This window comes from Cornus florida, unplaced genomic scaffold (assembly GCF_030987335.1).
Source record: "Cornus florida cultivar Cherokee Brave unplaced genomic scaffold, ASM3098733v1 CherokeeBrave_3.0.0_Hap2_Chr08, whole genome shotgun sequence".
NCBI lineage: Eukaryota > Viridiplantae > Streptophyta > Magnoliopsida > Cornales > Cornaceae > Cornus > Cornus florida.
Window position 1 is genome coordinate 35,998,995 of NW_026775578.1, and position 144,179 is coordinate 36,143,173.

Below are 144,179 nucleotides of genomic sequence, written 5' to 3' on the forward strand. Positions count from 1 at the left end.
ATGCCACACCCTGGAGCGCCCCTCGTCCGGACACCACTTCCGGTGTCCGGACGCCATCACCTGCTTCATCTCGCGTCCGGAAGCCACTTTCGATGTCCGGACACCATTATACATATGTCAATCCTGAGCCTAATTGTTGCTAGAATCACGCCCCACTACAGTTCACTCCGAATGCCATTCCTCGCGACCGGACGCGAAAGCCCATTTGGAGGAACCCGACCCCAACCTTGTGTTTATAAATTGCTACCCTCTTTTGTAAGATATTTTCATTCTGGGGTAGTTTCGCAGTTTTCACTTTTTGGAGGGACCATGGTGCAATTAATGAAAGTTATTGCTCAATGCCTTGTTTTGAGCCTGGATCCTCGTACAGGACTTATTTTCACATTTCATCGAGTCATGGACTCTTAGAATTTCCTTCTGGACGATGTTTTCCAGTTTCAGGGTTTCTGGCCACGGTTTGCGCCAAACTTGTTTTGGGCATAACTCTCTGCTCGAGACTCAGTTTTCGACGCCGTTTCTTCCGTTGTTCATATTATCTCATTTTGAATCTTTTTCATTCATAGAGTTTTGCCATTTGAGTGCGTCTGCATAATTTCCACTTTTCCAGACCCGGCGGAGCCCGTTCGGGGCACTTTTGAGTTTTTCTATAAATAGGAGGTCTTAGAAAGAAAAATTAGATTTTTCTCTCTCTCTCTCCTCTCTCATGGCCGGTCCAAGCTCCATCCATGGCTGCCATCTTCTCTCTCCTCTTTTGGACTTCTTCCCTTCATTAAAAAGTGGTGATGCCTTTGTGTTTATTGTTCCCCTCGGCGAGGCCTTTGATTCCAACCGATTGGAATCTCGTTTTAGCCATTTCTTGAGTTCGGGTTTGAAGTCAAGTTGTGTTTTTGATGGGGCTTCCTTGAGATTCATGTTCGTGGTGTTGTCCCCGACAAAACCTAGGAGTTTCGTCGGATTCGGAGCCGATTTATTTTGGTGGGGATTTGAGATTTCATCTCAAATGGAGGTAGGGAATGTTTTAGGATTTTATATGTGTTGTATTGTGTGTTTTCCATGTTTATACAACCTATATGCATGCCTTGTATCAAATCTAGGAAATTTGAAATATTTAATTCTTTGTATAAGATTTAATTTTCATGATGATGAGAAACTTGGTTTTGAATTGTGGCATGGTAGAAACTCTTATTTTAATATGTTGGTTAACATATATTAAATTGGAATTAATTAAATAAGAATTGCTCTTTTTAATTAATATTTATCTATTACGAAAGATTTAAGTTCATGGCCATACCTTGCATGGAATTGAGTTGTATTATGCTTCTAAATTAAGTTTTGGCATGTGTGTTAACATACTTTAATTTGAGAGCGTTTGGTTGAGTTTGGAAATCTAGAGACTTTAATTAAGGGTATTAATTAAAATCTATTTTGGTGGTTTCATGGGCCTACTTAAGCTTGTGTGTGAATATATGTAATGATCATGATATGTCTATTAATATATATTAAATTGGGGCCAATTGGAAATGATTTGAAATCTAGAGAGTTTAATTATTTTGATGTAATTAAATTATATCTTGTGTATCCATGGATCTAATCATGTTTTGGAAGTTGTTTCTATTTTAAGAACATGGAATTAGACTTGTGATGTATTCACTAGATTGTGTTATATGCATTGAAGAGCATTGTTGTTAAATTTATATTTATGAGAGTATGTTTCTATATGAATATATTGTTGGCTTGTAATTTCGTAGCATTATGGATATGAAATGCTTATTATGCACAATTGAGAGTTATATTGGTAACTTGTTACTATGTAGTAGTAATGTGTATAAGTTGTTAACTTATTTATTTTGGAGTTGCTTGGGACATTGTTAAACTGTGATGGCTAGGGTTTGGCTCTAGTACGGGGACAAGAGTCCTCTAAGTCAAAAGTTCGCGCGTTGGGTAGGCTCTCCAAATTAGCCCTATAAAGTTCGCGCGTTGGGTAGGCTGCCTGGGGGTTAGTAGCTCCAAATTTGCCTTGTCTCGGCGGAAATCCGAGCTGTGATGTCCAAGTCTCCCACTTTTTGTTTTCGCATTCAATTCCAAGTTGACAATCATGTTTACCTTGTTAACTTGTGGTTTTGGCTATTGGCGATTTTGATGTTGTTAAGTACATCCATACTAAATTGCTATATTTAGTTGATTTCACACTTTTAGATTTCTAGTTGATAACTTAGAGAATCTATGTCTTGATGTGTGGTATTAGATATTCTAATTATACTAAATTGTTATATTTAGTTGATGTTGCATTTTAGACTTCAAGTTGATAACCTTGAGAATCTATATGTTATTGTTTGTGTAAGCATGCTCCTATGTTGTTGCTTTGTGTAAGCATGAACCTATGTTGCTAAAATTGCATGAGTGAGGTGATTGATGCTAGAAATGATCTTAGAGAGCTAGGATGCTCCTTGAGTCTCACATTTGACATAGATGTTAGGTGGAATGAACCACAATGATTAAATTATGCAAACTTGTAAAACATAGGTCGATGCATGCTTATTTCCTATGAGTAGCTTTATGTTACTCACCCCTATGATACTGGGGCATATTTCAGGTACAAAAAATCAAGTTGAGGTCTTCATTATGCTTGGATGGTTTGTGGACTTGGAGACTTCCATTTTTTGTGAAGGTTGGCTTGGAATGCCAATTATAGTCTTATATGTCAACATGTGTACATTTGATTCCATATATGTAATTTGTACATGAGTATACTCTTTACGATGTATTTGATATGTATGAGATGAGGCCGGAGGCCAATGACATGTAAATTGTATCCTATATAAATTTTGACTTCATGGAATATTATGAAAGTATTGTAAAATATTGAGTTTTTGCTTCACCATGTTTGCATTGGGTGTGGGAATTCCATTTTGATTCTTCCATTAGCATTCATTCACCATGTATGAAGTGTGGCCAAAGGCTAAACGGCATTTTGAAACCATCTCATGATTTTAAATTCCAAGTTTTCGTTTCAAACTTCGTTTTTGGCATTTTGGCCGTTGGGGGGTCATATTTTGTATCGGCCATATTTTTGGGCCATGGACCATTGTAGCATGTCTTACTAGATAAGTTACGTTTGCGTGCATGGTCGTTTTCGGGCAAGGATTCTTCTTTGGTGAAATGAGCCTTCTACGGACTCATTTTTTTACTTTTGTTGCTTATTCTGACCTAAGGGTATTTTGGGAATTTTCTTTGGGAAATAAATTTCATTATTCACATGGTTGATTAGAAAATATGATTTTAGGGAGGGTTTCTTTTTTGTGTTTTCCCGGAAAATGCCATCTTGGCATCGGAAATCGCATCCGAAGTTCAGCTCTCAGTTTTTTAATTTAGCAGCTTTTTGGACCCTATGGACCAGTTTTCTTGGGAGGGCATTTTGGGCATTTCTCATTGCGTATTTTTCGATTTTCCTAGCAAGCACATAGAAAACTAGATTTTGAGGGGGGTTTCTTCTTTGAGTTTTTCCATAAAATGTCATCTAAGGCCTCAAATTTCCATTTTTTCCGTAAAAACCCCTGCTGCCAGGTTTTTGGGTCGCACCCTTACTGCCCCTTCATATCTAAACGGTTACGAGGGGTTTCGTAACCGGTTAGATGAGTGTGGGCAGCATTTTTTTCACTGTTTTTGGCTTCCTAACCGGTTAGGAAGGTCTCCTAACCGGTTAGATGTTCTTGAGTTGGCACTTTTTGACCTTTTTGCCCCTTCTTCTTCCGTTAGCCATATCTTCTTCATCCGGACTCTGAATCAAGTGATTCTTGAGTCTAAATTCATTAATTTTTTATTGTCTTTCCAATGGTGTGCTTGGTTGTACCCACTTTTAAGCTCAAAATGATGATTTTACCCCTAGGTTCAATCTTGTTCGTGTTTGAAACGTTGCTTCCCCATTTGATTCCTTTGGGTTCCGTGACCTCGTTGAGGGTCACAATGGTGTCTTGGAGTCATTTTCTATCTCTAGAGACCGTTATTTATCTTTTGCTTCCGCATTTCAGATCCGTTATCGGGTCATCTTTCGGTTCATCACTGACGCACCGGGTTGAAAAACTTGGGCCGTCACAAGTGGTATCAGAGCTCCTAGGTTCGAAAACCTTTGGACGATGGGTTTTGGGTGCATATCATGCTTTTGTCATGCTCTATCTGTTTATATGCTTTATGATAACATGTTTTGGTTGATAACATGTTTATGTGTTTACATGCTACATGTTGTATGCCGTCTGTTTAACATTGTTTTATTCTAATGTAAAGAGCATGACATGTGATGTATGCTAGATTAGAATTGTATATGCATAATTGTGTTGTATACTTGGCATTACACGGGATTGGTCATTGAAGCACGAGTTAAGGTTGATGGTGATTGTAGTCAGAGTCTCGTGGTGATGTAGGTTGTTGTCGACCTAGCATTGGTTTTGAGGTAGGTGGATGGTCACCTTTTGTTTGGGCTCTTGTGAGATAAGTCATTTGGCGTTACCGTAGTGGTGGATTTGTTGGTTTTGGGTCATTATGAGGTTATGGACCTCTTAGGATCCTTGGTTGATCAGGATGATTCCTCTGGGATTGTAATTTTCGTGGGCGGGTACGTTTGTGGGCGGGTGCATAGCACTGTCATGCTACCATACTGGCTAGCTACAAGCGCAGTTCGGGTGGAATCAATGTTGGTTTTATTTTGATAGGCATTGTCCTTTTGATCGATGAGGATGATGGTTGTTTTGGCAATCAGTCGTGGTGATTGATTTAGTTGTTATTGGTATGGCTGTAGTTGCCATTTTCCTTGAGGAGTTCTTGCGCGATGACGCTTTTGGGATCAAGTCGATTGATTGATGTTACGGGTAGTGAGAGCACTGCACTGTTAGTGTCACTTGTTAGAGTCTTACCATTGTGGTAAGGGCTCACGTTTGTTTGAAGACAATTTGTGTCGCATTGGTTTTGGAGACAGTTTATAACTAAGAATTGTCCTTTCCTTTCTTAGGCACTCTAGGACACGATGTCCATAGGGTTCATTGCTGAATCATGTTGTCTTATGCAGTTTCGTTTACTACCATGTTAGTAGTATGATTTATGATATTGTGATGCATGAGTAGGTGGAGGTGTATCCACATTAGTTTTCTTGTTGTGTGGCATTAGCATGCTTTCTTTATATACTTAGAGATGCCATGTTGTTATTGTGCTTTAGTAACATGCTTTTGTGCTTACGTGGAGACGTGTTGCATGTACCTTTGATTTTTATCTACGTGAGTAGATTTTCTTTCTGGTAGTTGCATTCCTTGTGATATGCATGACTTCCAGGTTCGGTTTTCCCATTCGTTTCCCTCGGTCGCACGTAGTGTGTATGCGGGTTTCCACAAGGGTTTTGTGTTGGTTCGTGTTAGGGACTTCACAAGGAGTGAGTCTCTTCTTTCCGTTGTGTTATACACTGTTTTGGGGTTGGTTGGTCCATGAGAATCATCGTTGTTGTCTTGAGTCCTTGGTGAGGATTTGATGTATTTTGGTCGGCTTACTTCCGTGTAGGGGGTGAAGTCTTTGACCTTGTTGTCTTTCGTTTCAGAGATGGAGTCGTGGTGTTGTCCTTTTTAGGACTAGTGGTTCCCTTTCTTTCGTGTCTTCCCTTGGGGAGTTTCTGCCGTGGTTGTTGACGGCTGTGGTGCTCAGAGTAAGTTGATTGGTGTGAGATCATTTTATGGGGACTTGTGTCCATATCATTAAGGATCTATTTGATTATGAGGTGAGCTCGATGCTCTTTTGAGAATGTCTTTTGGAAACTTGTTTCCGTTTTGGAGACCTGGATGTGGTTAACTTTTAGGAAAAGTTTTAGAGGATTGCTGTTGGATATGGCTTGTTGTGGAGTTTCTCATCCTAGTTATGACTAGCCATAGTTTTGAGGAATCGTAGTTCTGATGATTGGTTGTGGATCAAAAATTGAGGAATTTTGATTTAGCTTGGTGTTGCCAAGCATGGTTTTGAGAGATTCATCTTGTGACCTTAGTTGTTGGCATTTTGATGTGTGTACCACTTGGGGGATTTGTATTTTGAGGATTTAGTTATCCATAATAGGGATGTGGATTTGATGTTTGATCATAGTGATTGGTCTTGTAGTTGATCAGTTTCAGGGAAAAATGTAGGACTTTCGATGAAATGTCTTATTGTGAGGTTCGTTTTGATTTCTGTAGGCGTTGATTTGCTTGTCAGGTGGGATTCCTGATTAATGTTGTTAATAGGGGTATTTTGAGACATTGGAGATGTTAGTTTTGCTGTATTGAAGATTTGGGGCCTTAAGCATAGCGGTACCTATAGCATTGTTGTCAGAGTTTTGGGATTAGCTAGAATGGTCCGGCCGGATATCTTTGGACTATATCTCAACTCTCACAAAATGTTGGTCCCCGTAGTGCTTTTGGTAATGATCATTTTTGACATTGATGTCATTTGTATCAAGAGGTTTCTTGGGTAGACCTAGTGGGGGGCAGGTTATGAATTAGTGCCTTATACTGTCATGCTACCGTACAAGGTTGTGTGTTGTGGGCGAGTACTAGTTGCCATCGATGCTACCTTACTGACGAGTAAGTGTGGGCGGGCACTAGGTACTGTCGCTGCTACCACACATTTGAGTACGTCGTGGGCTGGTTTTGGTCACTATTCGTATTGCCATGTTATGTTTGTTCTGTACCCTGATTTGATATGTGGTTATCTTGGAGTTCTTTCGGTGGTTATTTTTGGATCGGTTTGATGGTTCATCAGGAGGAATGCCTTCGGTTGTTGTCTTCCATTCCCTTATCTGACCTTGGGTTCAGTGGGTGAGTTCTGACTTGTCGTGTGGCCATGTGGCCATTTTGCCTTCGAGGGGTTGTCTTGTCATGAGCATGTGGGTGCAAATGACACTGGTTTATGTGTTCCTTTCAGCTTCGAGGTCGCTGGTGTAGCACGTTGTGAGGTATACTCGAAGATGTACTCTGTAGTTATCCTGGTTTCGCTTTCTGTTTCATTGGACAGGATTTCGGGGATGAAATCCCTTTAAGGTGGGAAGGTTGTAATGACCTGGATTTTTCGAATAAATTTTTTCCGTTGTCTTTTCCCTTTTGAGTTTGATTTCTTGTCGATTAGTGTCGTCTCGAGTGCTCTGGAGTGATTTTCGAGACTCTTTTCTGTGGATTGACAACTTCCTTTGAGGACCGAGTCAATTCCGCATTTTTCGTTTTTTGACACTATTCACTTTTTGTCTTTTCCCTATTTTGTCTTTTTTCCTATTTCATCTTTTCCTCGTTTGTCACTCTGTTTACGTAACCACACTTCTTGTGTTCGGAGTTGGTTTCTGACTTTGCGTATCTTCATTCTCAATGATTTTAATGAGATACGTATCTTTACTTTCGTGAGAAAGTACTCTGGTTGCTCCCGGTGCCCGTAGGGACATAAATGCAAAGTTCTTTGGAAACTTTTTCTCTTCTTGGGGTGTTTTTCATAAATATCTTTTGAAGTTATTTTATTTCAGGGGTATCTAAGAAAATATCTTTTGTAAGATATTTTCATTCTGGGGTAGTTTCGCAGTTTTCACTTTTTGGAGGGACCATGGTGCAATTAATGAAAGTTATTGCTCAATGCCTTGTTTTGAGCCTGGATCCTCGTACATGACTCATTTTCACATTTCGTCGAGTCATGGACTCTTAGAATTTCCTTCTGAATGATGTTTTCCAGTTTCAGGGTTTCTGGCCCCGGTTTGTGCCAAACTTGTTTTGGGCATAACTCTCTGCTCGGGACTCAGTTTTCGACGCTGTTTCTTTCGTTGTTCATATTATCTCATTTTGAATCTTTTTCATTCACGGAGTTTTGCCATTTGAGTGTGTCTGCGTAATTTCCACTTTTCCAGACCCGGCGGAGCTTGTTCGGGGCACTTTTTGAGTTTTTCTATAAATAGGAGGTCTTAGAAAGAAAAATCAGATTTTTCTCTCTCTCTCCTCTCTCATGGCCGGTCCAAGCTCCATCCATGGCTGCCATCTTCTCTCTCCTCTTTTGGACTTCTTCCCTTCATTAAAAAGTGGTGATGCCTTTGTGTTTATTGTTCCCCTCGACGAGGCCTTTGATTCCAACCGATTGGAATCTCGTTTTAGCCATTTCTTGAGTTCGGGTTTGAAGTCAAGTTGTGTTTTTGATGGGGCTTCCTTGAGATTCATGTTCGTGGTGTTGTCCCCGACAAAACCTAGGAGTTTCGTCGGATTCGGAGCCGATTTATTTTGGTGGGGATTTGAGATTTCATCTCAAATGGAGGTAGGGAATGTTTTAGGATTTTATATGTGTTGTATTGTGTGTTTTCCATGTTTATACAACCTATATGCATGCCTTGTATCAAATCTAGGAAATTTGAAATATTTAATTCTTTGTATAAGATTTAATTTTCATGATGATGAGAAACTTGGTTTTGAATTGTGGCATGGTAGAAACTCTTGTTTTAATATGTTGGTTAACATATATTAAATTGGAATTAATTAAATAAGAATTGCTCTTTTTAATTAATATTTATCTATTACGAAAGATTTAAGTTCATGGCCATACCTTGCATGGAATTAAGTTGTATTATGCTTCTAAATTAAGTTTTGGCATGTGTGTTAACATACTTTAATTTGAGAGCGTTTGGTTGAGTTTGGAAATCTAGAGACTTTAATTAAGGGTATTAATTAAAATCTATTTTGGTGGTTTCATGGGCCTACTTAAGCTTGTGTGTGAATATATGTAATGACCATGATATGTCTATTAATATATATTAAATTGGGGCAAATTGGAAATGATTTGAAATCTAGAGAGTTTAATTATTTTGATGTAATTAAATTATATCTTTTGTATCCATGGATCTAATCATGTTTTGGAAGTTGTTTCTATTTTAAGAACATGGAATTAGACTTGTGATGTATTCACTAGATTGTGTTATATGCATTGAAGAGCATTGTTGTTAAATTTATATTCATGAGAGTATGTTTCTATATGAATATATTGTTGGCTTGTGATTTCGTAGCATTATGGATATGAAATGCTTATTATGCACAATTGAGAGTTATATTGGTAACTTGTTACTATATAGTAGTAATGTGTATAAGTTGTTAACTTATTTATTTTGGAGTTGCTTGGGACATTGTTAAACTGTGATGGCTAGGGTTTGGCTCTAGTACGGGGACAAGAGTCCTCTAAGTCAAAAGTTCGCGCTTTGGGTAGGCTCTCCAAATTAGCCCTATAAAGTTCGTGCATTCGGTTGGCTGCATGGGGGTTAGTAGCTCCAAATTTGCCTTGTCTCGGCGGAAATCCGAGCTGTGATGTCCAAGTCTCCCACTTTTTGTTTTCACATTCAATTCCAAGTTGACAATCATGTTTACCTTGTTAACTTGTGGTTTTGGCTATTGGCGATTTTGATGTTGTTAAGTACATCCATACTAAATTGCTATATTTAGTTGATTTCACACTTTTAGATTTCTAGTTGATAACTTAGAGAATCTATGTCTTGATGTGTGGTATTAGATATTCTAATTATACTAAATTGTTATATTTAGTTGATGTTGCATTTTAGACTTCAAGTTGATAACCTTGAGAATCTATATGTTGTTGCTTGTGTAAGCATGCTCCTATGTTGTTGCTTTGTGTAAGCATGAACCTATGTTGCTAAAATTGCATGAGTGAGGTGATTGATGCTAGAAATGATCTTAGGTAGCTAGGATGCTCCTTGAGTCTCACCTTTGACATAGACGTTAGGTGGAATGAACCACAATGATTAAATCATGCAAACTTGTAAAATGTAGGTCGATGCATGCTCATTTCCTACGAGTAGCTTTATGTTACTCACCCCTATGATACTGGGGCATATTTCAGGTACAAAAAATCAAGTTGAGGTCTTCATTATGCTTGGATGGTTTGTGGACTTGGAGACTTCCATTTTTGGTGAAGGTTAGCTTGGAATGCCAATTATAGTCTTATATGTCAACATGTGTACATTTGATTCCTTATATGTAATGTGTACATGAGTACACTCTTTACGATGTATTTGACATGTATGAGATGAGGCCGGAGGCCAATGACATGTAAATTGTATCCTATATAAATTTTGACTTCATGGAATATTATGAAAGTATTGTAAAATATTGAGTTTTTGCTTCACAATGTTTGCATTGGGTGTGGGAATTCCATTTTGATTCTTCCATTAGCATTCATTCACCATGTATGAAGTGTGGCCAAGGGCCAAATGGCATTTTGAAACCATCTCATGATTTTAAATTCCAAGTTTTCGTTTCAAACTTCGTTTTTGGCATTTTAGCCGTTGGGGGTCATATTTTGTATCGGCCATATTTTTGGGCCATGGACCATTGTAGCATGTCTTACTAGGTAAGTTACGTTTGCGTGCATGGTCGTTTCCGGGTAAGGATTCTTCTTTGGTGAAATGAGCCTCCTACGGACTCATTTTTTTACTTTTGTTGCATATTCTGACCTAAGGGTATTTTGGAAATTTTCTTTGGGAAATAAATTCCGTTCTTCACATGGTTGATTAGAAAATATGATTTTAGGGGGGGTTTCTTTTTCGTGTTTTCCCAGAAAATGACATCTTGGCATCGGAAATCGCATCCGAAGTTCAGCTCTCAGTTTTTTAATTTAGCAGCTTTTTGGACCCTCTGGACCAGTTTTCTTGGGAGGGCATTTTGGGCATTTCTCATTGCGCATTTTTCGATTTTCCTAGCAAGCACATAGAAAACTAGATTTTGAGGGGGGTTTCTTCTTTGAGTTTTTCCATAAAATGTCATCTAAGGCCTCAAATTTCCATTTTTTCCGGAAAAACCCCTGCTGCCAGATTTTTGGGTCGCACCCTTACTGCCCCTTCATATCTAAACGGTTACGAGGGGTTTCGTAACCGGTTAGATGAGTGTGGGCAGCATTTTTTTCACTGTTTTTGGCTTCCTAACCGGTTAGGAAGGTCTCCTAACCGGTTAGATGTTCTTGAGTTGGCACTTTTTGACCTTTTTGCCCCTTCTTCTTCCGTTAGCCATATCTTCTTCATCCGGACTCCGAATCAAGTGATTCTTGAGTCTAAATTCATTAATTTTTCATTGTCTTTCCAATGGTGGGCTCGGTGGTACCCACTTTTAAGCTAGAAATGACAATTTTGCCCCTAGGTTCAATCTTGTTCATTTTTGAAACGTTGCTTCCCCATTTGATTCATTTGGGTTCTGTGACCTCGTTGAGGGTCACAATGGTGTCTTGGAGTCATTTTGTATCTCTAGAGACCGTTGTTTGTCTTTTGCTCCGCATTTTGGATCCGTTATCGGTTCATCACTGACGCACCTGGTTGAAAAACTTAGGCCGTCACAGGCCATGTTTGGCATAACAATTGTGGGTGCACTTTTTGATGTGCACATATTTTGGTTTTCTTTCCTAGTTTTGAATAAAGCATGACATATTACTTCATATTTATATCTTTATATATGTCTATGCTTTTATACTTGGTATATAGTTTTTGTGAACAGATTATCAGGTCCAAGTTTGGGGGAAGAAATTTCATTTTTTCACTACGACTGGTTGCACTGAAGTTATTATCTCACACTCGGTAGTTTCTCTCCTCTTACACTTCTTTACATGCTTAATTTCTATCCATGTTTTCCTACATTGAGGACAATGCATCATTTAAGTTTGGGGTATTTAGAGTTAGATATTCACAGGCAAATTGCCATTGTTGAATATGGTTGAATTGTTTATTTATAGTTGAATTGGTTTAAAAATAATAATAATAATAATAATAAAATTTTGTATGTTTAGGCAAATGATTTTTGGCGTTGTTGGAACTAAGTTTGGGGGAGGGATTTATGTGATTAATACAGCTTGTATGCTTGTATAAAATATCAATGAATGATTGAAAGTTGCTAGCATGAGTGTTTAAATGAAAAAATGTTCATTGCATGATTTAAATTTTTTATTTTGGAGTCTTTCATCTCTAAGTGACTTCACAATGCACATTAAGCACACCGAAAATTGCATTCCCTTCCTTGTGGTTTTACTTAACTGGCTTCCTGAATTAGTAAGTCGGGTGAATAAAATAATCCTTAGCATTAAAAAAAATAAAAAATAAAAATAAAATAAAACTACATTCTTTCAACATGTCAACTGATTAAAAAGGAATACAATGAAATAATATAAGATGTATGATTAGTTTGAGTTCATAGCCTAGCCATTCTGAGTCATTACGCCCTTAGGAGTGTCTTTGCACTTAACTCCCTTAGACCATTTGGTTTGGGAGTCGTTGGTTCAACGCTTGTTACATGGGGTGCTTAGAGAGCTTAAGGAACTTGGACATTGCACATGGTCATACATTAAAAAAATAAATAAATAAAATAAGACCGACACAAAATGTGTTCAAATAAATGTATGCCTTGGATTATGATTTCAAAAGATAGATTAAGGATGGAAAAATGTTGAATAAGCCATAAAAGGGTTAAAAGTGCATTCTTAAAGAAAATGAAATTTCGATTCACTTCTAAGAATCTTAAGATGAAATTCTATTATAAATGAGATGTTGAAGATCATGTATGTGGACTAGTCTGTTGATGCATGAGGGCTGGGAATTGAATATTGTTTTGAGATGTCAATGTATGCATACTTGGTGTAGTCTTCTTGATAGAGTTTCTCCCCAAAGTCATATGTTTCAATGTACACTAGAATGAGCCTTGTTGTTTAGTGTTTGTGGGTATCATTTCTGGTAAACCCTCACGAGACTTCACTCGTCCTCTAGGGATACCTAGGGGTTTAAAAAGCTTGTTGCATATGCTAAATACAATCGTCACTTCCACGAAAAAGGAGAAGTCTGTGTTTTAATTTTGTTTTGCTAAGGGACTAACAAAATGTAAGTTTGGAGATCTGATAAGCATCAAATATTGCATATTTAAGCGCCCTTAATTGCATTAGTTAAGCCCGTTATTTGATCTGTTTATATAGATTAACTATATTTTTAGGTTTTTGTGTTTTTGCAGGTCTTATTGTTAAAAAGGAATAAGAATAAGGTTTTAAAGGGTTTTGAAGCACAATTCATATCAGGCCTACATTTCAAGTGATCATCAAAGAGAAATGACATGAAGAGGCGATGGATGCAATCGGAGCTAAAGAGAGAATTATGTGTCAAAGTAGCATGTCTGGCGTTCGGACGCAATAACTGGCATCCGGACGCCACCTTCCAGTACCTCGCGTCCGGATGCGCGCTTTGGCTTCCGAACGCCAACATCAGGGCCTCGCGTCCGGATGCAAGTTTTCGCATCTGGACGCAAAACCACGGGCCCCCATTTTATTTAAGCCTGATTTTGTTCTATCTTGAGTGGGGATTCAAATTTTAAACGAGGATTTTGTATTTTGAACTCACGTAAGGATAAAAGGGGGGGAAAGGCTGAAAGAGAAGAGTCTTAGTTTTGGTTTTGAAAAAGATACAGAGAGAGGGAGGCTTTTAGGGTTCTTGGAGGCTAAGCTTGCAACAATGGTGAGAGAGGGGATTCTCTTCTCTTCTTCAATCCTGGAGGTTGCTGCCATATTCATGAGAGGCTAAATCAGGGAGTTGATGCAACTTAGACCAAGTAAATATGTTTTGATTTGTATTTCAATTTGGGGATTCTTATTGTATATATTCAGTTTCATAAATTAGAAGTATTTACATTGACTTGATGTACTTTACATTGAATTGATGTATGTGTTTATCATATGAATATATATTTGTGTGGATTTGTTATCTTGTCTTAGAAATCATATTGATACAAATATTACACTTGATTTCCTATAGTGACAATGGGAAAGAGTTTATGGAACGGTTATATTGGCATGAAATTGAGCATTTATATAGGTTATACCTAAGGAAGATGGACCATGCTACACCCTTAGATTAATGTAGTTAGGTAGATGGTCCATACCAACTGAAGATAATCCATGATATTTAATTGATTTCATATGTTGCAACATACTATTGAAAGACCTTGATAGGCCATGCCTAGGGAAGATAGTTCATACCACAATCTAGTTTAGGTGGATGAACCATACTAACCAAAGATGAGTTATGCTTAGTTCTGAATGTATGATCTTCTTGACGATGTTGTGGTAGTTTTATGTTTCTACACATCATTTTATATATATAATTGTCAATCCCCAAGTTGAGTGCAAGTTTAACATGTTTATGAGGTTAAGGTGAAGTCAATTCCCTAGCCTTCTCTTTATAAGTTTAATCCATTCTATTCACATTATTTACTATTTTATGAAAGTTAAATTCATAGGTTAAGTGACAAAACAATCGATTTATCATCTCTATTATCAAATTGAGGAAGTAGTTTTATAATTTTGTTTGCCATAAACTAGCAATCCTTGTGGTTCGATAACCCCCTACTATAGCATTTATCTGCAATGATGAATGTGTTATTGTTATAAGTGGTATTTTTAAGTGGTACACATTTATGCACATCAATAGCTTTCCTTTGAGGAGAGGGACTAAGGTGACGCTAATGATCATGCCGTGGAACAGGGGCTTCTGATCAGTTACAACTGAGAATATGGCAAGCCGTCTGCTGGGCCTAGAGAGATAGAGTTTGCTAGCTGCTCTGTTGAAGGGTGAAGTGGCTCCTAAGGTTCTACCCACTCTTCAATATCCCTCAAGCTCTTTGGGATTACCTTCCTTGGCTCTTGATGCTCCCTCTTCTATTCCAGCTAGAGTGGAGCTAGTTGATGCCTTTACGCAGAAGTTTAATGCAGAAGGTGGATCTGGAACCATGGAGGAACCTGTAAATGAATAATTTCTATACAAGTTTTTTTTTGTATGGAGGTGCAGGGTATATCCTACCTCCGTTGTAAAAAATTTACTTTTATGTCAATGGAAGCTTTTATCTTTTCTTCACATTTCTCTTAGTTGCTCGTATTTGTTTAAGTCTTTTGTTGCGATCGGCTCTTGGTGTCGTTCAGCTTTATTTGAACTTAACCAAATTTTTTGATGAAATTTGTTGTGACGTTTCGGCTCTTCGGGCTTTCGCCTTTTGTTGCAATTGGCTCTTAAGGCTATTCGGCTTTTTGGGACTTGGTCAAATTTTTTATAAAATTTGGTATGGCGTACGACTCTTCGGGCCTTTGCTTTTTGTTGTGATTGGCTCTTGGGGCCGTTCGGCTTTTTTTGGACTTAACCAAATTTTATCAAAAATTTGGTATGGCGTACGGCTCTTTAGGCCTTTGCCTTTTGTTGCGACCAGCTCTTAGGGCCGTTTGGTTTTTTGTACTTGGCCAAATTTTTTATAAAATTTGGTATAGCGTACGGCTCTTCGAGCCTTTGCCTTTTGTTGCAATCAACTTTTAGGGCCGTTCGGTTTTTTGTACTTGAACAAATTTTTGTTAAAATTTGGTATGGCATACGGTTCTTTGGGCCTTTGCCTTTTGTTGCAATTGGCTCTTGGGGCCGTTCGGCTTTTTGTATTTGGCAAAATTTTTTATAAAATTTGGTATGGCGTACGGCTCTTCGGGCCTTTGCCTTTGATTCAGATCTTTGAACCATTTTTTGCACAGGCCATATTATGGGCTGGGTCGAGGAAAATAGAGGGGTTGTAAGGTGAGTGTCTTGATTGTGAGCCTTTTGATAATGGGCTTTCATTATCAGTGGGTTTCCACAATCAAGGCACCCACCCGCTGACTTATTAGTTGGGAGGTATTATCTTAATAATAAAGAAAGATTTTCCTTTTTGGCCGATGTGGGACATTCGTTTAAAAAAGAAATAACTTTATTATTATATAACCAAAAAGTGGGGGGGAGTGAAGTGGAGACCTCTGATAATCGGGCATTTGATAGTGGGTCTACTATCAATGGTTTCCTATTATCAAGGGGTCCCACTCGCTGACTTGTAAATGAACCATGTATGCTATAAAAACAACATAAAGTTTTATTTTTTAATTAATCTAGGACTCTTTTTTGAAGAAAAGACAAGAAACATCTTTATTTATTTGTCAAATGAAGAAGTACTAGAAAACATTGTACGAATATTCCATTAAAAATACCTTTTCAATTGCATCGCATTTCTTGGTTTGTCTATCATAGTGTCATCTAGGTGTCGAAGTTTGTATGCTCCTTTTTCTATCACATCTGAAACCCGGTACGGACCTTCCCAGTTGGTTTCCGGCTTTCCGACATATTTTTCTAATTTTAGGAGCACTAGGTCCCCTGGGTTGAAGCTTCTATGCTTGACTCTTTTATTGTAGCTGTTAGTCAGCCTCTGTTGATACGCTGTTAGCCGAATGGCCGCTGCCTCTCTTTTCTCCTCCAACAGATCTAGATTGTGCTCTAAAAATTGATTATTTGACTCCTGCCCCCAAGCTAAACTTCGGGTGGTTGGTGCTACCACTTCAACTGGGATTGCAGCTTCAGTTCCATAAGCTATAGAGAAGGGAGTTTCACTTGTGGGGCGTCTTAGAGTGGTTCTGTATGCCCATATGATATTTGGCAATTCATCCAGCCATTCTCATTTCTTATCTTCAAGTTTCTTTTTGATGTAAGCAAAAATTATTCCATTGGTTAAAGTTGTTTGTCCATTGCCTTGAGGATGGTACACGGCTGACATTTTCTGGTTGATCCCATATTTATCGAAGAACCATTGAGTATACTGATTACTCAAGTTCGTACCATTATCCATAATAATTGACCGTAGGATCCCAAACCTACATATTAGGTTGTTCCAGATGAATTTTCTCACCTGAACGTTAGTCACACTTGCATATGTTTCTGTTTCTACCCATTTGGTGAAATAATCAGTTGCTAATAGGACGTACCTCTTTTGTAATGCAGCTGGAAGGAAAGGGCCAACCACATCCATTCTCCATTGAGCGAAGGGCCATGGGCTTCTCATGGTATGCAGCTCTTCTGGGGGTTGATGGATGAGGGGAGCGTACCTTTGACACTTATCCTACCTCCTGGAATATTATTTGGCTTCTCTTTCCATGTAAGGCCAGAAGTAGCCCTGAGTTAAGGCCTTATGGGCTAGTGATCTACCCCTAGAGTGATTTCCATATTCTCCTTCGTGTAGCTATTTCAAGACCTCTATTGACTTTATAGGAGCTAAGCATCTGAGATATGGTCCTGAGAAAGAGCATCTGAAGAGCTGTCCACTTATAACTGAGTATCTTGCAGCTCTCGTTCTTAGCTGCCAGACTGTTTCTTTGGAATTGGGGAGTTCCTCTTTTCCAGATATGCACGAATTGGGTCCATCTAGCTTGGTTACCTCGGTATGACCAACACTGGTAATCCCTTTATGATGCTCGGTGTATTCAGAATGTCAATGGGATGATTTTTATTATTGAGTCATCTGCCGTTAAGGATGCGCAGGCCAGTTGGTCGGCAATTGGGTTTTCTTCCCTCAGAATCTGCCGGAATTCTAATGTATCAAAGCCCTTTGCCAGCTTTTCCACCTCTTCCTTGTATGCATTCATTCTTTCTTCTCTGGGAGTGTATTCACCTATTACTTATCTGGTAATGAGTTATGAATCACCATGAGCTCGAAGGTGTTTCACCTAAAGCTCTTTGGCCAATCTGAGTCGTGCCAGCAGTGCTTCGTATTATGTTTCATTATTTGTGGTTGGGAATTCTAATCGGGTTGCCTGCTGGAGTCTTGTCCCTTCAGGAGTTTTAATTTTCAGTCCTACTCTAGCTCCATTTTGGCTTAAGGAACCATCTGGCCAGTTGGTCGGCAATTGGGTTTTCTTCCCTCAGAATCTGCTGGAATTCTAATGTGTCAAAGCCCTTTGCCAGCTTTTCCACCTCTTCCTTGTATGCATTCATTCTTTTTTCTCTGGGAGTGTATTCACCTATTACTTATCTAGTAATGAGTTATGAATCACCATGAGGTCGAAGGTGTTTCACCTAAAGCTCTTTGGCCAATCTGAGTCATGCCAGCAGTGCTTCGTATTCTGTTTCGTTATTTGTGGTTGGGAATTCTAATCGGGTTGCCTGCTGGAGTCTTGTCCCTTCGGGAGTTTTGATTTCCAGTCCTACTCTAGCTCCATTTTGGCTTAAGGAACCATCTGGGATGGGTTGTTCTTCTCCTGGGTTGGTATCCAATAGGAAATCTATAACCACCTGCCCCTTTTTCCACGGTGCATAGTTCATATTGGATATAGAAGGAGCTTAACTTGATCGCACATTTGGTAATTCTACCTGAAATGTCTAGCTTACTGAGGATTGCTCTAATTGGATGTGTTGTGGGGACTATTATCCGGTGAGCCTCGAAGTAGTACTGGAGCTTCCTTTTTGCCTGGATCAAGGTAAGGATAACTTTTTCAGCCATCGAATACCTGTTTTCTGAGTCTATCGTGGTTTTGCTAGGGTAACAAATAGGGTGTTGCTTTTTGCCCTCCTCTCTTACTAGTGCCGAACTAGTTGTCGATCGAGATACTGCTAAGTAAAGGTACAATGGTTCTTCAGGTCTGGGGGTAGACAGGATTGGTCATATAGTCTTTCAGTTTCATGAGAGCCACTCGCTGGTCTGTTCCCCATATGTCCCCCTTTTTTGCCTTGATGGCATCAAAAAATGGTTTGCACTTATCTGACAGTCTAGATATGAATCGGCTGAAGGCTGCTACTTTTCCAGGAAGGATTTGGACATCTTTCATGGTCTAGGGCTCTTTGTTCTAGAGTAGCTTTGTTAGTTAGGCAGGGGTGGCTTCTATCCCCCTCTTATTCGCTAAATGGCTTAAGAACTGGCCTGAAGATACCCCAAATGAACATTTCGCCGGGTTTAGCCTCATTTTGTTTTTCTTGAGAGAGTCAAACACATCTTGTAGGTGTTGCAAATGATCTTTCTTTTCTTTGCTCTTTATAACCATGTCATCTGTATAGGCTTCGACCGTTCTTCCAATCTGTTTGTCGAACACTTTTTTGATCAGCTGCTGGTAAGTCACTCTTGCGTTCTTCAGTCCGAAAGGCATTACCTTATAGCAGTATGTACCGCGTTCGGTAATGAAAGAAGTCTTTTCTTCATCCGATGGGTCCATTAGGATTTGATTGTAACATGAATAAGCATCAAGGAAAGTTAGCCTCTCATACTCGGTCGTTGCATCCACCATCTTATCGATCTTTGGAAGTGGGAAACTATCTTTTGGGCAAGCTTTATTCAGGTTGGTGAAGTCAATACACACCTTCCACTTACCATTTTTCTTCTGAACAACTACTATGTTCGATAGCCACTGTGGGTATTGCACTTCTCGGATGAATCCTGCTTCCAAGAGTCGATCGACTTCTTCAGCAATGATTTTATTCCTTTCTGGGTGAACCTCCTCTGTTTTTGCTTCATCGGGTGGTAATTTGGGTCAACATTCAGGCTATGACATACTACCGCCGGGTTGATTCCTGGCATATCCCAGTGGTTCCAGGCGAAGATATCAGCATTCTGCTTTAAAGCTTCTGTTAATTCTTCTTTTTCCTCCATTAACTGGAGTGCCCCTATGTAAGTTACTTTTTGCTCTTCCCCTGTGACCAACTATACTGCCACCAGGGGTTCTTCGGTCGGGTGTTCTTCTTTTGGCTCCTCATTCTCCTTGGAAGACGAGGAGCTTGGTAATTGCTATTTTAGCAATTATTTTCCCTTGTCATCTGATCGGATAGTGGTATGATAGCACACATTTGCTGCCACTTGATTACCCCAGATGTCAACAATTTCTCGCCCGTTTGGACCAATGCACCTCATGACTTGGTGCAAGGTCGATGGGACTCCTTCCATTCGGTGGATCCAACCTCAACCCATAAGCAGGTTGTAGGTCAGGTGGATGTCAATAATCACAAAATTCTCTTTCAAAGTTCTTTTGGCCGCAGTGATTGATAATGTGATTATGCCTATTGGATCTACTCTTCACCCATTGAACCCTACCAACGGGTTCCCAGTGGGACGCACCTATTCTGAACTAAGTTTGAGTTGATCGAATGTCCACTTGGTAATAATGTTGGTACTGCTTCTAGGATCGATGAGGACACATTTGACCAAATAGTTTACCGCTAAGAGACTGATTACCAGGGGGTCTTCATATGGGAGTTGTACTTTCTTAAGGTCCCCTTCGTGGAAGGAAATCTGAAACGAACCCAGCCTGCTTTCAACTGCATTAACCTCCCCGGTTGTTCGCAACTTATAAGCTTGCTTGAGTTGAATCATGTAGGAGTTCTCTAATTGTTCATCCTCTTGTGGGTGGCCATGAATCATGTTAATGATGCGAACAAGCTAACTGTCTGCTACAGTCTTACGGGCTGGCTTGGTTCGTTCGAATGGCTTCTGTTGGCCTGGGTCAGCCAAGTATTCGGCCAGTTCATCTTTAGCAATTAAGGCCTCCACCTGTCTCCTTAAATTCCTACAATCATTGGTTAAGTGACCAAAATCACTATGGAATGTACAGTGCTTACTTTGGTCTATTGGCTGTCTAATTGGCGAAGGGATTTAAAAATCTTCCTCCCCTTCGTCTCTTGGTACAACCTTGCCAGTGTGACTTTGAGAGGTATGATTTTTTCTGTTGTCTGAGACCTTTTCTCATGAGTTCTTCCTTCGATGCTCGAGGGTTCCCATTGAGCTCATGAGATGCTCGGTCAACTTTCCACCATAACGAGTGTTGACCTCTGCTATCTCGTCATCTCATTCTCCTCGAGTCTAATGTAATTTTATGCTCTTGCATTTAACTCTGACCTGTCTACTGGAGTTTTCTTTACTAAAGAAGAATGAAAACTTATACCTGGTATCATGGCTATCTTGAATGCCTCTATGGTTGTACCCTAGTTACAGTCTAGAATGCCTGAGGATTCCATATTGAATCGAGTGAGAAATGTCTGAAGGCTTTCTCCTTTCATTTGCCAGATTGTGAAGAGATTGGAGATGGTCTTCTTCTGCTTTTTGTTTTCACAATACTGGGCTAAAAAAGCAATACATAGCGTCTCGAAATTTGAGATTGATTTGTGTGGACGATTCTTAAACCACTCTAGTGCCACTCTTGTTAGGCTGGACGGAATGATCTTGCACATGAATAGATCATTCTGTGCCTCTAGAGTCATCTCCTGAGTGTAATGGTCTAAATACTGGAGAGGATCTCCTGTTCCATTGAATTTAACAAACTTTGGCATCATAAATTTTTTGGGTCTCTCCACCTGTTCTATTTCATCCGTGAAGGGAGTTTTGACTATAGAAGTGGTGAACTCCCTGGCCATGTTCTCAGGTGTTTGGGCCTTCAGCCCTTTGATACATTCGTCCATTTCCCTTCGGAATTTAGCAATGACGTCACTCCCTGGTAGTTGATGATCACCAATCGAGACCCACGTACTTTTTTTCCCTGACTCAGTGTGATCTTCTGAGGTAGGGACTTTGGTGGTTCGTGGCCCTCCTAACGTGGAATCTGCCACAATGCGAGATTGACTTGCTGTCTCTTCACCATCGTTTTAGTCCAAAGTATCATGTTGGACATTGAACTGTTGTCGAGGAGCCCTCGGCTGCGGAGGAGGTTTGTTAAGTCCTAGTGCTGTGGGCGGATCCACTGGCTCGTTCTAGCGCTCTGGGTAAGGAATGATCGGTGGATCGGCTTGTTGAACAGTGGCCCGGAGTCTTCGTTCTCCTGACGCAGAACGTTAATTTGTGCTATGTTAGCTTCGTTGGCTTACTTCAATGCATTGATCTGCTCGGTATTAGCTTTATTAGCTTGTCGAAGGACGTCAAACTGCATTTGAATCTCCTCGCGCATTTTCTGAATGCTTCTTGCTGTTGTACCTGCGCAGCGTATGATCCTGTCACCATTCCGGAGCGATGTCGCATAAAAGATATAGTGAAAAAGGCTTTTCATAAATGATTCCCACAAACGGCGCCAAAATGTAAGTGCAAATTTTTACACCCGAACACTTAAGAAATACACAGAAAATAAGAATTAGAAAAAGAGACTAAATGTAAGCAATTTAGACAACAGAAAAGATGTAGTTGAAATTCGATGGATTTCTCTTATTATTCATGCTTTATTTATATGCCTCTACGGAGCTTTTCATGGAGACGTTACTAGCAGTTTTCAAACGTAGGCATTCATGGTCCCTTATTTCGCGGGATTTCCTTTATGGTGGGCGTTATGGATTGTTTGAATGTGCCAAGTTTGGCCATTCCCTAGTCTACCTCTTGCTGAATGGACTTTCCTCCGTCAAGTGGGCTGACTTGACCTTCTTTTGGTCTTTCTTATTGGGCCTCTGCTTCGTGCTGGGCTTCAAGATTTTTTTGACTAAAGGTGGGTTTCCTTATTCTCATGGATACGTGGTGTATTATGATTGGTGGGGAAATTTCCCTCCGCGCACTTGCTTTACCAACTCTTACTTTCCCTACCACCAGATTATTTCAACATATACTAAACCAGTTTGCCACCAAGGTTGGGATGATAGGAAATAAGAATAATGGCAGAAGAGTGCCTTCGTCTTCAACTAGGATAATTCCAAGTTTCTAAACCTCTTCTTCAATTCTCAACATTGCATATTAAAGTTTTACACCAGAAAGTTAGACCATTTGGTGTCGTTACTATTATTTTCTTTTTCAAGTAGTAAAACAATACTTTAAAAACATTGAATTTAAATTATGGCTGGAAATTTGCAAGAAAGAACACTAATTTTATGATAAAACACATACGAGTTGAGAAATTAGATATAATGAGGTACCTTCAATAGGCACAAAGTCGTACTTTGATTATTAACTTTATCTCTTTTAGTTGCTCCTATCATCCACCGTAAAATCCATATTTTCACTACACTCCTATTGTTGTTTTTTCATTTTGATTTTTTGTTTTCAAAAAGTACAGTGCACGAGACTCTCACGATTGAGAGGTCTAGGGAGGATATACAATTTTATCTTTGTATTCGGAGAGTCTATTTCCTTAATTAAAACTCACGACCTTCCAATACCTTACCGTTACTCTCTAATTAAAAATAAATTAATAAATTAAATAAATAAAAGGAAAATCTTAGCCAAGCACATGAGTGGCCTAGGTATGTCTTGGCCCAACAACTATTAGGAGTGGGGTACATACATGAGACACCAAACACATTCACCAGACATTACTCTAATATATCATAACACTTGCAAGTACGCCTATAACCCGAGATCTCCCCCAAGTACTGAAAAATCAGACTAGTCAGGGCATTGAGGGCAAGTACTAAGCCACTCTTTCTCCAAATCTTTCTAAATGAACTCTGATTTTGAAGTATTGGGATTCGATGCGACACAGGTTTTGTACCGCATCGAACTCATAGTAGTACAAAATCATATGTGTGTTACAAGTTATCCGATATCATACAACACTTGTGTTATTCTTAAGGGTGGCAAATTGGCATGTTGGGTCAGGTTTGGATTGGGTTAAAAATGAACGGATCAATATGGGTCAATATCCATATTCAACTCGTTCAGAACGGATTAAAAATGGGCAGAGTCAACCCGCTATGACCCGTGGACCCATTCATATTTTTTATTTTTTACATATATATATATATTCATACATTCTTATCTTGACAAGGAATAACTAAGATTGGTGCATTTGTTTCATTAGTACGAGTCCAAAATATATATATCAAAATTATTGAAACCACCTATGGATGTCGTTCTAATTCTCTGGTCAAGACAAGAATTTTTAGTCCTTTGAATTGATTAACTATTAACATTACGTAAAGGTGTTTAATTGCTTAGTGTTTTCATAAACTTCACTGCTTTAATGTGTCTTTTACTTTGAATGCCGTAAAATTGGTTGGATGATACTTTTGATAAACTAATTTAAGCCCAAATAATTAAATGAAGCCGACGTCTATGCATAGACTTCAAAGCAGTGTACAAAACACAAGGACATGTTCGCGTGCGTGTGTGCATATATATATATATATATATAATATATATACATATACAAATTTTTAAACAGTGAAGTTTTTATTCATTTTCAATAAAATATTATGCAATCCTTCCATTCCTTTTTTTTTCGATCTTTTATTGGTAATTTTTAATTTAATTCAGTTGCATTAAAATAATAATTTTTATTTTTTATTTTTTATTTTTTTTAATTATTTTTTAATTATTTTTTTTTTTCATAAGGTTTTAATTTTCTTTTTTATTTTATTTTATTTTTTATTTTTATTTTTTAAATATTTTTTATTTTTAAAATTATTTTTTAATTATTTATTTTTTTTTAGAAGAAATTTCTAGAGAGAGAAACTTAGAGAAAGAGGATTGATGAGAGACAAATTTAGAGAGGGAAGATTGTGAGTGAGAATTTTAGAGAGAAATGAGTTGAGTGCAACATAAAATAGATGTGTGTGGTATGTTTATTATGTAATGGGTGAAATATGGGTTGAATATAGTTGAATATGGTTAACCATATTCAACCCATCTTGACCCTCAAATTAAATGATTAAAAATTATCCAACCCATCTTAACCCTCAATTAAATATGGTTGACCCATAACCATTAAAAGGTGGGCGGATATGGGCGGGTCGATGGTTCCTGACCCATTTTGCCACCCCTAGTTATAGTAAAGAGAATCCGTGCACAAATTTGAAACATAACCCTGAATTAGTCAAATTAAAAAAGGGCATTTAAATGTGTCGAAAGTTTTATTTCCAACCTGAAAGATTAGACCTTCTTTCACTTTCATTAATCTTGGTGTGTAATGCCTAATTATAGTGGGGAACTAAAAGACATTTAAATTTGTGAAACACTTTATTTCCAACATGAAAAGTTAGGCCTCCTTCCCTTTCTCATTAATCTTCATCTATCCCTCAAAAAAATGAAAACAGAATTAAAAATAACAATAATAATTTTTGTTGTGAATTTTGGTTCCACTAATAAAGGGTGTTGTTAGGTTGGTTTTATCAGTACCAATCTCTTATTACTTGTGTCTCCATATAAACTTGGACCTCACATTTATGGTTGTCAACATAACAAGGATAGGAATATCATTAATCTCTTACTAGTACATAGTACATAATATTTCTGGATATACATATACAAACATATAGACATTTTAGAGAGAGAGAGAGAGTAGTGGCAGTCCTTAGAGAGGGCAAAGGACCCCTAATTGACTCTGGTCCACAGCAACAATTAGGGTTGGGACACTGTACTGTTAGGGTTGGTTTTATCAGTACCAATCTCTTATTACTTGTGTCTCCATATAAACTTGGACCTCACATTTATGGTTGTCAACATAACAAGGATAGGAATATCATTAATCTCTTACTTAGTACATAGTACATAAATATTTCAGGATATACATATATAAACATATAGATATTTTAGAGAGGGAGGGAGAGAGAGAGAGGGAGGGTAGTGGCAGTCCTTACAGAGGGCACAGGACCCCTAATTGACTCTGGTCCACAGCAACAATTAGAGATGGGTAAATTTGCGGGACATACATATATAAACATATAGATATTTTGGGACACTGTACTGATACAGCAACATAACATAGACACATTAGCCAGCTAAATTTGCGGGCTTTAATGCATGCACTTCGCCCTTCAGATTTACGCTGATCGCGAAGGGTAAGGGTCATCACCCCAACCTTGATGGAATCTGAGTTGGAATCTTCATCGGTAGAGCGGAGGATCTCAACTCAATAGAATAAACCTCGTCTTTTTAATGCATTAGAGGCTTTACAGCGTTAGTGCACTGAGAATAGTAAAAACCATCACACCAACCGTGATGGAATGGAGTTGGGATCCTTCGCAGAGAGCAGAGAATCCCAACTCGATGGAATGAATTATGAACCTCATTTTTTTTAGTGCATTGCAGCGTCTAGTCTAGTCTAGTGCACTCAAAAGGATGAGGATCATCACACGAACGATGATGGAATAGATTTGAGATCCTATGTAGTACAGCATAAGATTCCAACTCGATGGAATGAACCTTAACTTTTTAAGACATTGCAGCATCTAATCTAGTGCACTCGAAAGAGGATAAGATCATCACACCAACCGTGATGGAATGAAAAAACATAGACACACTCCACAATTATTTCTAAAAAGTATTTAGCGATAATTTTGTCATTTTAATTATTTAAAATTTAAGTTGAGTGCTAATGGAAAAATGGAGTATTAATATTTCTCTTCTCATAAAGTGTGTCTCAATAATAGAGTATCACTCAATAAAAATAAATAAAAAAAAAAACACCAATCGAAAATTTTATCATGTTCTTTTAGAATGTCACAACGGAAATGAATGGAGTATATAATTTCAAACATGCATTAAAATGGAGCTATAAAATGATTTTAGCTAGCTCTGATATTTTAAAATAAAATATGGGATATCATATACATAAATCGGCATTCACTCAAGTAATATCTCTATATCTGTTATTGTGGGATGTCTTATATATTGTATATAAGGTTATATATCCATACACGTGTCCTTTACACTCTCAAGTTTTTCAATCTAGTGCTCCAACTTTCATTAAAGTGTAAATCTCTAATGATGTTGAAGGGACAAGATGGCTTGTTTTTCATATAGAGTTGAAAATGTCATTGTTTTTGAATGGATTCTTTGGGCCTTGGAAGGATTTGGAGCATGACATAACAAATACATTTCTTCCGATGCCTGCAACACTTGACGATCGATTTTTAAGGTGAGTACTGTTACAGTTGACGATCGATTTTTAAAATGGGTACCGTTACAATTGACGTTTGATTTTTTTTCACGATCGATATTTGTCCAACAAGTCTCTCCTCCCCAACCAGGGCTTTTATCATTTTCCTTAGTTTTATGACCTTGCTAAATATTCCAAGTAACATGTCTTTTGACTCATAACATCTGCAATACATTTCTTGGCTTATAAAAACATAAACGAAAAATACTTTAATGCTCCTGAAATATTTGATATAAAATACTTTAATGCTCCTGAAATATTTGATATTAGATACATGACATGACCCACTAAAAATAAATATATTTTTATTTATATGACAAAATATAATTGATCGATGACACCATTAAAATAGTATTACCAGCGTACTAAAGTCTCTCTGTACATACATTCGTCGTGTTCTAAACATCATTTGTTGTTTCAATTTCCCGGGGAAGAAAAAAAAAAAAAAAAAGAACACAATCCTCCTCACACTTCAAATTCATAACAGAAAATTCTCCCCGTTTCAATCTTGGACCACAATAAATATACAGAATTTCAAGTTCTAGATGCTGTAAACCTGACACGTTACATTTTTTCTTTATAAATATAAACAAATTAATTAAGGGGAGGAAATATAAAAGGCAAGCAATATAAACAGGACAAAATATTATTTACAATCATAGGTTTAACGTTGAATTTGGACTTCTCAACAATGATGCATCGATCTTATTTGGCATTTTGAAAAATGGATGGTAAAACACAGTTAGTACCACAAATTTCAACTTTCACCACCCCCCAACATCTGCATATAATGATTTTGTCCATGTATGTTATCATTCGCCATGGTTCTATCTTAATACAAGTAGATCCCACCACCAGCTGAGTAACCCATCTTTTTCCTCTGGCTTCTTCCACCTGGTTATAGAAAAAGAATCGTTTGAAGATGAAAATTACATGTTCGTTAAAGAAAAATATTGCAACATTAAGAAGAAAATGAAAGAATCTCGCAAAACAGATGCACATGAGAAGATCCAAAAATTATCGGGGGGTGCTCTCAAGTTTATAGGTAGTTCCAGACCAACACATTGGTTTATGTTGCACAAAATTTCAGAAAGGGAAATTGGGGGTTTAGGTTTGGGATGAAGAAAAAGGAAAACACTCTTGATAAATCAACACCAATCATGTGTTACTTTTACCAGCAAACATGATCAAGAAAAAATACATTATACATGAGAACAGGCCCGAAGAAGGCTTCTTTGTACATTGTCAAATCAGCCCGACAAAATACTGGAACACAAAAAGTGAAAAAACTCAACACAAGTTTCAGTTTTCACCAATCATTATTTTATTTTATTTTTTCCCTCCTAAAATGTATTGCTAAAAAGACCAAACAACCTTACAATAAAATTACAAAAGGCCAAGGTAAAAGTACAAAAGTCATTGAAAAGCTAATCAAGGGTCACAAAAGAACCGGCTATGAGCCACTGTGCACATGCAAAATATCATAATGTTCGGTAACATAACTGGGTATACCAATTCAGGTAGAGGTAACAGGCACCAAAGGTTCGCTAATCTGCCACGCTTCTAATAAAGAAACTAGGAGGGATGGTGGTCTTATCAAACAAGGCTCATAAAGATGAACTAATTGGGTAATATCATTTCTCAAATTTTGTACTGTATATGAATTACTACATCTCACGTTCCTTATATTTTTTGTTTAGTGTATCTTAATCCTTACAAACTTATTAAGATCGATCTCACTTTTTTAGTATACATATTCTACATGTAGGTGTTGGATATGTTTTATCTCGCATGATCCACGTCAACATCACCAGTAATGACCCACATAGTAAAAAGTCAAGTGGCCAACGAGTAAGTTATGTGGTACTTGTCACATCTTCAATAAACCTCGCAAAGCTCGAACAGAAGATTGAAAACTATTTTAATGTCATATCATTATGTCTTCCATCCTCTCATTTTTTACCTATAAAATGACATCATTTTTTTTTTTGATAAGTAAAAATGTATTAAAAAGCGACGAAGCGTTCAAAAGGGGTACGCGTCACAAGAGCTATACAAATACCGAAACCAAAAAGGGAGTCCTATGGACCCAAAAAGTCCACCACCCCTATAAAATGACATAATACCAAGGCCGAAGGGAAGAGGAAGAACCACCACCCACAAACTCTCTCTCTCTCATAACCTTCACCAAGGGAGCCAACAGTCAACCCACTCAGCCCACTCGAGATCTCTATTGTGTTGTGATTAATGTATCCCAGGCTAACCTGAATTGGTGCAAGGTGAACATATTCTATGACAAGAGTATATAATATACCAATCGGCCAAAGATAGCTAGCAATAACTAAAGAGTAATAATACAAAGTCTGTGTCCGACTAAATTTATATGAGTAAGAGATGACGTCATGATGACATCATCATATTTAATTATGTCTTCCCCTGCTCACATTAAGCAGTCGGATACATCCGACTTTTGGACTACTTATCATTATTCATAAACAAATTGTTCGCGTGAAGTTAAGTCTCCACAATTCTCTTGGAACCTAGACGTAGGGTGCAATGCAAGCCACAAGCCCGAGTTAACGAAGTCAAATGTTTTGAAAAAATTAATATATGATACACACAATGGGTAAAATGGCACACACTGTCGAAATAAATTAATGATTTTTACAGTTCTCTATTACTACTCCATGCAATTAGAATCCCTAATTTTGTGAAATTAACTTTGTATTGTTTCCTATTATTAAAGATATAATTCCCCAGTATTGATGTTGTTTCTTATTTTCTCTCTTTCCATTCTCATTATTTCTCCTCCTATTTAGAGGAGTCTCCACAATTGTTTTTTTTATAAGTAAAAAATATATTAGAAAAACGTTCAAAAGGGGAACGCGTCCCTAATACACAAAAATGAAAGAGCAAAAGCCAAACCTACGGACCAACAGAGTCCAATAGAACAAAAAAATCATCAATAGAGGAGCAAGCGCTGCCTCTAACATAACAGAAGAGAGAACGAAGAATAAGAGACTTTAGGTTTGCAAAAGACGATTCCCTTCCTTCAAACTTTATGTTATTTCTCTCTCCAAATACACCACCAAACACAGTATGCGATGACCCTCCAAAAATCACGAGTATGACCAATAACAGGGCATCTTCTCCAAGCGTTAATTAATTGGAAAGAGTGCTTAGGTATTACCCACTGAACGCAAAAAATACTGAATATGAGATTCCAACAATCAGATGCAACGGGATAATGCATAAGAAGATGGTCCACGGAGTCACCATCAGTTTTACAGAGACAGCACCAGCTAACAATGGTATTACCTCTCTTACGCAGATTATCCAATGTTAGAATTTTTCCTCAGGTAGCAGTCCAAACAAAGAAAGCGACTCTAAAAGGAGCTTTAGAGCGCCAAATACACTTCCATGGGAAATTATGTCCAATAAAATTAGACAAACACAAGAACAAGGATCGAACTTCGTATCTACCATGAAAAGAGGGGGTCCACAAAATGTCATCACAACCTCTGCCAACATCCTTCTGTTTATACAATAACTCCAAAAAGACGCAAACTTTTGCTATCTCCCAATCCTGAAAAGAACGCCTAAAACGCACATCCCACGTAACTCAACTATTATCAAGATGATAACAGTCAATTACATAAGCATGCTTATTCTCGGCAATGCAAAAGAGACTGAGGAAAGGAAAAAGACAACAACTGATCACCACACCATAAGTCTTCCCAAAATCCAACATTCATACCATTACAAACCTTGAACCGAATATGGTGAGGAGTCTCCACAATTGTATTATGTGAATGTAGTCATTTGGGCCGTGAATGTAGACCCTCGTGGCTGAACCACATAATATTTTTGTGTTCTTGTTTCATTTCTCTTCAATTAGATTTTATAATTTACAGCATAGTATCGGAGCCTAATTTCTCTCCTCCCTTGCTTCGACTAAGGTAGTCGCCTAGCATGTGCGACACTGTAGGGAGGATCTCTTCCAAGATTTGGATCCCTATTTTGGGGCATTCCCTTAGCGTTTGAAATGTGATAAGGATCTCTTGGTGCTATTTGTGACTTATATGGGTTGTCAGTGTATTCGGTAGCATTATTGTTCCCCTTCGCATTGTGATCAGTGTTATTTGTGACTTGTTTGGGCTGCCCGTGACCGGTGTGTTCGGTAGCATTGTTCTTCGCCTTCGCCGCGTGATCAGTGCTATTTGTGTCTTGTTTAAGTTGTCGGGGTGTTCAGTAGTGTTTTTCTTTGCCTTCGTCACGTCTCCGACAGTTTTTATTGTATTGCTCTTGGTTTACATTTGTGATATTTTATCATTGGTGACATCATCGTCGCCATTATCATTGGTGTTGGTATTCGTCTCGAATTTCCAGATCCCTTTTTATTGAGGTCATCTTTGTTATACCTCTTCATCATTCACACTTGTTCCTACTCATCATCTCAATAGCAGGGGGAGTATTAAAGATTTAATGGAGGAATCAGTGGAGGAAAATCCTCCACTATTTATGTTGTTTCCTGAATTGAAGATTAACTATTACTAGAGACTCATTGGAGTCCTCCAGTATTGATGATGTTTCCTATTTTCTCTCTCTTTCCATTCTCAACATTTCTTCTCCTATATAGAGGAGCCTCCATCATTGTATTGTGTATGGAAAGAAAGAATGTTATAAAAGGAATGTAGCCCTTTGGGCTCTTTGTGCATCATTGTATTGTGTTCTTGTTTCATTTCCGAAAACATTATTTAAGTTTTGAAAGCTTCCCAAATTGATAATATGAACTTTTAAACTTCAGAGATAACTTGGAAGTTTGAAAAGTGGACAGTGCATTAATGTATGTCCTCTTAAAAAGTTAAAATTCGCAAAAGTGACGACTAAAATGGAATAGGAGGAGAACCAACCTGCCAAACTATTGAACTTTTTTAAAATTGATTATAAGAAAATAAAAATGGTCATTTCCAATAAAAAGGCTCACCTACTTGTTATATATATATATATATATATATATTTGCCATTTCAAATAAAAAAGTTAGCAAGTAGGTGGTATGAACAATTTATAGCATAGATCCGTAGATGTACCAATAACAAAAGAGAGATTGCTTTACATACAAGTTAAAAGACATAGAGGCTTACCAAAGCTAACATGAGATAAAGTTACTAAAATAGATCTTAAAAGATTAAACATAATAGTATAAATGAATTGTAATAGAAAAAAAAAAAAAACAGAGAAAGAGAATTTAAGCAGCAGACATCATTCATATGGGATAAAATCAAGGAGGGATGATGACAAAGACAGATAGAAAATTTGGCACTTCCCCTTCTTAAATTTGGCACTTCCCTTTCTTAGTTTGACACTAATTCCTAGTCACCTACCCTCGTCTATATTCCATACTCAACAAGTGCTAAAGCCACCATGAACTTTTCAGTTCCACCAGATCTTCCATTTACATTTGCCAAAATAGCTTTGATACGATGAATGGTGGAAAAATGATCACTCCTAGAAACACATTTGCTTTACCAACTATTACTTTCCCTACCACCAGATTATTTCAGCATATACTAAACCAGGTTTGCCACCAGAGTTGGGATGATAAGAAATAAGAGTAATGGCAGAAGAGAGCCTTCGTCTTCAACTAGGATAATTCCGAGTTTCTAAACCTCTTCTTCAATTCTCAACATTGCATATTGAAGTTTTACACCAGAAAGTTAGACCATCTGGTGTCGTTACTATTATTTTCTTTCTCAAGTAGTAAAACAATACTTTAAAAACATTGAATTTAAATTATGGCTGGAAACTTGCAACAAAGAACACCAATTTTATGATAAAACACATAAAAGTTAAGAAATCAGATATAATGAGGTACCTTCAATAGGCACAAAGTCGTACTTTAAGGCACAAGTCCATGTCTCATCCACATCTTCAAATTGCTCCATTGTACTAGAGATGTCGCGAAGTCCCAAAACCCGTCATATGTCTGTTCTAACAATTGCACAAACCTATACAAACTTTTAACATACAATCCAAAGCCTTAATGAGTGATATCGCCTTAATTTCAATTTTTTTCCTCCTTTATTTCAACTCTATTAACAATTGCCTTCTGTCCAGCTCTCCTTTTCATTTGGATTTGGCGGACATATTCTGCAACTATGACGTGCAACTTGGGAGCAAGCTTACTTGTAGAAGTGACATTAAGACCCGCCTTCTTCAGAGCTCGTGTCAAATGTTTTTCAGCCATTTGAAGATGAAGAGGGCAGAGAGAAGGAACGGTGGATCTCAGTATTGGCTTCATGCAGAATATAGGTCCCGCTGGTGCACTGCTAAGTAGGCAACAATGTAATTAGGAAATATATCATTATCTCACAAGAAAAATATATCAAATTCTGAAAAAGATGGCAGCCTAAAGTTCCCATAAACAGATATTCAACATAATTGATTTTTGGGCCACCTCTAAGGACAAAATAGCAAATGCGTCACATAAAGTGCATGGGTACCAGTGTTTGATACTGGTATCAGTTTTCCAACATAATGACCTCAAATATAGAAAATGCAGCAGTGTACCATATACAAAATATCAGAACATCAAAGCAATTTTAACAGCAGTCATCAGACTAAAGGTAAAATTGCGATTAAAAATTAAAACCAATGTAATTGTCAACCAACTTAATAAAGACCGGGTACGAAACAAAGCAATCCTCCAAATCCACACCCCAAGCCCATTTTAAAGCCATGCTAGTCTACAACAGTTTTGGCAACAATCAACAGAATTATCTTTTAAGATGAAAAACAGCATCCTATTCTGTGATCCTTAGGTATCGTAACTCATGGTATATCAAATGGCTAATTGCTTTTACTCTAATATGTGACAATTACATACCCCATGCCACAATGGAAAAAAAAAAAAAAAATCCAACAAATAACTTTTAAGATTCCTTTTTTTTTTTTTTTTTTTTTTTTTTTTTTTGGGGGGGGGGGGGGTTCAATTGTGGCCAATTCAAACATTGATACATATCCAAAGAAAATACATACAAAACTACATTAGTTCTTTTTTATTATTTTAAACCCTAAACCCCGTATAAAAAATTTAGCCATGTGCAACAGCAAGCAGATAATTAACAATTGCACCAATTAGGATGCATTACAAGACGCATATTGAGTGAATATTAGGAAGAGTTAGTGACGGTTGTAAATTTGTTGTAAAGTAAATATATAAATATATTTATATATATACATTTATCCTTCTTTCTACCTTTCTTTAGTCTCTTTGTTAGATGTTTCTATCTTAAGTAAAATAGATAACATCAATGAATTTGCAACACAATTTTTGGGGCTAGTATGTCCAACCATCCCTTTCCCACCCCCAGATCAAAAAAATAAATAAAAGGAAAGGAGAAAAAAAAAAAAAAAACTATATTAAAGGGGGAAAAGGAAAAGGAAGTTCCAGCATTTGTAGAGAAGTGCGGAACTGTCATCAGGAAAAGATGATGTAATATTACATAGCAAGCCAAAAGTATGGGAATTCTAATATACCTCCTTTAATCTCTTTAATACTTCTAATATCATGGCGCAAAAGACATATTTCAACTTTTAAAATTAGGACACAAAAGACAATTACTTGGTGAACAAAAAATGCTCGGGTAGTATGTGTGGGAACACCTGTATTATGAGGACTCTAATACCATGAGAGTGGAACTTGAGGGTAGATCTGCATCCAGTCCACTGCTCTTACCATGGCAAATAAATGGGGTTATCACTAAGTAGGCTTTCATCTAGACATAAGGCAAACACAACCACACCATTCAAGCTCTTAAAATAAGGGACATTATACAGTTCTAATCCTGCTACAAAAGGATCACAAGGGAGCAAACTCGAGATAGACTCTTAATGGAATGATCCATCAAATTTAGCATCACTCATGGAACAACAAACCACTCGAACAAAAAGGTGAATCCTAATATCTTGTATGTTTTATAATCCAATATTGTAGTTTAAAGGAGATTATAGAGAATATGCACAGTTTATAGAGAAGTTTATGAAAATCAAGATTTTCTTGTGAATAACGCTTTTGAATGGATTTCACGCTCTCATTTTTATTGTAGTAAATTTCTAAACCACTATCCATAGCACTATCATTTATCATCCTCTCCAACACCCTCAACAATGCCGTCAGATTTTAGGATATGTGAACTTAGTTTGAAATGTGTCCCTGAATCGGGTATGGATGGTGGATGTGTGCAAATACATTAGATCCATAATATGTTATGCTAATGGTTTAACATATGATACACACACACACACACACACACACACACACACACGTATGCTTGATTTATATTTCAATTAAATTCAATGAGATTAAAAATGAGGAATTCCATCCATCTTAGAAGTAAGAAACCCTTCTTTGCTATTAAACATGAGTTTTTCTTATTTTTTTCATCATCACATGTATAGTATCTGAGTGTCAATTGGTACACGTGTTTGACACATATATTGTACAGATACCCATGTCCAATTAGTGAAATCAAAAGGGCAAAGAAAGGGAAAAGAGAAGATAGAGGTAGAGATTGATAGTTTATTAAACTCAAGATCCTAATAACTAAGTCAACCTATAAGAACATTTCCGAGATTTAGTGGGGAAGTGTCCAAAGAGCAGTTAAGAGATCTGGCAAGCACTTCTTGTAGTCACCATGCCTCTAACCAAACTGCTTGTGGATTAAAGATCATTTGTTGATATATATACATATATACTAAAACTCTCCACAACCCTTTTTCAAATAATCACTAAATTAGACTTATCAAAAAAAAAAATCAGTAAATTAGAAAATTGGCCCAGCAGTAAATATCTTATGAGGAACTCTTTCAGAGAAAAAAAGTTTAAGACTCTTCACATGTAACTCCCCCAACTTTTTAAAATTTTAATTTACTATCAATAGCCCAAATTTTGAAGTTCTTTTAACTTTTTAACAATAAGAGAACCCAAATTGCAAAATCGATAATGTTGATAAATATGATACCAAAAACCAAAACTCAATAAAATATTCACAAATTTGAGCTCCTTAATGTGCGATTCCGAAATCAATATATAAGAGCAATTTCAAAAACCCAATATGCCCTAAGTTTCATCTGGATGATCCTGTAATGTATAAAACCACTCACCAGAAATTTAAAAATCTAAAAAAAAGATTAAAACCCAAACCTCTTGGTAACGTAGTTGCAACCCTTGTAGAGCTTCTGCTTGGCATCGGACAATATATGCAAATGACAAAACTTGGTCAAAGCCATGGCCTTCGCCTTGCACCCATTCACCGCACACCGGCTCACATTCACCCCCAATCCCAACCCCAATTTCCCACCATTCCCATTATTGCTCCGGTTCGCGTCCTCTCTAGTACCCTGTGCACAGTTCTTCCGATCCAGATTCTCTCTCTCCTCGTCCTCTTGAAACGGACTCTTCCCGTACTCCCAGTAGTATTCTCTGTACTTGTGCTTGAGATCGTCCATTAAAGTCCAGTAATGGTCCTTGTAGACCGTCGCGAGCTGCTTCAGGCGGCGAGACCGGCGTTTCAGGACTTCTTGCCGACTGAGGAACACGGACTTCGACAAGGCCGAGTCTTCGTCCGATCCGTCGATTGCTAGCGGTGTAGAATGAGGAGAGGCGTTGTTGTTTGGCTCAGCCATGGCTGAGTCGCTAGGGAGTCGAATACCGTGAAGGTATTGTTGTGCACTGAGGGGCTTAGGGTTTTTCTCGTCCGCGTCGATGCTGGGGTTAGGGTTAGGGTTGGGGTTTCTGAGATTGTTGATTTGGGGATGGAGAGAGAGGGAGTTTTTATGGCTGTGATTGTAGGAGATTGCAGGGGACATATTGTCTGGAATTCGAAGAATGGATGAAGAAAGAGTGATAGAGTCGGTTGGGGGTCTTCTAAATTTGGAAATTAAAAAATAAAATATAAGGAGTAGCATATAGTTTTATTTATGTACTACGTTTTTATTTTACAGAAAATTTCAGTGTATGACAAATTGTACAAGAAAATCTGGTCAAGATCCTACTGCAAAGCTCATAAGTGTACACTTTATGCACTCTCTTTTCGTTGCAGACCCACTGGTGCCTATTGTGTAGGCCATTCACAGAATTGTCTACAACAGCCTACTTTTAATTCACCCCACAACTACCTAGGGTGTGCTGGAGCATACGATCAGTGTTTTTTTTGTGGACGGTAACAAACTGTGAAGCACGGACACAAAATAGGAATACAATACCACACGACACAAATATCACAGTACAACAAATTTAAAAAAAAATAAGACTCGGCACGGTAATAAAATAGTAATATTATTTTTTATTATCTATAAAAAAAACTAAACTTTTGCTCACTTTCTTTATATATTTATAATAAACCAAACACATTTAAATTACTTGAAGCACATACAGTATATATTTTTTTAGAGATTTGTAGCCTAAATTACATTAACATACTATATATATATATATATATATATATAACTAAACTTTTGCTCACTTTCTTTATATATTTATAATAAACCAAACACATTTAAATTACTTGAAGCACATACAGTATATATTTTTTTAGAGATTTGTAGCCTAAATTACATTAACATACTATATATATATATATATATATATATTCAACAAAACACTTTATTGGTTGCCAAACAGATCCTAAAGAAGCGCGTCTTCTTTGGCCTCCGTATGTCTAGGGATGGCAACGGGACGAGTTTGGAGTAGGTTTGTGTAAACCCCGTCCCCACCCCGTTGGATTTTTGATAAATCCATCCCCGCGCCCGCGACAGGTTGAATTTTCATAATCCATCCCTGCCCTGTTATGAAATATTTATCCCCATACCTACCCCGCCCGCTCCCGTTAGCTTTTTTTTTTTTGTCCAGATCATTTTCAGACTTCATGCATCGTGGGGAAAAATAAAATAAAATTCCTCTTTTGAAGGATCATTATATGGCAAATCTTTGATTTTTTTTTAAGTAATCACTTACCAAATTGCAAGATAAGGATCATTATATACCAAATAATCACTTAACCAAAATTGTAAGAATGATAAAACCTGTATATACTAAAACTTACAGTAGCAAATGACAAAATAATAAATAAACCCTTCACCCATTCTAGATTTTAGATTTGTCAATGGTGGTATATATATGTCTTATAAAAAATGATGGTGTATAAGGCAAGGCGGGGCGGATATGAATTAGAACCTAGCCCCATGACCCGTGGCGGGTACAAAAAAATGTATCCATGTCCGCCCTAACGATATAAAAGTTGTTCCTATATCCCGTTATTGACGGGGTGGAACGGGGCGATAAAAATTGCCACCCCTACGTATGTCCGCTGATAAGATGCTATCTCCATGCCTCTGCATCACGCCACTTTTATCATTCCTCTATATCTTCATCTCACTGGTTCATGACTCTCTGCTTCCTTCTTTTGGCGATCCTTTCCCATCGCTACTATTTCTTTACAGTCTTTTATCTTTTTAATTGATATATATATATAATCATACATATATGATTTCGACATATAACCACATCAACTGTTATATAGATCTTCATCGCACGTCAGTATCCCTCTTTATCTCCTTCCTCTCCGGCGTGTCCTCCGACGTGTTGCGCCGTATCCAATATATTAAAAAAAATTTAAAAATATAGGACACGCTCAAAGGGGTGTCAGACACATGTCCAGCCCTTGGACACGCATGTTCGTGTCGGACACGTGTCCGACACCGGTACGAGGACCTTCACGGCAGTGCCTTATAGGTAACAAGGCTCGTAGTTAACGACCCTAATTGCTAGGTGTAACGGGTTGATATTTCACAATCAGATTAAAAACTTAAAATATTAGATGAGGTTAACACCTAATTTATTTATATCTATTTCACTTTTATTTGGATCCAATGTAGAACAAATCTCTCCTTGTAACAAGACCGGATCCAATGTAGGACAAGTCTCTCCTTGTAACAAGGGCGAATCCAAGGGTGGGCTTATTAATTTTAGGCCAGCTAAAAAAATATATATTATTACTAGTGTTAGTGCAGGTTTTGTGGCGTCACCACGGTATTGAGGAGGCTATTTGGGAACTAGAACAGGAGGTTCATTTCAAGTATCCCGACTTGTTTACATCTCCAGGCACGGCTCGATTTTGAGGACAAAATCCTTTTAAGTTGGGGAGATTGTAATGTCCCTAATTTTTTTTCGAATTTTTTGATATTTTATTTTATTTTCCATACATCGTTTTGTGCGTCATGTGGGTCCCGATTATTTAATTGCATTTATCTCTTTATATGATCATTTGATATGTTTATATATATATACATATATATATGGATGGTTAGTGGGAAGTGATATTATGTGGTAATGGATGTAGTTGAATGGACCTTAAAGGGCATTTTTGTCATTGGAAGTGTTAAGTGGACCATAAGTTTTGACCATTGACCTGGAAGGCTTTAGAGTCAATTTTTGGCCACAAGTCTTCCTCACTCTCTCTAGGTCAACTATCTCCTCTCTTCCTTCATTCTTCTTTCTCTCTCTACATCTCTATCTTCTCTCTGCTATTTCTCTATGATGGAGTAAGATTTTATATGTTAGAAAAGTTGTAGAGCTTGGCAATGGCTACGTTTTGGCAGCGATCTTACATCCATTTGGTGGGATTTCTAGTTGGGATCTAGGCTTTGGGTTACCCCATTTGAGTAGGAAAGTCTAAATTACAGTGTCTTTGATATTTGTGAGTATTTATGTGTATATTTGTTTGAGAGTGTGATTTTGTGTTAGATGCATGTTGTTCCTTACATGCTAAATTCCTTGATGGAGTTGTTACTCTACATGAATCATGCTAAGAATGTGATGAGTTAGTTTATTGAAGTTAAAGCATGTCAAATTTGATGTTGTTGTGAGTGGATTTCTTATGAGTAATATGAGAATGATTTGATATATATCATGCATATCATGAACATTGGTTAGGTTTATGGTTGGACAGATGTGATGAAATAATTTTACAAGGTTTTGAAAAGTTGATTTGAAATTGAAAAGTTTTTAAGAAAATGTTTTGGGAAAATCGAGCGACATGGAGTTGCCATGTGGTCCGGGAGTTAGCCAACCTAGAAGGAGCACGAAGCGAAATTTTGACATGTATAATTGAGTTACCTAGGCCCAAATAATGCTAAGGAGACGCCCTAGGTCAGGGATAACTAGCCAATCCCTCCGTGACACCTAGGGTCAGATTATGTTAACATTTTCGGTGTGGGTTGTATTGTGGGGAAATTGGTTTTGGAAAATGGGGATAGTACATCTCATTACATTTAATTTCATCATTTGAAAAGCATGGAGTTCAACTGTATGTTCTATGATTGTTTCTCCCCCACATTGTATGATCCATTTCTTTTGTTATTATTTGTTTTGGGTGTGATTCACGGGTTTACAAGAGGTGTACTTTATTAAAATTTTTATTTAGTCGTTATAATCACCCTATTTTTTAACACTTCAAGACATAGCAAGGACATTGTAGATGATGCAACCCCACAAGCTTAGAAGTAGATTGATGACTGTTTTTGTTCTCTTTTGTAAATGCATTACTTGGGCATTTGACTAAATGTAAATGACCTTATTTTTTTGTCGGCTTCAAGTAAAATCGTTGTAATTGTGGCCACGGAAGCCTTGTTTTGTAATCCTACTATTTTGGACACGAATCATTCTTTTGGGATATGTATGTAATGGATTATAGAGTTTTTCGACCTTTAAATGATGTATGAAATATGAAATTTTAATGAATTTATGCAATGTGGTTGAGTTAGATGATGCTTGTGGGTTTATTTTTCATGTTGTCTTGCTTTAGGTATCATCTGTACAGGGCAAGGAGGTGATCTAATCGATTACATGGGTTTTGAGCATCATCTATCCGGTTAGATCAGATATGAGAATCATCTAATCTGTTAGATGGGTTTAGTAGAGAGCATGTTTTCTAGGTTTGCCATCTAACCGATCAGATGGGACCATCTAATTGATCAGATAGGACAGTTATATGGTCATCTGATCGGTTAGATCTTTCATCTAACTAGTTAGATGGTCTTCATTCTTTACACCCTCACTAGAATGGTCATCTAATCGGTTGGATGAACCCAGAGTTGCATATTGACCCCAAACTTCTATATAATTACCTAATTACCTCTAGACTTCATCCTAATCATTGAATGGCCTTAGTAAATGACAGTTTACCCTTTTTGGGTCTCGAACCATTATTTGACCATATTAAATGACTGTTGTACCCTTTTGAGGCCATATATTATTATTAAATGACTATTTTTCCCTTGTTATAACTTTCAACCATTAAAGTAAGTATGTAATGACTATAGTACCCTTATGTGTCATCGGGTTCAGGTAAAGACCTAGTTAGTGATTCGGACCCCCGGGTTCGGGTCGTTATAAACACACTCCCATTACTGCACACAGTGAAAGAAGTGCTAGGGACTACCATCTTTATAGTCAAGTTCTCCAAATATGTTGCCTTATATGGGTGGTTATTAGTTGTTAGAGGTGTCTCACATCGGATCCAGATGAAAAGTCAAATGAATAAATATTAAGGGTATGCAACACTACCCAATAGCTTAATTTTTTTTATTAGTGGACAGACGTTTAACTTGTTACAATTGGTTTTAGAGTCAGGCCCAGTTCTTGATTCGATGTCATGCCAAGCGCCCATCGGAAGGTGTTCGAGTCTGCAGTTGGGTAGGTTAGGTAGCCCAAACGCAATAAGGGCATTGTGAGTTCAGGTGGAAGAGAATGTAAGAGGTATCCCACATCGTATCTGGATAGAAGTGAAATGAATATATATATATATGACCAGTTCATATGTCAGCCAATGTCTTAGCCATGCCAACCAATTAATGGCTTAACCCAATCTTATGTTCCCTTATTTTGTGGTCTTGGCTAATACCCTTGCCTTAACGAAGCCCAACTTTTGCCCACATATTTATCAAGCCTTAATCCATCAAGATATGGCCCATCTTATACACCACAAGTCTATGCCCACCATCTTCGCCTTTACGAGGGTTTGGCATGCCATGAACCAAATACCCACCACCATGCCTTTGTCCGAGCCCATATATTTGCCTAAGGGCAAGTTAACACCACCCTTTGTCATGCCGTGCCAAACACATAGATTAAAGCATACATGCACATGCTTCCTGCCCATGGGGTTGTCAGTGTCACAGCCCTAATGCCACCATTTTAAGGTGGTACATAACCATGCATGCCCCGAGGCATGTTGGCGCCCACCCATGCATGTCTTATGCAAGTGTTACCCCTTACATACAAAAATGTCACTACCGCATGTTGCTGCACGCTGGAAACTCATTCGTGCTCTTGTTGGGTTGCTAAGGGTTTAGCTAACCCTCATTTAGCCTAGATAGCGACATGAGGAGAATGTGAAAGGTCTAACATTTGATTTAAATAATTATCAAGGTCTAAAACTTGATTTTAAAAAAAAAATTATTGAATATATGATGGTCAAATTTTATAAGAGTAAATACATAACTGTGGTTATATTTCTACAGGGACAACCATTTATCATACAAATCAATAACAAATACCAATTAAGTGAAATTCAAATGCATCAAAGACAAACATTCACAGCCTTTGTGATTTTTTGTGTGGCAAAAAGAATTGAACTTTCTTTTATGAAGTATATATTTATAATTGAATCGAGAGTCATGTCAAGAATCTAGGGTTGATCACGGATCGAATCGATTCGGTTTTGGGTAAAATTCAAACCAAATCGGTCCTCACGGATTGGGTAAATCTGAAACCGAACCGATCTGTGGAGACTCTCAATCCAAACCAAATCGATCCATGGAATAACAGATTAGTTCGGTTCGGTTCCCAAGGATTGACAAAGCTGCACCAAACTTAAAGCCACAATCTTTCATTCACGAACCTCATGTACCAAGCTTGTTTTTTATCCAATCATAACCTCTCTCACAACAGACCACAAACAGAGAGTTTTATAGAGAGAAGGAATTATAAAGAGAGGAAAAGTGGAGCTATAGCTTCAGGTATTTTTTTTTTTAGATAAGATTAGGCCAACTAATTCCAAAAAATTGAATGCCTTGTCCAGCCACTCTCCTAGATCTATTCAACAAACTCAAATTAAAGCTATGAAAGTCTTTCATACATGAATAGAAAGAAAAACAAGAGTATATGTTCAGAGAAGAGAGGAGAAGAATAAGAAAAATCCATGGAAAAATCTTGTGAACTCAATACGCAGAGGTCGTCGTTGTTTCGATACGCAAAGGTCGTCGTTGTTTTGATGTATTTTAGGGTGAACGATGGATTGAGAGACGAAGATTGCGAGGCCGAGGCGCACAGTGCTATAATGACTCTAAATTCTAATGAGTTGCTAGTGACCTAGGGTTAACTTAGATAGATGTTAAAAATTCTATAAAATATAAAAAAAAAAATAAAAATAAAAAATAGAAATACAGTAATATATGATAGTAAATATATAGTTATATATATAATATATTAATATATAATTAAGTTAACGGATCGGTTCGGATCAGTTAACGAATCGGATTGATTTTTTTAAAACCCAATCCGTTAACCGAACCACGAATTACTGATTGGTACTTTTCTAAACCATCACCGAACTATGACATCTGAAAACCGAGCTGAACCACACGGATCGAATTGGTTCGGACCGGATTGACGGATTATTTGAACACCCCTACAAGAATCATCTGACAAGTATAAAGGAGTTTGTGTTTGAGATATTAACTCCCTCCAACTAGCTTTGATGTCAGTTGTTAGGAATTAAATCCCCTTCGTTCAAGCACATCGAAAGCATGCCATCACACAACCATAAAAAATGCACATATAGAGATACAACCATTCACCAATCAAGCACAACACACAATTTTAACGTAGTTCACCCAATCCTCCAAGGCTACGTCCATGGAGAGAATAATCTTAACTATAATGAATCAAAAAGAAAATATTTCTATAGCAGATAATGCACACTCACCCAATCCTAACTCTCACGACTCTCTTTGGCTCATAGCAAACCATTCTTCTATGAGGCTACATATATATTCTCGTACACTTTCTCCTCTCTTCACCCACTTTCACCATTTTTTCTTTTATACATTTTCCACCCAACTTCACCTATATTTAGAGTCATTAACCCATTCTTTGATGGACAGGGATTACAATCTCTTAGTGGTCATTACCTCCTTTCTTACAATCAAATTCCTTAATTACAAAGAAACTACTTGCTTTACATGTCTGCAGCCTTTTAGAAAAATAATTTCTCAAATAAATGAAACTATTCTCACATATATGAGGCAAGTGCGGCTGGCATAATATTAGTGCGACCGGTCAGATTTTTTCATAACAAATTTAAGAATTTAAGACACAAGCCTAACAATCTGCACATTGGCTCAAATTTCATCAATCACGTTATTCCATCGCTCCACCTCAACCGAAAAACTTTTCACCTCAACCAAGTGTCCGTTTTTATCGTCTTCTTTCTTCTCCTATCTTATTTATTATTCTTTATCAACATATCATCATCTTATTCTATATTTTTTACTGACTCTTTTAAGGCTAAGAGTGCGAACCCCTTCAACTTCACACCATCTATCTTGACCGAAGATCCCTCTTTCAATCTACTTTCTCTTTTTAGAGTAAGCAACTCTATTTTTTTCTTCTCGGTTAAAGATCCTATACACAACTTCTTCAATCAACCTGCTTTTATTTGGGAGAACATTACCCTTCATCTTCATACCATCTTCCTTGACGGATTGAATCGCTGAGACATCTCATAATCAACCTTTTACTCTTAGCAACTTCCTATGATGAACCATCCCAAGGCGAACCATCAACTATTATACCAGTTGTTAGAGATATTAACTCCCTCCAACTAACTTTGAGACCAATTGTTGGGAATCAAATCCCCTTTCGTTTAAGCACAACGGAAGCATAACATCACATAACCATAAAATATCTCCTATCCTCACCCACCCAAACCCCTTTTTGTTCTCTACTTTCTCAGTCCAACTTCACCCCTATTTGTTGATTCTTAAAGTTTTTTGTTGGACAATGATTACAAAATTAGAGTCTTAAAAGTCATTCTTTGTTGGAAAATGATTACAAAATCCTTTGTGGTCATTACTTACCTTCTTACAATCAAATTCCCTAATTGTGTAAAATAAAAAAATAAAAAAACCTTGCCTTAGAAGTTTGCATTTTCTTCATCTAATTTCACTCCTATTTATTGAGTTGTCAATCTACCTTGTTGGACAAGTATTATAATTTTTTGGTGGTCACTAATGCTATGTTTAGTTGGAGGCATGGATTAGGGAGGCATGGATGAATATTTTCATGTTTGGTTGAAGGGAAGGGAAGAGAGGGAGGAAGCAAGGAGGGAAGAGTGGAGAGAAAAAAAGGATAACTACCAAAATTTGTTATAATTTTCATTTTTATCCTTCCTAAAAATTTGTCAAAACCCTACTGCGTTAAACAACTATAGTGATTGTTTTGCCGGCGCTATAAACTTCATTGAAGATAGATTCTTGAAGCTGATAAACTTCGTAGAAGATAGATTCGTGAATAGCAACTTAGGTACCTTTCCTGTTTTCTACACTTTTAATTTTATATATATATATATATATTTCCGTTACAACCAACCCCAAGCACAAGATTTAATTACCCAGTAGAGTTTCATCAGTATAGAAACTTTACACAGCTGTTTCTTTTGTAGATAAAGTATTGTCAATTATTAATTACCCAGTAGAGTTTCATCAATATAAAAACTTTATTAAAATGAATCTCTCCATAACTAAATCATTTTTTACTAAAAATTTTCTCTACCTACATTTTCTGATATTTATCTTCATTTAATTGGTTTGTTTGCTACTTTCTTGTCCGAGAGGACTTATTTGACTTCCTCAAACATCTTTATCTTATTATCTATGTATTTACTTATATAAAAATAGTCCTTCAAAATCTTAGTCACCTAAGGAGAAGGCTAAAGTGATTTGAGGCATTGATATTGGATTCTAGAAGTCCATTGATTACTATTTTAATTGTTGCATTCAGATTGGTCTGGACTACAGTTGTTTCATTATATACATACATTTAAATTGCTTTGTTTGATCATCTCTGTTATTTATATTTTTTCTTATATGATGATTAACTAATTAGAAAAGTTTTCTCATGACTAGTTAATGGTTTTATTTGTTTATTAATGATAAAATTTCTCTCATGCTACACTTTTATCATTATGTTAATATATGGTTTAGTGAGTTAATATATAATTATATATATATATATATATATCAATGATAATTGGCTAAAAAAAATTAGGCGACCCATCAGTGACTAATTATTTTAAATTTTAAATTTATATATATATACACACACATTTGCTAGATGGAAATAGAAGGAGATTTATATGAGAGTGGGGATAAGAATGAGATAGATGAACTGCAAGACTGTGAAGAAGAAAATTCGGTGAAAATGTTGTAGAATATTTAAATAGCTGGGAATGAAGACGAAAGATAGAGGTGGTTTAACTTATTTGTTATGTTGTTCGCATCCTTGACATGATGGGAATGACATTCCATTCACAGCATGTGAATAGGGCAATAAATGATTTTGATGGGGAAAAACTTAGTGCGCGTGAACAACTAATGAAAAAACTTGCTTCTAATGAGAATTGTCGAGATATATTATGTATGGGACCATATGCATTTTCTAAATTGTGTAACATACTTCGTTCTACAAGGACAATAGAAATGTTTTGGTTGAGGATAAAGTAGCAAAGTTTCTTTATATCTTGTCGCATAATGTGAAGAACCGCGCCATTTAATTCTTCTTTATTCAATCTGGCGAGACCATTAGTCTCCACATTTTCATGATGTGCTAAAAAAGCAATAATCAGTTTAGAAGATTTGTACCTACAACAGCCAAGAGGTTCCAAAGTCCCTCCACAAATACGCCATAGTAGCAAATTTTATCCCTATTTCAAGGTAAAAAATTTAATTTATATGATTAATATTATCTTTCAAATATTTTCGACATATAGAATAATAATAATAATAACTTTTTATAAATTCAGGATTGTTTAGGAGCAATAGATGAGACTCATATTCATGTGAAAGTATCTAAAAAAGATGCACCAAGATATCGAGGAAGAAAATACTATCCAACACAAAATGTCCTACCGGCATGCTCGTTTAACATGAAATTTACATTTGCCTTGCCTGGGTGAGAAGGAACGGCATCTGATTTAAGGGTCATAAAAAATGCTCTTTTAGAACGAGAAGAAAAACTAATAATCCCTGAAGGTAACTTATAGTCATTTGTATCAAATTTATAATTATATAAGTTAAAAATAGTAACTTGTAATGTTTTTATTTCTTCTAAATAAATATTATTTAGTGGATGGAGGTTATATGTTAACGAGTGGACTAATAACTCCATATAGAGATGTTCGGTATCATTTGAAAGAATACTCATCAAGTGCACCAGAAAATGCTCAAGAATTATTTAATCTTCGACATTCTTCCTTGCGCAATGTAATTGAAAGAGTATTTGGTGTGCGTAAAAAACGATTTCCAATTATTTCAACAGGTGCATAGGCTTATTACCTAGTTGATACAGTTACAAAGATTGTCTTAGTATGTTGTATCCTACATAATTATCTAATAGGTGTAAATCCTAATGAAAGATTGATTGAAGAAGTTGATCGAGACCTCATGAATATGGATGTACATAATGATGAGGAGAGACACACACTAACTAATGATAACGAAGCTAAGCAAGGATCAATATAAAGAATGCCATAGCAGCTATAACATGTGGGAGGACCATGAACTATGATGTTTCTATTTTTTCTTTATATTTGTTACAGTATTTTCATGTCTTTAATTTATTGAATCACGATGACATTTTATTTCTAATTACTATATCCTATATGTTAGATGCCTATTTCACATTAAAAGATGTAATTTTGTGGGTTTATATTTTTACTCTTTTTTTCTTCTTCTTCTTTTTTTTTTTTTGAAATATGTGCTGTAGAGAATTTATTTTTATATGATATAAAAAAATTACAGGTCGTGGAAATGAAAAAATCAAATAAGAATGTGATTATGAATGATATTAAGAAAGATGCAATAAAGTGGATTGAAGAAATGGATGATATATTACTTGATGCAGGAACTTTCACATCTACTCCATATTCAAATGTTGTGAAGATATGCTCTCAAAAACTTGGCTATCCGTTTGATAAAGATCACGTGAAAAATCGTATGGAAACAATGAAAAATAATTTTAATACATGTTATGACTTGTTCAAAAATTTAAGTGGGATATCATGAAGTCCAGAAACAAAACTCTTTGAAGCTGAACAAGAAGTATGGAAGGCCCTCGTAGAGGTATGCAGTCATTTTATTATTTATTTTAATTATTTTACTTTTAGTTTATTTAATCGTTATATATATTTGAACGATGCATAATATATGTTTCTTACTTTTAAGCAAAACCATCACCTTCAAAATGGAGGCACACCAAAATCAATCATTATGGTAAGTTGTTCGAACTTTTTGCAAAAGATAGAGCAACTAGTTAAGGTGCTATAAGTGAAAAGGAAGAGAAGTTCACAAATGAGGAATAGAGAATGGTACCTCAAGTAGTAGTCAAAACAACAACCATGAGTCAAATTCACAATGTGGGGGTCCTTCAAAGGGTTCAAAAATAAAAAATGTAATGGCTGATGTGTTTGAGAGAGAGATTGAAGTTATTGGATCTGGAATTAACAAAGTAGCCAAGGCAATTGAAAAAGGAAATCTTGTTGCTGAGAGGGGACTCGAAATTGCAACAAAGAGAGTTGTAATAACTGAGCAAGCACAAGCTAATTATCACCCAGATGAAGAATTATTTGTTGAACTAATGAGAATTGAAGTTCCTTATAATAAACAATTGGATGCATTTGTATTTCTTATCAAATACCCTTAGCACAAAAGCACATTTTTTGCTATTCCAACTGAGAGGCATCTGGAATTGCTTAATATGATGATGGACGGAGAAAATGACTCTTGAAAAGTCAATAATTTTTTGTTCATGCTGTCTTTATTTTTTTTTTTTCTTGCACTACATTTCAATTATTGTTATATACTTTATGTGTTAATTTTGGTTGAAGAATTGGTTTCTTCATTTACATAAATAAAATAAACTGATCGTTCTTTTAGGACTCATTAAATTTGATTCAAGATGTTCTTACATTGTTCTCTTTCATTTTTGTGGCATGAAAATATTAGTAAATACAAAGTATAGGAGTCATTTTTCTAATGATAGCAAAAGGTTCAAACATATCTTATGAAATGTTTTACCCGGTCTTATAAATTAGTAATTGCTAGGCATTTTTCTGGGCATTTTTCGAATTTTGAAGTATTCCTTTAAAAAAAAATATAAAAAAAAATTTGTTTGGTATGTATAAAATATTCATTTTAGACAACTTGTTAGTAGAGATCAATATTATTAAATAAATTTAAATTAATTAATTTTAGAACTTTATATAATAAGGGTATATTAGTAAAAAGTATATAAAAACTATTATTTCTTTCCTTCCAACAAAAAAAAAAAAAAACTAGCACTCTATTAATCCTTTCTGCCAAACAAAAAATGAAGGAGACATTTTCCCTTCCCTAAAGATGACTCATCCATTCCTCCTCCTCTCTCTTCCATTCATTTTTTCATCCCTCCAATAAAACAGAGCAAAAATAACTTATTAAGTTATTACAATTAAAATTTTTAATTACCAAAAAAGAAAAAAAACCTACAAATCTACAATTTTATGAAAGCAATTTCTAAAATAAGAAAACTATTATCACACATCAATCATTCTTCTTAAAACTGCAACCTTTGAGACACAAGCCTAACAGTTTGACTTCTTAAAATGTTTGGACTCATAAACCCTTTGATAAAGGATTAGTAAAAATATATACTTTTATGAATGAGTGAAAGAGTCATGTTTCAAAAATAAAAAGCAAAAATAAAAAATAGTATATGTGACGTTACCATACAAAACATATAACGTAAATATATTAGTACAATGCAAGGGGAGAAATCAAACTTTATGGATCACCAAAAGTGTCCTAAAAATTTTGCAGAACGATAACCTATAAATAGAAAATCTTAATCAGGTCTTTCTTCTTCCCCACCATCAAAAGACAACTAGCTCTCTCTCTCATACAACGCGCGCGCGCGCGCGCACACACACACACACACATATATACATATACATATACATATACATATACATATACATATATATTCGTTTTTCAGTTCTATCCCTTCCTTGTCCTCCATCAAGGGAGCGAAAGTCCTTCTCTCTCTCCTCATTCACGATCATAGGAACCTGCATTTTTGCGAGGTATATTCCTATTCAGGAGAGGTGAAATTTGTCTTGAGCTCCATCGATTCTAGGGATTCGGCGAGCGGCGGCGATGGAATCCGAGGATGACATGCATGATCTGATCGACGCCGAGTCCCTCGACGATGACTTCTACAGCGGCGAGACCGCCTTGTATTCCGACGATGATGAGGCCGACTACGACTTCGATAATGACTCCGACGGTTCTGACAACATCATATCTCTTCGCAGCCAGGTATTTTTTGCATTGCACGTCCACAACCACAGCAATAATAATGTATGATCAAATTGTTAGTTTAGTAAAAAAAAAAAAAAGATTAATTTTTTATTTTTATTTTTATTTTTATTTTTGTGTTAATTTGGTTAATCAATGTGTTAGTCATGAAGAACTGAGAAATTTTATGGTTTAACTTGATCGCTTTGATTCGAATTCGTTCTGTGTGAGGTATGGTTGATGTTAGGGTTATGGGATGGCTATTGGATGCAAGTTGGTTTGAATTGGCACCTTCTGTTTAAGTTGTTGATTGTGGTTTAGATTATCAGGGATGTAGCCAGGAAAACATTCTTTAATTTTTCTAGTAGTAATGGGCCATTCTTTGTTGCAATGGTAAAAGCTCATGCTGATAAATGTAAGAATGTGGGTTTCAAGTCAATCATTTTGTGCAAAATAATGAAAAAATTTTAGGTTTTTAGTGGTCCGTGTTAATTTCTTTCTTATTTTATTTTATTATATTTTATCAGAGCCATGAATTTGTTTGAGTTTGTGTGCAAAACTTCATTTTAAAAATATTGGGACATTGGGTAGAAATCATTGGTATTTGAGTTTTCTTAGTTGCAGAATATATATATATATATATATATATATATATATATATATATATATATATATATTATTATTATTATTAAGTGGGGGGAGGGGTGGGGAGAGCAAATAGATTCAATAACATGGGGTCACAACCATGCACATTCAATGTATGGAAACAAAAAGGAAAAGAAAAAGAAAAGCCAACTGTACAAACTATAATTCATCTCTCTCCGAAATCAACAAAAAAATCAGATGAAAACGAAAAATTCTTGGTGAGCCAAAATCATAAGGAGCTTGGTATCAAGTGCTTCTCAGGCAGTTATACTCCTTCAAGAAAGCACCTATGGCACATCACCTGTTAGCTTGAGCCTTGAGTAATATCTCCTGTCAGCCTTGAAGAGAGAGGTTCAAAGTTCATGCTCCATTTGGGACAATTTATGCAACTTATAAAGACGTAATAAATGAAGAAAGTGGCTATGTTTGCTCTTTGCATATGCTCCACCAGAGTCGTGTCCAGGATCTAGCCCTCTTGCAAAAACCCTCCAGCTCGCTCGTCCATTAGGCATGACCCAGTGAATCCTAATTGAAGATTAAAAAAGAGGCCTCTAGCCACCGTCAATGGATTAGCAGAAGGATAACTCTCTCTTCAGCATTCTTCCACACACAAATCAAATGAATCAATAGAGAAGGATTTGCCCTTGCTCACCAGGTTTTTGTAGGGTTTTAGACCATCCAAAGGACATAACTTTAAACACACTTCTTGCTTGCTAAGTTTCTTCCCCAAGGAACCATGGCGATACCCCTCTCTCTCTTGCGCTATATATAAGTGTTACTCCTCAAACTCCCTCTGCACAAAAAGCCATCCCAAGAAGATCAATAGCTGAAGACTTGATAACCCATTCCAAGAAGATCAATAATTGAATACTTCCTCCGTCCCAATTTAAGTGTCGCTTTTGGGGATTACGAATTTTTAAGGGGACATGTGGGACATGCATTGTCTCCCAGAAAGTTACTAAATTGCCCTTTTAAGCTTTGAATATTCAAGTTTAAAATTTAAAACTCAAAGGACATAGATGGAAAGATGTGAAATATATTGTTTGAAAAAGGAAAGTGGACAATTATTTTGGGACAGATAAAAAAGGAAAGCATGACACTTATTTTGGGACAAAGGGAGTACTTGATAACATCAAAATATGAGTGCGGGCTTTTGGACTGTTATGGAAGTTATCTAGTAGCTAAAGTATCAGAAAGTAGGCTGGCTGAATGAGGGAAAAGTCATGACAACCTAGGAGCAACAAATGAAATCAATAAAGCAGTTTCACACTCAATCCTGCAAAAAATCTCAGGTTTAGAGTTTACCCATTCCACAACAATACTCTTGTGTCCACTCCCATTAGGGCAACAAAATAGATGATCTTTTTCCCAACAACATTAAATCAATAGTAAAAGTAAGTCGATCCCATCCTTTGATTTTCTAGAGTGCTCTTGTTCAACAGTAAAATTTAAAAGGTCAAAGAAGCAGGTGTTGAAATTGACTTCTTATGGCCGAGACTGGGACTCGGTCCAAGTCTGTTGCGACTTGGCCTATACAGAGAACTATATTTCCACGTCCTTAAGAGCTATTGAGGTTGGTCATCCTAAAACCGGGACTAGATGAAGTAGATATCATAGTCACGAACTAGGGGGCATGAAGAAGCGTTTGAAATTCCTAACAACTGGATATGCAGGTGGAAGGAGTGGGAATGGATAAAGTTGTGATGTGTGGCAAAACCCCTTTGATCCCCGGATCTTTTAGCAGATAAAGCCAGCAAGTCTTAATTTTAAAGTTAATTTGATAGTTACTGACAATTTTGGTGTTAAAGCATGACCGATTGTAGTTTCTCTTTATTTGAGTTTGAGTCTTGTTCAAGATTGGATGAGCTTCATGAAGACTAGTTGCAAGTTAGAGAATGATCTCAATATCAAACTTGTTTAACCTTTTTTTTTGCACTTGGAAATTGGTCCTTGGTTTTGATTTCATACTTGTTTAGATAAATTTGACCAAATGTTTAAAATTGGTAGTTAGCTTCATAATATGACCATCACGCTCTGGGCCTGAAATTGTTTAAGATGCACATCTTGAGAAATGAAAAACTGGTGCGTGTGTTAGTGAGCTCTTATAATCTGCCTACTTGCTTGGGAGCTGCAAGCCAGTCAGTCACCACATTTACTATGATTTTCTGTCTAGCACTTATTAGTCTTCCTGCTATTGAAACTTAAAAGATGAACTATTAGTAGTCATTTGTGGAAGTCAACTCTAAATTGTTTTACTTCTATTTGTTTTTCCCTGATAATCCTCCTCTGAGTCAGGCATAAGCTATCTTATTGGCTTAATTCCCTACTTCGATCCTTTATTGGACAGTTCTAACTACCTTATCTCCAATACATTTGTGTACTGGCCCACCTGCATGGACTCACCCAATTAAGTATTATTTTAACTCCCCATATTACTATTGTTCTAAAAGATATTAATTATAAGCATGTCCATTTCTTATCTCAGCAAAACTACAATGTCTTGAGTGAAGCTGATATTCGTCAACGTCAAGAGGAAAACATTATGGAGATATCTGCAGTGCTTTCTGTTTCCACGGTTGCTGCTAGCATCCTACTTCGTCACTATAATTGGTAACTTTGTTGTTCATACTGTATTTCCTATTGTAAGATTTACTTTTAGATGACCGCTTTAGCATCTTTTGTTTTACTTTTGTGCTTGGTTTGAATGAGCATTATGCATTATAAGCATTTTGGTTCATATTGATTGTTTCTACTCCACAATTTGAAAAGTGAATTTATCGTCTATTAGATCTCAAGGTGTACAATGCTTTCATTTTTTTTTTAATTCCATGTTCTTTTGGGGTAGGCTATACATTATGTTGCATTTTCGTCGCTTATTGTTCTAAAACCCTTTGCTCCCTCTGGATACACAGGAATGTTAGTAAAGTGCATGACGAGTGGTTTGCAGATGAAGAAAGAGTCCGCAGGACTGTTGGCTTGTTGGAGAAACCTGTTCCACTGCCAAATGATGTAGAAGTAAGTAATCCACATTTTAGGAGTGATTGAACTTTCTGCATTTATGCATGGGAGCTGGCGTGTTGACTAAAATGTTTACTTTGGTTACTCTCTGTACCATCTTATTTATGTGAACTTCTTATGTGTGTGCTCATGCTGATAGCTGACTTGTGGGATCTGCTTTGATACCTGTCCCCGTGATATGATGAGTGCTGCTGCTTGTGGTCATCCTTTCTGTGGTGCATGCTGGCAAGGTTTGTTTCAATGCACCGTTATCATATTTTAATATTTGAAAGAGCAAGTCACACATCCACTTGATTCTAGTTTTTGGCATGCTCCCTTTCCTTTTAACACATAAATCTGTAGTAGATGTAAACTTCAAAACTAATCATTTTAAAATTAGTTGGCATGAATTTTTACTCTCCTCTGTGTCAATAATTTTATGAATCAAAATTAGCTCAGGTTATACAAGATTTAAGCACTGTGCTGATTTTCAAGCCTTTTTTTTTTAATTTAATTTTATTTATTTTTCGAGGGGGAATGTGAGACTTTATCTTTTGGAAAATTTAAAGGTTTGTATTGTTTGTTATGTCGTTTTAGTGAATCTAATTTACCCAAGATAAAAATAAAAATAAAAAATGAAACCATCAGTCTCTTAATGTGAGTGTTTGGTTGGGTTAGAGTGGGGCTGTCTTGATAGAAAGAGCCACATTCATGTAATGCATGCTCTACATGTAGGTTTTTGTAGGAAAGGAGAGATCTTGGTGCCTTGGTTCTGGCATTATTGTCATTCTATGAGAGAGATGCTGTAAATTCTCATGGCTTTAGACTTAAGAGGTAGAAGTCAGCTGGTTTCCTAGATCTGCCAATGAGTGGGCTGGTTTCTTGGCTGATAAGGGAGCAGTCTCGAGGATGCCAGTTAGGGTTAACTTCCACCCAAAGCTTCCTTAGTGGTTCCATTAAGGCAAATGCTGAGTCTGTTTTTAATCTTTCATTCTCCGCACCTCGTGCAGGTGGGATTAACACTTGGGTAATGGCTATCCCTGTGTAAAAAAGGAAGTTTGAGTTAACTAATTTATCTTGTAGGTCTTCTATCACATATTATAACTCTGAAGTCAAAACCGATTGAATTGAACTTCCATTCTTTCTTACGTGAGGAAGTTGATCATTAATAAGAATAAAAATGCTTCTAGATTTTGAGGCCAGCGGTATCTTTCCTCTCTACCACATGGTTGAGGTTAGTTGTACGTGTGACTAACTTTCTTCTATATCATTGAGGTATCTTTTGTTTATATTGTGGCTATTTGTCTCCTTTAGATCTAATTAGTGTGGCTTTGGAAAATTAATAGCCGAATCTTGTGGGCACCTTGGAGGATTGAGAACCTTGGCTCTGTAGAGGAGGTAGTATATAATTATTTATTTCCATTTTCTTTTTCCGAGCTACAATATGTAACAAAAATGAAAGAGTAGGAGTGTTGATGAGAACTTTAAAAAACAATGCTTTCAGTTTAAGCTTGCTCCTTGGTTTTAAAAAACAGCGGGCAAGGTGGTTTCATGTGAAAGTATTATTTTAGATACTTTGACTCAACTCTGGGTACATATTTTATAATTATTTTTGCTTTGTATTAATTATATTTGGGTTTTCTCTGTGTATTAGCTGTATAAATATATTCTCGATGCAGTTTCAATGCATTTCAAACTGACGACTACACGAGTTTCTTTCTTTCCATTCTTTATGTATTGATTATTTGTTTTTGTCTTGACAATATTTTGTATACAGTTTTTATTTACCTCTGTTTTCCAAAATATTTAGCAATTGACAAATTTACATCAGAATACTTTATTTCCTGCCTGAAATTTCAATTCTAACAGTTGAAAATTCGTTCCTTGTCGATATTCTGTCTTCTTTAAAATGAAAGTTTTTTAAGAAGTTCAGCAGTTGACTAAATCTCATCAGAATATTTTTTTGCTGTCTGATTATTTCATTTTTCACAGTTACAACTTCTTTTCTTTCACACGTTCTCCCTCTTTTTTTATGATGAACTTCTTCAGTTAGTTTTGAGTTTCGTCTTTGTTTACTTTACATTCTGTTTTCCTCCCCTACCGGTTGCAGGTTATATAGGCACATCCGTTAATGATGGTCCTGGATGTTTGATGCTGCGATGTCCTGATCCATCTTGTGATGCTGCTGTTGGCCAAGACATGATAAATCTATGGGCATCCGATGATGATAAAGGGAAGTATAACCGTTACTTCCTGAGATCATTTATTGAAGACAATAGAAAGGTAATTCAATGTATGAAAGTTTGGATGAAACATATCCCCATTTGACCTGAAAAACACTGGACTAGCCTAATTATTTCTATAGAAGTTGTCAAAAATAATGGTATTGTTTTTTTGTTTTTGAAATTTTTTTTTTTTTTTTTTGGGGTTCAAATGGATTTCTGTAAAAAGTGAACCTCTTTAAAATTTTGTTGGGCAAAAGTTAGTAAACCTTGCTTTTCTAGTTGACTTTGCACAAAATTAGGTGGAATCTTAAGTTGTAAATATGATAATCATGATTTTGAAGAAGGTCTAGGTCGATGCTCATAATTATGATGGTTAAACCCTAATGCACTCCTAGACTAGTTAGCGTACATAGAAGATTACTTTTTTTTTTGATAAATAATAATCGATTAAAAAGCGTTCAAAAGGGGAACGCGTCCCATAACAAGAGTGGGACCGGGTTCTAAGGACCTAAAGAATCCAAAAAATTAACTAAGTCATCAGAAGAGGAGCAAGAACTCCTCTTCACGTAACTAAAAATAGAACGAATAATATGAAGTTTCAGCGTCGCCATGGACGACTCTTTCCCCTCGAACATTCTACTATTCCTCTCCTTCCAAATGCACCACCAAACACAATGCGGAACTGTCCTCCAATAATTGCGAACACTGCTTCTCACGTGGCATCCCCTCCATGCACTAATCAATCCCTTGGAAGATCCAGGCATTACCCAAAACATACCAAATAAACCAAATATGAGGTTCCAAAGTCGTATACCACTGGACAATGCAGGAGGATATGATCCACTGACTCACCATCTCGTTTGCAAAGGCAACACCAATTAACAATACAATTGCCTCTCTTCCTCAAATTGTCAATCATCAAAATCTTTCCCTATACAACTGTCCAAACAAAAAATGCCACTCTAGGAGGAGCAGTAGAACGCCATATGGTCTTCCATGGAAATTCAATGCCTACGAAGTTGGTTAGGCATCGAAACAGGGATTGTACTTCAAATCGACCATGGGATGAGGGTATCCACCTAATATCATCACTACCGCTGCCAACTGCCTCCTGTTTATACATGTCCAGAAGAACACATACCTCGTCCATGTCCCAATGCTGAAAGGAATGCCGAAAGCTCATATCCCATGTAATCCCACTACTATCAAGCCAATAGCAGTCAACTACGCAGCCATGTCTATCGGTTGCGATACTGTACAAACTTGGGAAGGTGCAAGATAACGGCTGGTCACCGTACCATAAATTCTCCCAAAAACGAACATATCTACCGTCATGCACCTTGAATCTAATATAGAAAAAGAAAACATCCCAACCCTTCCGAATGGATTTCCACACACCAACTCCTCCCGCAATAGAGACTGGACGAGTAGACCACCCGTCACTCTCCTCCCCAAAACGACATGAAATGAGCCTTCTCCAAGGGCGATGCCTTTACTTACCGAATCTCCATAACCATTTACCCAAGAGAGCTTGATTAAAAGGAACCAACCTCCGAATACCTAGGCCACCCAACTTAATGGGCTTGCAAACTTGATCCCACCTGACAAGATGATACTTAAACTCTTCGCCCCTTCCACCCCAGAGGAAATCCCTTTGGATCTTTTCAATCCTTTTAGCAATAGAGCATGGGATTTGGAACAAGGATAAGAAATAAGTAGGCAAGCTCGAGAGAGTACTCTTTATGAGAGTAACTTCCCCCACCCGATAGATATTGTTTCTTCCATCCTTCCAACCTCTTAACGTATCTATTTATCATAGGGTCCCAACTCCACACCCTTCTAGAGGAGACCCCCAAAGGCAGACCTAAATAAGGAATATGGAAAGAACTTACCCTACGCCCTAGAACTACAGCTAAGGAGGAAATGTCCTGAACATCCCCAACTGGAACAAGCACACTCTTAGCCACATTGACCTTCAGTCCAGAAACCGCCTGAAAACAAACCAGAATGCACCTCAAATATCAAAGTTGAGACACATCAGCATCACAAAAGACCAAAGTATCATCTGTAAACAGGAGATGAGAAATCTCCTTTTGATGAGCTAAATCTCTGCCCACCCTGAAGCCCTTGATAAGAATGAGATCCTCTGCCCTCCTCATAGATCTACTTAAGCCCTCCATTACGACAAGAAAGAGAAAAGACGACAGGGGATCACCTTGTCTCAATCCTCTAGAGCACTCGAAAAAACCAGCAGGAGATCCATTCACAAGAACAGAGAACTTTACAGACGAAAGACAAGCCTCTATCCATTTCCTCCATCTACTACCAAACCCCATTCTCTGAAGTAAGTACAATGGGAAATTCCAATTAACATGATCATAAGCTTTTTCAATGTTAGGTTTGCATAAAACTCCAGGGACTCCACTTAGCAATCTAGAATCCACACATTCGCCTGCAATAAGAACTGAGTCAAGAATTTGCCGTTCTCCGACAAAAGCATTTTGGGAATCCGAAATAATACCATCCATGACATCCCTTATCCTAAGAGCGAGAACCTTAGCAATAAGCTTGTAAATGCAACCCACAAGACTAATTGGTCTAAAATCCTTATTATCGGAAGCACCACCCTTCTTAGGGATGAGGGCAATGAAAGAAGCATTTAACAACTTCTCAAAGACTCCATTAGAATGAAACTCCTGAAAGGTACCCATCACCTCATTTCTCACCACCTCCTAGCTTTCCAACAGAAATGGCATAGTGGTATGACATGTCATAGTTTGCCAAAATGAAGTTAGTTGGTCCTGCCAGAGTTATTAACAACGAGTAAAGATGAACTTTGAGAGCTTCAGATATATATTACATTGTGGGCTAAGATGAAATAAAAGTTGAAGGATATATATATCTTCCCACTTACTATAGGAGACAATTGTTAGACCAGTGGATGAATTTGAGAAAGATGTCTTCTAGTGTGTCTTTTTATCTAACCTGATTCAAGGAATTTTTGATGAGATATGACGTAGATGAAACAATTGCATTCATTAACATGTTAGAGAAGTCCTACCGTGAGACATCAAAGATAGAGAAATTCCTTTTGCTTCCTAACCCAAGGCAAGTGGCTTCTCAAGCTGGGGAGCCTTAGTAAATGAGATCAGTGTCTTTTGAGAGAATTTGTGCACTTACTCAATCAGGATTAGTTACCTCTAGAGGTAACGACAATCCTAGATAGAGAGCTAATAATTCCAAGCGTCAAGAAGTTTCATTTCTTGCTCTTGACAAGGTGGATCTTCCATCTAGTGCTTTCATTGTCATAGCAAGGGTCATATTGCTTTCACGTTGTCCCATCACAAATTAACCACAGATACTGAGGTAGTTGATACTTCAGAAGGGGAATCTTTTGATTTAGTGATTGGGTCCTCAGAGGACTCCTAGATTCTGGAGTGGAAAGCAAAAAGTCTTGGAAAATGATGACATCCATATCAAACTCATGGGGTGTATCCTATCTACTGTGGAAAAAGATGTTTGTAGTTGCAGCAGTATTTTTCGTACTTCTCTTAAATGCGTGGATAAAGTTTGCAAGATCACTGATGGAGGAACCTCAATGAATGTTGTTTCAAAATCAGGTGTTGCTAGGATAAAACTTTAGCTTAAATCATAATCGTTGCTATACAGGGTAGCTTGGTTAGATAATCTTTTTATCAGTTTCAGAGATGTGGTTGGTTCCTATCCTGATGGATTATTCAGATAAGATTTGGTGTAATGTTTGACCCATGAATGTACCCCGCGTACTCTTTGGTTGCCCTTCGTTTTATGAATTTGATGTGACCTCTCATAGTAGAGAGATAATCTATGTGTTTAAGGATGAGGACGAATCCATCTTGTTAAAACCTGCAAAGCCATCATAAAAAGATAGTAAACCAAGAGATAGTTAATCTTCACAGCCTCTTTATAAAAAAGGGTAAACTACAATGACCTCCCTTGAGGTTTGGCCTAATTGCAAATAAATATGAGGTTTGCATTTTTTTTGCAACATATCCCCCTGAGGTTTGCCCCATTTTGCAAAGACCTCCCCTCGGTACAACAATTGTCAGAAAAATGGTTAAAGTGACCAAAATGCCCATTAACTAAGTGAAAAGACTCTATTACCCTTATAGTGTCATCAAATTACAAAAAAAAATTGTTTTAAAGGACAAAATTACCCTTCTCTCTCCCTCTCTCTTACTCACATATATATACATAAGAAAATTATATATACATTTATATATATGTATATATATACTTATATATAGTTTATTGATCTTACCCACATATATATACATAAGAAAATTATGTATACATATATATATGTATATATACTTATATATAGTTTATTGATCTTACCCACACAAGCACAGCCCACTGCCAAGAGTGGAACCCATCAGACTCTTCCCAAAAAAGCACACATCAAAGTAATATACACATATAATTAGAAAGAATAATAAGGAAAGGTTAAAACTTTGCTTGTTACCAAATATATATATCAATATATATATTTATATTTTTCCTAGTTGGCACTCACACACATTGCCTCTTCTGAGACTTAAACCCCTGACCTCCCTTTGGGAAGTAAGAGGCTGATACCGCTAGGCCATTGGCCCGTTGATATATATATATATATATATATATATATATATATCAATATAGAAATTTCTATATAGAAAATTAATAAGGAAAAAAATTAAAAAAAAAATTCTATATCTATAATCATTCCCAAATCAAATATATGTGCTTTATACATTTGCCTAATTAATTCAAATCGATTCTGGATTCGAACCATTCAAATTAATTCTCAATTCGAACCATTCAAATTACACCAGAAATCCTAATTCATCCAACTGTCCAACCTAATCAAAGAATATCTATCGTTGTGCGCCATTTGAAAAAAAAAAAAAAAAACGAGAGCTTCATTGTTCTAACCCATGCTAGTGAAAGCTCAACGACAACCTCACTCGTATACAAACGCGAAGACCCAACAATTGTGGTGTGTTTCAGCTATAGTCTTCATCTTTGTTCCGACAAAAAATGTCATTAGATGTAAAAAAAAGTCGTTTCGCAATGACATGGTTCCGTCAGATGTCGACAAGAGACGCGTGAGGGGGCAAAAACCATCACCGCAATCAAACTCGTCAAATCTGACCGTCTCTTTTCCATCGCCGTCGCAACAAACCCTCTTCTCCAGAAGACCTACATTGCCGTCGCACGAAACCCTCATCTCCATTGCCGTCACACAAAATCCTCATCACCGTCTCAACGAACCCTCATCTTCATCGCCGTCGCACCAAACCCTCATCCACCCTCTCACCAAACCCTCTTCTTCAGAACCTGAGATTTGACCTTTCCACACCAAACCCTTTTTATTCCCTTAGAATTCCTTATATTAGGGGATCTATTTCAGTCTGAATGGATGATGAAATTGATGGGTGAAGAAAGAAAAAAAATGGAAACAAAGAGATTGACAGAGGAATTTTCCCAGGAAACGACAGAGAAGAGAGAAGGAAAAAGTGTCATGGGCAAAAGTGTCATTTGCAATTCTCAAATATTTTTAACTTTTTAACGATATAATAATAAGGGTAGTTGAGTAAATTCACCTCAAAAAGAGCTCAAATCTGTCAGAGGAGAGGTCTTTGCCAAAAAATGGTAAACCTCAGGTTTACTTGCAATTAGGCCAAACCTCAGGGGAGGTCATTGTAGTTTACCCTATAAAAAAATGCTTCAACCAGAGAAGGAATTGATGGAGAAAGAGAAGATTGGATTTTCCTCCATCTGAAGTCACATGAACTGTTAAATGAATTTAAAGATGTGGTGCCAAAGGAACCCCAAAATTTGTTGCGACCCTGGAGACATATTCAGCACACCAATGAATTAGTCCTAGAAGCAGAGTTACCTAGTCCCTCACGTTATCAGTTGAATCCGAGGGAATGTGGTAAACTGCAAGGACAAGTGAAACCTTTACAGAAAGGATTCATTCCATATAGAAATGGTTCATGATTACCTATTTCCATTGTGTCAGATAAAGATATCAAGTACGCAAGTTACTTTTGGAAGACACTTTTTGAACCTTTTAGAGACCATTATAATTTATTTATTTTTTTGTCAGATTTCACCCTTCAATGTTGGGAAGACTTGGGCTGTTAAGTACTGAAGGAGATTTAGTTGTCTTGTGGGAGAGCACTTAGATTCTTGAGACATTGTTTCCCATTATGGACTTTGCTTATAGTTTGGTCAATTGGCAATTGTCTTTTATAAATCATCTATGGTATAATAAAATTATATAGTTGCTGCTAGCGAAGGAGATTATGTCATAGTTCGTCTAGACCCAAAATATTACCCTAAGAACTCCTTCTAAAAACTACATGCCCAAGTTACTGGACCTTTCTTTATCATGTATCTTAGCCTAATTCACTTGACTTGCCACGTATGAGTAATAGTGCAGTTTTCAATGTGGAGCATTTGCTGCTAATCAAGGCACCTTGAGCCTCCTATTTTTTCAGCATGTGATGATACAAATGGAGCTGCATATTCTTCTACACCAGCACCAGTTTTTCACCATTAAATATGGACAGAATCGAAGATATTGTTGACCATTAGAGTGAGGCTTTTCATCCTGGACATATTCAATTCTATCTTATTTGGTGGATAGATCATTTTGATCCAGATTTGACATGGAGTGCATGTAATAAGTTTTGCTGTATCAACTCAAACTATTTCGAGTAGCACCACTATTTTCACTCTGTAATTCTTCTTATCTGGGGAGAATTTATGGAGCTCATAATAGGTCTTATGCATTACGTGGGATTAGATGTTGGCACTAAATTTTATACCATTATATTTTAGGGTTATTTATGTATTTTTAATTTGCTTTTGGGGTTCCCTAATTCTTAGGATTTTAGTTGGTTTCTGATCAATGGCTCTTATGTCAAGAATTCTTCAGACTTTGATATCGATAATTATAGTGATTCAAATTTACAAGCCTTCGAATCAAAGAAGGCCCGAACTTTCACAGTGCTGGTAGGAACAGTGAACTGTCGAACTCGTCAGTGGTATGGGCATTGATAAAAGTTAGGAAGCACGGACAAGCCTAAAAGGTCGAAGTGTTTGTGTCGGACATAGACACATGTCGGACATGTGTTAGACGCACCAAAAAACATGTTTGAATATTTTTTGTTTTGGACACGTGACAGAACGTGAGGAACATGCTGATGACACACCTTGGCCACGCCATAGAATTAATTTTTATATTTTTTTTTAAAAAATGGGTTAAAATATATAGCATATGTGGAATTGAAAAGTTCCAATAATACGAAGGTCAAAACATAAATTAAAAGTTTTTTAAATGTAATTTATCAAGTAATTTTATTTTCTTGATCTTTTTATAGTTAGTACTTGGTTGAAATTGTAAAAGATTTCAAATAGATAAAGCAACCAAGATTCGAACTTACTTCAATGGATCATCGAAGCTTGATTGCTGGTGATCCTTCTTATCCTTCAGTAGATCCTCTTTCTCAATCTTCTTTTTTTTCCTTTTCTTTTTGTCCTCTTCTTCCCATCTCAAACCTCTTTTTTCCTCCATAGGTTCTCTTTTATTATCAACACGGAGTTAATTTTTTCAACAGCACCTTAGTCTCCTTATTTATTTATTTATTTATTTTCGTTCTATAACCAGTTCTCTCTCTGCTAGTAGAATTCTCTTTCCTTTTATTCAAGAAAGCTGTCATTTAGTAAGGGTTTAGAAATTATACTTTAGCCAAATCCCCCACTCTCTCCCTCTTCTTTTTCTGTTCTCTTTTCTTTCATTCTATATACAACTGTAATATTTTGTTTAGCTATGAATTTAGATTACAACAAATTTTATTAAGGGAGTTCAAAATTTTTACTTAAGCCCATTCTCTCTTCTTAAATGAAGAATTGTTGTACTTCATTAGTTATTGTGGTATGAAAATTTGATGAAAAGTAATATTAGTCTTATAATTTTATTATTCGCCGTTTTTTTGTCTTAATTATTAGGATTTTCCATGTTGCCGTGTCCATGTCACGTTTCCATATCTGTATCCATGCTTCTTAGGATGCAAGTACCCAATTCCTTGTAACACAATGGTCTAGCTAAACTTGGATTTGTCAATAACTCAGTGCATTAATTTAGCTGCATTGGTTCATTCCTCAACCGTATTAGCTCTTGCCATGCTATGTAACCCGAAGTTGAAAAACTTAAACAACCATGAAAAATATATTTTATGTGATTTATGCTGTTTAAATTGGTAAAAGTATCATTGCTTGCATTCAAGGAAAAAAAGAAGAAGAAAAAAGTTTACTTGCTTATAGATTAGATTGCTTCGCTCATTTTCTAGACTTCATTCTCACTTTTCTACCGTGCTTGTTTATCATAGTTTGCTTTATATTTATAGTAAATCATCCTCTCTATTCAGGGGAAAAAAATTATCCTCTCTCTTTTTCAGAATAATGATTTTTACCATCGTTTACGATATAATGACAATTTAACGGCCATTTGTTTCTAATAATTTGTTGATAAAGTTATGAGATTGGGAATTGTTAGGTTATTTTAATGCATTCTTTCCTTTTCTAGTAAACTTAAATAACTTTATGGGTTGTTTTGTAGACCAAATGGTGTCCTGCTCCAGGCTGTGATTATGCCTTGGATTTTAGTGCCGGTACCGGAAGCTACGATGTTACTTGTCGATGCTCGCATAGCTTTTGCTGGAATGTAAGTCTCATTGATTTGTCTTCAAATTTTCGTAGTTCTTTTCATTTTCCATTTCTATCTATGGATAATGTGATTTTCTTTAATTTATGCTATTTTGATGTGATTCTGTGTATGCAGTGTACAGAGGAAATGCACCGTCCGGTTGATTGTGGCACTGTGGCCAAGTGGGTTCTGAAGAATAGTGCCGAGTCGGAAAACATGAATTGGTATTCTTCATGACCATATTGTCGTCGTCTTCTTTTTTTTCTTAACTGGTCGCCAGGAAAAGTTATCAAAACTGAAATAGTAGTAAACAAAAGGAGTCATCATTGGAACTATAGGATATCGGAAGAAAATTAGTGGCATAGGATGGAAGAACATAGGCATGATTACACTAGACATTGCAGAATATTGAGAATCAACCGTATCATATTAGTCTTGGAAGGAGGAGAGCTCTTTCAATCAGGTGGTGGTCAATCATTGTTATATGTGCTTGTGTGATGAGGAGACAGTTGACCACCTTCTTTTGCACTGTAGCATGGCCAGAGACTGTTGGAATTTGATGCTTGGATTATTTGGGGTCCATTGGGTTATGCCTCGTTCCTCTAGAGGGTTGATCGAGGCTTGGAGAGGTGTCTCTGTTGAGGTTCTCATTCAAGATGCTTGGAGGTCTACACCTCCTTGTATTTGGTGGTGCATTTGGCTCGAGCGAAATAGGAGATATTTTGATGGAAAGAAGAAACCTATTTCTATGCTTAAGTTCTCTATTATTTCCACTATTTTTTGTTAGGTTTCAGGGAGAGATTATAGATCTATTGAGGAGATTATTGTCTTTTTGGCCTCTTTGAAGGTTTAAGGCGCCTTGTGGCCCTTGTGTTTCTTTGGGTTCGGCTCCCCTTTTGAGCGTTTTTAATAAAATCTTGCTTATCAAAAAAAAAAAAGTGCAGTTATCATATTTGGCAAACTTTGAGCCCAAAACATACAAAATCTTGATCAATATTTCTAATGAAGGTTGGTTGCAGTAGGACATTTGGATATTTTATTAAAATGGGAGAATGTGTACTTTTTGAGACTTTCTAGAATTTAGAGACTCGGGATAGCGTTGTTCAGAACCAATTTTGACTTGCTAGCTGTAATGTCAAATAGGTGTGTAAATTCGGCGAGCCAACCCGAACCCAACCCAAGTCAAGCCTGATTTTTTACAAGCTTGGGCAACTATTTTTACAATTAGGTTGGGCTTGGGTTGCCCGAACTGAATTAGGGTTTAGCAACCGGAACCCGAACCCAAATCTGCATTCTAATATTAATTTTTATGTAGTCTTTAATTTTAAGGACAAAACTTACCTACTCACCGGTAAGTCGGTTGTCCCTACTGACTGCTGCTGTGGTACAATCACAAATTCACATGTAGGATGCAATTACAAAATTAGGAAAGTGATAAATAAGGACAATAACTTTTTTTTGGAATAAATTCAATCACCCTCTCTGATTTTCTTATGCAATTACAAAACTTAATGTAATTTTAATAAGCCATATATATTTCAAATTATGATCATTCTTTTCTTTTCAACTTCCTTTTGTTTGAGTCTTGCTATCTTGTATATTAATACTTTGGAGAATTAATTCCCTAAGAACTTGTTTGTAAATTTTTGGAAATTACATTAAGTTTTTTGAATTTTTTTATGTTTAGGAGTAATCTAATTTGAATCTAACCTGAGATTAACTTAATTTTTAGCCTGATTTCTCTAACCTGAGCTCAAATTGAAAATGAAAATCTGAACGTGGATTTCTCTACACATACATGCATGTAGTGCAAGTCCCTTTTCTGTAAAAACTGATTTATTGTGAAAATTTGATCCAATTTGATTGGATTAGATACAAACCCGACCATATAGGACTCTTGTTAGCTCTTCCTAACCTGAGGTTAGGTTCAACCTGGGCTTGGGCAGCATTGCTCATAGGGCAGTTGGGCTAAGGTTGATCCTTCTACCCATTCGAGTTGCACCCCTAATGTCAACCAACATTTTATTTTCAACCGGTTCATGTTTGTAAGCAGTTAGGTTTTCACTGTCTTAGAATTTTTTATATTTAGCTGCAACTTGATACCATGTCTTTCTAAAGTATATATATTTATTTTAAATTAGGTTATGCTTTATGGTGTTTATGTGCTTCATCAATTTATTTTTGGTGAAATATTTTCCTTTTCCTCCTTTTGCTTCTTTTATTGTTTTTTAAGGCACTTTATAATATTGTTCATTAACCCATAAAATTCAAGTATAAGATATACTTATCAAAAAAAAAAATTCAAGTATAAAATATAAAAGTAGATGAGAGTGCAATCGAAGTTTTGATTGGTCATATATATACAAGTATATGTCTGTTCATGTATGGTTAATCAAATCAGTGATGAGAGCAGGAGGTAACCATGTATGATCTGCAAAGTTCATGGCCTAAAACCCATGGATTGCACTACATCCGACAATTATGACACTTTTATATTGAAAGGCGAAGAAATCCAAAAACAGGACCACTAGATCCATAATCATTGATCCAACATCTCAATACTTGGGACGAAAGATTTGTATGAACTACATTTCTATAGACAAATCAGGAGGAATTTGATGATGATCTGTAGTGTGGTTTGGTTTATCCATCTTCATAGACATCAGCTCCCTTCGATTTTTTGAATTGACTTAAGCTTCTTGGTGATGATGAGGTTGGAATATCTAAGCCGACAATGGATTGTGGTTTTTTTTTTTTTTTTTTTTTTTTTTTTTTTTTTTTTTTTTTTTTTTTTTTTTCCCAGTTGGGAAACTCACACACACTGCCTCCACTGAGGCTCGAACCCCTGACCTCCCTTTGGGAAGTAGGAGCCTTGTACCGCTAAGCCACAGGCCTGTTGGTGACGGAATGTACTTATAAAAAAAATAATAATAATCTTTTCAATGGAACATATTTAGCTATGCTTTGTAGTGCTTTCTTCTTTTTTAATTTTTCTATAAAAAACAGTAAGAAACAAGAGATTATATTAATTTAAAGGAATGACAAAGATACAAGGAAAAGTGAACCTCGTTGGTTGAGTCTGGACTCTGGAACTATGTAAGCTTAACATGATTTTTGCCAATCTAGACAAGCTCTAAGTATATGAAATTCTAAACAGTGTTTGACTAATAAAACAAATTAGCTGTGTCTAACTGCTTGCTAGTGAAATTATATTTTGCAATTTTAGATGGAATTTAGAATTGTTTTTTTTTTTTTAGTTGTTGAAGCTAATGTTGTGATAAAATACTTCTTAACCAAGCAATGTAGAAAAAGAATAAAAATAGTTAAATAAAAATCTGATAGAACCTATGATGCGGTGATACCTTCTATAAGGGAGTCGTATTTGTATCGGATATCAATATCCCTCAGATACTTACAGTTTTGTGCCCGACTTCCTAAACATATCCATCATTTGAATTTTTTATTTCTTATTTATTTTGGACACGTATATGATATTTGCGATATTCTCAAGTCTTTGGCCTTGTATAAAATACTTCTCGTATACTTCGGGACACATGTATAAACGTGACTTATCTACATATAATAGTATAATTGTTACAAATTGCGTTGGAGGTTTAAACTTAAAATGGCTAAATTAGCTATTTCTCCTCTTTCATCTTATTCTCATATGGGGACAACAATTGATGCCAAATGTTATGGCATTAGTTACTTGGGTGGTCAGTACTTTTACCAATCATTAGATGCTAATCATAGAATATAAGATTGAGCTCTTCTTTGTAATCCTTTCATTTGATAGTGCTTTATCTATTTTTTGTGGATAGTTTTGGGTTGCTACTAGTGTTCTTTTTTCCCATAACCTTAGAAGATATTACATATATATGGGTATGTATAAAATTTCCTTGTATATATGAATGGAAAGCATATTAGGAATTCTAAATTTTCTGGTGCACAAACGCTGTGGCTTTTGTTTTGTTATTTTTATAGCTTTTGTTCCTACTTTGTTTTTGTAGACATACTATATTAATCCTCCTAATTATAGCGTCTACCAACTCTATTTCCTTACCCGTCAATTTTCCTATATTCCAAGTCCCTATTTTAAGCCTACAATCCTAGGATAGGGCTTTCCTCTATTTTAAGTAGCCTATCCTATGGTAAAATACTTCCATGATGTATTTTATTACAGTTTTTTGATTGACAAATGGATCAAATGGTATAGTTAATTCCCAGGTAGATTGGAGGATTAGAAGCATGACTATTGCTTTCCAATGGCTGTCTTTGCTTAATTGATCAGCATAACTGTATTTGGTAAAGAATTGGAGGTTTGTTGCAAATACTATGTTGGCTCATTATTGCCGAGATAATGGTCTACATCTTCACTTCCACGTGCAATGCATGCAATTTTTACACTTAGTATAGGGACTTTTAATATAGGGACACTGATAGGTGATGGAATGGATTTGTTGGACACTATGATTCAACCTCTTATGTTTTCTGTTGAAGTCAATCCTATAGAGGTACTCAAATTGGATCAGTGATAGATTTCAAGGTTTCGTCGTAAACCTAATTGGTTATTTCCAATTACGTAAATCAATAGTTCAAATCACACTCAAAGGTAAGGGCATTTCCCATTTTTATATGAACTTCTGTACCAGAAACAGTGGTATCTCCAATTATAACCCCTCTGGGTTGTAAATTATATCTCTTCTCACCATCCCCATAGTGTACGAGACAAATGTATGCATTTTGATTAGGGTCTTATTCTATTGAAGGAGGGTTAATATAGTATGTCCACAAGAAACTGGCTTAATATAGTATGTCTACAAGAAACTAAGAAGAAAAGTAGGATAAATTTAGAACACTGGATATAAACTTTCTTATACTAGAAAAGATAGACAAAGTAATGGAGTAGGGATATTCATTGATGTTGAAAGAGAGAGAGAGAGAGAATATATGAAAACTTATATGTTATTGAGTGAGTAATACAATAATACAATAGTGTTTATATAGGAGAAGCTACTGGAGTAGGTGAGAGGAGAACAAGAAAACCCTATACCTCGTAATTCTATATATGGTAATGAGGGGTAGGTGACAACTCATACAATACTAAATGTACATATGTGACAACTCATACAATACTGTACAACACTCCCCCTCAAGCTGGAGAATAAATGTCAGTAACTCCCAGCTAGCTACATATGGAATCAATAGAGTTCTTGGGAAGCGCTTTAGTGAAGATGTCTGCCAGTTGTTTACCAGAAGGAACAAAAGGTGTAACAATCTCATTCGAGTCAACTTTAAATCGAATGAAATGGCAATCTACTTCAATGTGTTTAGTCCTCTCATGGTAGACTGGATTGCTAGCAATATGAATAGCTGCCTGATTGTCACAATGGAGAGGAATTGGGTACTGGACTAAAATCCTAAGTTCCTGCAAAAGAGTTTTCAACCAAGTAAGTTCACAGGCAGTATGTGCCATGGCATGATACTCTGTTTCAGCACTGGAACGAGCCACAACTGATGTCGTGGTGGACCGTCGATCAGAAGGAGAACTGGCCCAATCTGCATCTGTATATCCTTCAATCCGAAGATGTCCAGAAGATTGATAAAGCAGACCACGTCCCAGAGCACCCTTGAGATACTTCAAGATGCGTACAACTGCCTCCATGTGAGGTACCCGAGCACTGGTATGAACTGGATCACAACACTGACTGCATAGGAGATGATTGGACGAGTGATTGTGAGGTAAATAAGTTTACCTACAAGTCTCCGATACATATTTGGATCATCGAGTGGGTCACCATCATCCACCTTAAGTTTTACATTAGACTCCATGGGTGTAGCTACAGGTTTCGAACCAAGATATCTAGTATCCTATAATAGATCAAGACTATACTTCCGCTGAGAAAGACTAATGCCTTGCTTCGATCGAGCCACCTCAATTCCTAAAAAATACCGAAATTTGCCCAAATCCTTAGTAAGGAAGCTAGAACTCAAGTGATGGATTATAACTTGTATTCCATCTTTGTCACTGCCGGTGATAACAATATCATCTACATACACCACAAGAATCACAATACCACATTTCGTTTTCTTAAAAAAGAGAGAGTGGTTAACTTAGCTTCTGGTCATACCATGAGCTACCACTACTTTATTGAACTTATCAAACCATGCGCGAGGAGACTGTTTGAGGATATAGATAGACTTCTTGAGATGACACACACACTCCCCCTTATACTCAAACCCAAGTGGCTGAGTCATATAGACTGTCTCATTAAGGTCACCATGCAGAAAGGCATTTTTAACATCAAGTTGATGAAGTGGCCAGTGTAGATTAGCTGCAAGAGAGATTATCACACGAACAAAATTCAGTTTGGCCACAGGAGGGAACGTCTCAGTATAATCAAGGCCATAAGTCTGAGTGTAGTCTTTAGCAACAAGTTGAGTATTGAGAAGATCAACAGTACCATCAGGCTTCTGTTTAATAGTAAAAACCCAACGACCACCAACAACTTGAGTATCAGCAGGCTTAGGAACAAGGTCCCATTATGATTCAATTTTAAAGCGTTTATTTCTTCTTCCATAGCTTTCCGCCACCCTGGATGAGAAAGTGCCTCTCGACTTAGGAAGAGCAATAGAGGATAATGACAAAGAAAAAGCTTGAAAGAAGGAGGACAATTTATTATACGATACAAAATTAGAGATAGGGTGATTGGTACAAGACTGTTTACCTTTTCGAACAACAATAGGTTGATCAAGATTAGAGCTCGGAGAGATAGAAGAATCTCCAAGCATTGAAGCGACTGGTGGAAGTGGCAAGGTTGGGTTTACTACTTCAGTCGTTAGAACATGATTAACTACTCTTTTCTGGCGACGAGAATAGACACGAATAGCTAGTGGGATGTCATAATCAAAAACTAGAGTTGGAAGAATAGATTCTTGAAGAACAGAGTCCTCCAGGCGACTGCCTTCCTAAGAATAATAAGGAACATCCTCAAAGAAAGTTACATCTGCTCACACAAAATGTTTATGAAAAGTTGGACTGTAACATTTATATCCCTTTGAGTGCAAGAATAACCTAAGAAAATACATTTGTGAGCACGAGGATCAAGTTTGTCTCGTCCCAGGCTTAGATTATAAACAAAACAGACACACCCAAACACCTTTGGAGGAATGGAAAAGGGATTTTTGTCAGAAAACATCATTTGGAAGGGTGATTTTCCTTGAAGGACCCTAAAAGGCATGCAGTTTAAAAGATAAGTAGCAACCTGAACTGTATTTGCCCAAAAATGTTTTTGAACATGCATTTGAATTGTTAAGGCACGAGCGATAGCTAGGAGTGGGCCATTCTTCCGTTCAGCAACTCCATTTTGTTGAGGGGTATCAACACAAGATGTTTGTGGATAATGACCCTCGACTCAAGAAACTTTTGAAAAACATTAAGTTTATGTTCAAGGGCATTGTTAGTTCTAAGAACAAGTAATTTTGCATCAAAGTGATTTTGAATTTCAGCATAAAAGGATTGAAAAACAGAGAATACTTGAGATCTATCTCAAAGAATATAAACCCAAGTTAAACGTGAATAATCATCAATAAATAACACAAAATAACAAGCACCAAATAAACCAGTAGTATGAGCTGGTCCCCAAACATCCGAATGTACTAACTCAAAAGGTTTTAAACTTTTATCAAAACGAGACTTAAAAGTAGCTTGACGATGTTTACTAAGTTCGCAAGTAGTACAATTAAACTTAGAAAAATCAACTAAAGAAGGGACCAAGGCTAGAAGACTATTTGAAGAGGGATGTCCAAGGCGGCAATGCCACTGGTAAGCTAAGAAGAGGTGGAATGTAGAGCTGTCAGAACAGTCGTTGGGTGGAAGTAGTAAAGACCATCCTTCTCAAACCCCCCACCAATCGTCTTCTTCGTCTTGAGATCCAGAAAGACATAATGGGAAGGAGAAAAAGTAACTAAGCAATTTAAATCTGATATGATTTTGCGAACTAACAATAAATTGAATGAAAATTAAGGGATATATAAAACTAATGAAAAAGTGAGACCCGAAGTGTGGAAGGTACCAATTCCATAAATAGGTGATTTGGCACCATTCGCTATAGTAACAACTGATGGTGAGAAAATATGAGAAATATCATAAAGAAGAGATAGGTTACCTATCATGTGATCGGATGCTCCTAAATCAATAATCCAAGGCGTAGAATATGACATATGGAGACACGTAACGATAGTAGCGGTGGAGGAGGGCTGATTTGCACGCTCACGCTTTACCAGTTTGGTGCTGGTGATTGACCCAAGAAGATGGGATATCTTAGTATCCTTCACAAGAGTTGCCGAACAAATGAGATATAGTAGCTAGAGGGAGCCGAGATAAGAGAACCAAAATCTAGCCGAGATGAACCCGAGAGAAATTGCCGAGGAGAGAGCCGAGGAGGGATCCGAGAGAGATTGCTGTGACAAGAACTTAGATCACCGAGGAGAGATCGCCGAGAAGAGATTGAGAGAAAGCCGAGATGGAATCAAGATCAGAGTCTGAATAAGACTAAAAAAAAATTTAAAGAGGAGATCGATTTCTGCTCTGATACCATGTTGAAAGAGAGAGAGAGAGAGAATATATTAAAACTTATATGGTATTGAGTGAGTAATAATAATACAATGGTGTTTATATAGGAGAAGCTATGGGAGTAGGTGAGTGGAGAACAAGAAAACCCTATACATGGTAATTCTAGATATGGTAATGAGGGGAAGGTGACAACTCATACAATACTATACAACAATTGATAAGAATTTAAAGAAGATTTAATTGTTATTGGAAAAAAGGATAGGACAATATTTTGAAACTTGTATAAGGGGAAATATAGTTAATAGAGTTAGCGCCCATGCACCCCAAGTAAGATTAGATGAACACATTAAAGCAAAATTTTGGAACGCGTGGATGAACTAAATCAAGGGATACGACTAAAATGGTCATGTTGAAAAACATTGTGGAGGGTTTAAGATGGTATATGGTAGACATGGATTTGGGGATAGAAATGATGTTGAGGAGGGTATCTTAGCCTTTACAGTGGCAAATAATCTTGTATTTGAGAATACCTATAATAGAAAGAGGGATCAACATATAATAACCTTTAAAAGTGGATCAAATACGAGCTAAATCAGCTTCTTTCTAACTAAAAAGCTAGATCGATTAACAAGCAAAGATTGTTAGGTTATTCTGGGAGAACATCGCAACTATAAAATGGGAATGCTATAAAGATTGGCAAAAAACTAGAAATAGAAACGTTTTTGAAAAATACAAAATGTAAATAAGGAAGTTTAAAAAGTATTGAGAGAGGTAAAATATGGAGCATATGATGATATCTATTATAAATTAGGTGCAAAATATAGGGAGAAGAATAAATATAAACTTGCTAAACTAAGGGAGAGAAAATCTAGAAGTTTTAGCCATATTAAATCTCTCAAGAGTGAATATTTATGTGTTTTACTAAAATATGACAAAATTAAAGAAAGATGGAAAACTTTGAGAAGTTGAATGAAAATCATCTAAGGAAGTTTAGGCTTAGATGAATATAGTAACCTTAGGGATAGCATATTTTTCCGTAGGATCAAGATAAAAATGTAAGAAAGAAAATGAAAACAGGAAGGGCTTTACCGCCAAATGACATTCCTATTGTGGTTGGAAATATTTAGGGATGATAACTTGTGTTGGCTAATAAAATTGTTTAAGAAGATGTAAATAACCAAGAGAATGCACATGGCGAGTGACACAAAGTATTTTGATAACAATATATAAAACCAAAGGGGACATTGAGAGAAGAAAAAAGATCGTTATGTGGTTTTAATTTGTTTAGAGAAAGCCTATGATAGAGTACATAGAAATCTAATATGGAGGGATGTAGGAAGAGTGAGTAAAGAAAACAATAGAAAAATACAATGACACGATAAAGGACATGTATGAGGGATGTGTGACTATAGTTACAACGATTGTGGGGAAACAAGTGAAAATCTGATATGGAGGGTTGTAGAAAGAAAAGAGTCAAAGAAGGTATACTGACACAATAGAGGACATGTATGAGGGACGTGGGACTATAGTTACAACGACTGAGGTGAAACAAGAGAAATTCCAGTTACTTTAGTGTTTAGGTCAATTGGACTTAGGTTGGCAAATTTTTTGTCCAAAATTAGAGTTTGTAACTTCTTATTTTTGTTCTCAGTACAAATTTTAAAGTGAGTGAGTGGCAAGTTAGCTACCCTTTCTAGGTTGGTGAGTGAATATGTATGTATTGACAATCTGCTACTGTCGTGCCTACTTGGAGTTCAAAAGAAGCCACTCATTTTACAGAGATCAGTGTTGATGGTGGGACCAGAAGATCAAAACACTAGAGGAGAACCGGATTATGTGAGGAGCACAATCTGTTGCAGAGCGGACCGTGCCTGGAGGACTCAAGTGGTGGATTAGTCTATATCAAGTGATAACTAGGGGTTCTGGGCTTATGAACTGTTAACCTAGTGCAAATCTAATTGTTGGTTCGAGCTATTTGGATTAGGTTTCGTGATTTTTCTCCATGGAGGTTTCCACATAAAAGTCTTTTGTGTCTATTGCGCTCTCCTTTTTACTACTTTTACATTATATGTTTTGATGGATTAGCTGTTAATTGCACGACGGATTGAGTGAATTGAATCTATTCTATTAAATTGATTTACAAGTTATTGACAATTTAGCTAAAAGTTAGAAATTAGTTGTTTAAGCTATCAAGAGTTATTCACGCCCCTCTAGGTTTAGATCACGGACCTTGGACTAACTCTATATCAAAGCCTTCGGGTCATGGTTGTTACTTCTCATGTCGGCTTAGATCATGGGTCAGCATACCCATATCTTTTTGTCTTAGTTATAGATGAATTGATAAAAGACATTCAAGATGATATTTTATGGTTCATATTATTTGTTGATGATATTATTTTCACTGATGAAACTAGAGAAGTAGTAAGTGTTAAATTGAAGGTTTGGAGAAAATCCCTGGAATTAAAGGGTTTAAGATAAGTAGGAATAAAACTGAATATATAGAGTGTTACCTTAGTAAATCTAGAAATACAAATAGGGACATAGTGAAAATTGAGGATTAAGAAGAAAAAAAATGAACAATACCGTTATTTAGGCTCAATTATTCATAATGAAGGAGAAATTGGATGTGTTAATCACAATCCAGGCAGGATGGTTAAATGGATGAGTGCATCCAGTATATTGTGTGACCCACTGATGTTTATGGGACAAATTGTTGGACAAAGAAACAACATATGCATAATGTGAGTGATGGAAATGCGAATGTTGAGACCGATGTACAACAAGACAAGAAATGATAATATAAAAAGAGTAACATTCGTGAATTGGTTGAAGTAGTAACAATTGGAGATAAAATGAGAGAAAGTTGATTAAGCGATAAGATTATTGACCTGTAAATGGACTGTATTTGGATCGGAACAACACTTGATCTGATCCGAATGCAATAAGATTATTTCTTGTTCGGACCCAACCCGACAACTAGACGGGTTATTCATGAATGAATCCATATACGATTTTGTTACTAATCGGATATCCAATCTGATTACCTGATCCTTCATGCGATCTTTTTGTTAGAAAAAAAAAAAATTAGTGCCAAAAAGTAGAAAAAAATGATTAAAAAAAGATTGAGAAGCTGGGGAAGACAAATAAAATATGGACAAAATAAAGAGATAAAAATTAGATTTTTGATTCTTTTTTTTTTTTTCTTTTCGGAAGGTTAGATTTTTTGATTCTTTGTTAAAGAGAAACACTAAGAGTAAGAAAATTAGGGTGATGAAAGAAGACAAAATAATGATATGAAATATTTGATAATATTAAAACATTATATATAATAACATTAAATAATATATGTGTAACACATATTTTATAGTATTATGTTGGATCGGATTGACCATAATCCGATTTGTTTAACTTATGGATTATCAGAATTGGATTGTTAATGAGGCTATTGGATTAAATGTTAAATCATATCCGAGTTATAGGATCAGATTTGGATTAAGATCCGATTCATTAAGAGGTATACTAGTTAAGAAGAGTGACATGGTCCATGTTGAGGGTAGTGCTAGGAAAATGGGAAGACCAAAGTTAATGTAGGTTCTGTAAGGAAGGAAGGATATGGTACCATGCGGTTTGACTGAGGTTATGGCTTGGAAAGAACGGAATGGAAAAAAATGATTCATCTAGCCGACCTCAAGTAATTGTGAAAAAGGCTTTGTTGAGTTGAGCATATGATGTTATTGAACGTATGCACACTTAAGTTCTGTAACAATGTAAGTTTGATATTTATGGAATTCAGTTTTTTTAGATCTGCTGCTTATATGTTGTATCACCAAGCTTTATCACCTATGTTTGCATAAATGCTGTGATAATGCTACAGAAATCGTGCTTGCCAGATATTTTACTGTTTCACAGTAACTCATTTCTATGTTTTGTGTGATCTGAATTATATTCCTGTGGCACATTTCAGGATATTAGCCAACTCCAAGGCTTGTCCAAAGTGTAAACGGCCAATTGAGAAGAACCAAGGTTGTATGCATATGACATGCACACCACCTTGTAAATACGAGTTCTGCTGGTAAGTTAATCTAAATTTTTTTCTCCCTGAATTAAGTTAATCTACTTTGATTTAAATAGACACACTAGTCTGTATATTAATCATTTCTACTAATTATAGAAGTTCTATTGTTCAATGAATCTCATTTCATTTCCCTTCGTATACATCACTTTCTCCCTTAGGCAAATTGTCTTTTAGATTCTTTTGTGGTGGTTAATGCATATCATTCTATAATATGTGCTTGCAGGCTTTGCCTTGGTGATTGGACTGAGCATGGTGAGAGAACTGGTGGTTTTTATGCGTGCAATCGTTATGAGACAGCAAAACAAGACGGAGCGGTAATACAATCTAGTTTGTGACTTTGTTCTGACTTCCTATTTACTGCCGGTGCTTGTGATAAATGCATACGTCCCACTTCCACGGGAAAAGCTTAAATTTAAGTATTTGATATAATCTGTTGTTTACAGTTTAGCGAAGCCGAGAAACGGAGAGAGATGGCTAAAAATTCTATTGAAAAATATACTCATTATTATGAAAGGTGGGCAACCAATCAATCGGTAAGCACAGGTTGTTAAATACAAAATTTTGTGTTATATATTGACGTGATTATCTGTAACTCCATAAAAGTAAACTTTCTAGGAAACTCATTGTCAGAACGTAAAATTTCATCTTTTGTTGGTTGTGACAATTTGACTACTTAATATAAAATTTCATCTTTTGTTGGTTGTGCTAATTTGACTACTTTGTTAATTTACTGATTCATTTTCTTTATAATAACTAGAAGGGCCTATTTTAATTCTCATTTTGTTTGCTTTCTTTACATCCTCCTATATTTTAGAGTAATTTATCATGACCATTATAGCTTTTTCTGTGTTTAATATTTACATTTCATTTAAAAAATGAAATGTCCAATCGCTAACTCATCATTCCTAGAAACTATGTTTTTCTTGTACAATTATGTTGCCTAACATTATTTTGCTTCAACATTTCTTCTGTTGAGGAATGTTTGTGTGTCATACTAAGGGTTTGTAGTCTCTCATTTCAAGGTTTTAAATATTGGCTAACTTGACCAGAATCGAGTCTGAGCCAGCAAAATCTCAGCGCTATGAATTTCATGCTCAACTCGGCTTGACCTGGCCAAGTTGGGCCGCATTGTCTGTGAATCAGGGCTTCTTCTTTCTTTTTTTTTCCCCAGAAATTTTATGTGCAAAACGACGTTGTTTCCTATTATATTCTTCTCATTGTATAAATTTACATGGCGGTTACCTTCATTAATGATTGAATGAATATTTCCACAATTCTGCATTCAGGAGTAACGTGGTATCAGGATCATAAAGGATTTGATGCTTCTGGGCTTCATGGTTAGTGATCTAAGGTGTTTTTGATCTTCATCATTTGACCTTTCCCGAATCATAGTGAAGTTACCGTTGAGACCTTTCTCATTATATTTGTCTGATGTCGGTAGCCAAGAAAGCCACATAACCTGTGGGCTGGTCTTGGGAGTCTCTTTCTTTTTTGTTTTTTGTTTTAGGGTTCGGTAAGAATTTATTATGAATGAAAGAATAGAGTTGCAGTACAAAACACAGTGGCATACCCAACAACAGAATCCAAAAGAACTGTTACAGACACAGTTCTCCCACGAGGGGCCATTCCCATAAGAGCAAAAGAACCACTAGATATTGTGCAAATGAACCCTTGTCTGGTGGTTCTTTTGCACAGTGATAACTGAGATCGACTCAATTTTACCATATCCCCATTAATATACTGGGAAAAAAAATACATATCAAATTATTTTCTTTGAGATTCTCAAATGGAAATTAATGCATCTAGACATGTAGTAGTTCAAGTAATTGAAAATATGAAACCTTAAACTATCCTAGTCAGCGGTTATCAAGTCCTAATTTTTTATTAATTCATGAACTTGATAACTAGAAAATGTCTGGAAGAAATAATTTCAGATTATATATTTGCTAGAAGTTGGGTTGTACACATTGGGGACAAGGGAGTTAGCTCAGGTGGTTTTGTTTGGGGAAGGGAGACCAGGGGCTGTAGTGGTGAGGAGGGATGATTTATTCAAGTTGAAGGCAATGCAAGGTCTAGAGTGGTGAGTAGGGATGATTTTATTCAAGTTGAAGGCAATGCAAGGGCTAGAGTTGCGTTGTGGGGTGGAACATGGATCGAGTGGTGGGAAGACAAGATGACCCCATCATGGAGCTTTTGGCTAATATTTTGTTTAGCGTCCTTGAAGTAGTTAGATAATGATGTTTTGTGGAGTTTAATCTTGTAACTTTAGATTTTTATTTCCATTTCTCTATGGGGACTCCCAAGAAATTGAGTTGGTTTTATGGTAGAATTGTTTTAACTCAAAAATGGGACCTTTGTGGTTCAACCTGAAATTTTATTTTTTAAAATATAGCCAAAGGTAGCAGAGATAACCCTTTGAAAATATCCAAATTGTCTAGACCTTGGCAAGAACTTATGAGAAGTCCTTCGTGTCTTAAATGGAGTGGAAGTGGTGCAATTGGAGATTGACATACTAGACATGTGTATCTGAATCGGACCTGTGCATCTGTATGAGGCAATGGTAGTTTCTATGCTAGGCAATATTATGTTAATTCCCTCTTCTTTAAGTTCCACTTTATTTAGATAAGCTATTGGAGATTTCTGGAATCTACCTAATTTCTTGCCATAGATATTCGGATGCATTTGAGATGAGTTCATTGATTGCATTGTTGGACCCAGTAGCTTTCTTGGTAGTTCCTCCTTTTATCTGGTGACTGGTGTAGTAGTTATTGAATTTGTAAATATTGGTGTTTATTTTGTTATATATTTCCTACTATTTTCTTGATGAGTTGTGTTACTTTGTTTATTTAGTTATTGAATTTGTAAATATTGGTGTTTATTTTGTTATATATTTTCTTTTATTTTCTTGATGAGTTGTGTTGCTGCTTTGTTTATTTAGTGGGCCTAAATCCACTCCAAACTTTTACTTAACCACCCACATCTCTGTATGTAAGCAAAACATTTGTATGAAGTGGATAAGTGCAAAGTGGTGTGGATTAAGACCTATAGTTCATTTTGGCATTTAGGTATCATCCCAGGTTTCTAAAATTTAAATTTTAGAAGTACTTGACATTTTCACTAAGAAGTTTATAACTTTATCAAAATGGAGTCTAAATTCTTTTCTTTCTTTTTGCAGTCTAGGAAAAAAGCACTTGAAGACTTGCAGCAGATGCAAGATGTACACGTGAGTAAATTTTCTTCCCCCATAGTGGTACTGTTTCACTGAACTATTTTGCAATCAATTACAACGGGAGGTTTGTGAGTAGATCTTTACCGATTTCTCTTGATTTTATAGTTGTTTTTCATTTTGCAAGGCCTTTCCACCAAGAGCACCCAACTTACACAGACACACCCCCCATAAACGACATGCTCTGCTCCACACACGGGCACCCCCATCCCTGCATGCAATGTCACTCAGTGGTCTTTTCTGTACCTCCTGAATTTTTCATCAATGTTTAATTTTATTGTAATGATTTTTAATATAGCATAGTTTCACAGAGTATTTGGAAAAGGTTGGAATGAATTCTTGAATCACTTAAATCTAAAGTTGAGAGAGGGCAGTTCAAATTTTGGCATGATCATTGGCTTGGCTGCCTTTTTTTTTAAAAGATTGTTGTTGACCGGTAGTCTATGGTTGTGGGTTATATCATGAATTTGGAGAGGGATGGTGTGCAATATCCTCTTTCATATGTCGCTGCAGTTCTGGAATTTGGATTAGATTGTTGCTTTCTTTGGTATTATATGGTTGTGATGACTGAGTATGAGGAGCATAGTCACCCCGCGCAGGGGGGGGGGGGGGGGGCCCTTTGGGGAGGGGGGACATCAGGGATTTCATCTTAACTAAATATGTTGTTTTCTTTTAAAAGAATTATCTGCAGATCCAAGCTAATTTTCATAGAAGCTCTTAGTTACTAAAGATTATTAATGTTGAGCTTATCTGTTACTCAGGATCAACTCTAGTAGGTATGCATAAAAAAATCAGCCACCTGTCAACAAGCTAATAAAACACACGTGGTTCTGTTACCCATTTCATTTTCTTCTTCCTTCTCTTGTCAGGATGTTCAAAACGATCAGTGCTTTCTTGAGTTTCATTGCATGACGGAGCCTTTTTTAGATGTTTGAGAGAGGGAGTGGAGGGTTTCGAACTTCCTCGCCCATAAACTTTTCGACCATACTCGTCTTTCCTGAGCCATCTGATATCCCTGTTCTTCTATGAAATTTCTGAAAATGTTGATGATTATCTTTATTTTTGCAGTTCGAGAAGCTGAGCGACAAACAGTGCCAACCTGAAACACAGCTTAAGTTCATAATAGATGCCTGGATGCAGGTAAATAGTAATTTATGATTTGACTGACTTAAATATATTGCTTTCCTTATAATATTTTATACTTCACAGATAGTTGAATGTAGGAGGGTGCTAAAATGGACATATGCCTATGGATATTATTTACCTGAGCATGAACATAATAAGAGGCAATTCTTTGAGTACTTGCAAGGTGTGCTGTTTTCTTAATCTGAAAAGCATATATTACTTCCTTTGGTTTTGTTTTGAAGGCCCTCATTTCTGTCGCTTTTCAGGTGAAGCTGAGTCTGGGTTGGAACGACTTCATCAGTGTGCAGAAAAGGAGCTACAAGTGTATATCGATGCGGATGGTCCATTAAATGATTTTAATGAGTTCCGCACAAAGCTGGCTGGACTGACCAGGTGATTTCTAAATTATATTTTTTCCCTTTTCAACTGCATATTTGGCTTGTATAGCTAAATAATGTTACTGAGGATTACATATCGATCTTTTTTCTTTTAGCAGCTATATATCCTTTGTTCAATTGATCTTTGCTGGTAATTTCAATGCATTTCATTATACTGTATTAGTAAGTCAGCTGTAAATAGCAATATATTGTTGAATTCATCTGAAAAAGGAATTACAATAATTTTTTTATATATACAATGCACTACTTGTGTTCCTTTTGGTGTCAGCTACGACTTTATGTAAAGCCCTCTCATGGGTTTACTTTAGGGGTTCTGCTCTTTCTCGCAATCACAATTTGTGTTCCTTTTGGCCTTCATTTTGTCCTTTTGGTGCATCAAGCTGAACAGAATCACTAGTTCTTACCATTGCATTAGCTTGTCTACATTACACATTAAAACATCTCAGATGAATTCTTCTCTTTCATGGGCACCAACTTAAGACAGTCATGAGCATGGCACGGCAACTATTAGAAAAGTAAGACATGGTCATGAAAAATATTAGAGAAGATTTTGACCCTGCAAACAAAAGAATTTTTTATATATAGGATTACAGTATGTTAAGAACATAGTATGGTTATTTTTTTTAAGAGATTTTGTGACTGTATATACTGATACAGAATTTGTAACTTATGTATTACAGTATTCAATGGTCACTCATGTTGTATAGACAAAGATGTAGTAAGTACACTACATTTGTATATATATTTGCATGAATGTGTGAAGCGTGTTGGCTAATGGATATGCACTCACACAATTATGGTGCTTCCTCTCTTTTCCCGCGAGGGGTCATTGCTTCCCATAATGGTAAAAGCCCTAGTTGTCAATCATGAGAACGAGTGTTTAAACCAACAGGTCAGTGGCCTAGCAGTATCAGCCTCTTACCTCCCAAAGGGAGGTCAGAGGTTCAAGTCTCAAAAGAGACATGTGTGTGTATTAGTACTAACTAGGAAAAAAAAAAAAGAACGATTGTTTAAGATTAAGGGCTGTCACTTTGTGCAAATAATTTGACATTTTAGCCTTTATTCAGTATGTCCCTCTCATCATCCTCGATTATCCTTTTTCCTTTTTAACATTTGGTTATTGGGTTTTCCCTTCTATGCTATTCCTGGAGCTATAAATGAATCTAAGAATTGATAAAATGTATTGTTGGAGCTTTTTACAACTGGGTTCCACCCCCTTCTTTGATAAGCAAAGCATTCATCTTATTTGTTTTGTTTTGCAATACCAATGACTGCAGTGTGACCCGGAATTTCTTCGAGAACCTGGTCCGAGCTTTAGAGAACGGTCTGTCAGACGTGGCCTCGCGTGGTGCATGCAGCAGGACGGGCAGCTCGAAGAGCTTGGGAGGTGGGAGCAGTAGGGGGAGAAGCAATAGGGGCAAGCGAGCGACTTCCAGATCAAGCAGTTCAAGAACCCTCGACGATTCAGGAGAGCACTGGTCATGTGAATACTGCACCTTTGCCAACGTCAAGACTGATACCACTTGCCAGATGTGCCAGCAAGACCGATGAAGCCCATTTCAAGCATGATCCAATTTGGGTGGGGAAATTTTGGTTTTGACTTTCTCTGGCTAGTTGCGGTGAAGCCCTCATAGACCATTACCCGCAGGAAGGATTTATTAGTCATTTAACCCAAAGCGATGAACCTGATGAGATAGGAATGCAGAATGGAAACAAGGAAGAGGTGAGGAAGGGCAGAGGCAAGTTTTTTAGTCAGAAGGCCCTTTTTTAGTGGAGTCATATATGTGTTTATATATTCTTTTAATGGTCACTCCTCGGCTGTAATTATACCAAAAAGGATTTTTGTCGAGCTTAAACCCTACGAATGGATTGTAAGCTGAATTCTACGTCGAGACAACAAGCTTTTTGATCTCTGTGAGAACGAGTAAATATGTTCCCGAACTCTGTTAAGTTCCAGACTGTGTATATGATCACTTCTACAAAACATTGAAGATGAAAATTTGTCACTCTTCTCTGTCTCATTGTATCATTTGGTGCTTGCTATCATTTCTTTTCTCCTGTGTCCTATACTATGCCCGTCAAAGATTCGAATGGATCGGATATTGATCCAAGTCCTATCCGATATTTGTGCTGCTTGTTCTTCTCAAATAAAAAAGCACCAGCGTTGGTTTGACATGTTGAATTGATCCAATCAGATCGGATTTGTTCCTTTTCTGATCAGGTGCATCGAGAAATTATTATATGATCCTGGGGTTATTGGTCCCAACATGTTAGCTTTATTCAGTACTAGTGATTGGTTTTTTGATGTGGCATATAAATCTCACTATGACATTTTAAAATACCATTTCATATCAAACCTCTTCAAATATCCATATTGATCTAAAAATATAAGTTGTTTGGTAGTGGTTAGTGTCAAACCTACAGATTAGAGTTGGAATTGAAAACCATATTAGTTCGAACTTTAGTTTTCATTTTATTCAATGAATTTTCTCTTCGTTTTAAACTAATTTAAAATCGAAACTCGATGAATCTTCTATGGAAGATTGAATTCAAATTTGATCTTCCTTGAGCTCCAAGTCACAAAAGAAGTCAAAAAAACACGCCCAATACTGTACCGAGTGGAAATGAAAATGGTGTAAATTGATCGAGTAATCCATTTCCTTTACCCAACTATTGATAATAATGCAACACAAAAGGGCCATACATTAGCATGTTGATTTTTTTTTTTTTTTTCATAATAATTGATACTCACACATCCACGTAACCTTGAAAGCTTGAACTATTGACCTTCCTTTGGGAAGTAAGAATCTGATACCGTTAAGCCACTAGCCTGTTGATAGCATGCTGATTTCATGACACAATCTAATTGTTTGCTATTTGAGAAACGAAAATTCAAGTTTATATATATATATATATATATATTTGTGAATATGTTTCATAACAAAATTTAATAGTTAAATCGATATTATTAATCAATAAGGTGTGGTGTTGTGAAGTTGTGTCCCGAATTTTATTTTAGAATCAGTTATGGTCCGATTTTGACTAAAAAAGTGTCAAAAGGGGGAATTTTTTTTGCCTTCCACCCCCTCCTTGTGGGTCTTGAACTTGGTTATAGAATTCTTTTATAACCCAGTATATAAGGTCGTTTAGGGTTTGAAGTGTGTGATGAGAGAACACTGAAACCACAGGAAAGAGAGCTAAAATTTGGGAGTTGAAATTTATAATGTAAAATCTTTCACCACCTAAATCTTAGTGTCCTTTGTGCAGGACTAAAATCCTCTCCTGCGCAATACTAAACCAGTCCCCCTCAAATTAGTGATACATGTTAGGAAAATGTTGCGATGTTAGACTTGCATCCTGACATTTTCCTAACTTATATCACTAACTGGAGGGACCGATTTACTGTCGTGCATGAGAGAATTTTGATCCCTTTGTGCATGGCATGTATACTTGATTGTGATCTTGATTCAACAGCCGTGTTGACTTGGTGTAACCGTAGACTCTCATACCATAACTCAAATTCCATTGTTTATTTTAAAAAGTCGAATTTAAATATAGCCCATGTTCATTTCATCTAATGCTGTCTCTACCAAATTGTATGCTTGTAGCTTATCCTCACTATTTTATCTTGTAAAGAAGAAACATTTTTCAATAAAAATGAAAATTAATGGATACCATTTTACATATACATTTTCACACATCTTTGAGCCGTACAAACAAACATTCCAAGAAAATTTAAAAAGCTAAATTAGACTCAGTACACTAAACAAGCATCAATTCACACAATTCAACTAGCTCTGAAGAGTTACCACCACATTCAACAATAATAATTTTAGGATGCGGCACCATGAATTCTTTTACAGCGCAAAAATTTCAGTAAATTGGCTAAATGTGGGAGGGAAAAAAGAAAGAAAAAAAAAAAATTCAATAAAAAGTACACAACTAAAACAATATTATTTTTCAAGGATAAACTGGCTACCTACACGACTTAGAAATCCCCATCCTCCCGACTTTAAGCAAGAAAAACAGCATAATCTACGCAGCTATGAGAAGATTTCTTCTTTTTCTGCATCAATTTCTGATTTAGATATCTTTATCTCCTTTCCAAACCCTAATTCGCATACTCATTTCATGTTCTCAAACTCCTACTCTGAACCAGATAAGTATACATGAAGATGAAGCATCATTGTTTCGTGGTCCTTCAGATTTCAATCCAGGATTTCGTGTGAACCACTCAGAAAAACATTGTTTTGCTTCTCCGACTTTCCAAAAAGAAGCTTGTAGAACTGCTTCCGGAGCAGTGTACGTTAATTTCATGGAGAACTAACATGATTTACTTTCTGCAATGCTCCAGAGACACTACTGGTTTTGTAGGCAGCATAAGCCAACAACAGTGGAATTGACAAGCTATATACTGGGAAATGAATGATCGGATTCATCTCATAAGCTCTCATAAGATCTCTGCAATTCTGCATTTATATAGAAAAGCAAATCAAAAACCAGCTTAGATTAATCAAAAAAGAAAAAAAAAGTAATCAATCCTGCCAATTCTTTTTCTTTTTATGGTAGCCAAGGAGCCAGAGGGAAACAAGAAAAGAATATCAGTGTGTTCCAAATTTGGGGTCATCGTAGTTGTTGCAACTTGCAAGACTCGAACAGGTTCATTTCTTTTTCTCTAGAGTCTAAACAGCCATATAGAACATTCATGTGCTTTCAACATAATTCGGAACCATTCAGCAATTTGGGCTACTTTGGACATTAAAAGGATAAAAGTGTATGATTTAATTTGTGTACCGAACGGTAGAGAAAGATACTGTGTTGTGGCATGTAGAGGCAGCTCCAAATGAGCTGAGGGAAGTTGTAGAGTTACTTTTGAATTGCAAAGGTCACTTAATTAGCTATACCATCTGACAATTGTTGCAATTCAACAATTTAGTGATTCAATTGGTGGTCACTAGGTGAAATAATTGCAAGTACCCTCGGTGCATTATCCAGTGAACTGGATATCCTGAACAATCCCCTCTACTGTTCGTATTTAAGATGGAGGAGTTGAAAAATTACCTTGAAATGCTTCCAACAAACCACCAAAGAAACCAAAAGGAGAATATTCCTGATCCACCGCTTGCCAAGCCAAAACTTTGATCTACCATTACACCAGTAATCATAAATTTGGCGTCTCCTATTCCCCATACCATAATCGTCTTCTTTCTTCCCTGAAAGCCTAAGAAAATGTTCCCGATACATCAATCTTTCGGCAGCAAATAGTCCAGTCACCAAAATAGCAGGCAAAACCACGAAAAAGAGATGGGGTAGAACGACTACCATTGTATCCGGAAATCCAATAAATTCTAGTGCGCTCTTGTTGTTGAATTTTACCACCCAGCCTTTATAGGTCATGTATCCCCTTACTCCACCATCAGTGAAAACTTCTCCAAAAAACCAAGGACATGATATAAGGTAGAACAAGTAACATAAGATTCCAAACCATACTAAAGGAATCCCGTACAGCTCTGTTGAAACCCATGCTATACCATTTATGAAGCCCTTGTCATTGTTGAAATTATTGTACGTGTACTGCTTATTTGAGAAAGTAACAACAGCTTTTGGAATAAGAAGAATAGAGAACATGAGCAAATAAAAAGACCAAAATATTGGGTAGTATAGAGCATCCCATTGACAACCCATGACGATAAATTCTTTCCATGTCCATATGAGTCTAGCGCTATGACCACTTATAGAAAATGGTATAGATTCAGTCAGAGTTGATCGGCCCATTATGTCCGTTGCCTCTATTTGCAGCCAAAATCTATTAGGAGATGGATCCTCAAAGGCGTTAAAATTCCATGGGGCAGTATAGAGATCCCCCCTTGAGGAGGTGCCCTCATGCTTTCTCATAGATGTCTCCATGACCAATAATAGCTTTCCAGGGCTGGAGTCATAGATCCTAGCCACAACTGACACAATTGGGGAAGCAGAAAAAACAAGAGCTCTGACATTCCCATAAACTGAAGGATCTATAGACTTGCATTCGTACTCGTTAAGTGATGATGTTGTTAGCATAAAGCGCGAGTCTAATGGAAATGTTGGCAATATAATAGTCCTTTTAGCTCCCAACTTGAAGTCAATATCAACGAATGAAACATAACCTCTGTCGATGGCCAAAATGCGCATGGCTCTACTCTTCCTCCAGTCACCCATTTCCCACTCCCAGAATTCATTGACTGGTGGGACTGCACTAGAACAATTTTTGCCCCTTTTTGGAGGTGATAGATGACTATTTAACTGGAAATACTTTTGGGAGAAGAAAAGATGATGACCCAACTGATGGTGCCGTTTCAAATTCTTCCCAAACCTCGTATGAAGATGTCCACATAGGTAAGCTGACAAGGAATGCTTGAGAAAGATATCCTTTAGGCTCTTTCCAGAATTTGAAGCTGCTGAAAATGAAAGTGGAAAATGCCCAAAGGAAATTTTGGTTACTGGTTTTGCTGATTGAGAATTCAACTGCGAGAGTTCAGAATCTAATTCAGTTAACAGTTGGTCAGTCGGATGCCCAAAAAGATTAGTTGGACCTCGTAAACCGACTGGCATCGTACTGTCAAACCCCACAAAGAGAAGATTCCGTTCACCAGTCTGGACGATGGAGCACATGCAAATTAAGATGAGAAGTTATTGAAACATTCTAAAATGATTAATATATAAAACACTAGCATTGGAATCAAAATTCAGGTCTAGTGAGATGACTCAAAATTCTGGTTAATAAGTTTAGGACCTAATTGTTCAAGTGGAGTTCAGAAATATGATCGTCTGAAATCAGTGCTTTGGCAGTTGAAGCACCATATATGAAAGTCAGAAAAATGAATGATAAAAGGCAAAACAGAGAAGTAATAAAGAAAGACCTAGAAAGTCTGTTATTTTGAATATTTCTATGACGAATATTGAAACTGCCTCAGAAAATTTAATTTAAAAAAATCCACATGGATTTTAATAGACTCACAGTTTAAAGAGCAAAATATAAAAATAAAAATTATGCTTCATCTTAGTTACAGAGAGTAAAGCCCAAGAGTAATTTGGCATTTTCTACATTGGAGTTTTAACCTCCGATTGAAATCTATAAGAATCTGAACATAAGACATGGTTCAAATTTTTGAAATTTTTTTGGAAGTTAAAGCAAACACACACCCAAAATTCACATGTCCCTAGTGGGACTTGAACCCTCAACCTCCCCATTTGGGGAGGAGAGGTTATACCATTGGGCTAGAAGCCCTTTGGTCAAATTTTTAAAACTCATGGCACAAACAATGGAAACGAAATATTTGTGCTTTCCAAAACTGGATGTAAATTCAGCAATATTGCAAAATCACATTTAGGGCAGAAGTATTACGCGTGTACTTTTTAAAACTAATATTCATGAGAGCAGACAGTATTTATGCCACATAACAGCAATAGTTAATGAAGTTAAATAGAATAACTGACCTGCACAGTGATACTGTTGACCAGCCCAGTTCTCCCCAACTGCCCATTGATGCTATATTTAGAATAGAAATCAAATGAGCTACCAATGACTGGAACACCAAAACTATCATGATTCCCTCTAAGATCATAAAAGAGGTTTTTCTTAAGTCCACTTCTTTTAACAGCATCTTCCATTACATTTTTGTATTCCACCCACTCCTTCTCATCTTGCTTCATTGTTAACAAATCCTTGCTTTTCCCATCTGGTAAGAGTTGAGGAATAAGGAGGTTGGAAAAAAAGAAGAAGTTATTTTTGTTATTAATCCAATGACCAATAGCGGTCCAGAAGATCCTAAATGTTGCAATTTGATAGTAAAACAAGTAAAAACGAAGTATATAGATATATATGAAGGTGAAGAAATACAAGAATATAAAATAATTTTAAATTTTTCAGTAGGACGATTGCACAATTGAGCTATACCTAAATTTGCATACGAAAAAGCTGGATCTATCCCCATAGTCACCATAAAAATTATTTCTTCATCTTCTACAGTCTGACGTAAAGTCAATATATCATATGTTGGCAAATTTGTTCCTTACATGTTCAAGTTATATATGTCTTCGAGTCATGTTCTGAGGAGCGACAAAGGTCAATTTTCAACTTACGAAGGATGTCACTTGACAAAGCGTTCTGAGGAGCGACAAAGGTCAATTTTCAACTTACGAAGGATGTCACTTGACAAAGCATTCAGAGTATTTGCACCACCAAGGGTAAATGAGTCTATGAGGACACTTATGTCTATGTTTTAAAGTTCATGTTTTGCACAAAAGTGTCTCTAAAAGGTTTTTGAAACATAAGGGAAAGATTTCAAAATGTTTTTTTAGGTTTTTGAACAAATCAGAGAAAAGTTTATCAGAATACATTTTTTTGGCACATGTACACCCTTTCAGAACATGTATGAACCCATTCCAGAAAGAAGTGCACCGCACACATGTTCTCACACATGTTGTCTCCAAAAATACACTCCAGAAACATCTGCACAGGTACACCTTATTACTGCACTGATACACTCCCTACTATTTTAAAATAATGTACCAGTAACATCTGTCCAATACAAATTATCTCTGCACTGGTACAATTTTATCTGGTTACGATTTTTAAATGTATTAATTTTCAAAACAAGTTCTGATGTGTTTCAAATTTCATGAAACTTTTCCAAAGAGCATTTAATTTTTTTTTAAGTTGGCAAAGGTTTCAAAATTCAAATATAACACATTTTTGACATTGAAGTTGGCAAAGGTATTTAGATTCAAATATAAATGTTTTTAAATCTTCTATGAATATAGAATATCAAAAAGGGTTTTCTACATGGAAGACACATAGATTTCATCTACAATTTTTTGACATAGAACTTTTGACTTCACATTTTAAAAATGCTAGTGCTCTTGTTCTCTCTGTCTTTTAATTCACCAACCTTTGCTTTATACAGAGATTGTGTGAGTGTGAGAAACAATTTGAATGCTGTCAAACTGTTCTTCATCAACTCTATATCTGATTTACGTTCCGATTTAGCCCATTCTTCGGAGTTGAGTGGATGTATTGTTGTTGAACAATCATGATAAGAAGGGGCATCATCGGATTACCATCACATTGATCGATGTGATCAATGATCGAACTTGAAGGAACATGCCAGCGGCATTGCTCAAAGGCATGAGAGGCAACAGACGGCAACTCTAAGGTGTCAGCAGCAACTGGGTCTTGTCAAGTGTTTGCGTGTAAGTTTGAGTCAGAGTACGTGGGCATTGTACTTCCTTTTCAAATAGTGGATTTGTTCGACTTGGACTAGGTCTTGTGGGTTTTCTTTGCTAGGGCTTTCCCACATAGAAATTGGATGTATTTGTTCTTTACTTTGATTTTGTCTCGCTTTATTTTGCTGTCTGTGATTATTGTGACTAAATTTAATAATAATCAGCAAAAGTTCAAAAAAGATCGAAGATGTATTCAACCCCCCTTTTGGTCTGGGTACACCAATCTTAAAATCCCATGCCGTTTGGTCTTCTTGCCTTCTCTTTCACTTAGCCTTCAAAAAATCCAGTGTGCCTGGATCTAGGCAATTAGAAAAATGATTGAATAGTTGACCCAAGCGAGCTAATAGCGGGTGGAATTTGCCCCTCCCTTTCTTTAGACTTGCAGTAAAGCAGAACAAGTTTACTCGAAATCGACCACATTAAAATTACCTTTTGGGGAGGTATGTTTGACATCCAAAACTTTCTCAGCAACAGTCGGGCGCGATAATTGTCAAAGTGTGGATTTCATATGGTTAAGTGTCTGTGCCACTCTCATAAGATGTCAGGATACTAGCTACCATCGCCATTAGGATCTCAAGCCCCTTGTTGCAGATAAAGAGACAGGCTCACTTGTCTCAAGGAGCAGTTAAGAATCATACAACTGATTAAGGAGATGTTGAGATATCAGGAAGCAGGCTGAGATAATGCAAAGAGTTGGCAAATCTAATAAGAATAGTTTAAGCAGGATAGGTTCAATGCGTGTTGAAGAATTAAGAAAGAGATGCTATTTTTCTGAATTTGCTCAAGTAATCTGTGATGATTCTTCATGTCAATCATAATTAACAGCACTTCTGAATTCTGAATTCACAAAAATATTATCAACAATCCAAATAGCATATTGTAGATATCCTAGTTTACCAAGAGAGGTCTTAGTTCTAACACATCATAACTAATGATCCTAGGCAGCCAGTTATGCATTAAATCCTCTATTGGCTTATGATTTCTTAGTCAAATCCCTAATAGCATATTCAGAAGTCTTTATTAAGCCCTCAAAAATTCAGAGCAACTGTCAAGAGTTTCAGCATGCATGAGATTCCATTTCCTACTAAAATAACCGTTACAGCTTCAGCATTAGTTACCATTTCCTTTTGAGTAATGTAGGTGAATTAACCAATGAATACGCATACATGCATAAATACCTACACACACACACACACACATATATATTTATATATTTATTGAGACAAAGGGAAACTCAGGTAGAGTGACTTCAAACAAAGCTTGTTTATCTCAAGTTTTTTTATAACTCAGCAAGATAACAACAAAAGTTAATTCTTTTTCGCGCTTCGGACCGCTAAATCTTAATGCCTATACACACACACACACACATATATATATTTAGTAGCCTAGTAGGTGATTATAACAATATTAACATTACAAAAAAAGTATTTCTCAAAAAGGAATAAACAAAAATTCATCACACAGATATTAGTAGACAACCCATCAAACTAAATATCAACTCAGGTGAATAATACATAAGAAATTAACATTAGGAAAGGAAAAAGAAAAAAAATTCATCCCACATGATATAAGTGGACACCCATCAAGCTATATATCAACCCCAAGTGACTAATATATAAGAAATTAACATTACAAAAAAGCATTTCTCAAAATTGAATAAACAAAAGCTAAATATCAACCCAAGTGAATAGTATATAAGAAATTAAAGAAAGGACAAAAATTAGAACCTGTGAGATCACCAGTGATGAGGACGAGGGAAGGATTGATGATGGAAAGAGTTGGGCCCACCAATTGCTTGAAATCAAGAGCTCTGTCGGGATGATGAACACTGAAATGGAGATCAGAGAGCTGAACCACCCACACCACATCATCTGGTCCACCCTTCACATCTATAATCTGTCTCTCCCCATCACGTAGATTTTGTGTTGTTGGTTTTGAATTCTCTTCAATTCCTTTGTGGGTCTGATGAGAAAATGTTGCAAAGGGTGTGGTGAAGCATAACAAGAGGATCAGAATCACAATACCCATTTCTTCTTCTCCTCCTCTGTAATGGCTTTGCGGGAGACTTTTGGTTTGGTCGTTTTGAAGCTTTGTATATAAGGGAAGTGAGATTGCAGACACTTTTTAATCTAGGAAGCACTGATACGTGGATACGGAATACGGGTGCGATACAAACTGGTTTTTTTCTTATCATTTTATTCGTATAATTATAAAAAATATATATATTAATTTGAAATGAAAAATTAAATGTTTGTCATTTTTGTAATTTTATAGTATTATTTTTCAAATTAATTTATAATATATTTTAAATTGTATTGAATTATATTTATAAAAAAAATAATTTAATTACAAAATCATTCTATCATAAAAGTATTCAAAACGTATCCTTATTGTTCTATTTATGTAGTGTTTTAATAGTGTCTGACCAGAAAATACACTTCAAATAATATTCGATATGTGTTTGGGACGTATATACATATTCAATGGCATCGAGAGAAAATAAAAGAAGGATATCATTAGTTATAACTAAGAGAAAAGAAAAGAAAAGAAAATGTAGTAATAACCTCTATTCTTGTTTGAATAAATTATGATGAAAAAAAAAAACTTTGAAAAGATAGATAAGAGAAAAGAAAAAAAAAAAAATTATAAGAATTAAATTATTATCATAACTTTTTTATAAATTGTTATAAGATAAGAGTTACATGTTATAAGAAGGTAATTTTGGAATTATAAAAATACAGCTTATTATCTTTTCCCTTCAAATCTTCTCCTTTTTTGAGGATAGCACATGAGAGATTTAGAGGAATTCTCAGTCCTTTCTTTTCTCTTCATTAAATGCTATCCAAACACCATTTTTACAATCCTTTCTTTTCTTTTCTTTTTAAATCCTTCCAAACCACTCAATCCAACATAATAATCACGGTGAATAATCACCTCCAGTTGAATAGGGCAACAATTGCCTCCAATTGAGTAAATGAATGCTAAAAATTATGAAAGGTTAAAAATTTGTATTTTATTTAAATATAGTTTCCATCTATAGATACAGTATATACAACTGGGTCTCTCCCTCTCCTCTCTTTCTCTCTCAATCTTTGACCATCGTCCCTCTCTCTCTCTCTCCTCCCATCTCTATCTATCTTCATTACCTTTTTGCCGCTGTTGCACTGAGAGTTCTCTTTCTCCTCACTTTCCTCCTCTACCATTGCTAAAGAATTTAAAAGGAATTATCTTTGATTTGTTTCCAAAACGAATCACGGATTTATTTCTCAATTCCTTTGTTTCTATAAATATTTTGATTTGTTTCCAAAACGAATCACAGATCTATTTTCCCATTCATTTGTTTTCATAAAATTCCTTCTCTTCCTTCGTATACTTTGAGTCCGTCAAGTATCCTACTACAGCCCCAACCAACCTTCGGGCAAATGAGTCATCTTCCCATCACTCTTCTTGGCTTGCTGGCTTTTACTCGTCTTGCAGGTCTCTTTCCATGAGTTTCCCCCTTTCTTGTTCGCATCTTCCTTTTCTTCCGATGTGGTTGATTTCCCAGGCTCTTGCTTCCTTGGCTTCCGAACAAGGTTTAGTTCAATAACAAAGTCACCCTCCTTTTCTTGATGTACGAGAGTGTCCAGTTAGATAAGCTGGAAGGAGGTTACCTGGGAAGATTCACGGCCGATTTCTATAATAGGTTTAGACTTTTAACTTCCATTCCAACTTAACAGACCAACATTGGAACAAAGCAACATCTGAATTGGCATGGTTTTTTTTGTTTAATTATTTGTGTACTGCATAACATCCCAAACAGTTTGTAATTTAAGTCATTATAAGTTGTACGCAACATCCCAACATAATCTTAAAAGATTATTTGTACATAATTTCTCACACAATTTGTAATTTAAGTCAGTATAAATTGTACGTAACATCCTAACATAATTCTACTGGATGATAGTCATTAACTCTAATACATAACATCCCAATAGTTTGTAATTTAAGTCAGTATAAGTTGTACTTAACATCCCAACATAATCCTATTGGATGATAATCATTCACTTTAATCGGAGAAACACTAAATTGGGAAGAGTAATCAGAAAAGAAGAAACAGACCAAAAATCGAGATTTAGATGAACAATTTCTGCATAATACTCTAGCGAAATTACATGGGTTGTTGTTGGGAAGCTAGTTTTGGAGTGTGTTTGGGTTTTGAAGTGAAGTTTTGAAGTTCAAAAGTTGTTGTGAGTCATTGGAGGGTCCATTAATGGAAGCTTTTAGAGAGAGAAATGAAGACAGTCGTCTCTTCTTTCCCATAGGTGCGTATTTTGGAAATAATACTTAAAGTTAGAATATAACATTTAAAGTTTTTATATATATTTAAAGTTAGAATACAAGGGTGGTGAAAAATTAGTTACCCAATTTTTTTAATTGATGTGGCACTTTCTCAGCCACTTATTTCAATTGGAGGAAATGGATGCACTATGCAAATGGAGATGATCCTGGACCATAATATCACATAGCACATTAATAAGTATCCGTGGGATCTACGGGTGCAATTGGGTCGGGTTAATTAAGGTTTGGGATCTACGGGTGCCATTGGGTCGGGTTAATTAAGGTTTGGGATTAGGGATGGCAATTTGACTCGTCCTGTTTTTGGCGGTTTTGAGGGACCGTTTAGCTTATTTGGGCGGGGATGGTTTGATATAATAAAAACTCGCGAGGGTTTGGTGCGGGGGCAGGGGGAAGTCATCCCGCCCCGTCTCGTTTAGATAGGAAAATTACTTAAATACCCTTATTTTATTAGTATATATATTTTCCATTAGAAACCTTAGTTTTTTTATTTTTATTTTTAGAAACCCTATGAGCATTATTATTTTACTTATTTAACAATATTAAAATAACAAATGAATTTGATTAGAAAGAAAGTTGTAATGGTGAATAACTAAAGATTAGGGGGGAAAAAAGAGCAAATCTATTTTAACAATAAATAAATTATGGTCTTAAACGGGACGGGGCGAGTACCAGCGGGGATAAAAATGTTAAACAGGGGCGGAGATGGGGTGGAAAGTCCCTCCATTTTTGCAGTTTTTGGCGGGGACGGGGTGAAATTTTGAAACGATTATAAGAGTTGGGGAGGGTAAACCCGCCTAAATCCGCCCCGTTTCCATACCTATTTGGGATCTACGGGTGCCATTGCGTCGGGTTAATGCGACAACCCGAAACCAATGAATAATAATCCGAATGCGAACCTCTTCTTCCCAACAAAAAGGTTCTAACAAGCTGAACTGAAGAGAAGTTAACAAACAAACAGGCAATTCTTCTTCTTCCCAACAATCCAAAGGCTCTGCTACTACGTACTACAAATACTCACTGTCTCTGTCAAATGCCACTGTTTCTCCATTGTTCTTGGTGTCACAAATCCACGTGAGTTTTATTCATTCATATTCGTTCATTTATTTTAGCTTATTCAAATTCATTTGTCTTGTTTTTGAGGATTGACAAATAGCTGTTATATCAGACCTCAAGAATTTAATACTAATTGACCAGTAAATGGGTTCAAGTTACTGGTTTTCTTGATTTAGGGTTTTATGTTGAATTATTGCTCATTTCCTTTCTTGGGTTTGAAGTGTTGAATTGTTGCTCATTTCATCCATTCATCTATTTTAGCCTATTGAAATTCATTTGTGCTGTTTTTGGGATTCACAAATAGCTTTTATAAATCAGAACTAAAATAATTTAATATTGATTGACTGGTATGCTGTTGAGAGCGTAAATGGGTTTGGTTTAAGAAAGCTCAAATTACTGTGTTTCTTGATTTAGGGTTTTATGTTGAATTACTACTGTTTTCATTTATTGGGTTTGAAGTGTTCACAACAATTTTTTCAGATTCGTACTTGGTTTTAGGTAAACAAACCAAAAATGATGTTGTTGCTGTACATGGGTTTATCGCCTAATTAGGCCTTTTGTAGTTTCTTGGGTTGAGTTGTGGACTTGAAACAAGCTTACTAAATTTGAAGAGAAAGAGGGAAAAAAAATTAGTTCAACTTGGTGCCATTAAGTATGAGGTCTCAATCAAGGGGCAGGGCTTGAGCTTCTTGTGATCTGCTGTCTGGATTGCCTCTGATGGGTATAGTAGTTAGATAACTTAGGTAGTGTTTGGAGGAGCTTCCTGATGCTAGAAGTCCTTTCACTATAAATAGTTAAATGACTTTTGTATGAAGGAATTTGAGAACAAAAAGCCGATTGGTAAACCTCACTGTTGAGAAGTTCTTTAATATGTAAAAGTGATTTTCCTCACATGATGTGCGTTTGGAAACAGAGAGGTTCTTAATATTAAATAATTACGAATCTTCAATAATGCCCTTGCATAAAGGGTAAGGTTGTTTCACCTATTACATTTCCTAGCTCCAACAATATCTTGGCGACTCACAAGAAAATTCTTAATACCACATTTTTACTTGCTCTGTAACAAATGAAAATAATTTTTCAATTTTAAGCAAACAATGTAAAATCTACAATTAATTAACAATAAATATCTCCTTAAAGCTGCTAATCCCATCATCCACAACAAACTACTCAAGAAAAAAACATATATTCGAGCAGAGCATTCATTTGACATTCAAAGAAACTTGAAAGTAACAATGTAAAAAGAGAGACCGGACAGTGAAATACTGATAGTAGCTGATTCGAATGTCTTATAACCTGTTGATTTACTCTTCTTGTATTTTATTATGGTTTGGCCAATTCCATCTCCCAAGAACACAACAGAGTTCTTCTCCTTATCCACGTGAACTTCTTCATTGTAAATTTTGCGCTGGATGCAAATGGTGTATGTCACTCTACTTGAATTTGGTATTGCAGAAACAGCTTTTGAGATACTGCTATAGTTTCCACTTCCATCCCTTGACACCACAATTATGGTGCTATCACTCCAAATGAAATTTTGATTGGCAAGAAACATAAAGAAACAAAGTAAATTGTGAGCCATGTTGAGGAATGATAAAGCGTGAAGAATGAGCTGCGGTGGTTTCAGAATTAGGGGTGAAATGTGATGGGTTTGGGTTTTGTGTTATGAGCTCAGGGCATGTGGAGTTCACGATGGGTTTGGGTTTGTGGTATGAGCACAGCCAACAAGGAGGAAAACCCCCAAATACAGACTTTTATTAAACAGCCAAAACCGCAGCCAACAAAGAGGAAAACCCCCAAATACATATTACAAACCAACGATTTGGTGAACTCCACCTGCCCTAAGCTCATATCACATTTCGCCCCAGATTCTGAAACCACCACACATCATTCTTCAACATGGCTCCCAATTTACTTTGTTTCTTTTTATTTCTTGCCATTTTAATTTTCATTTGGAGTGATAGCACCACAATTGTGGTGTCAAAGGATGGAAGTGGAAGCTATAGCAGTATCTCAGAAGTTGTTTCTGCAATACCAAATTCAAGTAGAGTGACATACACTATTTACATCCAGCGCGAAATTTACAATGAAGCAGTTCACATGGGTAAGGAGAAGAACTCTGTTGTGTTCTTGGGAGATGGAATTGGCCAAACCATAATAAAATATAACAAGAGTAAATCCACAGGTTATAAGACATTCGAATTAACCACCGTTAGTATGTCGCTGTCTGATCTCTCTTTTAACATTTTTCCTTTCAAGTTTCTTTTGATGTCAAATGAATGCTCTGGTCGAATAAATGTTTTTTTCTTGCTTTAGTTTGTCGTTAACATGCACATATTAGTTTGTTGTTGATGATGGGAATGACATTAGTAGCTTTGAGGAGATGTTTCATGTAAATTAGTTGCTTATTTTACTTTATTTGGCTTCACTCTCTTTTATGACTTCAAATTGAAAAATTATTTGTATTTTTTTTTTTTTTTTGATAAGTAAAATTATTTGTATTTTTGACAGTGCAAGTATAAATGTGGTATTATGAATTTTCTTGTGAGTCATCAAGATATTGCTGGAGTTAGGAAATATAACAGGTGAAGGACCCTTATCCTTTATGTAAGGGTGTTATTGTAAATTTGTTATTATTTAATATTAAAAGAACTTAAGTCATTTTATCTCCAAATGCACCTCATGTCAGTAAAATCACTTTTACATACTTAAGGACTTCTCAACGGTGAGGTTTACCAAACGGCTTTTTGTTCTCAAATTCCTTCATACAAAAGTCATTCTTGTAAGCTATTTATAGTGAAAGGACTTTTAACATCAGGAAAGTCCTCCACACACTGCCTTAATTCTTTTGAATTTGTTCAAACTGATGAGAGAGAGAGAGAGAGGCTACAATCTGTATATCGTATATCTCACTCAACCCTAAGCCAACAAAGGCTTATATAAAGATACAGGAATGGGCAAATTACATAATGACCTTACCAACTATGTGTAATTACATAATGACCCAACATAAATATATATATTTATACACACACACACACACACACACACACATAAACATTCTAACACTCCCCTTCAAGTTGGAGAATATATATCAAATAATTCCAGATTGGAACAAATAGTCCTTAACCGGTTATGACCCGGTAAACATATCATCTAATTGATCTTCAGACTTCACAAAAGGAGTAGAGATGCTCCGACTTAATATTTTTTATCGAATGAAGTGACAATCAACTTCAATATGTTTTGTCCTCTCATGAAACACAGGATTTGATGTAATGTGAACAGCTACTTGATTACCACAGAACAATGGAATAGGAGTTTCAACTGTCAACCCAAGTTCTTTTAGAAAATGTTGTATCCATGTCAACTCACTAGTGGTAAGGGCCATTGCCCTGTACTCAGCTTCAGCACTAGATCGAGCTACCACCGTTTGCTTTTTACTTCTCCACGTAACAAGATTTCCTCCTCCAAATGTGCAGTAGCCTGTAGATCTCCTATTTGAAGGAGAACCAGCCAAGTCAGCATTTGTAAAACCTTCCACTCTGAGATGACCATTTGATTTATATAGTAACCCAAAACCTAGAGCTTGCTTGAGATATCGGATAATCCGAAAAACAACAATCCAATATGGCATTCTAGGAGCTCCAATGAACTGAATTATAACACTAACTGCATATGAAATATTAGGCCGAGTGATAGTGAGATAAATTAATTTCCCAACAAGGCGACGAAATCTGCCCGGGTTATTAAATAGATCACCCTCATCAGACACAAGTTTTGTATTTGAATCCATAGGAGCATCAACCGGGCAACCACCTAACATACCCGTTTCTTCTAATAAGTCCAACACATATTTTCGTTGAGATAAACTTATACTCTCTTTGGATCTAGCAACTTCAATACCCAAGAAATACATAAGTTTACCAAAGTCTTTAGTGTGGAATCGATTTTGTAGAAACAACTCCAACTTTGCAATACCTTCAGAATCATCACATGTGATCACAATATCATCTACATACACCACGAGAAAAATGAAGCCAGCTTTAGTGCGCTGGTGAAATACCGAATGATCAGTCCAGCATCTGCTAAGACCAAATTCTAATGCTGCCTCAGAGAATTTTCCAAACCAAGCCCGTGGAGATTGTTTCAATCCATACAGGGCCTTTTTAAGGTGACAAACAGTGTAACGATACTCCCCCTGAGGAACAAACCCAGGTGGTTGCTCCATATAAACTTTTTCAACCAAGTCACCATGTAAGAAAGCATTTCTGACATCCAATTGAAACAACAACCAGTTACAATTGGCAACAATGGAAATAAGTTCCCAAATAGAAGAAATCTTAGCAATAGGGGAAAAAGTCTCATCATAATCAACACCATAAGTCTGAGTGTACCCTTTTGCCACTAGACGAGCCTTCAATTGCTCAATAGACCCATCGTGAAGGTATTTAACAGTGTAGACCCACTTACAACCAACCGTTTTGGAGCCCGGAGGTAAGGGAACAAGATCCCATGTCCGATTACGGTGGAGGGCATCCATTTCATCTACCATGGCTTGGCGCCAATCCGAATTAGAGAGAGCATCCTGCAAAGTCTTGGTAACAAAAGTAGCAGACATTTTGGATAAAAAAACAAGATAAAGAGGATGAAACATTACGGTAGGAGACAAAGTTAGAAATGGGATGTGCAGTAACACACGAACGAGAACCTTACGGAGAGCAATAGGCAAATCATCAGGCATAGTAGATGGCGTCGGATCCGAAGACTCTGAAGGAGATGGAAGGAGCAAAGTAGGTGGTCGAGGTCGTCGAGTATAAACTTGCAATGGGACAACGGAGCGAGGAGTTGCGGGAGCAGGGAATAGAGAGGGAACAGTTGGCATAGGTGGCTCAGGAGTAATATTGAGAGGAGAAGTAGAATCAGAAAAATATGGGAGAGACTCAGAAAATGAGACATCGGCACTAGTGAAATAACGTTGAAAATGAGGACTATAGCAACGATAACCCTTCTGAGTGCGAGAATAACCAAGAAAAACACACTTAGTGGTTTGAGGGTCGAGTTTGTCAAGACCGGGTCTAAGGTTATGGACATAACACAAACATCCAAAGACCCGAGGAGTAAGATTAAACGATGCGGAGTTGGGAAATAGAACAAAATGAGGAGATTTCCCTTGTAACACCGACAAGGGCATCCGATTAATAAGATGACAGGCTGTAAGAATAGCATCACTCCAAAAACGTTTGGGAACATGCTTATGAAATAAAAGGGCACGACATACTTCCAGGAGATGACGATTTTTACGTTCAGCTACTCCGTTTTGTTGAGGAGTATAAGTATAAGATGATTGATGAATGATGCCTTTAGCATGAAAATAAGTCTCAAGAGGGTCTGAGAAATATTCTTTAGCATTGTCAGAACGTAAAACTTTAATGGAATACCCAAATTGAGTTTTTATTTCTTTGTGAAATATTTGAAAAATAGAGAATAACTTGGAACGATTTTTCATTAAAACCAACCAAGTCATATGAGAATGATCGTCCACAAATGTCACAAAAGAACGAAATCCATTAATTGAAATATGTTTTATTGGTCCCCATACATCTGAATGAACTAACTAAAAAGGACTAGCAACACGATTAGTAGCTCTCGGTTTGAAAGATACACGATAATGCTTACTAAGCTGACATGCTTTACAAGAAATGGACTCAACACGACTAAGACTGGGGACTTGACGCTGCAAAACTGATAATGATGGGTGGCCCATACGACAGTGCCACTGGAAAGAAGACAAAGATGATTGAAGAGCCGTGGGAGATGGTGCAAGATCAAAGTAATACAAGCCACCTACTTCATGTCCCGTACCAATCTTCTTCTTCATCCTGAGATCCTGAAAAATATAACATGTGGGATAAAATGTAACGGAGCAGTTAAGAGATTTAGTAATTTTACTAATAGACATCAAATTAAACGGGAATTGAGGAACGTATAATACAAAGGAGAAGGACATAGAATAGGTGAGATGATTGGTTCCTAAACCCAAAACTTTAGTTAATGAGCCATTAGCAAGAGTAACACGTTGAGAGGAAGGAACAGACTGAATATCAGATAAGAGATGAGAACTACCAGTCATGTGATCGGATGCGCCAGAGTTAAGAATCCAGGGACTTTGACGAGAGGACAAGAGACATGCAGGTGCACTACCTGATTGGGCAAAGGAAACCATAGAAGATGAGGTGGAAGGCCGTTGTTGAGGCATAAGCTGAGCATACTCATCGTGGGGAATCGTGACCATGGCAGGCTCAATAGCCACATGTGGAGCAGTTAGTGTGGCGAGAAAAAGAATCCCTTTCATTAGAGGTCATGTGATGTGCATAGGAAGAAAGTAGTGGTTTCCCATGAAGATCCCAACAGTAATTGACAGTGTAATTAGTAAGACAGCAGTGAGTACAGAGTTTCGAGTTTTTGCCTCTGCCACGACCACGGGTAAAACGACCGCCATCGCCAAGAGAAGAATGAAAGCCACCCTGGTTGACAACTAAGGCCGAACGTTCACTGCTAGGAGGAGTAGTGACAACACTTGAAGCACCCCCTGACCACTAAGTAGCACGCTAGAGTCTGGATAATATATCAGGAAGAGAGGGAAGTGCAGGGCTACCCAAAATCTGTGCTCGAACAGGTTCATACTCTGGTGACAACCCTGTGAGAACACGAACATTAAAATCCTCACGTTGTTGTTGCATGCTCTTCACATCAGAGGTGATGGGCTGATACAAGTCCATTTCTTCCCAAATTCCCATTACCCATGAGGAGTATTCTTCTAGACTGTGAGTACCTTGCTGGAGGTCAAAAAATTGTCTGCACACCTCATAAATTCTGGTGATATTCCCAGTACCTGAATATAACTGTTGGAGTCAGTTCCATATCTCCGTGGCAGTGTCCAAATACAAGAAGTTAGAGCTAATATGGGGTTTAATACAATTCAGCATTAAATAAATGATCTGAGCATCCCTTTATTCCCATGAACTGAAATCAATATCCACTGTCTTTAGGTTTATCCTTAACCAAATGAGTGCCAAAGCCTTTGGCTTTCAGGAAAATTGCTACTGACTTGGCCCATAAAACGTAATTTTTGCCATTGAGCTTTACTGAAGTCATTTGAGGATTGAAGGATGCGGAAGATAACAGTTCTGAACTGGTAGCCATGGAGAAGAGAACAAAAAAAAATATCGAACCTGGAAAAAAAAATTGCTGAATCTGTATTTGGGCCGAATCTGGGCAAACGGGTCGAATCAGAACCGGATCTATGCAACTTTGGTTTTAGTAAACCAGGGTTGGAATAGCATAACCGCATAGCCAAATACGGTTGTTCTTCTTTACAACCTCAGAGATGCTGGCAACACGTAGCGGTAGCGATGGCAATCCAATCACAAGCAGCGGCCGAATCAACAAACAGCGACACCATACCGAATCAGAACCTCTGTAACTTCCGGCCAAAAGTAAACACGAATCGATGAAGCCTCACCTCTGCAAATAATGACGGTAGAAGGTGGCGAGCTCGCCGACAGCCAAAGTGGCAACAATACGAGCAACCAAACAGGCTTCAGATCTGAGGATGACGAACGCGGAGCTCTGAACAGACCGGCGACCAAACTTTCGGCAACGAACAGGTTTGACCTCAATCGCAATTCCGATCTATACAAGAACAACACAATTGCAGTTTTCCCACACTCAAGATTTCGTATTGCTCTGATACCATGTTCAAACTGATGAGAGAGAGAGAGAGAGAGAGAGAGAGGCTACAATCTGTATATCGCATATCTCACTCAACACTAAGCCAACAGAGGCTTATATAAAGATACAGGAATGGGCAAATTACATAATACCAACTATGTGTAATTACATAATGACCCAACATAAATACACACACACACACACACACATAAACATTCTAACAGAATTCAATAGCTTAAACAATGTTTTTAAAGGAAAAATTGTCATCTTTTTTACACATCAGAGCAGAATAACTGGCAGAAGAATTAACATGAAAAGTCGAGTAGGAGAGGAAAGGAAGTAATGTTGAGCTCATACTAGTCCAAATCAGGAATCAAATGGCCTAAATTGGTTGCTAAAGTGATTGATTAGTTCAATCATTGCAAATTCAAAATGAGAAGAATTTTTTTGACATAATTGTCCTAACTATCACATTTAAGTGGGTCTTGGTTTTCATTTTATAATATTAATTGGGCTTGAAGTCATAACCTACGAAGAAGGAACACAAGAATAACACCCTATTGGGATGTAATCAGATCAATAGAATTGGGATCCATGATTTTCGCAATCCCACAGGGATTCCACTAGGATTAGATTTTTTTGTGAGATTGGGGTCAATTCAATATTTTTCGGTCGTAGGGTCATAAGATTGTAAGATACGGATTGGGATTCCTACAAACATGGAACATATCTTACTGGCTAAATTAGCTAGCATCTTTAGTTGTGGAAGATTTTTATGATGGAAAGGTTGTTTGCCCATTTATATACCATTGCTAACTGCTCTTGGACCTCTTGGTACCTAGAAATTCCTGATTCTTGAATCTTTCGCTGATGTGATGTGTAGAACCAGTTGTAAATCTCATATCTGTCAGTTGAGCTATTAAGTTTATACATTCTCTAGTTCATATTTCTTTTTTCAGTTCATGTCCTGTAGAATGGGAGTGATCATGCTGCAGTCCTCTTTGCTCGTGAAGGAGAATGAAAGCTCTGAAAGATCATGGACCATCTTCAAAAGTTCTCATACGATCCTGAACTCGAACAGCAAGCCAAGTTTCAGTCGACAAAATTCAAAGTTTGGCATTAACAGTGCACCTTTTTCTAGAACGAGGTAGATTTTGAACTTTTCTAGCATCTATATTGTCTGAAAACCTTCTTGTGTATATGGATTGTGGACCTTTGATCTTGATGAAGTTCTCTTTAATGATTGTTTCTGGAAAAATGCAATATTGCCTTAATTCAGATTCTGTTTTCAATTCTTCTTAATTATTTGAATTTTTCTCTTAGATTTTTTGTTGGATATGGTTATTGTTACTTGATTGTAACTTTTTCATGATATTTTCCAATTCCATATTTTTTCAGGTAAAAAATAGTTCTCAATCCCGAATTGATGACTATCTTTTTCATATCGTTGTTCAGTAGCTCCGTCTCACAAACTTTTCTATTGTTGTGAGTGATATATCGTAATGGGAAAATGGATGGAAAAAGGTTGTGCTCGTGTTGTCTAACACTGAAAAATAACATGTTTGTTTATGCAACTGTTAATGAAGCAGAATGAGACATGAATAAATTTGTAAGCAGTTTTTGGGACCAAATGGATCTTCTTTTGCTGTTTCATTTGTGTCATTTTTGAACGTTTTATACACGTGTTTAAGCATAATGGAAGAAAATTTTCTAGCTGGTTTTGGATAAACCTTTTACATGACTGAGTAAATGAAAATTGAGGGCCTATTTGGAATTTAGATTTTTATTTTTTATTTTTTTCAGAAAGTTGGAAGATGCTGAATTTATATTTCATTTGGTGTTTTTGAATACTACATTTAAAAATTCTTGAAAAACAGTCCATTTCTGAAAATAAAAAACTGCACTTGCAAGAGCTGGGATTCATTAAAACTGAAAATTGCATGGAAACAACTGCATTACGGAAATTCATCCTTTTCCTAGTTTGAATTTTCGGAAGCAAAAACTGTAAATATAAGTGAGTTTTTGTGAAACCATACAAGCTACACTCAATGAAATCAAACTATGGGCATCATAATAACTCAGCAGATAAAGCTAGCTCTCTCCCTCTCTCTCTCTCTCTCTCACACACACACACACACACAGACACGCAGTGGGAAGTTTAAGCTGACATTGTTGGGCAGGTCCTTTCATCAAACATTGTGTAGGGAAAAAAATCTTGAGTTATTCTCCAAGTTCCTAAAATTTTCCCCATTTTTGGCTCAACTAATGGAACTTGATTTATCATGTGTTTCTTATACTTCCGGCAATATTTTCCAATATTTTGCATATTGTGTATGAATCACCCTATGAGTTTCATCATACCTGAAAAGCATCTTAATTTATATGAAATGTTTGTTAAAGTTTTTAAAATTATCTAGGAAATGGAATGATGACACATGTTCCATTGTTTGTTGATATGTTTACCTTACCTTTGAGGAGGGAGCTCTATTGCCTTCTTCCATCAGAGGTATCATGCAATCAAAATGGGGCTTCATTCTATAGAAATTAGCCAGATCTACTTGAACTTTATTGGTTTTAATGTTTTCTGTATCTCTCTAACCAAAATGGATTTGCTTAGGTTTTATGCCCTCCTTTGTCTTGTACCTTTTTCCACGTTAATCAATGAACTAGAAGAGGTCCATCCCAAACAGATGCCACAGGCACAAGGTGCTGCACCCACCAAAAGCAAAAAATGCTGTCTTCTCAAAAACTATAGACTCTGATGGATTATTAGTCCAAGAGTTCTTCCTATTACTAACACTGCATTTGGTATGACAGAAGGAAAGGGGAGGGAAGGAAGAGAGGAGGGGTGGAGTAAATCTCCATTGTTTGGTATGAGGGAGAGTTGGAGGGAATGGAATGATGGATGGATGAGGTTCTCTCCTGGCACATCATTTTTCATCCCCCTAAATTAGACTGAAGAGAGGAGGGAAGAGAAGGATAAGTATTATATACTATATAAAATGGCATTATTACCCTTTGTCAATTTTTATCAAATCATATAATGAGGATATAATGGTAAAAAACATATATTAAAAAAACTTCTACTTCTCTCCCCTCTTACAAAACATAAAAGATGTCATATCTTTCTATCCACTTCCATTCTCAAACACAAAAGGGGTAATGATACCTTCCCTTCATGTTTCATCCATACAACATATGTGATCTATGTAAGAGGCAATTGACTTATCCAATTCTACACATGATTACCTGAAAGATGTTAAATGTTGTATTCGGAGAGGTCTCTGCCAATGTCAAGCACTTAATTAGTCTGAATGCTGCTTATGCCCTTTTGAACATGCCTTTGGTGTTTGTATCTTGAAACAGTTTTCATACAAGACGACAAAGTTGGAAAATAGCTTTTGCTTTAGACACAGGAGGAATTCCAAGCAGTGGTGACCAAGACAGCCTCAATGGTGACAGCCCTGGTCTAGGCCAGACTCGATTGAGCAGGATAGCAAGTGCAGCTGGCAGACAGCTATTGGATAAATTAAATTCGGCTAGAAAGAACCTCCCCATGAAGATATTTCTCCTCCTCCTGGGTTTCTACACGGCAAATGCACTGGCTACAATTCTCGGGCAGACTGGTGACTGGGACGTACTGATTGCAGGTATTGTGGTTGCTGCCATTGAGGGGATTGGTATGCTAATGTATAAAAAGCCCCCCACTCTATCAACTCGGAGGTTGCAGTCTTTGGTAGTGATGATAAATTACTGGAAAGCCGGTGTTTGCCTAGGCCTCTTCGTGGATGCTTTCAAATTAGGTAGTTGACTTTGTTCTCTCAATCTAATAATCTGTAGTTGTTCCTTAATGTTTCTGTCTACTTCTTTCCCATTGTAGCATTATTCATATCCAGGTTACATTAAGGACATGCAGATGTATGTATGACAATCACTTCCATATATATATTGTTTTGCGTCGCCTTCAACCATTGTGCTAGATATTGAAAGGTCTACAGAAACACCAGAAGTGATCTATCGTGCTAGCACAAAAGGTTGAGCAAACACTTTGCTGCTTGGCCTAATCATTCCCCAGCAAGAAAGGAGTGTGAAGCTTTAGCTTATGGCTATGCTTCAGCATTACAGAAACCTTATTATCTGGCCAAATGAAGGATTGAGGAACATGCAAATGAATGGCTTGTGTTCTGCAAATCCTCGCTGGGGTTCACAGTGATGGCTTATCGAAATGGGCCCACAAACATCGCTCTGGGTGGCAGTCCAGAGTAGCTTTCCTGTTTGGTTGGTGATTGGAACCCTAACTTCTTTATGAGTTGTTCCTAAGGGGTGAAAATTATGCATCCCACATGGCACAACATTTTTTTATTTTTTCTGCATTTTCTAAAAAATCCTCAATGTACTATTGTTAATTATTCGATTATACAATTTCCTGTTATATTAAAAAAAAAAAAAAAAAAAAAAAAAAAAAAAAAAAAAAAAAATTATCTTTTTTTCTTTATTATTTTTTCCGGAAAACCATGTCTATTCCTGTTGTAATGAATCTTGGCTGTGGGGAACTTTGTCCGAAGACAGACACTGCTTAGGGCTCAACTAATGGGCCAGTTATTGGGCCGATCGCCGTTGGTCTACCTCACTGAAAGGCCCATGTTGCTTGTGTAAAATGGGTTGGATATCAATTGCTTTCTTCGTGTCATCATAGGCCCACTTTATGAGCCTACTTAATATTTCTAGTAATAAATTAAGGATAATGCTTAGCTACTCACTCCTTGTGTGTTCCAATAACAAAATAACATATTTGCTTTAATAACCAAATAATTCACGTTTTCCTATATTTTCTCGGATCAACTATTGAATAAACGTAATGGATTTTTTTGTTTAAGCTGATGTGGTATTTTATTATTGAAACACACAAGAGGTGAGTAAGGTGAAACTACTCATTGGTGAGTAGCTAAGTATTATCCATAAATTAAAACATCACCACATCACAAAGCAGTCACACATCAAATCTAATTTTGTTCTTTAAATGATTTCTATGGATGCCCACTAAATTAAATTAAAACCAAACAGCAAAGATAAATAGGATAAAATGTAAAAAATAAAAAAAATAAAAAAAATAAAAAATAAGAAGGCAATATTTTGATTACACACACTCATGTACCTGAGCTCCTCTTTAGAAAGGAAGATTTGTACCAGTTAGGCTATTGCTCATTTGGTCATACCATGCATACTAATGTACCTAACAAAACTAATTGAAATTTGCTGAGATTATTACATGGTTATTTTGTGTACCACATTTGGAGAGAGAGAAGAAAACTCCACAAAATTCACAAATGAATATATATGTCATGTCTCAATTATAGACACTATTGTGAATTATATTTGACAAAAATATTTCCAACTGACATTAACAAGCACTCATAGAGCACCTCTAGTCTGTTTCCTATTGCCCATTACAAACATTATTGTGAACTCTATTACCTCTTCACGTTTTCATGCATTGTAATGATTTTAAAGCTTTCCCACATGTTGGATAGGTTAGCATATTGGGTTGCTCCTAAATATTCATGCTCACTAGTGGCACAGGATGTCCCATGTCACCACAACTTCATATTAATTACGCAGTAATTTTACTTCAGTAACGTAACAACTTCAGATCGTTCATACAATAATTACCTTAGATCACTTACACAACAACTCTACATCACATGTTGCGTACGTGTCATTGGGCATTCTAACTCACAATTGCCCAATATGGAGACTTGAGAATCACAATGTACGGGACATTCTAACTCACATTTTCCCAATCTTTAACTTTCAGTCTAAAAGTAGAAGAAATACCACTAAATGATATACATTCTCCAACTGCATAGATTAATTATTGCTCCAGTGCTTCAAATTCATCAAATGCAGTTGACAAAACCCAAAAAGAAAAAAAATTTGAAAACCCCATTCTTTGTATTATCACTATGTTATTCAAAATTACAAAGCTTGGCCCGAGGATCTATCAAAATCCATAGTTCCCAAAACTCATAGCAAGATACTAAGCTCTCGCTTGCTATATTTTCCTGAACTTCAGTTAGATCCTAACAAAATTTCCATTCATCAACTGCCCAACAAAAAAAAAGTCCCTATTTTACTTGGTTCAATTAGTTATAAATCAAGAAAGGAAAGCGAAAAAAAAAGAAGCAAAATTAGGAAGTGATCAGTTATGTATACAACCCCTTTTCATTCCCATACCCCTCCACTCTGCCAGAGTCCTATGTATCATTCCACACAGTGAATGTTGGAGCTCCATGACAAACTGCCATGTTGCTAGTCCTTGGCGCTATAGTTGGAATTGCGGTAGGCACCCAATTGTTGCACGTCGAGCTCTGATCATACAGGCCGGCCTTCACAGCGCCACCAGACGATGATTGCTGCGAAAGATAGTACAAGTTCCTCGCTTGATAAGAATCCGACGAACCAAACATGTTTTGGTCATGATTTTCCACAAAACCATTCACCTCATTGCTAGTGCCTTCATGAGCAACAACTGTACTAATTGGCATTACATAGCCCCCATTAGTCCCGTATCCAAAACTACCATTTCCATTCCCATTTCCACTTCCGTCCACGCCTCCACTGCTGTAGATGACAGAGTTGGAGGCCGAGCTATGCTCCAACGACGAAGAGTCCAAGCTCATGAGGTTGTGCATCACAGAGGGCTGAAAGAAGTTGTGAGTGCCACTTCCCAATTGGAGCTGATGGATGTCTTGGAAATTAACATCTTGTTCTTGCTTGCACCACACCCTTTGTTGACCATAAGGGTAGTGTTGTTGCACGCTAAATGTCTGAGGTGGTTGTTGGAATGCAATTGTGGGCCAACCGGGGTGAGAGCTGCCATAGTTGTTGATTCCATCAGTGAGGTGTGAAGCTATTAGGTTGTCGTGATCGGTTGCCCTACGTGTGTCCATGGCCGTCATCTCTGCAGCCTGTTCGGCATCTTTCAGACGCTTTGCAGCTCCTCCTATTGGTAATGTGCTGCTCTCCAGTATGCTGTTGACATCATATCTGCTCATGTCGAAGTTTGTCACTGCATTCAGTCCTCGGAACTTGATTGCAGCGATGTCATAGGCCTCGGCTGCCTCCTCTTGAGTGCCTATATTAGAAGAAAACAAGAGGAAGCTTAGAGCATAATGATTATGAACTCCATATGAAAATGTAAATTTCCCATTCTTATTTGTCTGACCTTAATTAATTTCCATTTAGTTATATATTTTCAACACTAATTACTTACTGAAAGTTCCCAAGTAAAGATCTTTGTTCCCTGCAACTCTTCCAATCCTAGCTTGCCATCTTCCATGCTGGTGGTGTCTGTAATCAATCCGAATAATGAAGCAAATTAATTAAGAATTTGTAACAAAAATGTCATAATTTATGATATATATATACTTTGTTAATGATCATGGCAATGGTAAGAAAATATCAAAAGAAAAGAACCAGTCATTAATTTCTTTTTTAATTGTCACTCAGGCATCTGAATACTACTGGTCATAAACCTTCTAAAATGTAAAATACAAAGTTCAATGTTTTAGATCAAAATCATTACAGAAACTTATTTAATTATCTCTCTTTTTTCCTTCATCACTTTACAAACCTTTTTATTTTCTTTTTTAATTGTCACTCAGACATCTGAATAGTACTGGTCATAAACCTTCTGAAATGTAAACTACAATGTTATATTAGTGAAACAAACAAACTCCCTCCTTCAATTTATACACTTAACATTTACCTTTCAAGAAGGAAAAAAAATTCTCCTTCAACTGAAGTAGGTAATTCGAGGCCTCAGACCTTCAATACATCACATAAATAGTCACTGCACATTCTGCTGCCAACAATATTCCTACAAGTATACTTTAAAAAAAAAAAAACAATATACCTACAAGTATAATGATTTGGAGTCTGAAAGTCGGACTGCACATACTGCTGCCAACAATTAATATTCCTAGCTACAAGTATAATGATTTGGAGTTTGAAAGTCGGACAAGTCCGACTAATTTATGTGAGTGAGAGCTAACATCATCATGATACCATTAATATTCACGATGTCATAATGACATCAGCTCTTACTCACATAAAATTATTCGGATTTGTCCAATTGTCGACTCCCTATCATTATTCTTCCTGCAATTAGTGTCTCACGTTACTGATATTTCTCCCTGTCCAGCAACTAATGCAGCAAAAATGCTTCTACAGAGCAAATATGGTGCAATTCTCAATTTTGGCTACCTCAACCATAAGCTCAAAACAACCATCCAACTGTTTAGAATTAGCACTCTTAAATTAACCTATGCTTTCATAATAAATGTCCTTGAATGAAAAAACATTCTCAGTTGTTCCAATAACATCGCCCCGGTAACCCTAATTCCAGTTTGGGGGTGGGTGGAAGGGATGAGGAGGACAAATGCTACAAGATTAGTGCTGAAATAGCGTAGTTTTTTTACCTTGTCACGCCCCGGTATATTGATGCACCGCGAGAGAACCCACTGCTCTTCCTGCAACAACCAAATAATGTAAATTATCGTTGTCTTCATGCATTTATTGACTACTAATTTAGAGTATATATCATGATAAAATTTAAGAGAATTTAAGTGTACCTTCTGAGAGATGCAACATATTCTTGTCTTGTCATGTGCTTCATTTCTTCCACCTCTTTCTCATAGTTACCAATCTGAAAGGTTCAATTGAAAAGGAAAAAAAAAACAAACCAAAAATTAAATCCAAAAATTAAATCCAATCATAGTTGTACATAAAATGTCTATATAGAATAGATTTAATTTACACAATATATAATGAGCACATGCACATTGATATATAAAATACCCTCAAAGACTGTAAAGGTTATTTAATTTAGATCTATTTTTATTCATTCTGAGAGTGATACAAAGTGAGAGGCTTACAGGAAAATTTGTAGTGGTCGTGGTTCCCCAGTATTTCAGTGCTGCCAAATCATAAGCCCTAGCTGCCTTGTCTTCTTTATCATATCCTCCTATATATACATGAGAGAAAATAGATGAGAAACACCAAGAAAATTTTTGGTCTGTAGAACCTTAAAATTCCCATTAAAGGAAAAGAGAAGAAAGTAAAAGAAAAGGTAAAAAAAACATTTAATCAAAAAAAGGATACTTTTTCATGACTTACCCAAATAAACTGCAACAAGGTTGAATAAGTTCCACACCAAATCAGAAGAAAACCCAAAAAAGGAAATCCCAAGTTAGTACAAAAAAATGGAGTAAATTTCTTGATTTGCCTATTTGAAAAAATAAAAACACACACATACACACAGTTGGAAATACAAGTGCACACACTAAACCATACCTTGCCTTCCTTTCCTAGTCTGTCCTTCTCGTCTGCAACTGTTATCCCACAGATGAGCCTCATATCTACCAGTCCATCTATGCCTGTATCAAAAGATCAAAATCATCATAAAACAGTTAAACAAACATAACACACACAAAAAAATAAAACAAAAAATAAAAATAAAAATAAAAATAAAATTGCACACACACACACACATATATATAGATACAGTTTTAAGTACTTATTACAAGTGATCAAAAGAAGTTTATATCTAAAGAAACCTTGTAACACCACGGTAGATAGAAGTTCTCTGTCCAAATGTATCAATAGACTTGCGAGGCACAGACTCTAGAGCACCGCCACTTTGTCCCTCCACTGCGGCCGCCGCCACAGCCACCACCGCCTTAGGCTGCTTATTATCAGACGAGGAACTCTCTCCTCCACCACCACTGCCACTCATCGAAAGCGACAGAGTCTGGCCGCCAGTACTCGTTAGGGTTGCGTTAGTCCCTCTGGTACTGGCCACGCCGCCATCGCTCTTGCCTTCGGGCTGGTTCCTCAGCCAGTTCTTGATCATAGAAAGGCCAATGGAGCTACCATTCACGCCACCCGAGCCATGATCAGTTGGTCGAACACCACCGGCTTTCGGCTCCGAAGAAGGAAGCTCCAGTGAGCAGTTGGAGTACAAGTAATCTCCAGATTCACCATTGTTGTAAGCTGAGCTATTAATGGAGTTGGAGTTGCACCCACCAAGCTTGTGATCTTGCTGATCAGCCAAACAGTGCCCTCCACCTAGAAAGTTTTCAAGCTTTGGACCTGCTTGGGTTTCCATGTTCTGACTAGTACATGAACTACCCATTATCATAGACAGCTCTGAGGTGCTGCTTTTATAGTTAGACTCCGAGTTCATACTCATATCCTTCATATTCCAATCTGCAAAAAGCATCAAAATGTAAAATTAGACAAAAGAATAAAAACAAGTACATATACATATGCGTATACATATACATATATATGTATTTATATATAAGCTGAACGCATTAGCTGTGCGCTCTCAGGTTGAAGTGTTGAACAGTAAGGGTCAAAGAAGCGCAATCACTCATTCTAAAAATCAGTGTTCTGAAGAATCTTTTTAATTGTTCAATCACTCATTCTTAAAACCAGCGTTATTGAGACGAAAGAGTAGGATGGGAAAGGGAAAAAGATCTTGTATATATGTATATATCATGATTCATCACGTTATATCGTGTATCGGCCGATACGCAACTTGATAATCTGTATTATTCAGTTTACATTCACTTTGTTCGAGTTCATTATATCACAACCGATACTACGACCGAAGGATGGACGATGGTATATATATATATGCGTGTGGTTTTATATATTTTTAGGGTTTTTTAGAAGAAGTTTAATATGCAAAGTAATGATTATGTATGTGTGTGTGTGAGAGAGAGAGAGAGATACGAGAAGAGATGTGGGTGTAACAAACCTTGTGAGTGATTGTTTCTGTTGAAGGCTTCTAGTATGCCAAAAGGGGGTGGGAGGTTGAGAGAGGGGATGGTGGAGTCAGAAGAGAGATCAAAGCATTCATGAGCTGAGACATGATGATGGGTGGTGGAGATTTCATCAGAGTTGAAACCAAGGGGAGAGACTGAGGGTTGGGAGTGATCTTCATGAGATGGGAGTTGTTGAGGGGAGAGAGAGAACCCCAACCAGTTGTTCATGGGAGACATGGAAGAAGCTATCTAGGGCTAGTAGTTGTACGTGAAGGAGATTTTGGTGCTATAGATGTTTTTCAAAGGGAGAAAAAGGAATTAGTTCATGCATGTAGAGAGAGAGAATAAGCCAGGGATTGAAGGGAGAAGGAAGAAGAAGAGGAAAGGTCTAAACAATGAAGGGAAATCATTTCTTTCAAGGCAAAAAGAAGATTTATACTATATATGGAGTAGTACATGAACTCTCTCTCTCTCTACCTCTTTCTCTCTCCTCCTGGTCATAGTGGGTGCCCTTCTAATTCATGGCTAGTCATAAGTCATAACTCTGATCCCAAAAACCCTTCGATTTTTGTATGTATGAGAATAGCAGATACTAGGCTGATGAGGGGTGGAGTTGTCTTTTTGCAAGGAAATAAATAAATTATTGATACTATGAATTATGAAGCACCCAAATGTATTTAAAAGGAAGACTATACACGTACACATGTATAAGATCTAAATATACTATTCCTCAGAAACAATCAAGTCCTCCTTCACACTTGCATAAAATCTAAATTAATTATGTACCACGCACCTTATAATTTATAAAAAGATGCACAAGGGACAGTAAGATTATGAATATGTAGCAAGTTGTACAATACTATAGAGATATTTCAAAACCATTTGAATACGCAAGTAGCAAGTTGAGCTTATCTTCATTCTTACTTTTGATGATTAAATATGTTAGTTTTATACATGTATACATATATATATATATCTGCACACACTAATTAATCAAAATGATATATTTTTTTTAAAAAGAAAATCAACTCAGTCTCTAATTATTTTAGACTAGTTGTCGATAGTTTGAAAATTTTATAATCGCCCATAAATTACATATTTAAATCTATATTCATTTCATTTCACACACTTTGTTGTAACTTTAAATTAATTCTTCAATAATTTACAAATTTTATATATATACAATTATTCCTAAATTACATGCATCATTTATAACTCATTATTATGAAATATGATTAAAGAGAGTCAAATGTATATCCGTAAAGAGATTGTTTCTGGCTTCAAAGAACTGAACCTTCGTTGTGTGTCACTTGAAGCTTTCCAAAACAATCTGAAATCTTCTTCATTTTTTTTACTACCTTAAATGTTAATTGACTAATCAAACTCTTATGTATTATTGGAATGAGAGTGACAATTTCTCTCAATCTTCTCTTTCTTTGCTGTAGAACACCTGCAGAAGATGACATCTGACAAGTTGTGACAAAAAACCCACACGCAGCCCCTCTCCACACCCATTTATTCAATGCCGCACAGTTGGACACAAGTCATTTCACTGTCACATATCTGCTCCTGCCACACCTCTAACCAACTCCCTTTTCATTTCATTTCATTTCCCCTCTCTCTCTCTCTCTCTCTCTCTCTCTCTCTCTCTCTCTCCTCTTCCAAACACCCATAACTTTCTCACATTCCATCCATCCATCCATCCCATTATTCTACTATATCTTATGGTCCTAATCATCAAACTGCTCCCCCGCTGCAAACGGGGGTCTTCCCCCTCCCCCCAACTCTCTCTCTCCTAATAAAGTTTCTCTCTCTTCTTCTGCGTATTTAGACAACAATAATTCATGCATGACTGACATTATTTTAAATTTGTGTGTTTTTTTACCAAGTAGTATTCTATATGAGAAGTGAGAATCATTCATAGTATATGTTAAAATAGAAGTGGAAAAAAATAAGGAGATGGGTTTGCTTCTTGTACCCACTTAGGTAGACACTAACCCTTGTCTTCCGGGTCTTGGGGTTATTTCATTCTCAAAATTTAGGGACAGATTGGAAGGAAATCTATATACCTAGCTATGCCAAATGAAATCTCAAAAGCTTCTGTCAATCTCTCTCTCTCTCTCTCAATATATTTATATATATATTATATAATGTGAATCTGGTTTTCACTTATTTAATTAAACTCTTCTATATATAGTATATTTTATTTATGTGTGAGAGTGTGTAAAATTAAGGACAGCTTGAGTCCATGAAACGTACAATAAGGATGGATAACAGTATTAATATGACTCAATTCACCTCACCTTTGTTTTACTTGTTGGATGCAGTTAAAGTCCATCTGGTTTTTGAATGGGAAGTGTTGACCAAAAATATTTACAGATTTACCCCTCCATACAGGAGGGATGTATGTACAAGTAAGTGAAATCAATTGTCCATACTAATTTTTTTTTCTTTTAGTAATATACCTTACTATTTTATTTATTTTGATATATATATTTATAAAATTACACAACAAATTACTAAAAAATTACACTATCGCCCCTTTTCACACAATTTTTTGACTCTGTCCCTGCTTCCATACACACTTAAAATATTGAATTCATCTCACATATTACTTAACTAACTACTGTATTTACTTATTGTCTAAAATATAGTCATTTTAGTTGGTTAAACTAAGATTTGACTAAAGGAAAAAGAAGGGATTCAACAATACAATTCCTTGCAAGTGCTGTCATGTGAGATATTATTTGCTTTACACACTTTATTTTTTGTAATTATAATTTTTTTTTTCAAAACACATTTATATAATTCCACACATAAATCTCATCAATTTTTCCCTCCCTCAGGTGATGTGGGACATCACAATCACCCCATCTTAGACCCAATGTCCTCGCTAGCTTGACCCGCATGCGCTTGTGCATGCCCCCAATTTTTGACTGAGGATTGACTTTGATATCATTTGCACACTCTACTCTTGGTATTCACAATTTGTTTCAAAACACATTTACTTGATTAAGGTTGTCCACACATATAAGTCTAATCAATTTCCCCCTCCCCCAGGCGACGTAGGACGTCATAATCACCCCATTTTAGGACCCAACGTCCTCGCTAGCCTAACCCGCATACACTTGTGCATGCCCCCAATTTCCAACGTACTAGGGATTATCACGACTCATCTCGACCCATATAATAGTAATAATAATAAAAAAAAATTCAGTGGGGGCAATTGCCCCCACTAAGCCACTCATAGCTTCATGCCTGCCAACGATATGGGATCTCATAATCACCCCATCTTGGGACCTAGCATCCTTACTGGTTTAACCCGCATGGCTTGTGCACACCCCCATTTTCTAGTTAGAGAATAGCTCTGATACCATTTGTTACCACTCACCCCAACCCTGTACATATTATATGTTTTGCACAATTTCCTCTCAATGTTCATGATTTTTCTCAAAACGCATCTACATGGTTAAGGGTATCCACACATATAAGTCTCAGTAACTTCTCCCTAATACGATGTCAAATGTCATAAGCACCCCTATTGGGACCCACCATCCTTGCTAGCTTGACCCGCATGGGCTTATGTAGACCTTCATTTTCGGCTAGGAATTGGTTCTAATACCATTTGTCATGACCTACCCCAATTAGTATAGATATTATCCGTTTTGCACACTCTCCTCTTAGTGTTTACGAATTTTCTCAAAACGTGTTTACATAGTTAAGAGATGTACGCACATATAAGTCTAACAACTTCTCCCCCAAGGCGATGTAAGTCGTCACAAGTGTATAATCTTTTTCTTTACTTTCCGATTAATAATGATAAGATTTATTACAAATCGAAAAGAAATTAATAGGGCAACAACTTGAGCGGACCAAACTCAGAGCAATTTGAAAAAAAAAAAATTGAGCTTGGGCTGTGAAAATTGCAATTCGGTTTGGGCTTAGGTTGAAAAGTAAGAACCTGGCCGGTTTCATTTCAAGGTTAGGTTATTACCAACCTAAGCCTGTATCGAATTACAATATCCAATATATATTTGTGTTTTTATTTTTTATTTTGGTAAAAGAGTAAGCTTTATAAGATAAAAGAAATATATACAACATGTCCAACTACCCAAAGGAAAATATTTCCAAGGTAGTGTACCATAAATAGTGAAGGCATTACAACACTAGAACCATTACAATTACTTGGTAAGCCAAGTAGAAACTGAAGTTAACTATATATTACAGCAGCAGCAATGTGAGGAACAACATAGCACAGTAAGCACCGTAGTGGAACAGCACAACAATGTGAGGAACTGGAGTTAAATATATACTAAAGCAACAGCAATGTGAGGAATGATAGTGGTAGCAAAAATTAATCCAAGCACGATCACAGTAAGAACCAAGATTGGCCACTTGCAAATGAGCATCCTTGAAAGAAAAGTTGTTGCAGTGCTTCAGGAGAACCTATCTTTCTTAATTCTGTATCATTTCTTAGCTTTAGGGAAGCAAATCTTGCTCTGATGCATCCTTTGATGAAATGGATTATATACTGATCGAGCTATGGCAAACCTATTCTTGAAAGCTCTAGCATTTCTCTTCTACCTAAATGGCACATGAAAGAAGAAGTTTATGTGTGATAAAGTGCTTCTGTGTCCAAGTTGATGTGCACCAAACAATTAGGTTCCTCCAATTATCTAGTTTGATATAAAACCCTGTAGCATGTTAAACAAATTCCCAAATAATGTTGTTGTATTTTCACTTGAAAAAAATGTGATCCACAGATTCACTTTCAGCAAGACACAAGTAACAAGCATTTGTGTAATGCTTCTTCATCATTGGTTTGGTGTCCAGAGTGGCTAATCTTTCCTTGAGTGTTAACCATGCAATATGATCGTGTTTGGGAATATAAAATTTGAACCATATGAGATGGTCCCAAGCAAAGACCAGTGAAGGAGGTAAGAAGTATACCATGGTGAGCCTATGAGAGTAATCAATTGCTGTGCTAGGGAGCCAACGGATTTGATCATTAACATTTTATGGTGTGGGAATGCATTGTAACTGTGTATTGAAATCTTGGGATTGGAAAAAGGGAAGATGATGAAGGGTGTTTGGAATGACCCACAGATTATTGGAAATTAGGCTATCAACTCTAACCTGATGGTCCAATTGAACAATTTCTAACACAGTTAGGCCAAGTTGTTGTACAATTGGCCCATTTGCTAACCATAATCTAACCACAAGCTTGTGCAATTCCCAGCCCCCACTCTATGCTTGACAAGTCCCCTAGCCATACATCTCAGCTTGAGCAGCCTCCTCCAAAATCCTGAACTAGTACTAGTTGTTTTGACTATCCAAATGCTTGATACTGGAGACCCTATTTGTAAGTTCAAGGCAGGGAAAACCAAGTCTTCTAAGGTTCTTTGGTTTACAAATTGCTGTCCATATATGTTACCTTAACTCCTTTCTTCTTAAGTTTAACACCAGACCAAAAGAAGCTTCTCAGGTTTTGGTTTATTTGATCAATAACTTTCATGGGGAGTATAAAGGCTTGTGACCAATAAGATTGGATGGAGAAAAGGATTAACTTAATCAACAGTGCCCTTCCAGCATAGGAAAGGAACCTTGATGTCCAATTGCTTATTCTTGTAGTGATTTTTTGGATAAGGGTTTGACAATCAAGTGTATTTATAGCTAAGGAAGATAGTGGTAGACCCAGGTATTTGATTAGTAACGTACCAATTTTAAACTGAAGTAATGAAAAAATGGAGTTCATAGTGTGACTGTCCACTCCTGCAAAAAAAGCTTGACTTTTGAAGCAATTTATGGATAAACCAGACACTAAGAGGAAGTTTTTCAAGGTTGAATGTAGCATACCAACAGAAGCAATATCCTCATTAGAGAATAACATAATATTATCTGCAAAAGCTAAATGGGATGAAAAAAGTTTGCTACGTTTCCAATTATACTTGAAGATTGCGATTTGTGAGATTGCATTTGTAACTACCGAACCCGTGGGTTCGAACCGTTAACCGGGTCCTTACCCGAACCCGATGTCACCTAAGTCAATCCCATCAATGTCTAGTGCCAAAAACAACATTCTTAGGTCATGACCATGCTTCACACAGGCTCTATGCAACTTTCCAAAACTTAGGATGGATTTCACCTAAAGGAGGAACAAAGTGGACAAGGCATATGCATTTTGATCGACCGAAGTAGGGCTTTGGTCGGCCGAAACAACTCCCATGTACCGGTCGACCGAAGTAGCCATTTTGGTCGGCCGGTTGTGAACCCAAAACTTCCAGAGGCTACTAGAAGAATCGGTTGACCAAAGTGCCCATTTTGGTCGACCGAAATGGCTGAAATGGCTCTGTGAGCCCTGAATCAGCCATTGGATTGCTGAGAATGTGGAAATGGAAAAATGGCTTATGTAGAGGCTTGTACCCTGTTCTAAACTAGTTCTAAGGTGCTGTAAAATAAGAAACCACAACTTACGACCATAAATAACTACATTAACATAAAAGACAATGCCATAATCCCATTCAATGTAAAATATCATTGTAGTCTCAATATTACATCAATTTACTGTCAAAAAGACATAGTTGCATTACATGATTATGCTTTACAAAATAAATACATTTCCCCAAGGGTTGAAACTTTACAAAAGGATGATTTTTCCCAAGTTACAAAAGATAAAAAAAGTGAGCTTCGAATCTCTGAACTAAACATGTGGTGGACCGTCATCCGCCACTTCTTTGCCTTGTCTTGAAAAATGTTAAATAAAAGGGATGATCAAATTGCTTGGTAGGTGGTACCTAAGACACACCTCTTGTGATCCCATGAATCCAAACAATGAATAGAAATAAGGAGAACGAGATCATACTATATCGGAAAAAATACAACAATTTCAAGGCCAAAAATAAACAATGTGATGCTATGGAATGCAATGTCATGCTATGTCGCTCTCCATTTTCAAAATCCATTCCATTCATCACTTTTCAAACCGTTAACATAACCCGTTCCATGGTGACTCTATAGCGACACGAGAGAAGGATTGGCTACTGTCCTTGACCCTTGGTACCCCCGTGGCGTCATTTGGGACCCAGATAACTCAACCACGCTAGGGGGTTTCCCTAGTTCCCTCTAGGTCACATTAACGCCGCGGACCCTCGGTACCCCTTTGGCGTCCAGGTTTTCACAGAACCCCTTATCAAAATTTTTCCTAAAAACTCCTTTTTTATTTCAAATCAAATCATCCCCATTCTATGCCCAATGAAATGTATAAATGCCCCATACCTTTCAACAATATCACAAGGAGGAATTACATACGATACAAGTCAATTATTCATAATATAACAAGTCTTGAGGGAAATTTCTAATATTAACCAACATGTTTCTATATTGAAAAATCTAGCAAACAAATCACATTAGGCATAGAAATCATCCACTTAAGCATGTTTTCTCATACAAATCAACTAGTACACATATTCATAGACTTCATATACAATAATTAAATCATTTTAAAGGTAATCAACACAATTTAAACATGCTTGACAACAAAAAATAAGAATAATTCACAAAAGTGCAAGAAAATTGCGTATTAAAAACCCCTACCTTAAGCTAGATGAAAACCCCCAATTATAAGCCTTAGAATTCAAAAATTCAAGGTTGGCCAAACAAGGACTTGCTTCTATCAATGCGTAGATCTCAACGAGCTCTCCGTTTTGCCGCAAACGACACCCAAAAATTCCAAAAGATGAGAAAGTAATTGAAGATTGTAAAAGAAAAAGAAAAGAAAAGTGAGGAGAAAGGGAGAGAGCCGGGAATAAAGAGAGAGAATGAAGCAACAATGGCATCTTGGCCACTAAAATAATTTAAGTGGAAAGTGGGTCCCACTACTTAACAAAATATCGCACCAATTTACTTATATATTTATACATTAACCAATTAAACCACATCCACATAAAATAACACACAACCATATAAATATGCACAAAATAATTATGCATGAAATACAAATGACCCATGACACTACCCTCGTGCACAACAATTCCGGTAGCGGGTCCCAACCGGGATCGTCCGGTCCGAAAAACGAAAAAATGCCGAAATGGCAACCATTGTATTTCTGAGAATCCTAAACTCAAAGAAATGTCCTAACCAACTCTCGGACACACCAGGCGCACCCCACGGTGTCCGGTACCTAACACGTGAAAAGACGAAAATGCCCTTGCAAAAACTGAACACTCTAGAAAATGAAAAATGGTGAAAAACAAAAATATTACAATCTCCCCAACTTAAAAGGATTTCGTCCCTGAAATCACTCCATACTTGAGGGAGAAAATAACTTTGGATACTTAGAGCGAACCTCCTGTTCAAGCTCTCAAGTAGCTTCCTCAACTCTGTGATACCTCCAAAGAACCTTCACTAGCGGTATCGTCTTGTCCCTTAACACCTGTTGCCATGTGTCAAGGATCTGAACTGGTCCCTCTTCGTAGGAAATGTCCTCATCAATGTCTACATCAATCCAACTTAAAATGTGAGATGGATCCGGTTCATACTTCCGTAACATCGACACATGAAAAACATTATGGACTCTGTCCATCTGTGGTGGCAATGCAAGTCTATAAGCAACTTCTCTTACGCGGTCAAAGATTTTAAAAGGTCCAATGAATCGTGGCGATAACTTGCCACTCTTCCAGAACCTCATCAAGCCTTTTCTTGGAGAAACTCGAAGAAAAACGTGGTCTCCCACCTCAAATGATAGCAGTCGTCTCCGCTTATCTGCATAACTCTTCTGTCGACTCTGAGCTGTGAGTAACCTCTGTTTGATTCACTTAATCTTCTCAGTAGTATCAAGTACAATGTCGGGTCCTAAGGCAGCTATCTTGCCTAACTCGGTCCAACAAACAGGAGACCTGCAAGATCTACCATACTACGCCTCAAATGGAGCTATCTCAATACTCGCCTGATAGCTATTGTTGTAGGCAAACTCAATAAATGGAAGGTGATCCTCCCAATTACCTCCTAAATTAAGTACGCAAGCCTGAAACATATCCTCTAAAATTTGGATGGTACGCTCCGACTGGCCATCCGTCTGGGGATGGAATGTTGTACTAAGGTGCAACGATGAGTCAAACACTGCTTAAAGTCATTCTCAGAACTTCAAGGTAAACTTGGCATCCCTATCCGAAACAATAGACATTGGAACTCTGTGCAACCTCACAATTTCCTTGACATACAACACACCAAGTGCTTCTGCATCAATTGTGGCCTTAATAAGCAAGAAATGAGCCATCTTAGTCAATCTATCAATGATGACCCACACGGCCTCATTTCCACGCTGTAACCTTGGAAGGCCTGTCACAAAATCTATAGCAATTTATTCCCATTTCCACTACGCTATAGGTAATGGCTGCAACAAACTGGCTAGTTTCTGATGCTCGGCCTTCACCTGCTGACAAGTAAAACACCTAACAATAAACTGTGCAACATCCTTCTTCATTCCATTCCACTAATACTGACGTCTCAAATTGTGATACATTTTAGTACCACCTAGATGAACTGCAAAGCAAGAAGTATGAAACTCCCACAGAACGTCCTCACGACAAACTGTAGAAACAACCAATAAATTTTTGAACCGAAAACCTCTATCTACATGCAAGGTCTAATCATTCACTGTCTCACCACTGGAAATCAAAATGTAAATGGCATCCAAATTCGGATCCTGTCTCTGTGACTCAATCACTCATCCGACAAGAGAGAGAGAATGAGGCCACAATGGCCTTTTGGCCATTAAAATAATTTAAGTGGAAAGTGGGTCCCACCACTTAACAAAATATCCCACCAATTTAGTTATATATATATATATACATTAACCAATTAAACCACATCCACATAAAATAACACACAACCATATAAATATGCACAAAATAATTATGCATGAAATGCAAATGACACGTGACACCACCCCCGTGCACAACAATTTCGGTAGCGGGTTCCACCAGGGACCATTCGGCCCGAAAAATGAAAAATACCGAAATGGCAACCATTGCAATTCTGAGAGTCCTGAACTCAAAGAAATGTCCTAATCAACTCTCGGACACACCCGATGCACCCCACGGTGTCCGATACGCAATACGTGAAAAGACGAAAATGCCCTTACAAAAACAGAAAACTCTAAAAAATGAAAAATGATGAAAAACAAAAATATTACAGCATTGTTGAGGTAAAGGGATAAAACCTCTATTTCAATAACAAACAATTGAGGCGAGATAGGATCTCCCTATCTCACTCCTCTTTTTCCTTTAAAGAAACCATACAATTGACCATTAAGGGAGATAGAGTATGATGGGGTTGTTATACATTGACTAATCTAATGTATAATCTGGTTTGGGAAGCCAAACAACTAAAGGGCATCTAGGATAAATTGCCAATAAATGGTGTCAAAAGCCTTTCTAAGATCAATTTTGAGGGAACAACAAGGTGGGTGTGATGCCTTATGGTATCCATTAAGCAATTCATGAATAAATAAAATGTTGTCAGTTATGTACCTATTTTTCACAAAAGCAGTTTGGGTTGGGCTTATGACTAAAAGAAGAACTAGGCTCAGTTTAGCTGCTAGGAGTTTTAAAATGCACTTATATAACACATTACAGCATGAGATTGGTTTATAGTCATTAACAGTGGTTGGGTTAGGGACTTTAGGAACCAGGGTTATGTATGAACAATTGAGTTCAGCAAGCATTCTCCCAGAGACAAAAAAAAATCCCTCACTGCATCTGTGATTTCTTGGCCAATGATAAGCCAAGCATGTGTGAAAAAATAAGAGTTAAAGCCATCAGGTTCAGGGCTTTTATAGGGATTAAAAGAGAGTATGCATTGCTATATTTCCAAGTCTGTGGGTATTTCAGTGAGTGTGGCTAAAAGATTGGTAAGAACAGACTTGGAAATAAAGTAAGAGAATGAAGACATACCTGGGTATTGATTGTAGCTTTGCCCCCAACAAGTTCTGAAAGTGCTTTAGAAACTTATTCTGCAAGTCCTTACCCTAAACTACATCTCCATTTTTATCCTCAAGTGAAATAATTTTTCTCTTATTCTCCTTTGAAAAGAAGCATTTCATGAAATAAGCAGTGTTCTGGTTTCTAACTCTAAGCCAATGCACCTGTGTTTTATGCTTAAAGAATTTCTCCTTTGCCAAGCAAAGTTCTGCATACTTCTTTGCAATAACTTTTTCACTAATTCTAAGTGAAGCATCTACAGGATTGTGATCAAGGCTGGTTTGACACTGTAAAAGTTCTTCTTTGCAGGCTAAAACCTTCAAAAAAATGTCCCTGTATTCATTCTTATCAAGTGCTCTCAAATGGTGCTTTAGAGCTCTTAGCTTTTGGATTGTACAAAACATTCTTGTGCCATGGAACTGCTTTTGCCGACCCTGATGAATAATGTTAAGGAATTTCTCATTTGTGGCCCAAAAATTGAAGAATCCGAATGGTAGGTTTTTCTTTGGTGCAATTGTTCCAAGGTTGACTTCCATTGGGGAATGGTCTGAGATTCCGTGTGGCATGAATTCAATTGAGGATTGGGTGAATAAGTTCATCCAGGCATGATTCACAAGAACTCTGTCCAACTTTTTTGAAATATTATCTATACTTAAGCTATTATTTGTCCATGTGAAGTAGATACTAGAGTACTTTAAGTCTTCAAGCTCATTTCTTGATAAACAGTTCCTGAAATCCTCCATCCCTTGTGTCCATCTTGGGGCTCCACCAAAAGCTTCATTAACATGAAGGATAACATTGAAATCTCCCATTAAAATCGGGGTCATTATGATCCTTGAGGCTTCTCCATAATGGTAGTCTTTCAGTGGCTGTATTGGCTGCATATACCAATGATACATGGCATCTTATCTTAAGATTATTCAGCCACATAACACAATTTATTTGTGTTGGTTGCATGTGATTTGTTATTTAGTTCAGTTCACTTGGTTGTAACATATACTCTCCCCGTCCCACAAAAAATATCTACCTTTTTATTTTTAGCTCTCCTAATTGAAAAGTCAAATTATATCAGTGCGAATTGAAAACTCGAATTCAACTTGAAATTTTAACAATGGTTTGGGCTCGAGTATAATACCGTGGGTTAATGGTCGAGTTGGATTAGGTTAGTGTTGAAGTTTTAATACTTTGAGTTGAACCTAAGTTGGGCCTCCAACCCTCATAAACCTCACAACGTGCAACCCAAAAAATGAATACATTCATTGCCATATCAGTCGGTAACAAATACGAATAGTAAAGTGTATCATTTTTCAAAGAAAAAATGAGTTAATTAAATAGTTATTTTATGATTAGGGCTTTTATGTCATTAGGACACATGTTATTTTGATAGGATATAACATAAGAACAAAACACGTGTCACATCACTAATCTAAAAATGAGGGTTTTTTAAATTAGGCAATATAATTTTGAAGTATATAGGTATGCGTATATGTATTGGTATATCTAGCTATACTTGTAATTTGTCATGGAGTAGTATCTCAAATCAATGTGAATAGTTTAAGGAGAAGTGTTGCAGAAAGGAAGAGAGAGATTGATCTCGAAGATTGCAAAAACTCACAGTGAGTTTGACCGTCAAGAAAGGAATCAAAAGATGGTAAAACCCACATGGCCTGGCCCCTCTTATCTTATTTTATATATCTATATTTACTATATTAAAAGCCTGCCTCCACTCCACCTCACTGTAAAAAATAAATGCTCTCGGTAATATAATCACAATCATGCCCAACTTAGTCTCTCTCTCTCTCTCTCTCTAAGTATGCAGTGGAGTATATATTTTTCTTGAGAGAATGCAGCAGAAAAATAGTTTAGAGAGAGAGATAGAGAGAGAGTATGGGTATGTGACTTCTAGCTGACCATAGGTACCATCTTCTACGGTTCACAAATCATTAACCTGATATACCATTTCTGAAAATTTAAAATCTGTTTTGTTTGTTATTTTGACTGTATAATTTTTTATTTGAGCATATGATCATATGATAAATAATTTTTTATACAAGTTTGATTTGAGCATATGATCTATTATAAATAATTTTTTATACAAAATTTTGACTGTATAATTTTTATATTTAAATTTTATACATAATTAAGGTAAAAATATATATATATATAATAGAGAGTTCATGAGTGCTGAGAAGCACTTTACTGACACATAGTTTTTTTAATTTAATTAAATTTTACTGAATGAGTGCCACCTGTTTGCATGAGTATCTTTTCACCTGCAATAATAAAAAAATGAAAGAAAGTGCCATGTGTAAGCTCCTGACATTGGAAAGAAAAAGCTAGATGAGGTGCACCATTGTTGTGAACACTATGCCTCTTTAATTGTTCAAAAAAAAAAAAAAGGGATTGTATCCCAATTAAACAATTAATTTTTTTTTATTAAAGTTCATTTATACAATATATCATATAATTTGATCAAATTTAATTCTAATAGACTAATATATATATATTTATTTTAACACTATTTTGCAGATGCATGAGAGAGAGAGGGGAGGAGGTAGTAGTGGCCCACTTCTGCTCAAAATTGGGCCCAACATGCTGCTGAGGGACCATGTTAAGCCCACAAGAAATGCAAAGAAAAGGTTGGACGTCAGTCCAGTCCATTCCATTACCCATGCAGCACAAGGGTAGGCCATGCATTATTCACTGACCATGTAAATCTAACATCTAGCATATACATACAAAGATATATATATATATACATATATATTCTAAGTTGTAGGGTCTACCTAAATACATACATATATATTGCAGGGTCTACCTATATAAATAAATATTATATATTTGTGTGTGTGTGTGTGTGTGTGTGTATGTATGTAATTTTTTTCTAATCTAATCTAATTCTTATATTTTACACACACAAAAAAGAAAAGAAAAAGGGATGGTATTCAAATCTTGATTCCGCGCACTCTCGCTCCGCTTTTACACTCCTACTTTCGAATCTGCTTTGAGCTCCAGTTCTGTGTGATTTAGGTGAAAAGAATCGTTTGACGTCATGAATTCGAGTTTAATCAGGTGGACCTATGCCCGGATCCAACCTCAGTCCAAATGAAGATCATTCAGTATGAAATATGTTGTTGCTTTGCTTGTGTCCATTACTGATCCAGCCCAGTACTGAAGTCCAATGAAACAACAAAAATGACCCCAATACAAAAAGCTTTTAGATAATTGCATTGCAATTCTTTACAAAATTCCATTCAATTCTTTAGATACCACATCTTTCCAAGTGGGACGAGAGGAAAAGTTTTAGGCTTCGTTTGGATAACCGGAAAAAAAAAAAAAAAGAAGATAATGACATTAGTTATAAGAAAAAATAAAAGAAAGGAGATGATCGCAATAACCTTTAGTCACGTTTGGATAAATTATGAGAGAAAATAAAGGAAATGATGGTGTTATTGTTTGGAAAAGATAGAGGAGAGAGAAAAAAAAAATGATAAGAATTAAATTAGTATCATAACCTATTTATAAAATTTTATAAGATGAGAATCAAACGGTTAAAGAGGGTAGTTTCGGTATTATGAAAGTACTACTTACTCACTATCCTTTCTCTTCAAATCTTTTTATTTTTGGAAGGATAGCACATGAGAGATTTGGAGGGATAGCAATCCGTCCAAATCTCTCCCAATCCTTTCTCTTCTCTTCACTGAAAGTAATCCAAACACAATTTTCACTATCATTTCTTTTCTTGTCATTTCAAATTCCTCCAAATTACTCAATCCAAACGGAACCTTAAATAATTGAATGCAATTATTCAAACTAAACATATGTCCACTACATATATGAATTTATCATGCGTGTATATTTACTCTTACTATGAGTTTTGTAATATCAATTAGCAGAAAATATTAGGTACTCTAGGATATCGACTATATAATACCTCTGATAAATAGAGCGTCACTATTTCTTTCGATGATTAAAAATAAGTGCTCATCAATATTGGTCATAGTTGCTACATTGTCATTACTTCCAATTACCCAATACTTTCTTGTGTTTGAGGTCGGTCATGTTCTTTTAAATTTTAGTCCATTACCAATAACGAGGGACGACTCTAGATGCATTTTTATCAAGAGACAATTCTATATACCAGCTAAGTTGTCATGAGTCAGCTCTCTCATAGAAGTAGTGAGCTTAATTCACCATGCACAAATTAAATGGTGAGGGCCACCACCCCATTGTAAGGAAAAATTATTAGATGGTCGACCTTGGACTATTAACACTTACTGGACAAATTCAATTCAGACCCTTCAATTGAAAAAATAACCCCACAATAGTGTATTAATATATTACAAAGAAATTTCAACAACGGACTCGAATGAACTGATTCACCAAATATCAAATGATCTAGAGCTACTTAATAATTTCTCCATGGCAAGAGAGTCGGCTAATCCAACACCTTGAGAATCATTTCTCTTTATCAACTCAACCATCCATTCGTATTGTTTTTTAAAAAAGGGTTTTAAGTGGGTGGGTGCTAAAATTGAGGGATTAGGGTTTTGAGAGTGCACGTTGGACCTGTTGTTTATATACACGGAAGGTGACAATGGACATGAAACCAGGTAACAAGCAAGAGGAATTGGTGGAGAGAGCTGGGGACCATATATAGAGGACTGCCAACTGGTAGCTGGCGGTTATTTGTCCGGTTTGATGTCTTTCTTGGATTAATTCATCAAATTGGATCTTCTACATAATTTTAATGTGGCCAACACCTACTTATATGCCTAGGCCTTAGGAGAAACAACATTTTGCTTTTAACTAGGAGTGAAAACCAACCATAATGACATAGTCATTATTCCTTTTTATAAATAAATATATATATATATATATATATATATATATATATATATATTTAAACATAATTTTAGAATTAGGGTTTATATTATTTTTATCGGTAATTAAACAAATATGGAATTAGGATTTATATTATTATTAGAGAGATTTATAGGTGTTGTCTGTCTCTCATTCCTTAGAGAATGAATTTCACTACGGGATAGATTTATTGATGTTGTCTCTATCTCTTTCGTTTATAAGATAATGAAGTCTACATCTAAGAAAAATTATTTTCAGAGCCAAGACCTATGGATATAGGGTGGGAAACAAAAATGATTTTTGACCACAAATCTCACTTTAATGCATCGAAACTTTGAGAGTGCTTCGTCTCCCTCATCTTGAGGATTTATAATAAATGGGGAGTTCGAATTTTGTACTGAGCATTTGTGAACCGGGTGAGGATTTATTTAAAATAAAATAAATAATAAATTGTCTGTGCTAACAATATACCATTAAACTAAGTGTAGTACTATGAATAATAAATGTGGATGGAGGTGTTAGGGTTTTCCCACATATAGACAAAAGTTGATTGGTAAAGGGGCATGTGTAATGTGCACAGCAAGCGAAGTTAGTTGTAAATTAATAGATTATTAGATAGCATATTACTCTATTAGATACAGTACTATCTAAATTCCAAACTTTGTATTACTATAATATATATATATATGTATATAATAGAGAGAGAGAGAGAGAGAGCGAGAGAGGGTGGTGGGAAGTGGGATTGCGTTGGAGAAATCGGCGGACCACCCGTGTCTCCTCGAAAAGAAGTAAGAGAGAGAAAGTGAATATAGCCAATACTCCCTCTGCGTTTGCACGCCTTTAAATGCAACCTCACTTCTCACTCTTCAAAGAGATTTCCAAGAAAATTAGGATATAAAATACTATAAAAATTTGCATATAATAAAAGGAATAATGCTATAATTTTTTAAAATTCAATTATCAGTGTTTAAATAAATATATAAGTTCTCTCCTCTGAAACTATTTAAATTAATAATGTATTTAAATCTATAATAAATTTATCAATTAATAATAGTATTGATCACGTCTTTTATCATTATTTCTCACAACATAATGATATAACAGAACACAACAATTAATTATAAAATTCTTCACAAAGTCGATGAGTTTGAAGTCATTTTAGCTATATATATATATATAATTTAGACCAAGTTGACGTTTATAACTTGGTCAATAATAATTTTTAATTTAAAAATAGTCCAACCAAAATGTTGGACCGGAAGGTATACTAACAACGGAACTTAACTTCTTAGTTCTTTTCAATAAATTAATTAATTTTTAACAAAGTTTAAACGTGACAAGAAAATAAAAACAAAAAAAAAATTAAAAATTTGATAATCCTCATTTGTCGTTTAGTCGGTTTGATTATTTAATTTGACTAAACATTAGTTCTTTAGATATTTTGAACTCACTACACTCAGTAGAATCCATGTTGAGCCCTAATTTTTTGAAAATAAAATATAGAAAGTGCACGGCCCATGCATGCGTGTCTGTGGCTTTTTCTACTTATATCTGAAAACCGAATCCTCTCACAAGCCAACAAAACCTAGGAATGCAAACCCTAATTAATTTACTTCTCTCTCTCTCTTTTTGGGGGGTTTTGATTTGATCAAAACCCTAGATGGGGAGGTGGAAAACAGTGTTTGGGATTCAAACCCTTTTGACTTGGACCCTTCAAACCTCAAACTCCATCCATTTGCGTTGAAGAAGAATTAAAGAAGAACCAAAGAAAAAATTAAATACTCCAAACCTCTTTCTTGAACTTGTAAGTCATATGGTATTACACATTATATATGTGTGTGTATATATCTATATGTAGATGTTGTTATTGAAACCCATGGTCTAGGTTGATCCCCCTTGCATGTTTATATGTAAAGAAATATAGTGGGGAGTCAGAAATTTGTTTAAGATGGATAACAATTAATACAATAACATTTTGATGAGAAATTTTGAATTAAAATAGATAAATAGCAAATTTCAGTGTTTTTTTTGAATAAAAATAATTTTTACATCGAGTAGTTGTAGTTAATTGACAGACCTACTGTTTTTAATTGGAAGGGAGTGGACACTCCTCCATTTACTTGTATTTTGTATAAATAACCAATCAAAACCATTCAATTAGGCAATTCACTTCAACTAATCGACCTCATCCATATCACATACTACTCTTTTTTGAATTTTGTGATTCTTAAAACTTTATGGACTTAATGGAGGAGAAAGACATGCATCTTTTTAAAATTTTGAAAAATTTGCTGGGCCAATGAGTTAGAATAGTAGACTAGTAGAGGTCTTTGAATTTTGAAATTTTTTTAAGGACTTTTTTTTTTAATATTTTAAAATTTTAGTGGGGGCACAATTATAATTATTAAAAATTTTGCGTACTAAATAAAAGTAACTAAAAAATCTGCATGTTAACCTATTTGTAATTTGGATAAGTTAACTTAGAGCAACTCAGGACAAATTAATGGAGCATTAGTTGACATGATATGATCTCTTCTTTTCAAAAGAAAAGTTGAAGGTTCCAATTTAACTAAGAAAATGGGTAAGATATTCAAACACTAGCTTACATCCAAGTAATGTGTACCAAATTTCAATCATTAAAACACATTTCTCAAAAAGAGCAATAAACTCGTTACTCGGGTTCTTAATTGTAGGATCAATTTTTTTTTAGACATAAGTACAGAAAACACATCTAAGTATACTTCATGTAATACTTTTACCAATATTTTAAAAAGTATACAAAAAACATCCCTAATATTTTCAAATTATACAAAAATACCCCTCAATAAAAAAATCATACATAAATTAGTGCTATAATATTCGTTGTCATTTTACTATTTCAAAAATGCCCAAAGAGGTATATATACTACTAATATCATAGTGTAGGAGTGTTATGTGCACATTACCTTATATATATATATATATATATATATATATATATATATATATATATATATATATATTAAACTCTTTTCTCTATATATATCTCTAAGCCTTTTTTTTTTTAACTTTGAGAATTTGTAGAACAAGGATTTGAATTTTTTGAGATTTCAGTTTACTGTTTTCTACTATTTTTTTTTCTTTATTTTATTTTATTTTTCTTATCAACACTGTTAAAAAATAATAAATAAATAAAAATCTCAATATCAGTGTGCACATACTGGTTTTCGGAGTTTGGAGCAGATTTGTTTTCTTTAATTTGCACTTTATTTTTGTTTTTTATTTTTTATTTTTATCTTTACTTTTCTTTTATACTTTTATTTTCTATTTTTATCTTTACTTGTCCATTACTGACGTCCTCTAATAGTGCCATTTTCGGTTATTTTACAAAATTATTTATTTTTATATAAATGGTTTAGTAAGGGTAATTTAGTCAACTTATGATTTAAATTTGTCAAAGAGACCTATTAATTTGCACCAAATTAAAACTTTAGGGGTGTTTTTTGCACGTGAGGGGTGTCCTCCAATAATGTCATTTTCAGTCATTTTATAAAATTATTTATTTATATAGATTTTATAAAATAGTTCAGTAAGGGTAATTTAGTCAACTTACGATTTAAATTTGTCAGAGGGACCTATTTGCACCAAATTGAAATTTTGAGGTGTTTTTTAACATGTGAGGGATGTGACATGCTGTAAGCATATTTAAGGGAATTTTTTGTACTTGACCCATTTTTTTATTATAATATTTAAAGGCTAAATTGTGGGAAAAAAATTAGTATAATATAACAATAATACCATGTCATTTTACCGACATGGTTACCAACCAATTAAATCATAACATGTGTTGTGATTAGAAGTAAATGCAATGTTACCAACTTTTTACATTGTATAAAAAGATTTAATTCACTGGTAATATCATATCTGCTTGAGGGGTTGATAACATGGTATCAATGTTACACTTAATATTTGTCCTAAGGCGGGTAAAATTTTGACCATCCCCGGCCCACTGGAGAGGTGTGGCATTGGGTCTCAATTTATGATTTGGGCCTCTCTCAATTGGGCCTTTAAAAGTGCTGAATATTAGACTTCTAGCATTTAAATATCATACTGCCATTTAATATCAGGATACAATTATTACTCGTATTTTTTTTTTTTTTATAGGGGAACAAATCATTAATTGCGTCTATGTAGAATTTTTTTTTCACAAAAATGAAGTGCCCCTCATAAAATAAAATAAAAAACAACAACACTAGGCAATATCAATAATCCATTCAACATAACTACTCACACTCATAGTGGATGATGGAGCAATGCAGTCCAAAATCATTGTTTAGCAATATGTCATATCCTTGTCAAAGGAGGTTGTGTCATGCTGCGCAGAGAATTGGATTCTAGAGTTTTTCATAATTTTGTGGAGTATTGAAGGAATATTGAATGTTACAGTGGTGTTTAGGGTATGAGAATATTTTAGAGAAGTTTAAGTTATATAAGCTTGTAAATATTTAGACAAAGAATTCTAAAAAATGAATCTTATTCGTTATTTGTAACGCATCATGGTCGTCCAAGGAGAAGATGCTTATTTAAGAGTCTCATTTGTATCCGACAGGTCTTAGAGCGAGTGTATAGCTTAGAAGAGAATGTGAGTTTTAGCGCGACACTACAACACTAGTAAGCGTATTAGTGAGTACGTTTTATAGTTAAAATATATGTTAAAAAGCTAAATATTTAACCCCGCATTTGCCCATGCAAACATGATCCCACCCTCTATGTACTCTCTCACTTGTGGCTCCTCACCCATGCAGAGGTTGTTCGTTATAAATGAACTCCTATCTCTTTTATAGCAATTCTTACGTAAATATTTTGTAAACTCCACAAAAACTTTTTACGCTTCTAGAAACTTATGTATATTCTACAAATATTATATGATTATTTATTTACTGAATAACAAAATGAACCAATTAATTTTTAGGGGTAGATCTGGTCACTACTTAGTTAAAAAGAGAAGAACTAGAGAAATAAAAGAGAGTAGAGATACGAAATTTTGAGAAAACCACTTTTATATCCTTTTTACTTACCTATCTTCTTTTAAGATGAATTATTTCCCTATACCATTTTGTTGTTACAGATCGGAAGTTGTAACCATTTTTGTTTTTTGAGAAATTTCAAGCTTAAGGATGGTACAGGCTCCTCCCCATAAGTGGAGAGACAAAGTAGAAGAAATGTAGAAAATTGTAGAAAATGATGTATAGGTGTATATGAGTGATAATATATTTTATTTTTATTCTTTAAAAAAATGTATTCTTTATTCTTTATATTAAATTTAAAAATTTTAACAGCATTTAAGAGAATTAACGATTTAGAGTTGTTGCTTTATAGATTTGTGTTGCAACTCTACGACACTAAAAGGACACGAAAATCCTTAGTTGTGGGTTACAATATGTGTGACCTCTAGAATAATGGAGCAAGCGCCAAGGCTAGCATTCCTAATATATATAAAGATTTAATTAATTGGTAATAGCATGATAATATGGTATCACTTCACTGCTACACTGTAATTATGTAATATTTCTAAAGCGGTTAAAATCTTGACCAACTCAAGCCAGCCCACTGGAGATGTGTCCTATTGGGTCTCAATTTATACCTAATTGGGCTAGTACTTGGGCCTTTAATAGCACTGAATTTTGTACCCTAGCAAATCACTACCAGTAAATCAGAAAACACTACCGTTGCTGTAAGGAAGAAAATGGCACTACATGCAGGAGGCCCATTCTTTTCATTAAAGTACCATAAAAGTCCCACATAAACTCTATATGGGACCATAATATGGGCCCCAATGGCAGGGGCAATATGACGGACAAAGATCACCGGTCAACACGCCTTAAACACGATATGAGTTAAATGAATTTGAATTAATCTTAAATAGGTTTGGGTCGTAAATGGGTCGACACGATTAACCTGTAAATTGTTTAGTTAATCGTGTCGTGTTTGGATTAAGATGATTCATACCCTTTTAACTATACTTGTAGTAAACAAATTTATATTTAAGTTCCAAAATAACTATCTATACTTATGTGTTATAATTTACTCTTTTGTAAACTAGAAACTATTTAGTAATTTTGTTGAATTGAAACTTTTTTTTTTAGTATTTATTGTTTGATTGAGTATTATTAATAATTTAAATAATATAATTTTTTATTTTAATAAATAGGTCATTAAACGAGTTAACGTATAAACCGTTTAATAAATTTAGTGTTGAGGGTTCCTAATGTGAATATTAAACGGGTCGTGTTATTTTCTGAGGATACATAATTTCAATTTATTTATTTATAAGTTTTAAGAGACAAGTACATACTTAATTTTATTTTTTTTACATTATAGCTACATTATGTCCGAAAAGCTTGAGATGAGGAGGAAAATTTTCAATTAAATCATGCAGTTGTTTTCTTCTTCTTCTTTTTTTTTTTTTTTTTTTTTTTTTGGTATCTTATTGATCCCTTGATCTACTAAAGCAATGTTATGAATCAACAACTTCGAGCTGCTCCATGTAATATGACATATAAGCTATATAACATGAATTAGCCCTTCACTCACCAAAACAGAGCACTTCACTGAATGAACAATGACTGTATTACCAATTTCAAACTGGAGTTCAAACTAAAGGAGTGCATATCACATAGATTAGTGGGAAGACCAAATTTATACATTATGAAGTGACTAATATGACCTTATTGATAATATATCGTTACCAATAAAATAAGCAAATACTTACACAAACAAGTCATTTGAATAGATCTTACATACACGCATACATACATACGCACATAAAAACTCAAATTGAATATACATTTATTACTCCATAAGTTTTGGGAGAAAATTTATTATTTAATTTTTCTTAACATGTGTTGTAATTAGATGTGGCGGCCCTGGTTTTGCAACCCGGTGCTTCAATGATGACCAAAAGTTGACCCGATAACAGATCCAAAATGCGAAAGCAAAAGATGTTCAAAGCAAAAGAAAAGAAAGCTCTAATGCATGGACGAGTGTTTGTCCAAAGCCAAAGCACCAAACGCTCGTTCGACACTCTCCAACACTGAGTGCTCGTTCGGCACTCTTCAACACTGAGCACCCGTTCGACACTCATGCAAGGTCGGTCGTTCTGACCTACATGGTCAGGCGTTCAGACTTACATGGTCAAGCGTTTTAACTTACATGGTCAAGCGTTCGGACTTACATGGTCAGGCGTTCTGACCTACATGGTCAGGCGTTCTGTCTTACATGGTCAAGCGTTCGGACTTACATGGTCAGACGTTCTAACCTATATAGTCAAGCGTTCTGACCTTCATAGTCAGGCGTTTTGACAGCCGAACAACGAAACAGAAATAGGAAAGTAGCCGAACGACGAAACCGAAACAAGAAATCAGCCGAATGAAGAAACAGAAACAAGAAATCAGTCGAACGACGAAACAGAAACAAGAATAAGGCTAACCTTGAGGCTATACATGCATTCCAAATTATCCGAAACAAGTTTAAAAACATACTTGTAAACTTTAAAATTAATGGCTCTTGACCTCATTTTATACATACAAAATGAATGTCAAAAGGTGTGCTTATGCACATATTACATGTTTAAAATCAAATATACAAGTTTTGACATCAAATATCAAATGCGCCAACCTTTATAAGAATGGAACCTTCAAGTCTACAAATCATTCGAGCATAACGAGAATCTCAACCTTGATTCATGTACCTGAAAAATGTCCCCGGTAACTTTGGGGTGAGTAATATAAAGCTATTCGTAAGAGATGCGCATGCATGGACCTAACGTTTTACAAGATTATCACATTAACTTGAAACAATTCAAAGGGATCATGTCACTTAACGTCTATATCATAAGTGAGACTCAGGAATCATTCTAAGCTACTTTAGATCATTTTTAGCATAAAACACATCATTCATGCAATTTCAACAACATAAAAGCATGATATACAAAGCAATAAGATATAGATTCTCAAAGCCATCAACTTGAAATCTAAAATACAAAAATGACAAAAGTGAGTCATACCACCTAACGTCTATGTTCTAAATGAATTTATAGGATCATTCCTAAGCTACATTTGAACATTTTAACATAAATGTACTTAACAGCATCAAAGTTTGCAATGATTCATTAAAAATCATAATGCCTGAATGTATTTAACAATATCAAAGTCTGCAATAATTCATTAAAAATCATAATACCTAAATGTACTTAACAACATCAAAATATGTAATGATTTATTAAAAATCATAATGCCTGAATGTACTTAACAACATTAAAACCTGCAATAATTCATTAAAAATCATAATGCCTGAATGTACTTAACAACATCAAAATCTGTAACGATTCATTAAAAATCATAATGCCTTAATGTACTTAACAATATTAAAATTTGCGATGATTCATTAAAAATCATAATATATAAATGTACTTAACAACATTAAATCGCCAATAACCAAAACCATAAGCCACAATTAAGCATTGATTGTCAACTTGGAATTGAATGCAAAATCAAATAATGGAAGACTTGGACATCAAATCTCGGGGTAAACCAAGACCTAAACGGTTATTCCGGGCACTAACCCGCTGGGAATACCACCCCGTGCGCACAAATGACTTAGATGACTCTTATCCCCATACTAGAGCCAAACCCTAGCCATCTCAATGTAACAATGTCCCAAGTGACTCCAAAATTAACAAGTAAGTTCACAACTTATACACAATTAAATGATGTACGAAACCACCTTCCATGCATAAGTAGATTGAAAACCACACAATCCATGCCTTAGAGTTTCAATTCTAAAATGGCATATATAATGTCAAGTCTTTACTATGATACAATGTACAATACAATATCATCTACTTAACAATTTAAATCATGCCTCCATGGTAGAATTTAAACACTAATTATACGACATTGTAGCAATAAGTTTACAAGGCTAATAATATCTGTTGATGCCAAAAATCTACACGCTCCAGAGTCGGTGGCGATTCCTACAAAACAAGAGAAGTGATGACCGGCGTGATGCCGGCCGGGTGCACTCCGACAGTCAAGTTAGTACTTGATGATCTAATATCCGATAAGGATTACATATAAAATTTATGGCGTACCTTTTTAGGTTGACTAATAATTTTTTTATAGAAGCATTAATGGTAGTAGTTGTTGAAGCAAGATTCTCCCTGATCCAAGATAATATCGTTTCCTTCTTACAGGAATGGTAACTATCGTTACACATGGTAACCAAAGATTTTTTTTATAATTCCATAGAGATTTTGGGGAGGATAAATCCCTTACCCTTATCTTATTTTGACTTTGAGTTGCCTGTTATTTTTATCCTCATCAATATCTATAATTCACAAGTCAACAATATATTCAATATTATAAACATGTTCTAATGAATATAAACATAACAACCATGTTATTCAATGTTTAAAACATAATCAAGTCAAAACATAACAAGTCTTAATCCATGATTTATATATAGAACAACTTCTAAGACATAATTTAATACATGAAAAAATTAGATAGAATTTAATTAGATAAAAATAATTAAATTCTCTAGATTTCAAATCAATTTCAAATAGCCTCAATTTAATATATGTTAAGGGACATAGCATGGTTATCAACAATGACGAGGGCCGTTCTTATACGCTAAAATAATGTAATGAATGTGCGGTTCAAGAAAAGCCTTTAGGTCAAGTTTAAATTTACAAAACTACTACCAACACTACTACTAACGTAGTAAGAGTGAGTAGGGATCGTCCCAAGGGATTATACGTGTTGGAATTTAACTTCAACTCTAGCGTATCAATTCATTGCAAAGAAAGAGATTGGTTAATTAAACTAAGGTGCAATGAAATTAAAATGCAAGTAAAGTAAACTAGTGAGAGATAGGGATTTAAGAGATATGAAGAGAGGTCTCAGGGTGTTGGAATCACCACTAAACTCATGTAATTAACCACTTGCTTTCCATTACTGGGGAATACATTGTTGTGAACAAAATGCGACTACTAATTGCAATATTAAGCATGGACCATCAAATTCATGTATGAATTGTCTACCTAACCAACAAATAAACTAAGTGTAGCACAACCCATCAAATCTAAGAATGATCCATCAAACTAGTCACAATTGTAGCACACATCAATCTAGAGAATCATGGAATTTGTAATAATAAGTTATGAAATATCAAATCAAGTATAGATTGTCTACCTACCTACAAGCATGAATTAAATTGTAGAACAACCCATCAAGTGTAAGAATAATCCATCAAATTAATTGACAAACTCATTCAATGAAAACCCATGTTTAGCCATCACTAGATTCTCAATCAACCACACATAGAATGCAATTAATATAGAAAAACTAGTGTAGAGATCAATTCCCAAATAATCACACATAAGACAACATGTAATTACAAAGAGAATCAATAGGAAGAATTAAACCATATGAATCATGTGAGATATAATTCTCAATTTAATCACACATAGACATGCAAATAAACTAGAGAATTAATAGGAAGAATTAAACCATAGAAATCATAGAGATATACCAAGATTTATGAAATTCACAAGGCTAAAACACTGATCACAACAATATATATAGATCTCCAAAAATAGAAATACAAGGGTTTAGATTACACAAGACTTAGGGCACATCCAAGCCCTAAGTGTAGATCTAGCCAATCATGGAGGAGGTAGATATGGTCATGGAACCCTCAAGGGTAAGTTCCAAACATGGCTCCATCTTCTTCTTCTTCTTCTTTGAAGCTCTAGAGAGAGAGAGAGAGAGTGGATCTAGAGATAAATCTTAAGATGTGCCTCCACTTCCCTCTTTTCTTCTAACCCTAATCTCTAACCTTCTAGAGAGAAAAACTAAAGAGAATATAGAAAATACAATGTAAAAGTATGGATCTCTCAACAAAAATGATTTAATCTCTCATATATACAAGGCTTTGGGAGCCCAAAAATGTAAGAACTTAGCCCTAGAATCATCTCCTTGAAGCTCTGCCTGAGTTGGTTTGAAATGAGATTCAGATATGCTTTTTAATAACTTTCGCGAACAGTTTGATCGATCTCAGAAAAAGTTTGATCGATCCAACTTTAACCGATTTCAGAAAAGTTCAATTGATCTCAGAAAAAGTTTGATCGATCCAACTTTAATCGATCTCAGAAAAGTTCAATCGATCTCAGAAAAAGTTGAATCGATCCAACTTGGCAGTTTTTCAGCATTAGTCTCATTTTGCTCCAAATTTTCACTAAAGCTTAGTTTGACTCCAAAAGGGTTGTAAGAAGCCATTTTTAGCCCTTTTTAACATTATTGACCTGAAATAGACAAAAACATAAATAAGTACTAAAACGGGTAAATAAAGATAGATGAATGGACTAAAATACCATCGCTTAAGGAATTTAAATATGCACTTTTCAGCGCTCATCAAACAATATCAAGTTGAAACTCCGATTAAGTGACTAAAACACTTAAAATAAAATTAATTAAACTCATTAATCAATTTCCTCTAGATTTTAAAAGTTATTCAAATGATCCCAAATTAGTATATAACAAGGTTTAAGTCATGACCATGTCATATATCAAGTCTAAAATGGAATACAAGCAAAGTACAATTAAGTAGAATTTAAATCAAATTAAATTTATTTCTAGAATTTGAACAAAAACATGCACACAAGTTGTATAAGTATCAATAGCATGCAAGATAACAAAAATATAAACCTATAACATCCCCTACCTCAATTTGAGTTGAAAATCTCAAAAGCCAACAAAATGAAACGGCTCCAAATCCGACGATACTTCGAGATTTTGTCAGGGATAACATGGTGAACATTTAACCCCAAGGAAGTCCTACCAAAATCCTAACTTGGCTTCAAACCTGAACTCAAAAAATGGCCAAAACGGAATTCTAATAAGGGGGAAAGGAAGATCTCATCAAGGCCTACAATAAACGCTAAGGCCCTATGGCATTTACCACGAGGGAAGAGCCCAGAAAAAGAAGAAGAAGGGTGGCAGCCCCTTGGCTGCCATGGCTGCCGGCCAAGAGAGGGGAAAGAGATGAGAAAATCTCATTTTTCATTTACTAACCCCCTATTTATAGAAAAACCCTAAAAGTGTCCCGAATGAGTTCCGCTGGGTACGGAAAAGTAAAATTCGCTCAGAATCGCTCAAACGGCAAAACTCCATGAACAAAAAAGAACCGAAATGATAAAAGGTGAACAATAGAAGAAACGGCGTCGAAAACCGAATCCCGAGTAGAGAGATATGCCTCGAACAAGTTCGACGACAACTAGGGTTAGAAACCCTGAAACTGGGGAAAAACGACCAGAAGACAATTCTAAGAGTACAAGACTTGACGAAAACTGAAAATGAATCCCGTACGAGGATTCAGGCTCAAAGAGGCATCTTTGTAATAACTTTTGTTAATTGCACAAATATCCCCTACAAAAAGGGTTAATTGCATTAATAACCCAGAATGAAAATACCTTCCAAAAATATTTTCTTAAAAACCCCTGAAATAAAATATCTTCAAAAGATATTTACGAAAAATAACCCAAGAAAAGAAAATGTTTCCAAAGAATTATGTATCTATACCCCAATGGACACCGGGAGTAACCGAGGTACTTTTCTACAAAAATAAAGATATGTATTTCGTGGATACCACTTAGAATGAAGGTACATAAAGTCAAAAACCAACTCCGAACATAAAAAGTGAGGTTATGCCGACAAAGTGACAAACGGGCATAAAAACAAAA

General features: G+C 36.1%; 5 protein-coding genes across 6 annotated transcripts; 2 read left to right on the forward strand and 3 right to left on the reverse strand.

Annotated features, from left to right (window-relative positions):
• Nucleotides 1-27,278: 27,278 nt before the first annotated feature.
• Nucleotides 27,279-36,770, reverse strand: LOC132271289 (uncharacterized). The gene is made up of 3 exons (XM_059772626.1): nt 35,862-36,770; nt 32,532-32,982; nt 27,279-27,549 (listed from the first exon to the last, which is right to left on the reverse strand). Exons 1-2 carry the CDS (start codon nt 36,623-36,625, stop codon nt 32,721-32,723), a joined length of 1,026 nt encoding a protein of 341 aa, XP_059628609.1. The 5' UTR covers nt 36,626-36,770; the 3' UTR covers nt 27,279-27,549; nt 32,532-32,720.
• Nucleotides 36,771-49,779: 13,009 nt separating this feature from the next.
• On the forward strand, nt 49,780-84,397 carry LOC132271290 (probable E3 ubiquitin-protein ligase ARI8). Its single transcript, XM_059772627.1, has 15 exons — nt 49,780-50,350; nt 53,460-53,584; nt 53,887-53,989; nt 54,132-54,222; nt 56,082-56,254; nt 64,847-64,951; nt 65,069-65,157; nt 77,473-77,580; nt 77,807-77,897; nt 78,027-78,116; nt 80,759-80,806; nt 81,878-81,949; nt 82,019-82,118; nt 82,201-82,327; nt 83,610-84,397. The coding sequence occupies exons 1-15, from the start codon at nt 50,189-50,191 to the stop codon at nt 83,881-83,883; spliced, it is 1,758 nt and encodes a 585-aa protein (XP_059628610.1). The 5' UTR covers nt 49,780-50,188; the 3' UTR covers nt 83,884-84,397.
• Nucleotides 84,398-86,090: 1,693 nt separating this feature from the next.
• On the reverse strand, nt 86,091-93,723 carry LOC132271291 (putative metallophosphoesterase At3g03305). 2 transcript variants are annotated; one of them, XM_059772629.1, is made up of 5 exons: nt 93,324-93,364; nt 92,026-92,236; nt 89,809-90,050; nt 87,394-88,965; nt 86,091-86,801 (listed from the first exon to the last, which is right to left on the reverse strand). In XM_059772629.1, exons 3-5 carry the CDS (start codon nt 90,022-90,024, stop codon nt 86,646-86,648), a joined length of 1,944 nt encoding a protein of 647 aa, XP_059628612.1. In that variant the 5' UTR covers nt 90,025-90,050; nt 92,026-92,236; nt 93,324-93,364; the 3' UTR covers nt 86,091-86,645. The 2 variants fall into 2 exon arrangements, with proteins under 2 accessions (XP_059628612.1, XP_059628611.1); XM_059772628.1 differs by lacking the exon at nt 92,026-92,236 and having other exon boundaries at nt 93,324-93,723.
• A 3,104-nt stretch (nt 93,724-96,827) lies between these two features.
• LOC132271292 (ycf20-like protein) lies at nt 96,828-108,692 on the forward strand. The gene is made up of 3 exons (XM_059772630.1): nt 96,828-97,008; nt 105,684-105,871; nt 108,091-108,692. Exons 2-3 carry the CDS (start codon nt 105,687-105,689, stop codon nt 108,533-108,535), a joined length of 630 nt encoding a protein of 209 aa, XP_059628613.1. The 5' UTR covers nt 96,828-97,008; nt 105,684-105,686; the 3' UTR covers nt 108,536-108,692.
• A 2,286-nt stretch (nt 108,693-110,978) lies between these two features.
• Nucleotides 110,979-115,793, reverse strand: LOC132268595 (AP2-like ethylene-responsive transcription factor BBM2). Its single transcript, XM_059769425.1, has 8 exons — nt 115,550-115,793; nt 114,342-114,993; nt 114,079-114,161; nt 113,661-113,749; nt 113,358-113,431; nt 113,205-113,255; nt 111,998-112,074; nt 110,979-111,859 (listed from the first exon to the last, which is right to left on the reverse strand). Exons 1-8 carry the CDS (start codon nt 115,791-115,793, stop codon nt 110,979-110,981), a joined length of 2,151 nt encoding a protein of 716 aa, XP_059625408.1.
• Nucleotides 115,794-144,179: the final 28,386 nt, after the last annotated feature.

Bases quoted from the DNA above. Each gene is read 5' to 3' on its own strand.
- LOC132271289 (XM_059772626.1), bottom strand. From the start codon at position 36,625: ATGCTACTCCTTATATTTTATTTTTTAATTTCCAAATTTAGAAGACCC. The intron at 32,983-35,861 runs GTTTGGGTTTTA...CCTACTTAGCAG, and splicing joins TGCAACTACGTTACCAAGAG to TGCACCAGCGGGACCTATAT.
- LOC132271290 (XM_059772627.1), top strand. From the start codon at position 50,189: ATGGAATCCGAGGATGACATGCATGATCTGATCGACGCCGAGTCCCTC. The intron at 54,223-56,081 runs GTTTGTTTCAAT...TACCGGTTGCAG, and splicing joins CTGTGGTGCATGCTGGCAAG to GTTATATAGGCACATCCGTT. The intron at 82,328-83,609 runs GTGATTTCTAAA...CAATGACTGCAG, and splicing joins AAGCTGGCTGGACTGACCAG to TGTGACCCGGAATTTCTTCG.
- LOC132271291 (XM_059772628.1), bottom strand. From the start codon at position 93,624: ATGGGTATTGTGATTCTGATCCTCTTGTTATGCTTCACCACACCCTTT. The intron at 90,051-93,323 runs GTTCTAATTTTT...AACTCTTACCAG, and splicing joins CATCACTGGTGATCTCACAG to ATGGGAAAAGCAAGGATTTG. The intron at 86,802-87,393 runs GTAATTTTTCAA...ATATAAATGCAG, and splicing joins TTTGTTGGAAGCATTTCAAG to AATTGCAGAGATCTTATGAG.
- LOC132271292 (XM_059772630.1), top strand. From the start codon at position 105,687: ATGTCCTGTAGAATGGGAGTGATCATGCTGCAGTCCTCTTTGCTCGTG. The intron at 105,872-108,090 runs GTAGATTTTGAA...ATCTTGAAACAG, and splicing joins GCACCTTTTTCTAGAACGAG to TTTTCATACAAGACGACAAA.
- LOC132268595 (XM_059769425.1), bottom strand. From the start codon at position 115,793: ATGTCTCCCATGAACAACTGGTTGGGGTTCTCTCTCTCCCCTCAACAA. The intron at 114,162-114,341 runs GTTTCTTTAGAT...CTTTTGATACAG, and splicing joins ATCTACCGTGGTGTTACAAG to GCATAGATGGACTGGTAGAT. The intron at 113,750-114,078 runs GTATGGTTTAGT...ATGTATATATAG, and splicing joins GACTAGGAAAGGAAGGCAAG to GAGGATATGATAAAGAAGAC.